Here is a 144,179-nt window from a genome sequence, read left to right as displayed (position 1 = left end):
ATCTATTCATCAATCCATCCATTCTTGATATTAGCTTACAATTACAGGGTTGTGGGGATTGGATGTGGTGGTTGGGAAAACAGCAGATAACACTTTGGATATTCACCAGTCCGTCACAGTTAGAACTGTTAAAGGTTGATTTTGTGTTGGGTGAAAATTTTCTGTGTTGATCTGGCTGTATGTTTTAGATCACGGGTGTCAAACTCCAGTCCTGGAGGGCCACTTGCCCTGCAACTTTTAGATGCGACTCTCCTGCACCACACCTGAATAGAATAGAATAATTAGGTCATTAGCAAGACTCTGGAGAACTTATCTACACAAAAAGGAGGGAATTAAGCCATTTCATTCCAGTGTTTTGTACCTGTGGCACATCTAAAAACTGCAGGACAGCGGCCCTTGAGGACTGGAGTTTGACACCTCTGTTTTAGATCATTATCCCAGTAAAGAATAATGCATTTTAATTTTTTGCAAATAAATTAGAAAACTTCTTAGTAAAGTTTTAATTTCAACTTTTATTTCAGTGACAAATTGGCCCCTCAATTTAAATACAACACAGCCAGTATGTAATTAATTTCTTGCTCACAAATGTTTTCTTCTTCATTCCTTCAAACATCTGGTTAACTTATTTAAAGTCTGTGTGCTGTATCATTCTATCAGTATTCTGAACAAGCTGTTTTATATACACTTCCTTACTACTTGGACAATATTTATTTCAACCAGAGATAGCAGTGAGACTAATGCAATGTCTGTACTAATGCTTTCTTTTTGTGGCTTAGAGTAAGTGCAGGTTTTGCTGTGATAAAACCAAGGTTGAATGGTCTGGGAGAAAAGAATCTCTTTCTCTTCCTTCTCTCCGCTTGTCTGAGCATGTTTTCTGGATGGATGAATTACTGTGACAATGACTGAAAACCACGACGATACAGGAAATCTCCAATATTTTTAATGTATCCTGGCATAAATCCAACTGAGACTGCGATGCACTGAGACTATTGAAACTTTCATGGTACAGGAGCCCTTTCTCTACAACACTGAAGAAGACATTAGAAACCAGTGTACATTGAGAAACCCCTAAAAAAAGACAGTGATGTGTTACTTAAAAGGAAGAAACAAATCACAAAAGAAATGTTTAGCATGAGTAAAATAGCTGTGTCTGAATAAATTAGAATGTCAATAAAAATGTTAATTATTTCAGTATGTATTTTTAAAAAATGAAATATTAATTGCATAGAGTCACATATTTCAAAGCTTTCTGGTGATTGCTTTGACTATGGCTTTACAGGTAATTAAAGTCTAAAGATTTCCCAGAAAATCTGAGTATCACATGAAACATATCCAGAACAGCAGATATTCTGAAAACTGGATTTAGGCTCCTTTTGCATCAGTGCAGCATAGTATGGAGCCTATGGCTTTGATGAAGCCCAAGTAGCTTTGATAGCAGCAGCCTTAAACTCATTTGCTTTGTAGTATCTGATGTCTCACATCCCCTCATTGAATACCTTTTCATTTCTTTATGGGATTTATGTCATCTAAGGTTTTTGCACAATGAAACGCAGTAATACCAAAGGTCATTACTAGCCAGGTGCTAGAACAGTAGGCTCAGAGGACAGGTTTGAAGTCCTGCTGGAAAACATAAAAGCAGAGCTTTAGAGACATTTGTATAACTTTAATGACAGTCATGAGAGGTATTTCAAGTACTTTCTCTACTGGTTCGTTTAAAGCAAAGAAAATGCTTTTTTGTTTTTTCCCCAAAACCATCGGATGAGAGGATCAAGCACTTCTAATTTAATTCCATATTTTCCCCTGTCTCAGCAGCGCATGCCCACGTTTCAAGGCAACATAACATATGAATAAATGATCCATGTTCATTTTAACTTTCAGTCGTCATCCCTCTTACTTATAACTTTTTAGGGCACATACAACTTTTTTCAAACCACAGCCTATACTACATCATTTTAGGGCTAGATTACATTTGCACTGTGATGATTGTGCAAAATCGTGTGATGTCAACATGCAAAGTCTGCACTGTGGGAAGCGTTTGCGAAGTGTTGCATTCCTATTCTAAAGAAAAAAAAGTAGGGATTAATACAGAGTAATTTATACATGCACACAGCACAACATAAATATATCAAACATGGGGAAAATTGTGATGCTGTGGTTTACAAGGCTTAGAAAGGTAAGTACCAATCTTGCATTTAATTATAACTAGTATGATGAAAAACATATGGTATAGGAATCAAAAACAACCATGTAAAATTCTCCAACAACATCTGCCACATGACAGAATTCTTCTTTTTCTGGCCTCTTGAATGATGAAATACGCCCCCTCAACAGACGAGACAACATGAACTGTCACTGAAATGTAGTGTTTTGAATGTAATAAAAAACAATACATAATTCATGACCATCAGTATAAATACAGTGGTTTTTACTAAGTGCACATTTCCACTCAGACATCACTCACACTCGGTAAGTGATTTTTATTTTTGCTTTATTGTAAACAAAGCAAATGTACATAATAGAAAGATGAAAAAAAAAGAGCTGCATTTTGGTTAACGCTACAAGAGGGACCAAATGCCTCTTTGGTTTGTCACACAGCTAAATGTCTACACCTCTCTCTCTCTCTTTTCCAGTTTTGTACGGTTGAAAAACTCATTTGGCATACATGCGTTATCGGTTCCTACTTCTTTGGACTTCCTTCATAAGTATTCCCTCCAAAAAGTCTAACTTTTGCTTAGCTTGGCAATTTGGTATACTGTTTTTCTCTTTTCATTTATTTTCTTATTAATCTTCTTTCAGAATGCTTATCGCTGCCTCCGCCATTCCTTCTTCCTCCCTTCCTTCCCCCTCGCCTTCGCCAGTAAAACAGCAGGTAGTCAGCTTTAAGCCTCTCTGACATTAGCTGATATTAGGCCACAGGGTCTATTGGATGCCGCCTCACTGTGTTTGTTATTGAGCAAAGAGTGACTTTCTGGGGAATGATCAAGCTCACATTTACGTGTGCATGGGCTCTCACAAACAAACATATTCCCTAACCGATGTAAACACATGAACAAATGTTTGAGCCCCACACTAAAGCCTATGCAATCTCCTAAACACCAATACCTTGCACTCAGTCTGAAGAATGAAGGAAATGACAAGGATGTAAAAACCTGCTCTACACCTGCACACTAAATACACAACTCATTTTTATACAGCTGGTTTTAGGTTCAGCTTATTTGAGCCGTCATAAAGATTGCATTGTCTGCTGCCTTTTCATTTGGGATGTGAAGGATGTGCAGAATTTCTAAAGTGTGGCCCTAACCATAGTAGACGTCATTATCACAGGACTGCACACCAACCACTTCTAAGACATCTCACATACTCAAGTCCTGTAACACATACTCCTTGTACTACCAGATGCAACATTGTTTTCCCCTTACCTAGATACGCCGCTCATGGAGGAGTTATTAGGGTCTTAGTATGTCTCCCAGTTGAACAAATATTAGTCTGCACTTCTTCTCAGTAATAGCAGGAATACATTTTCGAATAGCATTTTAAACTGTTAGCCATCCATGTATTTCAGATGCAATGACCCTCGATTTCATGATAAAACTTTATTTAAAAGTAGTCAGAGTGTCCAAAGGAGCAGCTCATGTCAACTGAAAAAGGGTTATCATATTCAGCGTGCTTGGGAAGACTTCACTCAAAATCCCCTTAGGAATATTAGAGCCTTCTTTACACTTTTGCAGAATTGTGGAAAAGTTTTTTTTTTTTTTTGCAGGTCAGTCAGTACACGATGTCCGTGTTATGTGTGTCGAAGTGGGAGTTCCCTGACAGAGCATGTGTAAAATTTCCACCCAATATTGTTGGATTTTTCAACAATTTGAAGCAAGACCAGCTGTGGTGGCCTCATGCCATGGTACCAAACACATCCCACCCACACTGCTTTGGCAGTTTTTCAGGTAAGCAATAAGAACATTCTTGGCACTGACCATCACATTCACAGTTAGTGTGTGCCTGCAACCAAAAGGATCTCACCAAGCAGCTCCAAGTTACAGTCTGAATAACCAACAATCTCCATATCAACACACACCGAGTCATTCTTCGACCTCTTGACTATGCACCATTCGCCATGTGGGGTAGGGATTCCAGCTGGGGTAGAAGTATGCACTGCATACCTCTGTGCATGTGGTTGCTGGGTGACAAAAAGGAAGCTGAAGTAATGTAGGCTACATTTCAATTGAAAAAAAAAAAGCATTTTTGAAGAAGCTAGGGGCCATGTTCAGCGTTAAGGCCTGGAGGAGGAGGAAAATCTATTTGGCAGCAGTTCAAAGGAATGATAAGATCATATTAAGATACTTGCAGCATTACTTGTAAAAACATCTAGTGTCATACACCTTGCACAAAGAATCTGTGGTCAACTCAGTCATCAGCAAAAAAAACAGAGCTTTTGCAAACATTATTCCTTTTGCATTAGGTTGAAATTATTGCACAAGGGGGCATGTTCTGCATTGTGAGACCTCTCATTGCTCATGCCGTAGATAAACTGATAAACACATTTGATTGTATTTCTTCTGGGATACTAGGGTTGATGCTCATGATGCCAGGGCAGAAACACTTGATATGTACAGAGAATTACAACAGACTCAAACACTCTTGTACAAGTCTAAGTTGAATTATTGGGTTTATTCAACTTTGACTTGATGGATGAGATTTCAGCAGCACCATGAGTACATTAGTATGATGATTGATTTTGCACTGAAACTATTCTTTTCTAAATGTTTAGCAATCCAGCTATGTGAACAATCTTTCAGGTTTTTGAGAAACTAGGGCAATCTTACTCCAATATGAAGAACTGAGAAACTAACGACTTGCAAAAAGAATATGATAATATGAAGCACAATAAACTTCAATAAAAAAAATAAGAAATAATAATAATTTAAAAGAACATTTCACAAAACTATAGGATGGAATTGCAGCATAGGCATTGTCAGCTATAGCAAATTAATACCTTCGGCTTATTCATGGTCCTCTCCTTAAACTCTACTGAACCATTTGACTCCTAAACCCCCCTTATGTAACCGCATCCTAGAGTCTGTGAATAAAGAGTTTCACTGTCAACATTTCTGTTAAAAGTTCTTCTTGTCAGCCATTTTATGACCCCTTTGGGTGTATGTTTCAGGTCACCGTCTCATTGGAAAGTTCAATGCTTCCCCTGCCAATTTCTTTCTCTTTTTTCCTTTCCTTTTTTTCCCCCTTGAGGTCTTCTTTGCAATTCTAATAAATGATTTCTCCAAGGATTTCTGGAAGCCCTTTAGTGTCCACCTTACAACTAAATGTGAACTATTCTGGCCCATTTATATATCACAGCAAATATAAAGCTTGCTGTGGTACATAGTCTCTGTCTCTTGGTTCCGAAAGGTTGATATTTATTGATAGTGGTATTATTCAGCAGCAGCCTATTATTTTGTAAAGAACTAGCTGTTTTGGCTTTCGGTTTTATATACTAAAAATGTAAAATGAGAACACATCAGACATAAAATTGTTCTGGCTGTCATCAGCTCACCTGAAGTCTATCTGCAATAACTGTAATTCATTTATACTTATTTCAAAGAAAGACAATATTTTGCTTCTTACGGTAATATTTTTACCAGATTATTCTGTCTTCTTGGGATCTTTGGTCTTTCACCTTAGCCTCTGTTTGGTTCAGTTTCTGTTTGATCTTACAATTGCAATATATTTTGTTTAGTCCAGACAAAATCATTTCCTTTTTGTCTTTTCCTGCCTGCCTTTTTCTGCTCCTGTCCCATTTCAAGCTTGATTTTGCAAAGTGATCTTTAATTCAATTCCAAAAGCAAAATTCACATATGTGTTTGTTACACACCTAATTTTAATTGTTCTAAACTGATCTTCATGACATGAAAATGGAAAAAAAATCAAATAAAATGATGAAAAATGAAAACTCTTTAGATCCTCTTTAGTTTCAGTAGGGTGAAAACACAATAAACCTAACGAGAATGTGGCTACAGCTGGAAGCAAATAACGTTTTGGGTTTACAAACAAAGAAGCAGACGCTATTTTCAAAAATTCCACAAACTTACTTCATGGATTACTCTATGACTTGATAAAAAAGTTAAAATAGCTGAATGAAAAATGTTTTTGATGCAGAACTGTCCAACTCCTGAGGACATTATTCATGCATTAATACTTGGTCAAGAGACCCTTTGCATGAATTACTGCATCACTGTGTGATCAGACTGAAGCTCTGTTGAGGTGTTAAGGAAGCCCTCAGCTCATTTGCATGGTTGGCTCTGGTTTCTCTCATTTCTCTCTACACCAACAGCCTCCTGGGCCGGTTTGCACATCCAAATCACAGTCATTAGTGCGATTCTATAGAACTTGTCTGCATGCTGAATAGAAATTTTTGCCTTTTAATTCAGATGTACAAGTCCAAAAACACAAGACAGGACAACACACTGCTCGACTCCTGATGACTACAGTGTAAGACTCCAGACAATATCCGATAGCTTATCTACAGAGTGATACTATTGTAATTAAAGCAGGTACTTTTAGCCGTGTGGGCATGTGCCAAGTTCTTAGGGAAAATGAAATCAGCATCTCAGCAAAGCTTGTCAAAAAGGTAAGCTGCTCTGGAAAGTGCTCTAAAATTTTCTGATAGCTGGCTGTGCTGATGTTGTACATAATACAACACATAGAACCAAACCCAGAAGATGACATGACTCCAAAAATCATCACAGATTTTGTAATCTCCACACTGGACCTCAAGAAGCATGGATTTTTTTCCTAAATGCTCTCCCACCTGACTTTGGTATCTTTGTTTTTATAAAGAGTGTTTTTTTTTTTACTTTGATTGTCGAACAATATCCTCTTCTTTATTATTATCTCTATTTTATTTTAGTCCAAATGAGAAAATTCTAACATTTTCTCTTTCTAAGGACTGGCTTAACATAAGGAATGTTGCAGCTGTAGCTCATGTTCTGATGTTGTGGCCATTGAAACACTGACTCTATTCGCAAACTATGACTTGTGAATCTGCCCCAAATTCATGATTTGCTTAGCAATACTTTTACAACTGTGGCTGTCCCTGTTGTTTGTGCATGTTTTTTTCTCAGACTGTACTCTGAGAAAATTTAATGCAGTTAGGTTTGGGATTCTGTGAACAGCCAGTTTCTGAAGCAATGACCATTGGTGACGTCCTGGTGAAGGGTGTCCGCACCTGTCTGCCTCACAACTGTCAGGTAAGTGGTTTTACACATACTGCAGTAGATCCGAAAATAAGATTTTTGTAGTCAAATCCATTTTTTTGTTACTCTTATTTAATTTTCTAACGTTTTAGTGAAACAACTATAAGCCATAATCATCAAAATGAATAACACTTTAGATATTTCACTTAATTTGTAATGAATATGTGCTGCAACACATGAGCTTCACTTTTATAGAACAACTTGAAAAAACTTGGTGAGATGCACCTGTAGCTGTTTGGAGTTATGGGCACAGCTATATATTCATGAGCAAGTATATCTTAAGCAAGAGAGGAAGAAAACAAACAAGAAAAAAATATTAAAATTCAGCAGAAAAACTTGGCCTTTGGAAGAAATGCATCTTAGAACAAGGCAATTATCCCTAAGATGAATAAGAGTTTGCAAAAAATGTACCTTAGAGATTTATCAGCATTTACGGGAGAATAAAAACTAAGGAGAACGTTGATGGGGAAAAATACATACTTCCTAATTTGCAACACCAAACAAAGTTAAAGTCTTTCTAAACTAGTATATGCAAGTTAATCTAACCACATTTCTTCACACTGTAACATATGACATTGTAACATTGAGGTATCATATCATACTGTACTGCACCCTTGTTGTATATGTTTTGTTGATTAATTTTATATGCAGTTTAATGCCATGTAAAATCCGTTTTCCTAAAATTGAAATATGGTAATATTAATATTAATGTACTAATATTGATTCTACTTCTAATAATAATAATAATAATAATAATAATAATAATAATAATAATAATAATAACAATAATAATAATAATAGCATGGACTGAATACAATGCCAGGGTTATATATACATTGTCTCAATATTCAGAGCAACAAATTGTAGAGGAAACTAGCAACTGTTCAAATCCTGATAAAGAAATTATACTGAAATGTTAACTCTGAGAACAATCAACTAAATTCAGAAAAATAATCATTAATTACAGAAATTAATCACAATTTTATATAAAAATGTTTGGAAAAAGTCAATCCCCCTCTTCTTGATTTCCTGTTCCCATTGTTAGTTACATTTAAGCAACAAACATCAAACCAATTCAAATATTAATGAAAAACAACTCAGGTACACACCAAATGCTGTTTTTAAATGAAGACAAACATCTTTGTTCAAAAATTCTTGTTTACTTGTGTTATCTTTGACTAATATTTAAATTTGTTTCATGTCATGAAACACTGAGTATGAAAAACATGAAAACACTTTTTTCCTACCACTGTGTATTTTATTGGGATCTCCTTAATATCACTGTTTTCTCGCAAAAATATCCTATTATCCCTGTACACATGTGGCGTCTCCTCACACAGCCTAAAAACTGTGCGAGGAGTTTTTAAGTTAGTTTAAGTTGTCTCTCTAAATTGTCCTTTGGCATGTCTGTGCACACTGTTTGTCCTTTTGTTGCCCTGCCATGGACTAGGGACCAAGGCTCCGGGCTTACCTGAAAGAATAACCAAAATGATGGATGGATAAATTATATTTAATTTGTTCAGATGAGTCTTTGTCAATCCTGAGAGAGTTTACTATTAACCCCATCCAGTTTGTTCTCTTGTGAAGTCATTATTAGTGAAAATGTTGCCGTTTGATATATGTTGACTCAACTCCCGAGATCAAGCTATCGTGTGCTCACCAATGAGATGATAATTACTGAAAATTACTAAGGAGTGTGGAAATATAACTGTGTCTGCTGAATGCCTGGGAGCCCTGTGGGTTGCCAGATTCACAAATTATTCATGTTGTGGTGTCGTTCTCATGTTAGAGGTGAACAGTGAGAAGGAGGTTTAACTGGATGCCTTTCACAAGTGATTTTGTGTTTTTGATTACTGTATTTCTTATTCAGCTATTACTTTATGCTCATTTGTGAAATCTCTTTCTTGTGTTGAAAGAAATGTGTTGAAGAAAATTGCTCCTCTGCTGCCTCCCGACACTTCCTCAGCTCTTCTCCAGAACTAAAGCTAAAACATCAGACCATAGAATTAATTTTGTCACGATGTGAAAACCCTTCAGGTCATTTTTGGTAAACATGCTACCATAAGCCTTTTACGAAGGAGTGTTTTTTGACTGGAAACTCTGCTATTAAAGCCTAATTGGTGGACTGCTGCAGAGATAGTTGTCCTGTCTTATCTGCACAGAGTAAAGCTGGATGGGCCTTAGTCCATCTCCCCGATCTCTCAGCTCATACAGCCGGCATGCTCTATAAGTCCTGGCGATTTCAAATGTTCTCAAACCAGCAGAACTTTTTCTGTATCTTTGCCCAGATCAATTCTGTCTTGGAGGTGCAGAGACAACTCCTTTGATTTCATGATTGGCGTATGTGCTCTGACATGCACCGTCAACTATCCAACCTTATTTAGACAGGGCGTGTGCCTTTCCAAATTAAGTCCAATCAACTCAATCTACTACAGGTGAAATCCATGTAGATGTTGAAATATCTCAAGGATTATCAGCAGAAACTGTTCAATTTTGAGCTTCACTGGCAAAGACTGGATACTTAAATTTGAGTTGTTTTCTTTCTTTTTTTTTTTTTTTTTTTTTTTTACAAATTTGCAAAACATTAAAAATGCTCACATTGTCATAATGGGATATTTATGTGTAGAATTATGAAGAAAGAGATTGATTGATTGGCACAACTTGCAAAAGGACTGTAACATAAGAGGAACAATTTAATCACTGTGAATACTTTCTGTATTCATGCCAAAAGTGAGGTTTTCAAGTGGGAACATGTACGGCTGTGTGGGGCTTACAAGTATATGGTATTGACCATACATTTCTCCTGAAGTGTCAGGTAAGTGAGTGGAAAACTGTGTAGTACACAGTGCTGTTTAGCCACAATATTTAGCAAGAGCAGCAGCTTACTCTGTCTCTGTCACTGGGCAAAATGGACAACAGATTGTATTTAAATATCCTGAGTTTCCTTCTAGCATTACTTTGAAATGACATTTAAGAGTTACTGTCAAAAATCACTTTAAAATCCTGTTAACTTTTAAGGCTTTGCAAGGTGAAAGCTCCTACTACTCTTTCCTATTAAAGTCTCACTCATTGATCTGGTATTTTGTATTTTTATCTTTTTATTATCTTTTTATTCTTTTATGTCCTTTGATAATCATTCTTTCTTTGTTTGATAAAACTTATTCTGCTCAGGGTATTGTGCAAATTGATCATGCTGTAAGCTCATGCGGATCACGTGAACAGGGCGTGCTTAGCTCTGGTTGACTTGGGTTGGGCTCTGATTGGTCCGCTGGTTCACGCTCTCAGCCCATGATTGGCTCATGGTCGGAGAGCGGCTATCTCTGATTGGATGGCTCGCCTGCAAGGATGGAAATGGCCATTCCCCCTTTGCACGCAGGCATCCCTTTGTTTAAGAGATAAAATACGAAAAAGCCCGCGGTTTTGAGTTAGAGTCTGCTGCGGGTCGCGTTCGAACGCCCAGCCTACGTTGATGCTGCTTTGTCTCTAGGCCGAAGGCTCTCCGGCCCCGTTTCACGAGGTAAGCACTGATAACTTGAATGAATCGAGCATCACATGTTTAGTCAGAGTGTTTTGTACTGTATTCTGTGGGGAATAAATCGAGCATATTTGTTCTAGCAGTAACAGTGTTTGATGCATGTTATTTTGCTGTAATCTGTGGGGAAATAAATCGAGCACATTTAATTCTAGCAGAAACAGCGTTTGGTTTCGTTATTGCCGCCGATCTCCTTCGACCCTGATTTAAAATTTCATAAAACACTCATCAACTCAGAATCCCAGATCAGCTAACCAGAGACTGCTCTTAGTATCTCAGACCCATTTTAATATGCATTCTTGTCTTATTCTGTTGATAATATGAATTAATTTAAAGGGATGCAAAATGTTTTTTTTTTTTTTTTTTTTTTTAATTCAGACAAGTTTTTAGGTCATTTTGATGAAATTATTTTTAGATGTATTTCATTCCATTTTATTTTTTTCATTTTGTTTTAGTTTTTTCATTGCATTTTATGTTTATTATTTTAAAGCACCTTTGTGATATTTGTCTCCAGAAGGTGAAATATACATAAGGTGTGGGTAGAAAGTTTAAGCTAGCGGCATGACAAGCAGTGTCCTTGGAATAACGTTTTTGTCAGCTAATACTGTAGTCCATCTGAACACTGAAGAATAAAGAAAGCAGCAAGTAAAAATATAAGACTTTTATCTGCTTCTATTCACTGAAGCTGTTTAATTAATGTCATGTCAGGTTATTTCGTTTAAGTTTATTTTTGTCCAAACTAACAACAATATCAATGCAATTTAAAATGTTCTTAAATTATTGCCAATTATGCAGAAACATGCAACACATCAAATTAATTCCTGTCAAACTCAACCTAGGCAGCAACGGCTGTGCAGCTAAGTAATGCAACGTGTTTTGGAGAAATGAGACTGTTGGCCCACTCATCTGAGCAGAAACCGTGTCTACCTTAATGCTGCCAGACTTTCTGTGTTTCAAGAAAAACATGTCCAAACAGTCATTTGCTGCTGTGACAAATTACAGACAGACTGGCTTATTGTAGAGCATCTTCAAATCTCTGGGTAGGTTGCCTAAGCTATATCTGTCCAAGCTACTGCTACAGCGTTTTTTTCCTGATCTAAACCTACATGTATACTACTGTATTAATATTGAAATTAATACATTAAGTCTATGTTGGGTAGCTATTATTTCATGCTTTATGCTCAGTTCCTTTCTTTACTGATTTTTTTAACATACTACTTCTTGATTTTGAACATGCAAATAAATATGGATGTCATGAGCTACAAATATGAATAGAGAAGAAAAAGTAAAAGCATTTTTAGTATGATGAATTTAAATATACACTTTTTTTTTTACAGTTGATAAATAAAATCCATTTGCTGCTGTAAAACTTCTCAAAAATATTCGCTACAGGTGATGATTATCATTTCAATAATTTACTGAACTTGCCAGGGTAGAACCTTTATATTTTGTATTTCAGCAAAAATATTACTGACTCAGGCGCAGTGAGAATATAATTAGAGCTTCAAAAGAAAATCATTGTCCCTTCACAATGACTTCTACAAAAAACAATTTCTGGGATGGAAATCCCTCGCAGTTCTGGCTAAAGTGAAAAAAAAAAAAAAAGGAAGAAATGCTTCACCGGTAACATGGAAAATAAACAACTGACTGCATAGAAAGGGACTGTTCCATTTTTATAATTTTCTACATATTAAAAACATGAAAGGTGATAATTTTCTGGAGATTTTCAATATAAAATATCATCACACTTTATCTACTTCTGCTAGATTAAGATCATCCTCAAGACTCCTTAAATTAATGTAAAACCATGTCAAAAGACAGAATTTAAAATATTTCTTTGCTCCTGTCATGTCTACCATGTTTTTGAAATACACTAGCTAAAGTGTTGAGCAGGGTGTAGCGGAGTAAAGCTTCTTCTCAAACAAGACGGAGGCTCGTATTTCCTTTACTGAACCCTTTTGTTCAGTATTTATTGAAGAGGAAAAAAAGGGCTTCAGCCGATAAAAACAGAACAACAGCAACAACAACTGCTCGTAACCAAGCAATAAAATCAACAAAGCAAGATAGTGACTAAACAGTAACAGATCCTTAAGCATTCTTCAAAATAAAAGACTTCCTCTATTCAAATAAATCATGTCTTACACTGAAATATATTTCACTTCGCCTTTGTAATTGTATACAATCATATTCAATATAATAATAATAATCATCATGTAAATTATGCTTAACATATAATTGTAATCAGTCACTTATCATGCAAATATACTGAACAACATAAGTGTAAAAAAGTCACAACATCCTCCCACCCGATGAACAACTGTTCATCTGTGTAGGATTTACCTTTCATTTAAGATACCTCTAAAGGGTACAATAACTGAATAGGCCTGCGTAACAAGCCACCAGTCGAAGTACGAACATTGCATGAACGTATGAGACCATCCCTGCCTGGGAAGACCTCTACAATTCTACCCATTTTCCATGTCTGTCTGGGTGTATTGTCCTCCCCCAAAAGAACTACATCTCCTACTTTAAGTAGTGTTGGAGTAGGACTGTTCACCCTGTGGGCTGATTTTAAGTCCATCAAATAATCTCTGCGCCAGCGTTTGCAAAAGCCTATCAAAAGTTTCTGTTGGTATTTCCACCTTCTACCTAGCTGTTCGCGATTTGCAGTGAGAACCTGATTTAGGTGAGGTGATGGAATAATCTTTGGTGGCAAGGAAGTTAAGCGTTTACCAACTAAGAAATGAGATGGGGTAAGTGGCTGGGGTTCTAATGCATCACTAGTTACATAGGACAGAGGCCTGGAGTTCAACACTGCCTCAACTTCAGTAAGAACAGTTGTGAGCTCCTCAAAGCTCAAAGATGCTTTCCCCAGTACCTTTCTTAAGCATGTTTTTACAGATCTCACAAGCCTTTCCCAGAATCCCCCCCACCAAGCTGCTCGCTCAGCGATAAACTTCCACGTGATTCCCTTGTCAGTGAAAAACTCTGTGAGTGTCGATCCTAAGATGTTTTGCCATAACTCCTTTAAATCCTTGTCAGCCCTTTTGAATGTTCTAGCATTGTCAGAGTAAATGACCCTACAAAGACCTCGTCTTGCAATGAATCTCTTTAAGGCCAATAAGAAATTCTCTGTAGTCTGATCTGAGACCAACTCTAAGTGTACTGCTCTTGTCACTGCACATGTAAACAGTGCTATGTATGATTTTACAGACCCGTCCTTAGTTTTAACATATAAGGGTCCAGCAAAATCTACACCAGTAACTTCAAAGGGAGGTGATTCTGTTACTCTGTCTCGAGGTAAGGGAGCAGTAATCTGTTGTGCTGCCTTAACCTTTAGTTTTTTGCAGATGTAACATTTTGAAACAATGTTTCTTACAAGCTGTCTGCCTCTCAAAATCCAATATTGTTCTCTAACTTGAGTTAATGTGTCTCTTACACCAGAATGCATCACTCTTTCGTGACATGACTGAACTAATAGTTCAGAATACTTGTGATTTGTCGGTAGTATCCAAGGGTGTTGTTCTCTGAAACTAAGATCTGAATTCTGCAGCCTTCCCCCAACACTTATTAGACCATTTTCATCTAAGAATGGTTTCAAATCTTTGATTTTAGAATCTACCTTCACATTTTTGTTTGACCTTAACTGCAATATTTCAGAACTGAAACAACTCTCTTGTGTTGACTTAATCCAGTACATTTCAGCTGCACCAAGTTCTTCTGTACTTATCTCTCCCTGAACCTTCAGATAAGATCTTGTGTTATTAACAAACCGCTTTACCCATGCAGTGATTCTTAACATGGTCTTAAGCTTGCTGTACCTTTCTAAGTTTAACAGAGGTTCAGTTTGCTCAGTGGCAGTGAACTGCACAACAGTCTCATACCCAGACCTCAGCTCTGCATTCACTTCATCCACTACATAGTCACTACAAATGTTCAGTTCCTTCTCATCCGTAGACAGTGAAGTGGGTCCCTTCCACCACAGCTGGCTCTTAATAAGGCTCCGAGCATGGTAACCCCGCGTAAGAAGGTCGGCAGGGTTCATTTTGCCAGCACAGTGGAACCAGAGTTCTGGATTTGTGAGCCCTTGTATTTCTGCCACTCTGTTGCTCACAAATGGTTTCCATCGACGTGATGAGCTGCGGATCCAGTGAAGCGTGATCATAGAGTCCGTCCACATGTTGAGCTGGTTTTTCTCCATGTTCAATGGCTTAAGGAGGCTGTGTCCTAATCTTGCTCCAATAAGTGCACCCATGAGCTCCAAGCGAGGTAATGTCATTTTCTTTAATGGTGCTACTCGTGACTTGGAGGCCACAAAACTGTTAATAGTCTCTTCTTGGTTGTTTTGTCCTTGAAGATATGCCACGGCACCGTAAGCCTTTTCACTTGCATCACAGTAGACATGCAACTTTACAGTGTGTGACTCTTTGTTAATCTCAGTGTGGTACCACCTGGGAATAGACACCAGGTGTAACAGTGGTAACTCCAGACACCATTGCTCCCACTTCTCTTCTAAGTCAGTAGGTAATGGTTCATCCCAACTCAGTCCCTTTTCCCACATCTCTTGGAACAGGCACTTTACTCGGACTGTAAAAGGAGTAAGAAATCCAATAGGGTCGAATATACGGGCTGATGTTCTTAGTACACTTCTTTTTGTATTTTCTCTGTCTTTCAAAATGTCCATTAACCCCTTTTGATCAAACACAAAATCATCGTGTTCCGGTCTCCAAACCAGTCCAAGTACTTTAAGCACATTTCCACTGGACTCTGTATCACCAGTGAGCTCTACTCCATTTTCTTTCCACATGGCTTTCAGATCAGGTGAGTTGGTAACCCATTTGCAGAGGTTCATGCTTGCCTGAGAGAGAATGTGCTTTGCTGCAGTTGTCATGTGAAGAGCATCCTGCACAGTAGGTGAGCTTGAAATAAAGTCATCTACATACATAGAGTCTCTGAGAGCCTGTACTGCCTTTGGCTGTTTTCTTTCAAATTGTTTGAGATGTTTTCTGATAGTGGCAGCAAGCAAGAATGGGCTGGGAGTTACTCCAAAAACAACTCTTTTCATCCTTAAGACACGCACCTCATTTTTCCAGTCCTTAGCTAAAGGTCTGTGCATCCACAAGAACCTGACAGCATCTCTGTCCTTTTCTGCTAGTGAGATTTGAAGAAAAGCCTTAGTTATATCAGCAGTAAATGCTATCTTGTGCAATCTGAACTTTATGAGCACATCTAGCAGGTTTGGGTTCAGGTTAGGTCCAGTGTACAGACAGTCGTTGAGGGATGGACTGTTTGCCTCATGTGAGGATGCATCAAATACCACTCTAAGTTTGGTTGTGGCCTTTTCTTCTCTTATTACAGCATGATGGGGCATATAATATTTCACAGTCTGTTGATTCATTTCTGGTTTTCCATCTGCAACCTCCTCACAGATACCATTTTGAAGATAGTCTTCTATTACATCGTTGTATCTGGCAAATAAATTTACATCAGTCTTCAGCTTTCTCGTTAGATTCTCAAAGCGTTTCTTCGCTACCCTGAAGTTGTCTGGAAGCTGGTCTTTGTCACATTGCCAGGGTAACTCAACTTGGTACCTTCCGTCTTCAAATGTTGTTGTTTGTTCAAAACGTTGCATAATTTCTGAGTCCTCTGGGCTTTCTGACTGTTTATTTACAATACCCAGGGACTCCACCTTCCAGAATGCATGCAACTGATTAGACAGCTGGGTGTCTTCGTTCAAACTAATGTGCATACACGTGGTGTCTGTAACACTGGAGGTAGTCACTGGTCCCTGTAAAGCCCATCCAAAGAGGGTTTCAACTGCCACTAGTGAATCTGTAACCCTTTGGACTTTTCCAGTAACAGCTTGCCAGTAGTAATCTGCTCCAATTAACATCTGCAACTCTTGTTCATTAGCACCCTCTAGTGGAAAGTCTCCAAGCTGCAGTCCTCTTTTCTTAATCTCTGCTTGAATGGGCTCAGTTGGTACCTTTATTACAGCGGTGCACACCTCGGGGGTCTCTACAGCATCTATTTCGATTTTCCGTTCAGCGTTCCACACATTTTCAAGTTGAACTCTCACTATGTTGCGTTTTTCCACTACAGGACTGGTGGAGCCAAAAACATGGAGTTTTAGTGTCTCTTGCCTCACAACTTGCAGTCCTAGGGCTCGGACAATGTCTCTGTGCACAAAACTACGCTGGCTACCTCCATCTAACAGACAGCGAGATATTCTTTTTTCTTTTGGTCCTACAGCCCATGCCTTAACCGTTTGGAGCAATACTGTGTTCTGAGTATTTGTCTCCACTTTGACTGGGCTGGTCAACGAAGACAACACAGCTTCTGCATTTCCACTATTACTTGTACTGTCGACTTCTGGTTTAGCTTCAGATTGTTCACAAACTGACAAGTGGTGTTTTCGATTGCACTGTCTGCACAAAATCTTCACTCTGCAGTATTTCGCAATATGTTTCGGGCCCAGGCAGACAAAACACCGTCCAAGCCTTTTCAGTTTCTCCCTGCGTGCACTTATTGTAAAACCAGGACAGTTCTCTGGTTTGTGGTCATTACCGTCACAAAACACACAGGTTTGTGGCACGACGCTGGCTGTGTGCAAAGCAGTCGCTGATGGAATGCTCCACTTTCTAGGTTGATCACAGGTATAGGATGGCTTACCCACATGCTTGTGTTGTGGGCTCGGGCTCTTCAATGTGTGACCTGGTCTGGTCAGCAGAAGCGCCCGTTCTCTGCTTTGCACTTCATTTTGCAGAAACTGAATCAATTCTGGGACTTTCCATTCGTTAGTTGAGTTTTGTTGCCGTGTATAAGTAAGTGCTATGTCTTCTGGAATAAGCTGTAGCAACACTGGACATAGGAGACAGCCGTAAGTATCACTTTGCACTCCAAGAGACTCCAAGCTGCGTATCTGGATCTCACATTCATCATAAAGGTGCCTCAAAGCTGCAACATCAGATGATCTTCTCACAGGTGTCAAGTTCAGCAATTTAGACATATGAGCACTTATCACAATATCCTTCCTTCCAAAACGATTCTGGAGCAACTCTATTGCAGCATCATAGTTGACATCTGTCATTGTCAGTCCTGCAATAGTCCGAGCAGCTGCTCCATTTAGGTAAGATCTCAGGTAAGTGAACTTGTCTGTCTTACTTAGTCCATCATTTCTGTGAATGGCTGATTCATACTGTGACCAGAATTCCTGCCATTGGCTTATTTCTCCATCATACTTGATTATCGTTAGTTTGGGCAGTTTAACCGTCTGTTTGGATTGTGATGAAAATGAGCCGTTGTTCACGTCACTCACATGCGCTCTTAGGGTGTCTGTAGCGGTCTCCTGCAATCCAATAACGTTGGTGGTGCGAACCTTCCAAATGAGAATCCGGTCCGTGTAATCCTGTGAATTCGTTATCTCAGTGTCCAAGTCTTCAATTGACGTTTCATCTTCTATGCTCTTGTCCAAATCCAATAAAATTTCCTCCTTAGAAGATAAAACTGCCAGGAACTCACGCAGTCTATCCATATCGGGACTCTCTTTGCCCACCTCATCTTCTAGTCGAGTTAACAGCTTCGTCGTCGCTGTTCGGATAGTCGACCGTTTCCTCTTTAACCGCTCCAGTCCTTCCGTCATGTTGGCTGCTAAACTGAGCCTTAGCTTCACTTCGTTCAAAAAAATCAAAAAATTCTTATTCCCGGGTTTCGGCACCAAAATGTAGCGGAGTAAAGCTTCTTCTCAAACAAGACGGAGGCTCGTATTTCCTTTACTGAACCCTTTTGTTCAGTATTTATTGAAGAGGAAAAAAAGGGCTTCAGCCGATAAAAACAGAACAACAGCAACAACAACTGCTCGTAACCAAGCAATAAAATCAACAAAGCAAGATAGTGACTAAACAGTAACAGATCCTTAAGCATTCTTCAAAATAAAAGACTTCCTCTATTCAAATAAATCATGTCTTACACTGAAATATATTTCACTTCGCCTTTGTAATTGTATACAATCATATTCAATATAATAATAATAATCATCATGTAAATTATGCTTAACATATAATTGTAATCAGTCACTTATCATGCAAATATACTGAACAACATAAGTGTAAAAAAGTCACAACACAGGGCTACCCAAACTTTCTCATCCTGCTTGTTCATGCCTAGATGGGATCTTAGGACGGAGTAGCAGCTCTGATCATGTAACGACAGCTAAAATGAGAAATGTTTATGATCTTATATTAGTTTCCAAGGTTTCCCCCAGAAAACTCGCTAAGCCCGGTGGTTGGGTGTGAGGACAGTCATTCATCCAGCGGCCCGCCATGTTTTTTGAGTTTAAAACTGTTTAAAGCTGACAGGAAATTTGAAAATATCACTTGATAATTATGTGTTATCACATAACACAAAATGTTATGTTAGAATCTGATTTATTACTTTGATTGGAAGGTATTAATACCTGAATGCCAACTATAAAGTCATAAAAACCGCAAACATTTTAAAAAGACTTAAATAAATAAGCAAATCTTGGCCTGGTGGTGGCATACGTAAAGCCTGGTGGCCCGCCAGGCTTATAATACATTGGGGGGGAAACCTGGTTTCCTCATTTTTTACGATTTTTGGTAGGGGCAGGAGGAGACAGTGTGTGTTTGATCAGCTGTTCACTACACAGTGATGGTTTTTGCAGTCAGTGTTTACCTGCTCACTTTGATGGGGTTAGTGTTTCGGGGTCCAAACTCTACTGTGCGAGACATTTTAGAAGTTCAAACATACCTGAGCAGAAGTCAAATGCAATTTGTTTGAGGGCCTATCTAGTGCTTGCTTCAAACTGTTTTGTGGTATTTGATGGTTAGGAAATGAGACGTAGGCACAGCCTGTCAGCATGTGCCCAAAATGGATTTCTTTCTTTAGTGACTAACTCAAACTAAAAGTTGCATGTCAGCTAGTTCTTCATGCCTTAAATTTACATTCTCTCACAGTTCTTGACATAATGAATGTCTGTGCACGTATAATAGAGAGGTGAGGTGATTTATTTGACAGCAACAGAAATGTTCACCTCTAGACTGATGGACAACCTGCCACTCTGCTCCCACACTTTTCACACATACGTCTCTCCAACTCTTGGTTGGCCCATCACTTCTGTTTCTGAGGGAATTAAGATGTTTGTACTCGGCATACAGAGATGAAATGAACATGGGAATCTTGAAAAACATAGAGCATGTGTTTTTATACAGGGGTTTTACATGGCATTTTTGGTTTTCTGGTATTTCACACATGCAGTGACGTCACAAAATCTCAGTTAAGATGCAACTTTATCATAAAAAAAAAAAAAAAAAAAAAAAAAAAAACGTTAAATGCTTGCACAACTTTGCATACCTCGCTAGATATTTGGTGGCACATCCAGTTCATGAGACAAAACTAGACATGATTTTGGAAATGGATCATGAAAATGAGACAAGATTTTGACAAAATCTTTGCAAAAAGTAATGTAGTCCTTTTTTGTTTTCACAAATAAAGGGGGTTGAGGGGGTATGCAAGTAAACAAATATGTTCTAAAGAAACTATTAGTGCAAAAATAATTCAGCCCAGATTTGACAAGGCAAGAGATTACTTTGTGTCTGAGCAAAAATAAATTATTAATAGAACGACTTAGAATTTGATTCATTACTTTGATTTAATGTGTTTTTGAAGTGGAAAACCCACAGTCTCTTTGAACAGTTGCTTATTGCATAGTTTGATCATATTTGCTGTGTGCTTAAAAGGTTGGATCCAAAGTAAAGCATTGAGTTTAATGTGTAGGTACAGGTAAACAAATTAATAATAGCGGTGAAACCTATGCATTGGCTCGGCTGTACCTCTCTTTTCTTTCTCTCCCTTTAAATGCATTCAAACCATCAAAGCTCAAGTTTTCTTTGTCTGGCTTCTAAAGCTAGCTATACCCATTGTTCTATAGTTATATTGTTTTGTCTTTTAGGCCAGATTTCCCATGTGGCAATAGTACGTCGCCTCCCCTCCTTTACACTAATGATTAACTCGCTGGCTAGTTAGCTCACCTTCACACATGCACGCATGCATACGGCTGTACTACTGGGTTCTTGGTGCCTCCTGCTAACAAGGAAAAAACCTTCCATCACTACATGTTCTGGTTGTGACACACATATCTTTTCTGATCTGTGATATTGCTGCAATCTCATTGTATGTATAATGTTTTATTGTTAGTTAATTAGTTTCTTAGTTGTCCTTCGTTGATCTCTGTTTTGCTATCATAATTCATGATTAGATTTTTATTCATTTTTTTTCCTTTTGGCTTAGTAGTTTAGTTGGATGTCATCAGAGCTTATTTGCTTAATATTTTGAGCAATATTTTGACTGTAAAGGTAAACTAGTTTAATATATTTTGGAGAAAAGTTGTTTAGGCCTATCATGTGTGCAGTGTTTGCTGTCCAGAAGCATTAATACATTTGATCCTTCTAACACAAAAGAAGGATATTAAAATGTGTTAATGTTTAATTTCTGAAAAAAAAAGTTATTTTTCATTTTGTTTTTGTCTTTGTTGTCAAGCCTCAATAATAATAGTCTAGTAAGCAGCACATTACATTGCAACATAAGCAAGAGGCTGTGTAGAAACTTACAAAGAATGTAACATTTCTAATAGAAGAAAAAATGTTCTTTCATTTTGATTGCAAATGTTTGCAATGGCAGAGAGACAATGAGAAACAGAGAGGTTTGAGGGAAGCTGATTTTATTTTCTTCTGAAACAGCTCAGTGTGATCTGTGTGGTCCATGATACGAAACAACAGCTACAGTAGGAACAGATTATTATAAGCCATAAACAACCCGCAGTCCGTGAACGTCACTGGTTAATAAATCAAGCGTCCTCCTTCGCAGTAAAATATACATAAGCCACACCACGCGTCAGAGCTGTGGTCTACAGCATACATAGTGGCTTAGTTTAAATCTGATTCAGTTAAATAAAGATTGTCTGAGGGACTCAAGTCTCAGACATTGACTACATATTATCAATGCGACATGTTTGATTTTATGTAGCCCAACTCTGACTCTCAAACTAAAAGGAGGATCTGCGGTAGCAGCTAACGGTGTTCCGATAGTGTTTTCAAACCATTTGTACTTACTCCATCACACTTTTAGCAATTATTTCTTCTACTGAGTACCCAACATGTTGCCAAGTAAACAACTTAAGACGGGGGGGCTTCATCAATGCTTTTGTAAATAAGTGTTGTTGATTATCCAGACAATAAGAGTTGATGACTCCATGAAGACAAGAGGAATACTCCAGAGCTACTTACTTTACTTTAAAATAGTCTCAAAAATAAATGAAACTGTGTTTTCAGCTCAAAAACCCACAACTTCATGTCGAGAACCCATAAAAAAAAATGGCCTACATGTTTCAGATTACACACCGACAACTGGACAGTGCTTTTAAAAACTTCACATTCAGTAGAAATATCATGTGTCAACGCATCCCAATTAGTTATTAAATATTAGTAATTAGTAACGTTCACCTCACAGTGTTAACAGCGTGCCCGGCGAGAGTAATTTGAAATAAAATGCATGTTTAACAGGTGTAAATCAGGTGCTTTATTTCTTATTAGAAAAGTACCCGAGATGATGAGACAAATAATGTAATTCATATCAATCATTTCCTTTTTTCTTCCTTTGAGCTGCTGATGCAGGGGAATGAAGTGTTGGGTAAGTGAGAGGGAATCGGTATGCTGCTGAGGCAAGAGGGAAAAAAAATAGGGGGTGGGGAGTTGAGAAGTAAGAGTCACATCTGCATTTCAAAGATGTTGTGAAGAAAAGTGCAGAAAATAGGAGTAAAACTAGCAAAGTGCTGCTATAAATACACAAAGTGTGAAGTGGAATCTAATGGGAGCAAGTGTTTGTGAAGACAAAGCTTTGCTTCTTCTGACAAATGACACAGTGGATTTGAAAATGTGGAATAAGGACTTAAGTGAGATGACATGCCGTAATACACATGTTTAATTAGCAGCACTGGGAGTCAAGTATTAGACTCCCGTGTGCTTGGCTTGTGTGGTTAGATTTACAATGATGAATGGAAAATTCGATTTTTTTCTTTAATGCCTTAAATAACTGGAATTCCTTTGTTTGAAAAAGTTTTTGTGTTCTTGCCTTCAAATTGTCTGCTGATTGTGAATAAACAATTATTTTTACCTCAGAATAGAGTCAAATTCTTTGAAATCACCGATTGAAAAGAATCAAATTTGGTGCAGCAGATCAGTCTATATTATGTTTTTTTTGCACTTAGTTTCAAACAGACTTTACACCAAGACATGGGTGTTATTTATTGAAGCACCCACAATCAGCCTGAAAGTGTGTTTTGCCCGTCATCTGCATGCAATCAGCCAACTGCAAGGGAATATGCAAGTACAGCAGTGTGTGCATCTCACAATTAGTATGGAAATTTTTCAGAGTTTCCGTGAGCAGGTGCAAACTGCAAAGGTGTAATAAAGTGAAGAGTGTCGAGATGGGAAAGAGAACATGTGGTTCTCTGCAAATTACAGAAGTCTCTCGGAGGACAAAATGTACCCAACATTCTTGGAAAGATAAATAAGCCCAGCAAATGACCAATTTATAAAGCCAGGGAAAGGGTGGCTGGAGTGCTGTGGATGAGTAGTCATTTGATGCTTGGTAGGACGAAACGGCATTTTGATTCATTATTCATCAAATTTATTTAAAGATATCCAACAAGTATATTTACCAGCCATTACTTTGATTGTAAGGAAACGTCATACTTTTTTTGACTATATTACCAGAACTATAAACTTTTCTGTCTTTTTTTTATTTTTTTTTATCATAGGCAAGTCATATATTTATTACACATGTGGTGATATATTCTGAACAATTATTTTTTTTTTTCTATTATGGATGACACCTAAAGCTAATCCAAAAACCAGTTTCTGAGTAGCTTAAAAGTTTAAGTACAATCAATAAAAATGTATTTTTAATCCAGAAATGTAACAGACTACAACATTTGGAGACTTCTGATTTTACTGAGAAACAATTCTCAGATTTTTACTGGCTGAAAATAATTATAAGAGATTAGATGTAAAAAGGTGAAAATAGTAATGTTATAGCTTGACATATTACTTGATCTTAAAAAAATTCAAAATAATGAGCATTAAATTGCTTGTTCAAAAACAGAGAAAATAAATAAAATGCATTAAGCATGTGCCATGTGGCCATACAAAGATTGAGGGCACATGTAATTAACGGCATAATAGTTGATCTTCATTTAAATGAAGATCAACTGTAAAAACATCAAAAAAGCTCTAAATAGTTGTATATAACGCTGCAACACTTCTTTTCCCCCTCATAGACAGATTTAAGTGATTTTAAAACAGGCATTTGTAAAAGTCCAGTTCAATCTTGGCTTCAGTGCAAATGTCTCTCCTTCTCAGAGTTTTATTTGACCTGGTGTACAGACCTACAGTCTAGAGGTATAGAAACCACTGTGCCCCCCACTACTTAAGGGCAAATGGATCAAGACTGTCTCTCCTGTGGTTAAAATCTCTAAACCGTGCCATGCTTTTATCTGTCAAACTGTGCCCTGTCAGTGTATCAGAGGCAGTTCCCAACTGGTTAAGCCTTGTGAAACATTAGAAAACATTTGGTCTTTTTCCCATGTTAGGCTGTAGACATGTCAATCATGTCAAAGTAATTCTCTGAAGATGGATGTTGAGGCCCATTTAGCTTACAGCTCTAAAGGTGATCAAAATAAAAACAATTCCCACTCCAGCTCTTCATCCCTGTCGTATTTCTTGACACATGGCCCTTGGGCACACACAGATACAAAGCCAAGTCAGTTCAATAAAACAATGCAAGCCTTTATCTGTGTTTTCTGTGCTCTGCTAAATGTTTGAAATCTTTTTTAATGCATTAATAAGCTCATTTGGGTTTGCATTAAATTCTTATTCAAAAAGCAGTTCGTTTTGTTGCAAAGTCCAATGTTTCACTTTAAGTAATAAATATGAAGTCAAAATTAGGATATATTAAGCAGAAAATTACAAAGCAAATTAGCTAACTTTGTATAAGGGATTCATACAACAAAATGCCAATGGAAAATAATAATAAAACTATAAATATATATATATATATATATATATATATATATATATATATATATATATATATATATATATATGAAGTGAAAGGGATGTTTTGAGGTCAGATCTAATTTTTATTAGAAAACTGTCCATGACTCCACAAACCAGTTGGATTACTTAAACTTGACGACTGGTTCACATGTAGTACTTGATTACAATTTTATGAAAAGTATGTTCAGTACATGGTTAAAGGTTGCTAGTTTGTATAAAGTGCTTTTAATCTATCTAATAAGTGTCATGGGAACCCATATTCTAATTTCTTATGATTCAGTGCAATCTGCCGAGACAAAATAGAACAAGGCTCATGTTTCTATAATGACTGTATAAATCCATAGGATCATCTGCTAGTCCTCTCTAGCTAAACCAAGAATAAAGACAGGCGTACAGCAACACTGAAAATGATATGTTGCTATGCTTTCCAGGTCTCTTGGTTCTTTAACAATTATTAGCTGATTAGATTGACTGAAGCCAATCTAATCAGCTGATGAGGTAACTTCTTACATCATACATCTGGTTAGCTTGCAAACTCCATCACTCTTCTCCATTTTTTTGCATCTCCAGCAAGTTCAGAGTGATATATCGTTCTACTCTATGTAAGAAACTATTACAATAGTAGTGTAACAAAAGCTCACTTCAAAAAAATGAAAAACTAACTCTTTAAAATTCTTCTATCATAATTGCAAGCAGTGACAAACAAATTTGAGAGCTTACATGAATGAAATCAGTAAAGATGTTTTGTGATGTTCACATTCTGCAGGACAAAAGTAGAAAGCAGCCAGCTTTAAAATGTCAAGTGAAGATACTGTAAGCCGCTCCACTAAGATATACAATATGAAACTGGATGTTCAGGGCTAATATGTCTGGCTACGCTTAGCCTATTTACTGGAAGATGCAGAAAGCGCGAGCGGCTGGTAGAAGGAAATAACTTAACACTAATAGTACCAGCGTCCTTTCATTCTGCATGAAGTGTGGACAGAAAAACATTTTTCGAAAAGCCTTTCAGTGTACTTGTAAAATCCATAATACAGCCACTGAAGACCAGAGTGTTTCTTTGAGGATGAAAAATCTCCAGCTGAACTCCTGGTGTCCTCTGCTTGGGTCTGAGCTGATGCACCAGTAGCACACAGGCTTTTAGTTTTCTTAGTAATTTAATGTCAAAATGGTAGTAGTTGGAAATTTTACCAAAATAACTATAAAAACCAGCAATCATTTTAGCCCTACCTCGTCATTATCCTCTAAGCTTTTCATGAAGTCTTGATGGTATTCCTTCATGTTGTTTTTAAGTGATTCTATGCAGATTTTAGCTTTTTAGAACAATTTATCTGAGAACACTGCTGGTCCGATTCAAACAATCCATTTCTTGAAACAATATCCTGTCAGAGTTGAATGTGTGTCTTTGATTATCAAGCTTGACTGCTTCACATTTTTAGACACCTGGATGATTCTTTTTTTCTCCAACACCCCGATAATCCTCTGATTCCATCATCCATCTAATATCTAGCACTGGGGGTACTTTTCTCAAACAAAGAATTGACATTTCAATATGTTATGGTAAGGGGTTCTTTTCTCTTTGGATTTTATTTCATCACTCAAATACAAACTAAAGTACTGCAGCGCACTTCCCCAAAAATATCTCACCTTCATTCTTTCTCCCAGTGTACCACTCTGTGATTTAAACATTTGGACTACATTTGTACTACTTGGTACAATACGAAGCCCAGGCAATGAGCTAAATCTAATAGTCCAGATTGCTCCACTTTGATCTCAAGCCCTTGTGTTTTGTTTTGTTCTTTGCCCTAAAATTCGACAGTAACATGGACGATACATTTTTAACTGGGATACTTCCAATGATTAGCATGCATTTTTACATAAAGGTGGATTTCAGTGAATGAGAAAATCACAGAAAAGATGATTTATTTTAAAATTTGAATCTTGTAGTACATTAAATACAACCTTTCATGATGGAACTCAATCTTTCATTCCTCTTCATTTCGATGAATATGGTTCATCTAATGAAATCTTCATATTCAGTTTCTCAATAGGATGCAATTATGATGTAATACCAGTACAAAATTAACACAAATTGCAGCCAACTGAATCATATTTCCATTTAATGTACAGCACAGGTCACAACTAGGTTTGCATTATTTACTGCATCCAGTGCGGTTTGAAGGCAACCAGAATATGGCTCTGCGGAGATGTTTTAGGAAGCCTATATTTCTTTACAGGAGCCTTTAGCTCATTTGCATTGTTAGTTCATGTGTCTCTCATTTTATCATACTCTTCTGTTGATTTTCTGGGCGTTTAGGTCTGGCAAGATTGTCATCCAATCATGCATGGCCATACTATTGACATTAAACAAGGCAGTACTTTTTGCAACTGCCAATCCCAGCAGGTGAACGAAATCAGGATCTTCACTAAGTTTGTCAGGTTTAAGTAGCTTATATTTTCCTGGTAAATGGCTGTACTAACTTCAGACTTGATAAGCACATAGCAATTAGGCACAAAACCAAAAAATCTGTCTCCTCTATATTCCTCCAGACTCGGGGGACTTTAATTCAAAATTAAATGCAAAACTTACTTCTTTTTTTAAGAGGATTTTGGACCATTGAGTAAAAATCCAGTGCTGCTTCTCCTTAGGACATGAAAGACGTTTTTTATGCTCTCCCTGGATCAGGAGTGGCTTAACACAAGACGTGACCACTGTATGCCATCTCCTGCATGCATCCACATTTGGTCACTCTTGTGGCACTGGCTCCAGCTGCAGTCCATGCCTTGTGAATTTCCTACAGAACTCTTTAAAAAATGTATTTGAACAGGCAATTTAATTAGTTAATTTGAGTTGGCTATTAGCTTCTATACAGGCTGTATTGTGGGTATAAATTTTGTAATTGTAGATACATTTTAAATCACCTTTTATGGTGTGTCTATCTTAAAAGCAATTTCTGTTCTTTTTGAATTACTTTTGGAAGTTTATATCAAGTGCAATCTATTTCCCCCAAAGTATTGACTCATCAAAAACATATTGTCAGCTCTCTAATAAAAGGAATTGTTTAATTTCACATTCACTGTTAGAGACTGTTCAGTGTCTCATTACAGTACGCTGTATCTCACACTGTGACTCACAGGACCTACAGCAGGTAGATAATGGTACCAGCCATTACAATTATTACTTTTTTTATTAGCCAAGCTGAGACACTGTGACCCACAAGGCAGAACTGATGAAAAGCACAACATGATAACACATGGAAAAAAAAATATATATATATATATATATATGCTGATATAAAAACTGGGTAATGGAGAAATGAAACAGGCAGAATGGAATGAGTAAAAGATATGCAACTAATGTGAGATATGATTTGAGCGCATTTTCTGTTGTATTGCATTCATGCATAGATAGACCCTCATCATCTTTCTGTATTATGCTTTTCATTACAGACAGCATGCGACTTATCACAGTGAGCCAGATCTTCAGGAGGCTGCCGGTTGAAGGAGAACTGCCAAAGGATAAGTCTCAATCCTTACTCAGCCATCACTCTCTCTCATACACTTCTCACTCTCCATGCCCCAAAATACAAAGACGATGCACACACATCTGTGCAAGCAGAAAGGCAGTAAAACGAGCAACCCAGACAGCTGGCTTTTAGAGCTTCTTCCAGGAGGTCAGTATTAAGAGAAAACTTCTCTTTAGATATATTTTTAAGAATCTGAAAATTTGCTACTATGTCAGCATTAGGTATTTTTGAAATTACATTTTGTGACTTCTCAGTATAGTCTGAAAAGCGTATCAAGAAAGCAACATCTTGTGTTAGTGTCGTGTGTATTTGGACATAAATTACCGGAAGGTCATTTGGAATATCTGCCCCAAGTTGACTTGCTGCGTTTTGTTGTTGTATCCATGCAGCATCTCACCAAACAGAGTGTCATTGAAGTGGACATCTTGCCTCAGGCATTTTTGTCCCTCACAGTTCTCTGACTGCAGGAGGCAGGAGCGCCCGTCTCCTGCCAACTTGTACTCCTGCACGCACCTGCGGACGAGGAACAAGCTGTCAGCGTAATGCAAGGTATGTGAACGTACACACACACACACACACACACACACACACAAAGGTGAAAGGTCTTGTTCAAAGAAAAAAGAAGAACATATAAAAGTTTCAGGTGATATAAATAAAGGACAGTCAGGGACTTGCTCAAACTGGCTGTATCTATATCTATATATCTGCATATGTCTATATGTAAAGAACTGTTTTGCACCCAAACTGCAATGTCCTGGCTCATGTATGCAGTGCTGTAAAAAATACTAAATTGTACCAAGTAGTTTTGTGAAGTTTTCTGGTGCAATTACCTTAGTACACTCAAAATAAGATAAAACTAACTTACTATCAGTTTTTCAGCAAGCGGGTTTTATGATGTAAAGCACATTAAACTGCTTTGTTACTGAAATATTTTCTGAAAATAAACTTAAGTCAAAAATTCCTTAATATTGATCAAAAAGTACTAGGTACACTGGCAAATTGTTTCACTTATAACAAGACATTCCTCCCATGTGGAGTTAATGCATAGTTTATCAATTGCATATGTATTAAAAAAATTTAACATAAAAACAGAAAAATTTAAATTTGATTTGAAGGTGAAAGGACGTCACACTAACAAAGGACTAAGTTACATTTTATATGTCACAGTGGACAGTGGACAGTGTTTGCAGATGGTTTTAATTTCTAAATGGGTATTAGACTGATGAACATTTTTAATTAAAACTTTGCCATTAAAAACCTTATTAACAAGGAAAGCAAAGTTCCCTGCCAGCAGACGCCATTCAGACAGAGCCATGGAAAAAAGTGACATGTTTCCTTGTTGCTTTGATAAGCTTTTGGAAGTAAAACAACAGCAAGAAAGTGCTAATCAAATGTGCTTGATTAGCTGATTATTAGCAGATGAGGCCACCTATGAAAAAGCTAAAGATTTGGCAGCTTGCTGGTTTATTACATTGCATGCAAAGGGAAATATATCACCACAATTCTGCTACGGTAATGCATTTGAAATTTATGTTCAGAACAGATCATAATGCACTGCCAAAAAATACACTATAAAAACATATAAAGTAAAAGAGCATATGATAGAGACATTTTTCTAATGTAGCAGTGTGTTAGTGTTAGATCTTATCAATACTACAGGGGAGATGCTGCACGCACCTTAAAGTTTGCTTTGTAATCCATTATTGAGGACACATGTGTTAATACAACACCAAACTGGAAAAAAAATGTTAGCAGTGAATTTAGATGAGCTATTTTTGCTGCTCTCCAGTCTGAGGAATGTTACAATGACATTTCTAACCAAACTGAAGTCTCTCAATCTAAAGTGAGACATTTCTTTTTTCTTTTTTTTTTTTGCACAAGTGGTAAACCGGTTAGACAGCTGCAGGGACTATACTCCCTTGGAATACCCAATAATCTTCCAAGAAAATTCCCCAAAGGTCAGAGACTGAAATACTCACAGACTTTAAAATACAAATATAAAAAGGCAAGCATGACTTTTTTTTAGGAAGACTTTTCTAAAAAAATAAAAAAAATAAATAAAAAAATGTTCTCTTTAAAAATACTGTGTCAGTACAACCTTGGTTTTTAAAGTTGCACCATGATGAACCACAGCACTTCTGCAATGACATTCATCTGACAGATGAGACCAAAGTAGAAATGTCTGACCATAATGTACACAGCCATGTGACCCCAGTCATTAAGCAGTGCAGTGGCGACGATTTGGGGTAGATTTTCAGCCTGCACACTTAGCAGTCAACTGAGTCAACCATGACCTATATACCAATAGATTCTAGGGTTACAGATGAGGCTGGTGTATGACAGCTTAAGCTTGGTTCAGTCTCAGTCAATCATAAAAGTGCTACTGTGGTCCACTGAAAGTTCAAACCTCAGCCTGATTGAAACACTGTGGCAAAACCTTAACCTGCACACCTCAGTGTACGGGAGCAATGTCGTAAAATTTCTTCACAATGATGTCAGAGACTTACAAAGTCAAATGAAGGTAAGTATGGTTTCAGAGATATTGAATTCTGGAGTGTACTAAATAATTCCCACGGCTGTGTTTACGGCATGGGAACAGTTTTTACACATTTTATTTCTTGTAGTCATTCTCACCCGCAAAACATAAGAACATTGTTGGAAGTGGGGTCATCTTCCAGGGGTACAAGCTGCTGAAGGCACAGCTGTTCACAACCTCCGTTGAAGCCATCCGTGCAGTCAACGCCTCTGGAGTAGTCATAGCAACCTGAGCCATCCTTCATTGGTCTCAACCCCTCAGGACACTGCGAGAAAATGGATTAGGAGAAGGAGGAGGGGAGGCAGGAGACACATGGAGGGACAGAGAAGGGAAAAGGATAGATTAGGGACAGGGAAGAGAACAGAGAGGCAAACGAGCTCAGATTGTGCATTTTAATCAGGACGACAGGGAAATGACAAGATGATGATTGATGAGATATCAAACACAAAACAGAAGCCCTTGGACCTTGGATTTAAAAGGAAGAATTCTCAAACACAATGAAGGCTACTCATACGGTGTTGTAATATAGAGGTTTTCATGTGATCACATAGCAAAACGGAGCAAACTGGTGGCTCTTATCATAAACACAGCTCAGCTCAATACTTGCTCGGATAGACACTCCATTGGAACTGAGATCTGTGTGTTGTTGTTTTTTCTGTGCCAGGAGCAAAACGCCAAGTGTTATGTTGTTCCGATAAAGCTGCACACTGACAGGAGGAAAAGCAGCGCAGGAAGCTTTAATGTTTATCAGATGAGGGACGGGTGTGTAGTCTGTCCCTAAACCAAGGAGCAAAGAGGGGGAAATTCTTGATTCTGGAAAACTGGGAAACAGAGAGAAACTGAAAAGTCATATCCTCTGCCTCAACTTTAACAAATAATCACTGTATATTGTCTTGATGTGTCTTTATAAGGGAAAGTTTTACAAGAGTTAAATATTTTTAAACATTGAAATTAAACTGTGTCCATTGAAACTTGAGAGCATTAACAAAATAAGCGATAACTCACTCACATTGCCCAGCAGTGAGCTTCCACTTTCAAATCACATTATGCTGAGTTTAAATACGGAGAATGCAATATAAAAAAATACAAAAAAAAAAAAAAAAAAACTTAATAAAACAATAGATCCAATACTCTAACTTTAGATTGGCTAATTTACAGAACAGCCACTCATTTATGAAGTGGATTTCAATAAATTATGACTCCTCCAGCTTAAAGAACACTAATTTTGCCTGAATACAAGAAGAGAAAATGCATACTTAACTAACAGGGACTCCATTAAAAATGCAATTTTACTCATAATTAATAACTTTAGACTTAATAGACTACTTATAATGATTTGAATTGCCTCATCCATCTCGGAAGTAAACAAAAGATTAGTGCACGCATGAAATGGGTTGGTTCAGCTTATGTGCTAGCAAAACACTTGGGGGAGGCACTAAAGATAAGCATTAAAATGAAAAACCTACACAAAGTGATGTCATTGACAGTTGGAAAATACAGGAATAAGACTAAATGTAAAAAAAATATCAAATTCTTGCAATGTCGCTATGTTCGTAGATCATTTTTGAACTGTTAAACTATAACACTACGGTGACTTGCTTAGATTATTTCTTAAAGTAATTTGACATTAAGGGTATTTGAAATAAAAAAAATAAACAAAAAATTTACATAAAAACTAAAAGGCTGCTTCTGTTTTTAATGTAAATTTTACCCACAGCAAGGTTGAAATTTCACAAGTTAGTAATGTGTCAGACTGTGCATGCGTTGTGTCCCACTGGGTGTGATATGAGACATAAAGCAACAACAAACTCAATTGCAGGTGATACAAAGCTACAGATGCGTATACCATAAAGAGGAGGCAGTATATATATATACACTATTGAAGTGAGTTTCTTTGAATATTTGACAGTGTTGCCTGCTAAAGCTGAATTTCATCAAACTGCTCCCAGTAACATGCAGAAGAGGTTTAAGTTCCTGTCAATCAGGACTTTCTTCAAAGCTGCAGGTGTTGCTGCTCTGTCGTCTTTGCCAATATTAATATAACACATCTGCGGATTTCAAATGAATGATGTTAGGGACACAGTTTGAAGAGCGTTGTTCACCACATTTACTGATGGCCACTGACTCATCTGTAACACCTCAAGTTCTTGCTTCTCCTGCGTGGGCTCTAGCTGTGGGCATGTAATGACTACAGTTAATGTTCTGTGTTGGTTTTGATGTGTTTCTGCGAAACAAAAAGGAAAATGATGCAACCATTTATAAAACTGCTAATGGTAAAACTATTCCATTTCATTATTCTCTGTTTTAATCTTGCCTTGGAAGCTGAACAAATGGTGCGTAGAGTGTGGGGCTTCCACTTTATTATTACTGATTGCTTTATGGCTTTGGGTTCAAATGTTTAGGTCTTTACCAAAGCACCTCGCAGTGTCTTGCAAACATGCTAATACCATTTGAACTACTTTAAATCTTAAAGTATATATGCAAAACAATAAGTGTACAGTGGTGGCGTAAAGCTAACACTTCACAGTATTAATATGAAGACAGTTGTGGCAGCAGCATGAATCACAGAGAGTAAATTATGAGAAGAGGGATGGAGCTACGTACATACAATGCAATTGTTTAAATATGTCTAGAGGATCGAGACTGAGGTGGAGGTCCAATACTCAGCAAGAACTAGTACAAAATGGTTTAGACATAGAGCAAAGCTTATTCGTGGATTAGAAAGGCCTTGTCAAATCCCAGGCCTGATTCCAAATTAACATCTGTTGCAAGTCTTGAACATTGATGCTTTAAGGTACTAGTCTTTATTGAGTTATGTTTCAAAAAAGAATGGGCAAATATTTTCCCAAAACTCAGCTGGAATTACAAAATTGTGGCTTTGCAAAGCATTCACTCCAGGGCACTGAATACTTAAATAGCCCACACTTTTCAGTTTCTTCTTTCTGAAATGCTTTTAAAAACCATATTTATTTTTCCTATAACTTCCGAATTAGATGTTATCTTGTCAATGTCAAATTTATTTAGATAACACGTTGTAAACTGCTTGAACTACACAAAGTGCTTCATAAGGATGCAACCAAGATCACATTAAATATATAACAGTGGTATAGTCAAACACAAAAAATAGTCAAGAACAACATTCTTGTGTATTTTAAATGAAACACAAGGAAGATTGTGGTTGTAGCATATCAAAATATGAAAAAGTCCAAGAGGTGGGTGTGAAGGCTTTTGCAGGGCAATAGGTTTTGGGGATTTTAAAACTAACCAAAGATAACTGAAAAGTCTGAGTTAATCTTATGAGCCTCCAAACATCTAGGTAAAGAAATATATAAGGCTCAGAGAAGCGTTATGTGTTTTGGATCGTGAAATCTGCTTGACTGACATAAGGCAGCTCAAACCCAGCGGCAGAACTGTTGGGTGGAACTGGCTCATCAGGTAGGAGTTGTTGTCGCTCAGGATTACAACTTTATACGAACACTACGCCCTTCTGGACATGGGAGACTGTGAGGTATTGCTTATTTCTCAAAACTGTTTGCCTAGATTATCCAGACAACAAATGTAAAGTATACTGTTGCTGCTAGCTGTGTGCTGCCGGATGTGAAATCATCTACCCTAAATCATGCAAGAATGCACATAAGGAATGACAAACTGCAAATAGACAATATCTGCATATCAGAAAATGTGTGAGAAAAAGGGGGTTCTAGTGAAAATATGTGAAATATTCCCTTAAATTAGAGACAAATCAGTCACATTTTTTGAAGTTGTGGAATCCAGTTATCATTGCATACAATGAATTTCAAACTACTTCTTCAGGCTCAACAGGTACAACACTACAGACCATTACTATAGAAATTAAGTGAAAAAAAGTAGAAGCATTAATTTAATCTACTTTAAAGTGAAGTAACATATTCATTTTAAAAAAGCATTAAACTTTTAAGTTCAAAGACAGGTAGTTAATCATATAAGTGCTAAGTTCAAAACTAACTCAAGGGAATTGTCGTATTCACATTTTTCTTTTTTTTTCTTTATATGACATTTTATTCCATCCTTCACAGTTTGACACAATTTCACAATATCAAAGAGCTACTTAGAATATACCGATACATAGTAGTCCACAAAAAGGAAACACTATTCACATTTTAAATTCCAGCTACTCGGTGGAAAGATGAAAACCCCCAGACACAAGAAATGCAGGAGCTCTAAGATCTCCGCTCTGATAAGAACAAGTTCAACGCAAAGACAAACACTTAATTTAAACCCAAATGACCAAATCCTTCATTCTTGAACAAAACAAAAAAATTAGGAAAGCTAATATTTCTTCTATTTCAAGTCAGTTTTAGCATGAAAATGTCTTTTAGTCATACTTTTTGCCACTCTCTATAGCAGCGGACAAGAGCTCTCTTCTTGTACACTTCATTAATCAGTACCTGCTTGAGATATTTGTGTGAGCTAATTTATTCACTTCTGGGACTGTATCAAACCCAGTATGAGACTTCTTGCACTTTCCAGGACCTGAGCGAAAAGTTGATTAACCCCCAACCCCTGATGAGAACTGGCAGTTACCAGCACAGAGAAAAATGATCAGGAATAAACAACCCTTCTAGAGAGATGGTGAATGTAGCATGATTTGAGGTTACAGTTGGTAAGAAGTAGGGCTAATTGGCAGATTTTCTCCCGCCTCCCCCAAACTTTGCAATCTGGTACAGTAAGGTACTTTTCCCTTGCAAAGCTGGGAAGCTTACAAATTGAGGCATATTCAGATATATGTGGCTCAAAACAATGTGTGAGGTTGAGTTCTTGAGTTGTTAGACAACCAAATATACAGTCCCAAACATAGAAAAAGCAAGATTTTCTCTTTAGAAAATATGACCGATTTATTTCTGAAGTTTAGCAGGGCTTTATGACATACTATCTAAGCCTGGGTACAGAAAGTCAGTATTCAGTAGCTGTTGCCTTCTTTCCTTGTACTCTGTTATCAGCATCAAAGTATGGAACCACTGAATGCCCAACTAGAAACAGGTGTTGTCTGTATTAATGTGTTTCTATGTTACATTTCTCAGTGTACATGTTTTTCTAGAATCAATATGCACAAAACAGTAATATAGATACTGTGATATGAAGCCTAGGCGTAAATTCAACCTGGGAGACTCTCTTCAGCCTTCCGGCATCATCGATTACCAAGCCTCACCCAACCAGGACCAGATCATCGCTCTGCTCCAGCCAATCACCTTGCAAGAGCTCCTTCAAAAGGCCAATCAACCTCGGATTCACAAGCTGCAGCCGTGCTTCAACCCACCTCCTCCCCGTCTCCACCCTCATCAAAAATCAGAATACAGTGGGAGGTAAGGGTGTCACAATGAGTCAGTGCCAAATTTCCTAATACTTTATGTTTTGACTTAGCTGCATGACCTGCCCTACATAACATATCTACATAAATGGCAAAACAACATTGCTGAGCGGTGGTATACCTGGAGTTAGTTGACAATACAGAAAAGCAAAATTAATTCAAAGCACAAACAACGTCTGCAAAACTGTTCATTAATTCAGTCCTCATAAATAATCAGTTTCATAGTCTGGTTTTGTGTGTGTTTTTAGAAGTATCCGTAATTCAGTTTACAATACGCACCATCAAATCAACTTTTATGTTTAAACTAATGGGATTATTATTTTTGATAAAAGTCATCTCCTGCCAGCTCTTGCCTAACTGACAGGTCATGTTACTGTTGGCTGGCAAGCTGTACATACTATGTTTTTCATAAATTGGTTAATAATAAACAGCACGATTTCAAAATCACTCCTCATTACTGGGCATTAACAGAGCTTTGCTGCTAATAACCAAAGATTTGTATTATTCTAATTAGATTCCTGATCAAAAGGATACCAGCTAATCACATTAAGAGCTTCAGACATGAAATACTTGGTTTTTACAGAAACCATAAATTAATTAAGATCAAAACAAGAGTTATTCTGTTTTCTTGGAGACAGTTTTAGATCAAACTAAACAAAACCATATTAAGTTGTGAACCGTCTTAAGAATAAATGCAGCTCATTCTTTGTGTAGTCTAAACATGTTTGGTATCAGGCAGGGAAAAACCCTCCAGTCTAAGACCCATTAACTATATTTCAAAAATGTAATGTTACCCTTCTCAGGAGAGGAAGATTGGAGTCATTCATCACAATGAGGTGGAGCTGTAGGAATAGTTGTCAGTAATCCAGAATTGCCTTGCTCTACTCTGAGGCTGAATCCCTGAGGTTAGCATCACTTTAACACATGTGGTTGTTCTGCCAACTCTGCTTCTGAGATGGAACATGACAATAAAAACTCAAAAATATTTGATTTGGTTGTCAAAATGGATACAATTCTGTCATTTCAACAATTTCAACAATCATGACTTAATTGAACACATATCAAATTAATCTGGCAATTCAAACCACGTATGCATTGACCATAAAACAGTGTTTACTGCAAATATTACCAAGAATACTGAGATTTTGTAGCCAGGTAAACAGATCTAAAAAGAACTAATGCATCAGAAAAAGTAAATAGCTTGTACATGCTCAAGTATCTAGATATCACTCTGTAGTTTTATTGTTGATACAGATAAACAATCATAATTTCCATATATTTTACCAATAGCTTTTGAACAATCTATTGAAAACCTTATAAGGTTACACTAACCTTATCAAAATCATATGCTGAACATTAAAACATATTTGTCATTGCACTTTGCAGAGAATGGAAAGATGCATGCAACAAACAATAAAGGCTTGAAGATAAGAGAAAAAAAAAATTCTTTGGAAAGATGCTGAGTCTTTCACAAAACAATGAAAGTTCTGGAAACGGCACAGCTCTAAATCACACTGACAGACGAGGTGCGGGGGAAGAGGTGGGGGATAAAATACTTATATTTGACAGCCTAATCGAATTTAGAGGTGGCTGTGATGCATGGCCTAAAGCTCGGGAACCGCTCAGATGTGTTAAATTAGGTAAAACAGTTTTATTGCTTCAGAAGCAAAACCCTTCCTCTGTAAGTATATCTGCACTGGCCATCCTAGATAGGAGGTTAACATGGACTGGAAACAATCAGAGATTTAACAACTCAGAAAATACAGAGAAATGTAATAGTGCATATCTCTGTATGTTGAACAAATATGAGGTACTGACTCACTCTGCACAGTTGGGTACTAGTTAAGCATAGGCTGGTATTTTAACCACTTATTTATATGTGTGTGTGTATATATATATATATATATATATATATATATATATATATATATATATATATATTTTTTTTTTTTTTTTTAAGCTACTTGGATGTGTATACATATATAGCATTAGGGGTCAGGAGTACTGAAAGAAGTATGTACTAAAACTTAAAATAGTGGAAAGTATGCAACTGACTGAATTAGTTTGAAAATAGGTCAGACTGCATCAGATAGAGCTGCCCCAGCTATTCAGCATCCAGATGCAACTGAATCTTTCACCAGTGCAGGCAGAGCGAGTGCAAAGAATAGCATGACATTAAGCAATGTTGTTGGGTCACTGCTACAGCATTTGATTCACACTTGAATTGATTCTGCTGCAGTGGCACATTTGTGCAGAACACACTATGTCTAATGCTGCATAATTATTTTAATGTACCGGTCTTACCAGGGGATGAGGTTGTTTGCTGTAGTGTTAAATGCATAATGCATTGCAGGGATGTTATTTACTTAAAGGTGCTTATTTTTCTGAGCAAAACAGACATGAAATAATGGCACAGGGATTCAAAACAGGGGTGTTAAGTGTTTGCCTTCTGTTTTTTATTTATCTTCAACTCAGTCAGACGTAGGAAATAGATGTTTAAAAGCATCTTGAAAAATTAAGAGGTTTGTGTGAGAAAAAAAGTCAACTAAACACATTTTCATGTAGCCTTTAAAAAAAACAAAACAGAAAGAGATTCCACCTTTAGCCTTCACTGAAGTTTTTGGTCTCATGTTTTTCATTGATGGTGTTTCTATGTTTTTATTATAGTAAAATCAATGCTTTGGCTTAAACTTGAAAGTTTAAAGCACTCTAATTCTACCACAAAATTTAATTAGGGAATCTCAAATAAGCCAGCAAATATTGCGTTGCTTACAAGCCAAAATGGATATGGATACATTTCTAGTTTTCAAATACTGTATAATTTGTAGGATGAAAAAAAAAAAAAAAGATTTACAGTGTTTACTCAACAGTCTTCACTAAGTGACAGGACAATTTGTGCCCCCCTCATCTTCACATATCCATTAGCTAAAAGTCCCACTATGTGCTCTCAGTTTGTCAGGATAAACCCACTTTGCACTTTGGTAACTGGCACATTTAAAATATGCTGTCTCCACATCTCACCCTCCTTTATTTAGTGGTGACTATAAAACAGATGGTTATGGGAGTGAATAATAGCTTTGTGGTGCAGCTCCACTGCATTGTGCTACTCTTAACTCAGCTTGGTTGTCATAGGCGTTTAGACGTGACGATAATATACTCTGTTATTTGGACAATCCATCTAATACTCACTTTTGTTTGTAACTGAGCCAAACTAAAACAATTTAAATAAATGTCTCCTGCTGTACTTTTATTACCGCTGAATTGTTGAAGCCCACAATATGGCTTATAACCCCTCTTAATACCATTTTTCATTACTTCCACTCGACACAAATCTTTTCTCCCTTATTTGGCTACAGCAGTGCAGTGTGCAACTTTGCATTGCTTTAAAAAGAAACTATTAAAGCTAAACTCAATAAACATCTGAATCCCCCAACCCCCCTTGCATTTCCTTCAAACTATAAACAACTGAAATTCAGTAGTAATGATGTAAAGTGAGGAGTGCTCTGCAGCAGAGCAGTGAGAGTCATGATGCTCAGTTGTCAGGAACACAGAACCATAGGGACACACGCGGGAAGGGCTGTGGAGGGATTAGGGGATACGGGGTTGCATAAAGCGCTCACTGTGTGGGAACGATATTTTACCTCCCTGCTGACTCTTTATGCAAGGCAGACAATGCAAAGCAGAAATCTCCCCACATCATTCCATTCTTTATTTCTGGAGCATAAACTCAAGCACTCCAGGATAGCACACACACACACACACACACACACACGCACACGCACACGCACACGCGCACACACACACACACACAAATAAAGAAGATGAAAAACAATATTCTGTTCTGACTCGTCATGAACATATTGAGTTTGAAGGTTCAAAGTTATTGCCTGGTTTGGTGCTCCAACTAAAAAAATAAATAAATAAAAGACATCTTTGTCAGCTTTACAACCAAACAGTCTCCAAAAACATCTCCCAAATGAGACATAGACTTTTGAAATATGTGCTACCGATGCTCTACCATCTGTTAAGCCTCTGTAATCTTCCTTTGGAAAACTTTTATTGGTAAATGCATCAATGCCTTACACAGAAATAAAATTATGCATTTAGAAAAACTCTATCACTGTCAAACCAAAGTCCTTAAAACTGCAAAAGGTTTCATGAGTTGACGTCGAAAGTTTAGCGGGTAACTGCTAACCTCGAGTGTACAAGGTCAACTAGAATTTACTCAGACTTCTGCTGTCCAAAAAATCAACACCCAAGAACCGATATTCACTCCTAGAGGACATGCTGTACATGCTGGTGCAAGGAGACTTGGTACAGAAATGATTTACAGAAAAGAAAAAATATTCATTCCAGATTCATGGAAAACAAAGATTTTTATAAAAAAAAAAAAAAAAAAAAGTATCTTACAAAAAGATAACCATAAAGCAACATGGCAGTATCTGTCCAAAAGGAATATTTCAGTCAGAATGTCTCCCACTGGCATGGTGGTAGTAACTTCACGACGGGCGTCTGTGTTGCTACCTACTAGTGCACTGCAAAAAGTAGTTATAATATTGAAGAGAGAAGACTACCCCCTAATTCATAACTTCATAAGTCACAGCAGTTGTCATAAACGTGGTCAAAGGACAAAGGCTTGCTCTTTTGACGGCATTTTTTAAGCCCTAATGCGGATATCCATGTGTTTCACAGTTAACTAAGGAACACTTCCAACAGGAAACTGGATAGGAAAGAAAAAAAGTCAATAAAAGAAATATGAGCACAATCTGCTGAAATAAAACCATAGTGCTCATGCTGTTTAGATGGCTTTGTCTTCTTTTGGTAACAAATAACAGGAAACATCTGCGAGATTACATTTCAAGAAAACCTATCAAAGCTTGTTGTCTTTCTTGCAGGGGCTCTAATCTTCTGGGTCAACATTTCTCTCTGGCTCCCCAACTATGACAACCTGCAGCAATTAAAATGGGAATTTACATACATTTGTCGTAATATTCAATGTAGTACACAGACTGAAACACTATCATTCTTTTCCCCTTGCCCCCATGAAATAAAAAAAAGTGACTGTAAAAATAATCCAATCTGCTTCGTCAGGTTCATTGAGAAGTTGTAAATTGTAAACAGATGATACAATAAAGCGTAAAGAGGTCACAACTTTCCATAATTTTTTATAGAAGGCATCAAGTTTTATGCTTTTTTTATGCATCTTGCAGAGAACATATTTTTCTTCAATAAGTGTACCCATAAAAGTACTTTTTTTTTTCTTTTCTGCAGATATAATTAATATCAATAAATTATATTTTGTACTGCTTTGGGTAAAATTTAAATAAAAATGGAGACTTCTGAACTGAAACATTACATTTTTCATAGTTCATTGGTAGATTTTACTCCCTCCTGCCCTGAATTTCATCCCCGATTCTAATCACTAATATTATCCCCAACAACAAATAGAAGTTTGAGTTTTGGACATTTTTTGCTTTCTCCGCCAGAAGGACCCCCGTTTTGTGAGTTGGACATTTTTCTGCCTTTATAGCATTTTGTCTCATCCATTTTTGCATGCTACAACTTTTTTTGGTTTTTGCAGGTGTGCAGCTCAATAAAGCCCAGGGGGTTAAAGGTTTGAGTGGAACCAGCTCATTGTCGGGGAAAAAAATGGAAAGAAAACAAAATCTGCCTACCTGTTTTATTGGCTGGTTAAACAATAAAACAGTTGTTCTGCCCAAAAGGCATGTAGGCCTCCTGGGAGAATGCCAGATGGCCAGTCCAACCCTGTAAGGTGTAGAAAATGTTAAAAAGCCTGTGAAAATTTCAGAAGAAAGTCACAGCTCTACCATATAAAACATATAGGGTATGGGGAAAAAGAAGACACAAGCTCAAAAACATTAGCTTTTTCAAAATCACCATATGCAGCCCGCTGAGCTCAGATGGCGCAAGAATAAACCGACAGTCTCTCTGTCTCAGCACAAGTGGAAAAGGAAAGGAGGCAAAATAGAATAAACAATGTCTGCTAAACTCGGGCGCTGGGTTTGACTTGAATTTAATTTATTGTAAAAACATATCAGCTGTCCTAAGAGCAGCAGTGTGCCCAGAGGGACTGACTTTGATAACATATTTTAAGTTCTTTGTGTGGATTTTAAATGCTCTGTGTTCACCCAAGCCTGACAAGGGTGTTTGAAAGACTGCTGCTCCCCCCACATGTAAAAGAAATAACAGCAAAAATATGGGGCTATATTTTTCTGTTATTGTTTTTCCCCTCTTTGTGTCTGTTCCACTTTGTGGTAATCCCTCATTACTCGGAGGCATTGTGAGTCCTTTTCATTTGCACAATTATCAGATTTTTGCAGAAAAGTAAATTATCTTTTTTTTTTTGACACATTTTCTGTCCTTTCCACTATTTACATTATTTTGTACTTAAAAGTACAATTGACACTTGTCCAACTCAAAAATGACAACAGAAATGATAGACATAAATCATGTCCATCAGTTGGTAATAAGATTGGTCAGACAATAAGCATCTTCAAATCCAGATGCGACGACTGCATAGCAACCTGTAAAGGTTTTCAGAAATATGAGGAAAAATGGTAAAGTGCTTTAATACTGCTTGATGCTGGCAGTGTGCATTTAAATTTAGGACTCATTTTGACTTTTGGTGAATACTGTTTATAAGTCATTGGACGCATGACTAATGGAGTAGCATATTGTAACAGAAGCCGTTTTAATAGCTAAAACCATCTGCCAAATGAAGTAGGGATCTTCATTTAACACGTTCCTTTGACAGCATACTGTGAAGTCATTTGGTAGCTTATAAAACCATTAAAAATATTATGTAATAACTTCTATTCTTCTACAGCAATTAGTGAAAAACTTCTATTCTAGCCACAAAGACAATTTTTACAAACTATTAAATGCTCTCCGTTTTTATGTTTCCAAGTCTTTTCTATGTCCAGATCAGATAGGAATTATTATGAACAATCCATATATTTTTTTACTCACTTTATCAAGGGTTTTGTAAGGAAACAGAAAACAATTAAAACCTTCAAAAATGACTCTCGAGGCCTCTTTGGAAGAGAAAACAACTTCCTTTTCACCACCATAATTTGGTTTATGGGGAAGGTTCACTCCACCGCAGCAGAGACATTTTCTATACTACATCTTACAACCTCAGCTGCAGCCTTTGCCTTCAAGAAAAAATAAATAAATAAAATAAATAAATCTAACATCTGCAAAACAACCAAGATAACAATTGATTCCAACAACAACAACAACCTGCCAGGTGTACAAGTTCACTCCATCCCTTTTTTACAAGCAGTAAAATATGCAAGTCCTATGCACAAGCAGTCCACAGTGTAAAAACAGATACCTGAAAAAAATGTAGTGAAGCAACAACTCTGTATCCATACTTGAGATAACATCTCATATTATCATATTACATTATTACTTTTTCTGGGAGTTCATTGCATGTGTTTTGTTTTGTTATTATGATTATCAAAATAATCAGTTCTGTCTTGAGCTTTGGGGTTATTAAAAAGGTCAAGGCTGTAGCCCCACAAGATTAAGATAAACAATGGCAGTGTCTCGCTCATTACCAATTTAAATGCACGTAAATGTAAGAAGTCAGCAGTGATTAATTGAAACAAAGCCAGCCGATGCTCACGAAACAGAGGCGTGAACAAAAAAACAGACAAACAAATTGCTAGAAAAAGTCAGAGATAAAGAAAAACAAGAAGGGGAGCCAACAAAATCTGGGCAGACCTTATAATAGGGAACAGAGTAATTTATACAGTTGATTCTCGAAAATGATGACTATGATTATCACACATTAAATTGTACGGTTATTGATTGATCTTCACAGTGAGACAGGAGGGATGTACGCTCTTTGGAAATTAAAATACTCAAAAGTATTAAAAGCACAGGAGCTGTGAGTCACTCTAGAATGTGGCTCTCATGAGGAAATCTGCCTGTTATTAATCATTCTTGGTCATCGCCTGCCAAGGCCGAGTAACCTGTGGGTCTGCAAAGCCACAGACGTTATCTCCACAACAGCTTTGAGAGTGTAGTAACAAGAAGTTGCATCAATTTTTTTTTTTCTGATGAAGACCATTAGTAAATCAGAAACAAAAAAAAGGGATCTCCATGTATTTGTCTTTAGTCGTCACAAAAAACCAAAACACTCATTGATTTACAGCCGCTTCAAAGCTTTTAATGACTCAGAGAGCCGTCCTCCAGTAATTAAGATGGCTCATCAATTTAATTACTTTACAATGCAGGCCTGCCCTGTGCTATGCAAAGCCTGAGGTTTTTTTAGTCACCCTTCACTTGAAAATATGCCAGGTTTGAAACTCGTATGCACTGTGTGATGTCGTTTGCAATGCTACATTTAAGGTCAAACTGAGTTTTATCAAGCTTTGTGCTCAAAAATACGGATAGCTGGATCACAAAGCTAAAAAACAAATTCTTAAAATCCAATGACCCAAATCAGAAGAAGGTAGGATTGAAGAAATCCTTTCTCAAAAAATCTCAATCATGTTTCTTAACAATCTTTAATTACCGTTTTAGTCTAATTCGATCATTAGCATAAAGTTCTACTCATACCCAAACTAACCTTTTAAAAACAGTTGCAATCAGCAAGTTTGTGTGTTATACAAAACATAAAATAATTTTAAACAATAATGAGGTCAGAAGCAAACATTTAAATTTAAAGCATTGTGTAACATTTGAAATTTATATTTACCTTGCTTCATGTGAAAAATACTGTACCTGTCATAGATTTTAGTTTTTAATTTACTTTTTGCTGACCTCTCAATATTCATATTCTTAACCCCAAATTCAAATTTGATTCAATTCAAAAATATTTTCCTAATCCCAGAGGAAAATGAATTGTTGTTGTTCGTACAGATGCTTATGGCTGCGGCCAGGAATTGTTTCCTCTAGCTATCTGCATTATAACACCTCTGTAGAAGCATATGATCTCAGATCGTTGTTGTACATTTATGAATAGGAAGTTCAACGTTTTGCACAATTTTCTTGGCTTTCTGAAGAATTCTTAATTATCTCCAGATGCTCCATAACTGTTTAAATAACATTAATAGTTTCTGGTTCAGATGGTGCTACTCCAACAGAAAATGGCAGAAAACATTGGACTCTTAACAACGGGCTAATGGAAGATATGGAGTATCTTCTTGCAAACCTTGAAATTGCAGACATGTGGAGTCTTTTTACTAAATATATGATTTCTGTAAGAATTGTCCTTCACAATGGATTTCATTATGGGATATTAGTGTAAAATTGCAGAAAACATCTAGTCCACAGCTTCGAGATTTTGAAGTGCAGAAAAGTTTTCAACCCATTTATCCTTTCTTTTTATACAATACAACATTTTATGCTTATTCTTTGTTATTTCATTTTCATTTTTTTTCTATGTTCTGAAAAACACTTTGGTTAGATTTATGTATGAATAGGAAGAACTTTGCTATGCCTTTTCCATCCGACTCGCAATATTGCGCTAGTATCACAAAACATTCCAGTAAAATACAGTGAAAGCTGCAGTTGAACTGCGACAAAATGCATAAATACCAAAGGGGAATGCATCATTTTAAAAGCACTGCTTGTACTATAAAAAGTTTTAATGCGTACATTCACTCCCATTATGTTGTTTCCAAACAAATCCTTCTGGCATTACAATTCTACTATACCACCGAGAAATAAAGCTCCTCTCATGATTTAAGAGTGTGGCTTTGTTCTTAAATGTTGTTCCTAAATTTTGCCCTTTGGCCACAAGCCCTGGGCAGTTAGCAGCACTAAAAGGCACACCGATATGTGAGTAAGTCAGTCTTTGCTATCTCCTCACACGGATCAGGCAGTCTTCGGAAATCTAGAAGATAACCAAATTAAGATGAACCGGCTGAGGTGGATCTGAAATTTAACAATGATGCCCACTGGGCATCTCCATTCAAGGGTCTAATTGGCATGCCAGGTCTCGCTAAAGGGATTATAACTGAGCTGGCCAGAGAGTGGCTGGGGATGGAAGAAGTAGCGAAAGACAAGGAGACCTTGAAATTTCTGTTTTCTCGGTGTGACCTAAACTGTAAAATTTGAGTGTGTAGCACGGAGAGCGGTTGCATTGTTTTAATATTTCAGGTGAATCATCTTTCCGCCAAGACGCCGGCTTTAACCTTGAAGAACTCATGAGAATATTGCTGGCATTTTACACAGCTACTGCAAAACACAGGAGCTGGAATGCACTCAACCAAAAGGGGTGGGGTGCTCTATGACTGTCCTGAACAGGTATCACCAGCCAATCAGCTCCGTTTCTGTGTAAATCTGAAAGGAAACACTCTTTGTTTGAAATCAGCTTACCATGCAACCAGAGGAGTCCATCTGTCGATCAGATACACACTTGAAATTTTTTTTGCAGCCACCGTTGTCTTTGGAGCAGTCACGAACGGGTCCAAAGGATGCCAACAAGTCCTGCACCGACTCAAAGTACGTAGACGTCAAGGCCTCTTCCCTGGAATTGAAGAAAAAAAAAAAAAAAAAAAAAAGGTTCAACTAAGAAAATACTGAACATTTTACATATGTTTTCACAAAACAATTATGGACACACAAGTGCATGTAATGTCTGATTAAAACGAATGCATAAGCAGCTGAGCATAATCCCTTACCACCTGGAAAGCCGTCTCTCAAAATCTTTTGTTCTATTCTACTGCAATTAGGAAAATATTCAAGCTCAGCTGTATTGTGACAAGGAGACAGTATTCTTTTAGTCATTTTAATTGATACACACACACTTTATAATAATATGTGCATACAAAATAAAGGGAATCAACATTCGGAAGATCACATATGAAAAGTGACCACTGTGAACCTCAGCTGTATTTTTTTGCTGCTGTTTATGAAATAAATTTATTCTGAGATGATTTTACAAATGAATCCACCTTGGGACGTGCTATTCTGGTGCAAGGTGCATTTTTTGGGAAGCAGCTGTGCTCTGGGATTTATCCGCTCATGTGAATCACATCCATTTATGCTGAGACGTGCCAGTACACTGGTGGTAGCTAGCTAGACATTCTTACCATGTTCCACTGATGTGAAGCCTTTGGGGAATTAGCGTTCACTATGCATTAATGGTGATGACTGCTTTGAAGTAATTTCACTGTAAAAGTTACAAATGTTCTGTTTTTTTTTTTTTTTTTTACATATACATATTTCTGCCCAATTTGTTCATTACTTGTTCCTGCATGTTATGTGTGTTTCTCCTATGTACATAAACAAAATGAAAACAAATACATGCAAAACTACACAGCTGAAATTCACATTTTGTTTATCCTACTATTTTTTTTCCCCCCAGTTCAAATCTAGACCAAAAAAGTAAATAAATAAATATTTAAATAAAATATTTAAATACATTTGTAGGAACTCTGTCCTTTATACAAGAGGTGGTCAGAAGGTGTGCAAAGTTTTGGACACATTATTTTTCCTTAATTTGTCCACATACACATTAAGGAAAATATTCAGTTTTGAAATGTCCATCAAGCTTTCTCTCAGTGACAGAGATCTGGGTAGGATGTGTTGCTTTGTAAGATAGTTTAGCATAATTCATGTTATCAGAGAGGTTCTATTGAACTGAATTTCAGATTTAGCAGCTAGTTTTTCTATATCCACACAACACCACCAGGTGCACAAACCTTATATTACAATTATCCCCCCCCCCCCCCAACACTGCTACATCAACATTAACTGCCAACACCCACATGTACTTGTAGAAAATCACGAACGAGTTTGTACATCTGCATGTCATGATGCAAATTCACACAGTGAGAGATGCAAGATAAAGGAGCAAAAGTGCAGTGTTTAATTAGTGTCAAAAGTAGGGCATGCAAAAAAGAAAAAAAAAATAAATAAATAAAATAAAAAGGAGACGTGATCACAAGAAAATTAGCAGGCAGTAAACTATCTTGGCGAGGGAGGATTTCAGCTCCGTAAGGGTACAGAGCGTTATTTGTGTGTGAAACTGCATGATCAAGAGAGCATTTCATCTCTCTACGCACAGTTCAGCAAGCACAGGGTTGTGATAAGCAGATGCTTGACCCTCTGTTGCTCAAACCTGCCAAGCAGTCCAAGAGTTGAGGACATGCTTGTGACAGTCCTGTGCTCCTATCACACGTTTGCATAAAGGGCAGACACACTCCCTTAAAAGACGGTTTTAACTCTTTGCACTTGGGAAACAGCAAGTCTGTTTTCCAAGCATAGCTTATTGCTCACTGATGACTGTTCTCTGCATTCAAGTCAAACATAAACAGGCTGTTTTTCTTGTATTCAGAAAGCGGTTTTAAAACTAATTAGCTTCCACAAAAATACCACAACTGAACTAAAGAACTACTTGCTGTTAAACCTTGCACGTTTTGAATCCTTTGTTTTTTAATTGAAATTTATGATTAAACAGGAACATTAATTTGAATGAAACAAAAAAAGGCTTTTTTTTATTTTAATAAGAGTTCAGTCGAATAAAAGGGATACATTTTGGAAAGGCATAGCACCTCAATTCTATGTTCACCTATAAGCACACTCAGCCATGTCTGTATACTGACTTTAGTGCACTGGCTGTCACGAAGAATGAAATAATAAGCCACACTGTCCCCAGCCGTGGCACCAGAGGGAGCGCTGTATGTCGTGAGGAGGGGCTCGAGACTAAAGGCAGCAAAAAGGTCTTGACTGATGGAAAAGACAGATGACTTGCTGTGTAAGGAGGAGCTTAGAGCTCCAGCTCAGTTTGTGTGCTTTTGCGTGCTTCGAATTGCTTGTTTAGCAAAGTCATTTCAAAGAATACTCTAAAAAAAAAAGTGCCACTGAACAAATTAAGTACATATTGATGTTGCTAAAAAATGTGATTAAACTGTCCTCTTAAAAAAAACATCAAGTTTAAAGTGGGATTAAAACTTCTCAAGGTTACATGCAGAGGAAGTTTACTCTATGAAAAACTACAAATCCAAGTAAAACTCTTGTGCATTAAGATTATATGAAACACCATGGATTAATCATTTGAAATAGTCGGTATTAAAATGGACCAAAACATTTGACATACATTGTGGAGCATCCCAATGGTCTTAGGAGTTGTTGTCAGGGGCATGAAGCTCCTGACGACGTATGTAACCCTGGTAAGGTCACCTAAGGCAAACAGGTCCTATGTGAAGGATCAGACAAAGTGCAGCCCAAAAGACCCCATGTTGATTGCCAACAATGGGAACAGTGTTCCCTTACCAGGGCACCATTCTGGAGCCAGGTCTGGAGGTAGTGCATGCTGGGGGAATGTCTGGTGGTGCTGGAGAGCACTTCTCATGGGGACTCCCTTTTTTCCCTTGGAGAAAGCTTGGGGAGAAGCTTGGTAATCTGGGAGGGACTCCACAAAGAGCTGCTGCTTCTCCTCATTGAGAGGAACTAGTTGATACGGCTCAGGCATCTGGTTAGGACGCCTTCCTGGTGAGATGTTCCAGACATATCCCACAGAGAGAGACCAAGAGGAAGAGCCACGACATGCTGAAGAGATTATGTTTCTTTTGTGGAGGAAGAGCCCTGGAGGACCTGCCCCAAGTGGAGAGACTGGGCCTCTCTGCTCAGTCTGCTGCCGTAAAGACCTGACCCTGGGTGAGTGGGTAACTGAGGTTTTTTTTTTTGTTTTTTTACATTATACATGTGGATTAATTAATTACAAATGTTGGTTAAATCAAACATTTAAAAGCCTTAATTTTCTTATAGTCTTATTTTCATGTTAAATTCATGACACCTTTTTATAAGTGAAGTATTTTGGTAAGAATTAAAACTGCCTCCACCACAATGCCATTTAACAAATCATTCGCTGTTACCACAACATCACATACTGAGCATGAGAAAATGTGTGCCTACTTGAGAATAAACAGCTTCAGTAACAGTTCCATTGTTTATGCAATGTTTATTGTGTAAACATTGCATAATAGTTGTGATTTAAAAGGGCTTTAAAATGTTTAAGGGTAAATTACCTAATTCAGTTTGTTGGCTATAGGAGATATTTTGGCAAAGATATATGATGTCACAGCAAGTATTGTATATATATATATATATATATATATATATATATATATATATATATATATATATATATATATATATATATATATATATATATATTATATAGCTGACTGTAAGAACGACATGCTGGCTCAGACGTCAGGCGTTGGAGCCTTTGTTTGGCAATTGAGGAACAGAGGACGAGGTGCTAGAGGTACCATCATGGGAGGACAAGCCCCTACATGGGATGTATCACCAACAAATAACTGAAGTGGCTGATATCAGGAAATCCTACCAATGGCTGGAGAAAGCTGGACTCAAGGACAGCACAGAGGCCCTCATCCTGGCCGCACAGGAACAGGCCCTAAACACCAGAGCAATAGAGGCTCAGCTCTACCACACCAGACAAGACCCAAGGTGTAGGTTGTGCAAGGAGGCCCCTGAGACAGTCCAGCACATAACAGCAGGGTGCAAGATGCTGGCAGGGAAAGCGTACATGGAACGACATAACCAAGTGGCAGGCATAGTGTACAGGAACATCTGTGCAGAATATGGACTGGAAGCCCCGAGGTCAAAGTGGGGAACACCCCCAAAGGTGGTGGAGAATGACCGAGCTAAGATCCTGTGGGACTTCCAGATCCAAACAGACTAGATGGTAATGGAGAACCAACCGGACATTGTGGTGGTGGATAAAGAACAGAGGAAAGCCGTTGTGGTGGATGTAGCAATACCAAGTGACTACAACATCAGGAAAAAGGAGCATGAGAAACTGGAGAAATACCAGGGCCTCAGAGAGGAACTGGAGAAGGCCTGGAAGGTGAAGACCACAGTGGTGCCTGTGGTCATCGGGGCCCTCGGGGCAGTGACCCCCAAACTGGAGCAGTGGCTCAAACAGATCCCAGGAACAACATCAGACATCTCAGTCCAGAAATGTGCAGTTCTAGGCACAGCCAAGATACTGCGCAGAACCCTCAAGCTCCCAGGCCTCTGGTAGAGGACCCGAGCTCAGAGGATGAAAGAGACCACCCACAGAGGGTGAGAAGTGAACTTATTTTTTTTTTTTATATTAGATTTGTCATGATACACAATACAATTTTTTTCCTTGTACAAAAAATGAAAACATCTGACATTTCAGGAATTGTTTGCTACAAAACCAATAGATGCATGATCATAGTTCGTATCGTTCCCATTTAAATGAGACAACATTGATATGGATATCCAGTGTAGAAGAATAAACTGCTGTTGTATTCACATTTCCACATCTTTAGGTGGTAGCCAACTGATCTAGAAGCTTTTGTGTAACTCAAACCTATGTAACTCAAACTATTTCTAAAAAATCTCAACTTTTTTGCTACTGAGAGCTCATATTTAGCAATGTATTATGTTATGCACGCATAAAGAAAGATTGAACATTGGCTCCATTATAATACTTACTGCTGATGTAATCACACTGCAAAAATTGCCAGGTTTGAAAGGAACACCTACGCTTCAAATGCTTTCCTACATAGATCTCGGTGGGTATAAAAAAGGGTTAGTATTTTAAAAACAAAATAGTAATTTGGCCTCACTTTTTAGCGGTGGTGAAATGAAGTAAAATACAAAAGAAATTTGGACCACAAACAAACACTTGTCTTGGCTTTAAAAACTCAATGAAAATGCTATGTAACACAGTGATAGATAGTGGAGAAACCCAGGGAGAATAGCTACACCCTTACTCCCCCCAAGACTGCAAGTGCCTACTGTTCTTAATTGCCTATTGATGTTTTGTTGTTGTTCTTGTTTTCGCACCACCTCTGGTTTACGCCCCTGCTTAGCAGAGGCACAAGTGAGTAATGCCCTGCCATCATACTGCACCACAACCAACGAAAGTGAGTTCATTCTCTTTGCATGTCCCTTCTTTTTCCTTATTTAGCAGCTCATCTTTTCTGAATTATCCAGCTGGCATTTGGTTTCATCTGCCAAGTATTTAAAGCAGTGAAAAATGAATCCTTAATTCAGAACAGTCTAGAGCACTGGGATGGAGAGGGTGACTAAAATAACACACACACGGACTCATAAAAAAAAAGAAATGCTCGAGACTTGTGTTATTTAAAACGTAAGTGAAATGCAGTGCAACTATTTAATCCATGGGGAAGTAAAACTGTTTTGTAAAGCTATCTTTAGTTTAACAGTTTCGATCTATTGTGATGTTTACAAAAGTAAATAATCCAATTTATGAATTATGTTCACTTCAGTTGACAGGTTCCATCAATGGCTCTAAAAAGAGGAAAGATGGATATGTGCATTGACTGACAATGCTGAGGGAGCTGAAGATGCTGTAGTAGTTAAGGGTAATGAGAAAACTTGGCATTATAAAAGAAAAGGGAAGTATCAAATATTCAGAAGCTCAACTGAACAGAGTTAATTCTCTGTCTGTTGTTTCCATGTTCCTTTAGTTGTACTGATAGATTTCCGTACATCATTCAGTTTGTTGATTACTTTCCTTTTCATTTAGTAGTGTGCATAATATATCTTTTTTTTTTTTTTTTTTTTGTAGAAATGTTTGGTGGAGGAGTCGAAGATATTCACAACTAGAATTTTCAATTCTGTTCATGCAATATAGACATCTCAAAGTTTAAATGTGATTTAACCTGATTGGACTTTTTTTTTTAAATATCCAAGCTTAAAGAAATGCCTAAAGAGATTTGAAAACTGAGTGGGAGGCAACCATATTTCATGCATAAAAGTATTCTCCCCACCCCTTTCCGTATCAACATCAGTGCTTTTGGCACTTTGACTCTATTGCATGACTTGGCCTTCTACTGGCTGCATCTAAACACCGACGTACCATACTTGTTATTAATCTCCCTTTCTGCCTCCTGCCTTTTCCACATGATGAATGGCCACGCGACACTGCCCAAAGTTAGAGCGCTGCTCCAGCATGATTACAGAGCCCGTTATTGGTCTGGCCCTGCACTTGATTAATGCTCTTATTCCCGCTCCCCGCAAATATGCTGACTCTCATCAAGCAATTTTGTCACTGAATGGACCACCTATGCTTTAGAATTTCAACAATCATAGAGCAAAAGGGTGGTTCTTCGCAGAAAAAAAAAAAAAAAACTGGTAAAAGTAAATCATAAATTGAAGAGTGATGCCTCAGTTATTATGACCATGTAACTGTAAGACATAATATCGAATTGAGTGAGATTGGCTTTATATTTCATTTACTTATTTATGTTTTTTGTTTGTTTCCAGAAACTCTAGAAGCGTTTCTTTGTTTGTAATGGGGCATTTGAGTTATAGTTCACTTGATCGGGGCTTGCAAACTCATTAATCACACCTGAAAGTGACAGTAATTGTTTAAAGGTTATGAATAGTTTCTCCCCAATGTTTTTTTTTTTTTTTTTTTTTTGTATGCAGCTCAAAGAACCTTAATTGTGCATTGTGAGCTACATATTCAGTTTGTGAGCATGCAGTATTTTTTTTTTTCAAATCTTAGCACCAAAACAAAAGATATCTACTAAACTAAAAACAAAGTCTTTAACCAAAAGAAATTAACTTGGCTTCTTAGACAATGACTATAAAGACAAAGAAGCAATTCTGCAAGTTAGAAAAGTGTGTGATAAGTTTTACTCTGCATTATAATAATCGCTTGAAAGGACAGAACCTCATTGTTTGGCAGAATTATTAAGAAAACAAAAGCTTGTTGTTTCCAAATAAAAACAAGGCCATTGGTTTTTGGATTGAAAAAGTGAAAAAAGATTAAAAAATAAATAAATAAATACATGAGGAATTTTTTTTTCTAAGTCATCTTTTACTGTTTAATATTACATGCATTTACTGATAATATTAAATCATTTACTAGATAGGAATTTGACGAAGAGATTTTGTTTTCTTTCCATATATATAAAAATAAACAATATAAACACAATTGGGTTTCAGTTGTGTGGAAAGTATCAATGAAGACGTTCCATCCTTCAGGTCAATGCAGCAAATCTGACACGCAAGCAGCAGGGAGAGGCTGTAAATAAATACATAAATGAATAATAATAATAATAAACAGCCACATCCCTGTCAGCAAAGCCTGTTCCCCAGCCTCCACTCAGTTTCCATGGTAACAAACCACTGTCATGTCTGGTAGGTGGTGCTAGGTTTTTTTTTTTTTTTTTTTTTTAATCTGCACCACATTTATAATTTTCAGAGCAGAAAATATCTAAATTTATTGAGTAATTGTTGTCTAAATGGAATGATGCCAAAGCAGTTATGCTGACATCCAGCAAGATTTTGAGAGATTGTGGCCATGTTCAGTGCGTCCTTATTCTGTCAGTTCAGGTAGTTTGAAGCCTCCTTAGCAGTTACTTACACAATACTTCTTCCAAAATCAGCCATCTATCTTCCATACAACTTGCTAAATTCTTAGAAAGCATTTTCAAGATTTTTCAAGGTTATTCTTAGAAAGAATTGCCATGAAAGAACCCTGCATTGTAGTGCCTGGTGCAACCCCCCCCCCAACAACAATCATTACACATTTCCTGGAGCAAGAAAGACTTCTGCACACAGACATTTTCAAACTACCACAGGACTCCCTTGTATCTAGTTTGTGAAAATTTGCAAATCTTCTGAGTCTCAGATCAATGATTCATAAAATTTCGAAATGTCCAATATTGAGTGCCACATTTGTTTAAATTCTCAACTTTGTCGAAGCAGTTTTTCAGTTTTGTTATTTTAAACACACATGCCATTTGCATAAAACCACAACCAAATGATTTTCTTTATCTTACTCTGCTTTATGTTTCCATTAATGTACATTCTAGGGACTTTTTGGAATGCATGTTCCTTTACCTTTGTCTGGCTTTAAATGTCACAGTCAACCCAAGTGAAAACAATCAGAGTATCTATAATGAGAATAAAAGGGGAAAAAAAAGCATGACATATAGGATGATGGTTTTATAATTGACTGTGCTTTTGAAACATTGTTAGGCAATTGTTTTGTGAATGAATAACTTCAGGAAGCTGTTTTATCACCTTTTATATTCCATATCAAGATGACATTTAAGTGAATTAATGTAGTTTCCGTGAAACCTGAAAAGAACAGGATTCTATTTTACCATGTATTATAAAGCACTAGCACCTCATGAATTAGCAGTGGTTAGACAAATTTGCTGTGTCATGGCCATCAGCATTAAGAACCACATTTAAGTTGGATTAATGCGAGTTGCGGACTTTAACACAAGAACGGTCAGGACTCCAGTACCCCTTTTAAATTTGTCAATGACAAACATGACATTTAAAAAGGCTACTTTGGCTAATTTTCAACAGCCTGGTAAATTCCAAGTCGAATAAGAGTTGACAAAAAAATACATAAAAAATCCTTGAGCAAAATTTCATTAAAATGTGGTACTTAGGGGTCAGTGTTCTAAATTATATCTTAATGCAAAAATATTAATCGGCAATTTATAATAGGCAAAAAACATTACTAACAGGAGCAATTCAACACTTTTCTTTGTCCCTTATTTGAAGTTGCATTAAAAGTCCAATAATAGTGCCAACTTTGCATTAGTTGGTAAGCTTAATGCAAAGTTGGCACAATTATTGGACTTTTAATGCAACTTTTAAAGCAACTTTGCATTATAAAACTATCATTATTTACAAAATGACACTTCATGACAACAGTTCTAAGTATTCATAAAGACTCCTTCATATTCATGCAGGTGTTATGTCATGTTTATGACAGTGTCAAGTCAGTTTTATGCACATCCCTTCAAATAAAGTGTTACCATACTTTTTTTTTTTTTAATTTATGCAGGGACACTTATTGGTATACTTCACAAGGTCAACACTGCTAGATATGCAGATGACACACATAAAGTATGCAGGTTTCCATACAGCATATGTGATGTGGTTTTATTATCCTCGCACTGGGCAGTATTTACCCTTTTATTGACTTACTATAAATACATTTTGTAACTGTATTTTGTTTTAAGATTGAAGACTCAGTGTATAAATATCTGAAGGATCATGAGACATGGCGTTGCAGCAGAAGACCCGTGCATCTGTTGTTTTAATATAATGCTGACGGATGCAAATATCCACCTTCGGGTTGCAGCCCTTTTGGAATATTTCTTCAGCATTTTTCAAGGTTATTTTGGTCTTATCTTTGTGTGATGCTGATCACTGGCCTCATTCTGCTTGGAGGCCTTAAGGAACAAAACAGCATCGGGATATATAGATAGAGTACAACGCTTACTTACTTCAATGTGTTTTATTAAGTTGTTGGCTGTTGCATGTCCCATGTGTGGATGGTAGTTTCTCTCTCTCCCAAAAACATAAGCGTACTTCCAGCTGCTTGGTTTTGGGAGTTCGAGCTGGACTTTCAACAAACATGAGTTCTGGCAGTAAAGTTTCTTTAGAAATGACAAAGTCTGCTTGTCCAAAACAGGTTATGTACACAGTTTTATCTTTTCTACATTTAAATTACGTGACACTGTCATAGTCCAGAAACACATTTTGGAACAAGTACTCTACTTTATTATTTGTGCTGTAAGAATGGTGCTAGTTACTGTGTGAAGAATCCAGACTGATAGCTGCTGTGTCTCTCAGAGCATTAACTGTAGTAATGCATTTGTCACTTTCTGAATGCGAATCCGCTGCCTATGCACCCAATGTTCCCACGTTTTATGGGGTTGTTTTGCATTGTAGTAATAGACCCTATTTGGATCAAGATGTTTGGCTTCAGTCAAGGCTTAATTTGTTTCTTTGAGCCTAAATGTCGCTGAATTTTAATTTCCCCATGCTAACAGGGACACAGGACAGACCATCAAATGATTTAGACCACATATGTCAGAGTCAAGGCCCGCGGGCCACATCCGGCCCGCGAGAAGTTTTTTTGCGGCCCCTGGGATGATCTTGATTTATTATTAGAACCGGCCCGCAGACCGCAGCAAGCCGGCACAACGTCTGAAAAAAAATATCTTCCTTATTTGAACTGTAAGTAGTTCTTTAAATGTTCTGTGAGATGATGTACTTACCCATGTATCCATAACAACCGGAACTTTCAATATCCACCAAGTTATTGCCGAAATATACCGTCTATTAAACGAGTGCCCCCCGGATTAATTACATTCTCTGCAGCTGCAGCTGCGAAGTTACCGTATTAACCCGATACTTGCTGGAAAGTGCAACGTCTCCCCTTTCAGAAACCGTTGGAATTTTTCCACTTAGCGCTACGTGTGGCGGAATTACGGTACTGCAAATTTAGATGTGTCGCCAGCGACACATCTAAATTTGCAGTACCGTAATTCGCCGGCGACACATCTAAATGCCTTGACTCTGACATATGTGGATTAATAGATTTTTGCACTTTATTTTATTGTATTTCAATCCAATTATATTTTAAAAATATTTCAGTTGTGTCTGTTGAAAATTAAAGATTACTGACAGAGCCATAAGAAAATATTGCTTTATTTATCTGATCATATTGGAATATATTTGTTAGGTTTTCAGTAGGTTCAATTAGGTTCACTAGACTATATGCGTCATTTAAAAAAATTTCAATGAACATTCGATCAGTCCGGCCCTCGGCTTGTAGCTAAATTTTTTATTTGGCCCTCCGTCCATTTGACTTTGACACCCCTGATTTAGACTAACCCTACCGTAATAAAAGATCTGATTGGTCGGTAGTGTGTTTGTAGTCATTAATACAATCCATACAGCAAAAATAAATAAATGAATGATGAGACATTTTATTCAGCATTTGAGGTAGCAGTACACGGACGTAAAACATTTAAGACAGATTTAAAGCAATTCAAAATTTAAAACCTGTATCTTTCAACCTTAAAAAAAGACTCGACTTTACTGGATAATTGTGTTAGTCTGAAATTATTTAAAACTTTTTAAATAATTTACCCTGAAAGTTATTTTTAGACCCTTTTTGAGTAAGCTTTAATTTATGAAATATCATTCCTTGTAAATGTGCTGTCTGCACTTTTAGTCATAGAAAAGTGAATGAAATGTTTAGATTTACCTTACTTTATAGATACAGTTACATATTTTCTTGTTCAATTTATGATTCATAACAATAAGCATGGTCCATGCATGAATTCTGTTGAGTTCCCATTCTCACACTCCTCTCAGTTTCATATGTCACAAAGGAGGATTGGCTGTAAGCCCAAAGGGCAAAAGTGAGATTGAGAGATGTCCTTTTAAAAGCTCCAGCTGCAGTGCATTTTTGCATTCACCACCAGAGCCTATCTATCGTGCCTAACTGTCGACATAAATGTGCATATAAACATTTTGGAAGAGAGCATCAGACTGAATCACCATGAACTCCCATGGGACTTATTCCCGCAAAAAATTGCTTTGGATAATGAGCTATCTGCATTATTCATGACAATCTGACAGATCTGCCTCACAGTTACAGGGACTAATCATCACTTTAATATACCACATTAAGTTAGTATTCCAAACGAATGTTTTACATTGCGGAGCTGTATGCTAAAAAATGTCTCGCATTCAGGATCCTGGATTTTATTTTATTTTTTTTGTATTTCACTTATAACATTTCAAGAGGCCACTCTCAACAATATCTCTATTTGAATAGTCAAGAACAAAAAACAATATTTTTAGACAGTATTGTTGAACTGTAATGATAAGGGCAAAAGATGATTCTACTCATGTGACTACTCATGTGTTACAAAGCAGTGAAAATAGAATATATGTCCTTGAAGGCTTGTTCCACTGACAGCAAGGGTTGTAACCCAAGCAGATCTTACAAGCTGCAAATAAAACAAAAGCATACCCTGTAAGTATTTGGTGAAACATTTTATTACTAATTGAAACTGTGACCTAGGGTAGAAAGATGCATCTGTCATGTATTCAGTTGTGTCAGACTAAATGAAACAAATGAAAAGAAAACCTCATTAGCAATTATTTATACAACTTTGCCTCGTGGGTACATACTATGCTCTTATGAGTTATTTCATAAATATGTGTAAACTGATTGGATCATTGTGTGCCCAAAATCTATTTTTTATTGTATCTGCTATGCAGCTCACTTCTTTGGTTGTGAAATTATCTCAAAGTAAATGAAAGACCAGGAATAATTATTCAAGAAGCACACAATGATCCTATTTACCATACATCAGAAGCATAAAAATTCCTTGGGAGTTCAGTGCTCCTGAAGCAAGTTTATTAAGCCTCTAAAAAGTTTACATTTATGCAGCAATATAGAAACATTGAAATATATGACAAACATTAGAAAATAGCTATCTTCTCCTAAAAAACACTCAAGAGTGTGCTCAACTGCCCTTTTGCTCTTGCCTTATTTTAACATGTACACTACACATATTGTTGGGCACAGGTATGGGGAAAACAAAAAAGGACTGAACCATACATAGAATAAGAGGCTGAAAAAAAGTTCAATCCCTGAATGCTTAAACCATTTTCAGACGTAGTTCCTAGGATGGGAGGAATCACAGATGGAATACCCAGGATATCATTGGACAACAAATGGAATAGCAGCGTTCACTCTCTTTATCCACAGTTCTGTACAGGTTGCGTTAGGGAGGATGACTTAACCTCTTTGGAAAAGTGAAAGGCTGCGTTTTTGAAGAAACCCTGGATCCAAAGAAAATTTCAGTCTTCTGTTATATATCCAGTGACTCTGTCCCATCCAAAAATAAACCTTATTTTCTTAGACTTATAAGCTTATCTGAGCTCCTGCAGAAAAGAACCTGGCAGAGTTATAGATTCCCCAGAAAGACATGTGTCTCTTGAGTATGTCTGATGTGAGACTGACCTGCTAATCCTGGGTGTGACATCATCATGCCTAGTATTTGTTCATGATCTTGTGAGTACGAAAATGTTTTAAACTTCCACCTCAGTAGTCAGTAACTGCGATGGCTAATCAATACACCATCCAGGATCAATTGACCAAAAGGTCAGTGACTTGTAATTCAGCTAAATATTTGTATTAAAATGATGTTTAATTTTCCCTTTTGCATTGCGAATTGGTGATTGAACATATACCGATTGTTGTTCTTAATGCACACACACACACACCCGCACACACACACACACACACGCACACACACATATAAATGAATGTACATGGATGTGCATATTGTACATAATCATCAAAATAGAAAATTGTGTTTGATTCAAAATCTTTATACTTTAGTGAATGGTTTTAGTTTTTGTATCTTTTGTTTCACTAATGAAGGTAAAACCTTCATCATGAACTTCATCACAGTGTAACACCTTCCCTTCAATCAGTGAAGGTCAGTTGCAGTCAGTGCTTAAGTATGGCCTTGGTCCCTTTATACTGTGTAGGGTTTTGTTTTTCTGTTGCTGAATGTGACTATTGGCAGTGATTGGTCCAAGAGACTCAATAATGTGTGTGCATAAGAATACAAGTGTGATAGCGCACCTTCCCTTTTCTCCACAGTGTGTTCAAAGAGGACAGAAATTGGATGAGAATAAAGAAACAGATGAAATGCAGCTCTTCTCAACACAAATACATTTACTCAATTCTAAACTGCGGAATAAGCTATTTCAACTTGCAGGTGTATTTTGCTTAAGGTTCAAAATATACCATTGAGCTGGCTACTTCAAGTAACTTTACTACAAACACTTGTTTAAAATGCATGCTTCCACAAACTCAACCGGTCATATGGTCAACTAAATGCATTGACACATCTAGATGTGGTGAAGACGACTTGCTGAAACATCAGAATGAGGACGAAAGGGATTTAAATTCATTTAAACATGATGTGGCTCTTGGTGCCAGAAAGGCTGGTGCACACAACTCTCTTTCAGGTATACCGAGAATTATCTGAAAAAGCAAAAATATCGATTGTCTGTGGAAAAAAAATAAAATAAAAAATATTATTATATAATAATAATAATAATAATAATAATAATAATAATAATAATAATAATAATAATAATAAAAATTTGCCCCGTCATTGTCAGATACAGCTTTAAAGAGACAATAGCTTAAATAACCTCTTGTTAAAGCAAATATATTTGGAATTGTATGATGTTAGCAAGTTAATATGCTCAAAAATCTCTGATAAGTATCTTCGACTTCTTGTTGAATCTAGGCCATGTAGTACCTTATCAATGAGCATTGAGTGAATATACAGCATATAGCTAATCCCACTCTTTTTCTCCTGCTACTCTTTTTCTGCATTATCTGAATTTATTGCGGCCATAATTTGAAATAGGTCACTCTCTCTCTACCATATGCTTAGCACCCTAATTTAACTATCCTGAACAAAGCCAGTGAAGAAGCTATTGCTGCTAGTATTATAGCTAACATAATTCATCTGATGTGCTCTCTTTGTTTGTCACTCCCACAGAAAATTCAGCTTTTGTGATTGGCTGTGTATCTTTCCAGGACAGAGCAATGAATGGCGATATTGCTGGAATCAAGTCTGTGTTTTCTGCTCTTCATTTTTACAGAAAGGACTCCAGAACTAGTGTTTCAGTTTTTCAATTCTATATTCTCTCTGTACTCTTATCCGCAGTTTGTTTCTCAACCTGAAATTGTTTCTGCTGGAAGTTTCCTTTCATTAACAAGGGAGAGGTTTCTCTCCACTGTCACCACATACTTGCTCAAGATAAGCGATATCTGCAAAGTCATTAGCTCAAAATATCTGGCTGGTCGTCTTTAAATTATCTTTGTACCCGTTGGCATTGCTTAATTAGTGGAATTTGACTGTGTTGTGTTATGGCTATCAATTTGATTGTATCATTTGACTGAATTAACAAAATTTGACTCCAACTCTGTGTACAGTATATGTGCTATTCTGTCCAGTGCAAAAAGTAAGAATGCACATTTGCATATTTTTTACTCTCAAAATGTACTTTTATTATTAAGTCTGCAAAGACACACAAAACACAAAGTTAAAAATAAAAATCACACTTTAAAAGCATTCCAAAAAAGATTTTAAAAGAGTGAGGTATGGACTCAGAAACTTCTGATATTTTTATTTATTTGTTTTGTGTAATTTAACACCTAAATTGATGACTGAGAAATGCAAGAAATACAAGACATTGCTCACAGCTGATATTGTGTTTTTTCCTACGATGTTCATTTTTTTAATGTGAGCACAATATTCAGTTTTAAATATATGCATTGGTAAAGTTAATGAAAAAAAATGCTGCTATCAGCATGGAGCTGAACTGTAGCACTGTGTCAGACTTGCATATGCGGCACTGCTGGGATGCTATATGCAAAGCAACTCTGCCCTAATGTTGGATGATATGCAAACACTAATTCTTGAGTCATGGAAACAGCACGTCATCTAACGCCAATGTTGTTGAAGCTTGGATGCTTCGTGACTGTGTGTCAACCCATCCATTTAGTGAAGAGTTTAGAGTTATGCAAGCACATTTGTCAGAGAACCTGTATAAATCTGATCCCAGACTGGTCGTTTTCTTACCTGACCTCTCCTGGATCTTCGGTAACCAACACATCTGTCTTGCAGCTGGCGATTGGGTTGATTGACAGTTCCACTGGTGGTACTACAAAGCTTTTACTGACTGGGAGCCACAACCCTTGACCCAAACTGTAGAACGATCTGTACAAACACAAAGTATGCAAATGTTACTTGAGTTCAAGTCAGATTAAAACATTTTGACAGAATGCGGGGTGTGGCAGTGGAATAGAGGGTAGAGCCGGTGACCCATGTACAAAGGCCTCAGTCCCACTGACCTTTGCCCCTGCCTCACTACCATCTTTTCTGTCATATGAAATCTAATATATAAAAAAACATTTACAGAATAAACCAGCCAATAAAAAATTTATTCAACCTATCTGATTGTATTGATGTAAAGTAGAATTGAACCTAGCTCAAAGCAAGAGTCAATAAGACATACATGAGTGATTTTGGTACACAAAATGAACTGGTTTGCACAGAATCATGACATGAACCCAAAAGAACACTTTTGAAGAAATGAATAAAATCAGAGATTGCAAGTCAGGCCTGTTTGCCACATTAAGGTCTGACCTCACAAATGTAATTACAAAAGTATGGTCACCAAATCCAATAAAGATACTCCTAGAACTTGTGTAAAAAAATTCCAAGAGAAGTTGGAGCTTTTTTAGCAGAGAATAGTGGGCCCTCAATTTGATATTTCCATGAATACACACAAGAAAACTTAGGCGATATTATTAATCTCTTTTGAACTGTCATGAATACATTTTAGAAGATTAAAATATGTTAATTTTTACTGTATAAACAGATGATTGTACAACTGAATGGGCAGAAGAATCTAAAGGCTCATTTTCTTTGTTTCTTTTAAAAGGTATTCAAATCAGTGTACCAAAAAATGTTCATACTTAAAATAATATCAAGCTTAGCTTCTGGTGTAGCTCTTACCTCACTTGATTTGTATGGTTATGATGTTTCAAGCTAAATCACTACAAATTACGTATCTATTGCAAATCTTGCACGCATAAAAGGAATACTTTTTAATTAATCTGGATAAAGTTAAATGTTATATAAAATATAACAATGTATAAATTAATCTAATGGGTATTTGAAAAAAAAAGAATGTTTTATCTTCATTTCCTCAGCAATTTTGGTTTAATTTGGGATCTAAGATTATTAAATACAAAATGAATAAAATAAAGCTCATTCCATTTACTTGTCACTTCACAAAAAAAACTGAAAATATGAATTATCTGAATGATTTGTCGCACAAAAGTGGAAACTCAATTTTGTGGCACATTTGGCCATAAGACTGTGTCTGAACCATCAGGGGAAGCTGTAAAATAGTTCAGCATTGGTGTTATGCATGCTGATGTCTATATGTCAATATGATGCAAAAAATTTTTTTATCTTTCCCAGAAATATTTGATTTGTGCACGTGACCAGATTCTGAGCCATAACTTGTAGCCATGTCAATGGCCACAAGAGATACTTGTACTTCACAAGCAGTAGAGAAAGCAGCTGATAATTTCTGTACTAAACAGTGAGGTTCACAAAAAAGGCCTAGAAAAGTCACCAAATGTTTTTAGGTGATTACTAAAGATGTGTTTATGATTTAAAATAAAAACATAATTAACAATTGTGAGCATACACATTTTATTTTTTTGTATTATTACGTTACATGCAAACCCGCCTCCCCAAAAAAACAATAAATTTGTTCTGAAGTCAATGAAGTCAGCATGCTCCCCTATGCCTCCATGTGATATCTCTGGTTTCTGTAGCTTTTACCCTCTATACGTCATCATACATGTTAGATTCAATGGTAATTCTATACCAACTGTATATGATTAATAGGTTCACTTTTCCACTAATACATGAAGCTCCACTTCTGCCACCAGGGTTATAAAAATCACTAACTTAAGGAGAGAGACAAACTTGCAAACTCTGATAACATTCAAGGTACTGAGATTGCACTGCAGATGGGTAGCATTGGAACGCCAAAGAAGGATTGTTGTACCGTGATTCCTTTGTGTAAACTCAATTTAAACTAGCGAAAGACACCTTTGTGTGTTCAACAAATGAACAGGATATTATTTCGTTTCAAACCTCCCAATGAAAAACCTTCAACTTGCTGCCAATTTCCTGATTTGACTCAACAAATTTGAATACTCTTCACTCATCATAACCTCTGCTCAACATCTGACAGTTCAGATGTCAGATGAACTTTTTTTTTTTTTTTCTTTTTGGACTTATAAGTCCAATGCTTTTGTGGAGCTGCTACCTTGAGATCACAAGATGCTTTTATTTCTCACTGTTCAGGCAGCTCTGGTTTTACTGAAAGCCTGCCAACTGTGAATCTAATCCCTGTTTTGATAAACTTCCTCTCTTCACCGACATAGAGGAATGGCTTCATCCAGCTAAGGAGCATTGCAGACTTCTCGCCTCCTACTCTAAACAGCACAGATATAAAACCAGTCCAACTTCAGACTAATGCAAGTTTCCACTATACTGCTGCAACTTAACTCACTTGCGTTGTTATCCGTACTGGTGTGTTCAAGGCCGAATGCGTTTTACACTGCAACTGAAACTGTTTGGTTAGTGCCTGAGGTTTTGTGTGTGCGACCTGATCACGGACACATTCTGTAGCCTTTTACTGGCCGTGCAGGTGTAGAAAGGAGAGAGAGTTTCTGTCCAAAACACAGATTGTGAATTTAGTGCATCAGTTCTTATAATAGACTCCACCTGAACAACCATCTCTGCAAGGTCAGTGTAAAGTGAAGCAAGGCTATGGTGACAAAGAATTCCTCCTACCTACATAAAGAAGGTCTAGGGAGCATGAAATAGGAGTTCAATTTCTCTAAATCAGTACCCATCATCTTTTAGAATGTACACCGGTTTCTGTATTTTCGGGTGGGTTGGCTGGTTAAAAAAGAGCAGCTGGGCAACGGAGAATGGGTCCCTTGCCTTTTACACATGATGAAAAATGTCAAACACAATGACCCCATCAAGACTGCAGAGTGAAACAAAAAATGGCAGTAAAAGCATTTGAAATGAGGCCTTCCACAAGTTTTCCTTGGGCTATTCTGCAAAAACACAAAAAACCCACTGGCAAGACTTTACTCCACCAATAAGGTGTCTGTCGTTGTCAGTACAGCTGTATTTATATGCATCTGCCAGCTACTTATCGGTATGCTCTGTCACACACATGCAAGTCACATGTCAAGAACATGACAACTGTGCAGTTATAGACTCACAGATGGCTAGCACAAGTCATATGATCAGGAAACGCACCGAGGCGTATAGGACTCACCTGAAGATTCTCTCTGGGGCCTGCGCTCCTGTAACTAGGTCGTAACCTTTCTCCAAGTTAGCATATGGCCAAGGACTTAATCGGAGGGAAACAAGGGGAAAAACAAACATTATTCATTTTAGTTTGCAGATTAGCTATGTCATTAAAAGTTTTTTTTTTTTTTCAAGCACAATAACTTAATATAAGCTAATGGTACCGATAGTCCTGATGCTTTAATAATTTGATTGAGTCTTGTTAAATGTATTACCAGTGAAAGAGATGCATGGCTACATGAGCTACTATTTCTAGTTGAAACATTTAGACTAGCTATGTAAATACACTATACATAAGAATTTTTCTCATGTTTTGCCTTTTTTTCATTTCGTTTGGTTGTGTTTTTATGATGCTGTTTGTTTTTTCTCTATATATTCTCTAACACTGTGGTACCCAAGCCTGGTCGTCAAGTACCAGGCTTGGGCACTTGACGGCTGCCCTGCATGTTTAGGGGTCTACAGAAGCCTGAATGTGTTAGCAGGCTTCTGTAGCATTTGGTGGCTGCAGAGGAAGACATGTGATTACTTGAATCAGGTGAGCTGGAGCAGATACACATCTACAGCAAGCAGAGCAAGGAGACTTGAGGCTCCAACAGACATCTGAAGCCTTCACAGAACAGTTGCATTGATACTGAGATTGAATTACACATAAATGGTTTTCATTTACAAAATACACAGCTTGTGAATGCTGTTGATTGCCCCTATTTTGTTCATTTAGCAGTATCAAAGTAAAGTTGAATAAGAACGCATGCCATCCTTTCCAGATTAGACTACTATTTGTAGAAAACACTTTATAACAGTTTATCTGCTCATTTCACATAAACAGTTTTACACTACTTTAATTTGATCATCTGCATAAAATCCCAATAAAGCACACAATAGCTTGTGTTTCCTGGCTAATTTTCTTATATTCTGTATATATCTAACCATTGGCGCATTTCCAAATTGTGCCAGTCTTTCTCACTCTATAATGTTCGAAGGTACTTTATAACTCATTTCAATCTGACTAGAGATGACAAGTGATACTCTAAGACTTGCTATTTTTTTTTATTATTATTACTGTAGTTTTGTCATAACTATACGTCTTAAATCAGGATCCTGCTAAAATATCTCACATTGTAAAGACGGTTTCATTTGTTGATGATCAATTATTTAAGTGCATTTCATCAAGTCTTCTGAAGGCATTAAGCACTGTATTCACAAACGTTTGAGATGGCATAATAACATTTCTATAATGATTTTCGTCTGCGATCAAAATGACCTAAATTAGGCGCCTAATGAAGACAAGATGATACTTAATATCTTGGACAAAGGTTTCCTGTTTAGGATTAACCTCCGGCGTTTCTTTTGGAAAACAGTGAATGTAAAATTGATCAGCGATTGGACTGAAGCCAGGTGATGACAAGCAAAGCTGGAATAAAATGTGATTGCTGACTGGGAAAAGCAGCTAATTGTCGAGCAAGGTCAAAGTGGTTGCTTGTCTTTCTTTCCATCTGGTTGCCTTTTAAGGACTTCCTTTCCATCTCATTCTTCAAGTACTCCCAGGCTGATATATTTAATTACGTGACACAACGTCCTTCCTACTTTCTTTGTACACTTGTTTCATTCTTGAAAATGATGTTAACACTTTACATATGCCTTAGCATGTTTTAATCCATTAACTGCACATTCTTAGATTCCCGAAGGTCCTCTGCAAGTGCATACCCAGGTTTACCCTTGGGTTTTAAATTAGTCTAATATTGCAGCATAATATTGTAACATAATGGTACACAGATGTAAAACTTGCTTTTCATTAGAAAATTCCATAAATATACCAAGAAAGGTAGTCTTGAAATATTAGATAAAGGTAGTAAAATATGCCAATAGAGCTGAGGTTATGGATTTTGCAAGTCTTCAGATGTAAGAGAAAGGAGCAAACGTGTCTTACCCTTCGTTGCGACTCCAGTCACTGCGAACACAAAGGTGTTTATGGACAGGGTCAGGGGAATAACCCTCATGACAGCTACAATCTCCTGTGGTACAAAGAAGAGGATAAAATACAGAGGCAAACATTTATTTTTTTCTTCTCCTTACTGAGGGAATTTACTGCCATTTAATTTGGCCTAGGCTCCCTTATTCATTGAAGATGTATTAACCAACTAGTGGGTGGTACATATATTGTACAGCTCATTTTCTTCACCGAGGTAAAAATGAAGTTCATTTGCTTTGGAACCGGGGTCAGTTGAAATGTTTACCTATATGCAGTGGATACGCTGTTGTGTTGTGTTGAAACAAGCCATTATATGTTTCCACAGCTGATTGGTTGTTTAACTACGACATTACATTTAAGATTTTGCCAAGATTTTTTTTTTATATTTGCCTTACTTCCACACACAGAGCCCCTGAGAGGTTCTCCTGCCCACAGCACCAAACGTGGTAATACATGGTTTGATGACCAGCATCGCTTTCCTTTGGTTTACCAGCAAACTCACATGATCTCAATACCAAGTTATGGATTTTTAAATTTTTTTTTTTAGATGAACAGACACTGGACAGAACAAAGTGGATAAGCTGAAGGCCACTGATGAGAAAAACTATGTTTTCATAACCCCACAGCAGAAAAACAGGGCAGGCATGTCTGTCTGAATAGGTGAACCAATTTTTGCAAAATGTGCCCCAACTAAGTCTAGAGAATTAGAGGTAGACAACCTACTTTTCAGTAAAACAATATTTCAGTGTTTTTTCAATAAGTTTTAACAATTATGAGAAACAACTCAGCCAGTCTTATAGGGTTCTTTTTAGTTGCATTTATTATTTCTTATCAGCTCTTAGTCATAATCATCAAAATGAACAGAAACTAGTACTTAAAATATATCAATATTATAACGGAAGAGTTTCTGGAACTGTATTGCAGAAACATTTCAAAGAAATTCTACTTTATTGAGCTGCACCTGCATATATTTAAAAAAGAGTGAAACCTGAAGCTTTATGAGAAGGATGTCTACAGAAATACCTTGTATTGCTTCAAAGTCATAAGCCTTACCTGAGCAGCATCTATACATGTTTCTATTTTTCTCAGAGATGCGCTAAGGACAGTGGATGTTATTTACTATGAATATCAACAACCAAAATTGTAGAACTGTCACACCGGCTTGTTGTGAGGCTACAGAGATGGCCAATTAAACAGATTCCAAAGCAACAATGTCGAAGCAATAATAGTATGCTTAGCTTTATATAGGGATGTTGCTCAGCTCATCTTTGATGCCAAGAGTAAATTCCAGGCAGATGGACAGACAATATAAAAGCAAGATGAATCTCTCCAGCAGCTGCCTCCTGCTCACAGACAAATACATAAAGACTGCATGTGCCTCACGCTGTAACTTGACGAATGCTATCGTGAAATCTTAAGACCCCATATGAAACACCCTTATGCTGACTATTTGTTCACAGCACCGTAAAATCAGTTTATTAATTTACTGACTGAATTCATAGGTTTCAAATGAAAGTGAAACCTATGAAGGAGAAGCAACAGACATGTTTACTTATTCCTGGGTGCTTAATGCAGTGTTTCTAAAAGAGGAGCAAGACCTCTGAAGATATTTTCCTTTCAAAACATAACAGAGATTTGGTAAAATCAAAAAGAGTTAAAAAAAACCCCCAAAAACTTCATAAACATACTTTTAAGATTAAAGAATGTCCTGTAAAAGAAATTACGTAACTATTACCAACATTCATAAAGATAGAATGATGTCTCTTTACGACTATGATTAAAGCTACTACAAAATAAGTGTCTCTTTATCAATTGAGTGATTTATTTCAAGAGAATCATGATTCACAGAGACATAAAAAACTGTGCATGTAAGATTAGCAGCAGGGTAGCTACACTAATTTCACAACATAAGCCAATATATTAAAATGAGTATTTCCTGACATTTACACATTTAAGTACAGCAAAACTTGGTCTGCAATGTGAAAAACGGACGTGCTCGCACAGTATTAAGAATAGCAAATTTCCCATATGTTTCTTTTAAGACAACATATTTTCTAAAAGTTGTAATCCTCGTAGAAAGAACACACATCACCTATGAATTCTTGAGTTTTGACTTTCAGATGATCTGCCTTGCACTTTCCAAACTGTGTCACTATGCAAACTTTTAGTGTGAAAGCTGCACACTATTACCAGCTTGTGAAATTATTTAACTCTAACCTCAAATGTAACAGAACCATCAACCACTGATTTCACCATTTTATAATTTATTAAATATAAAAGTTCATGAAAACATTAATATTATTCCAAAACCCTTAAATGCATGCAAAATATATAAACATTTAGATGTTAAGGGGGTGCTCTTTGTTTTTGTCACAACTGCAGATAGTAGTTGAGCTGAGGACACTATTAGAAGTACTTGTCTTTACACAACTAAATGCGTAAGCTGTAAAGCTGCCAAGGGACATGTTCTATACACCTTCTCCACCTTGTTTCAGATGAGGTGCGCTAGCCTGGAAGCACTTTCCTACTCTAATCCGAAACAGACCTTGCAAGTAATCAGTGAAGTGCGGCTCTTTCTTCACTCCAAAACACATTTAGGTGGGGATCAAGCAATTAACAGGAAGATTTATGCCTGGCTGATTACACAGCCTGCTGAGTTAACCTTTAACCAAAGTCAGGCGCATGTGTTTGACCTGTCAGTCTTTTTGCATGAAAACGTGCTGTTCAGGTACATAAAGATTGATTTTGTAGTTGAGATGCAAAGCAAATTTTATTGTTTACTTGGCTCAAATAAGCCCAGTGAGTGTGACAGGGGGTTAAAACAGATCCTTTGTGCAGAGTTTTGTAATAAAAACTTGACAAGTGCTTTTTTGGATACTATTACAGACCATTTGAATCAATGGTTAATTTCGTAAAAGATAAATGGTAAGAGTTTTTTGTTTGTTTGTTTTTTTAAAATTTTGTTAGCCATTATGTGTATAATTTTTTTTTATTTGTGTGCACAAAATCTATATTTAGTAAATCAACTGGACTGATAGGCATCAGAAAAACAATTACGAAACAATCTGCTCTTTAAGAATCAGAAAATCTTAATTCAAAGATTTTATTAGTGCTATTTAATTTTTGTTTCAGGACTTTATAAAATAAATATTCCTAACTGTTTCCAATTAGCTATTTTCATGCCGTTTTGATTTGTGAATAGGTAAGGTGCTTGTTTTTGAAGCTTCCACAGCATGAGTTAATTTAAGAATTTAAAAGATATGGCTACTACGTCTTCTAGTTTACATTAGAGACACATACTCACCTGTGATTCCAAATCACCATTAGATGAGCAACACTGTACAATTGTCCTTATCCAGACCATCTAACACTGTAGGGATACACATACCCAGATAGTGCAGATGGGAACAGTAAGATGATTTATGCGGACTAACAGAACATCGCCAATAAGTTCAGTCTCCCCATTTTAGCTCCTTTCTCCAGTCTCTCACATCAACCGTTCCCTCTGTTCTAAATTAAGAGGCCAAAGCAGTTAAACAGAGGCAATCAATCGAGAGCACAAAGCAACTCCGTTTCACATCATGCTGGAAATGATGTTCGTCACCGTAATAATTTCTGTATCTCTTTCTGGCTGCGTGGATGATTTTCACATTTCAAGGTTCACAGTGTTGGCAGAGAAAAGATTTATTGTTGGACGGATGCCTATTTGTGCTTGTAATAATATTTCCAGGAAGAGAAGTAATTCTTAAAGAACTTGGGTGGATTTAATAAGTGTTTTCCCCCAGGAATGTCTGCACAGCACACATGTGTTGGTACACGTGTATGCAATGTGTTCAGGTGGCCAGCTAAAGCAGTTGATAAGGTCAGTTCAGTTTTATATGTGGAATCCTTTTCAAAAGTTTAAATACCCTTTAAACCTCTTCACGTCTATGCACGTTTTTGTACAAATAAAAGTCTAAGAATCCATCCCTCTATCCATCCCTCCTGGGTTTTTACTTTGTAAAACCAATTTATGTTGCAATTACAAGTGCACGTTTGAGGGGGTCATCCATATAAGCTTTACATATCTGGAATTAGAATTTATTTATTTATTCTTTTGGCTTTGCAAATTGCTCAATCTCAATTGTGTTTTGACAGAACTTTTGTCTGATTGTCTGTGAATCATGCGTCTTGCCACAAATTCTCAACTGGATTCAAGACTGGGCAATACAGCACATTAATATGCTTTGATGTAGTATTCCCATGGCTTGTAGGTCACTGCAGAAAACCCTCCTTTTAGTGTCTTTTCAACAATGGCCATTCATCCATAAAGAGTGAAAGTTAAATAGATGTCTGGTGCCAGATTCACTCACTTAAGCTGTGGATGTCCGCAGCTCCTCCAAAGGTGCCCGGGGCTGCTTCTGTGATCACTGCTCTCTCTCCTAACGACCATGCCTTGGTACATTTGTAGTTGTGCCACCGTCCTTTTATTTCTAGATTTTGGATTTTCAATGAAACCTTTAGTATCGGGATGTTCCATTATCATCACTCTATTAGTAATGAAAAATCTCGAACCTTGAATTTAAGATTATTTTTTGCTTTATTGACTGCAAAAATTGCAACATGTATCTAAAAGTAAATTGCTTTGTCAACTACTTCCAGTGACACTTTTCTTGCATTCAGACAAGAATTATTGCATTATTAGTCACCCAATTATGGACAGCCAGGGTTTGAGCAGACAGCAGAAACAATTGCATCATCTCTGTATGCTGACCTCCACACTGGCAGGCGAATTATGGAGTGAATGTGGAGGAAAAGAGGACTGATTATCAGGTCATAGTGATACAGCGACAGGTAGTCAACAGTGCCTGTCAGCAGGCTTGACAATGAGGCATAAAAAGGCGGGCAAATGATGGAGAAGCTGGTAGAGAACCTACTGAAACACATCCCTGCTTGTGATTATAGAGGCCAGAGGATGTATGTCTGCAGGCTGGCACCTCTTTGAAAACTGGCCAACTTGACAGGCCTAAAGGCCAACCTATTTAACTTCAGAGCAGTTTGTAGAGAGTGCAGAGAACTTCTTGTTGTTTTATTTATTTGTTATATAAAACTTTTTTTTTTGCTGATTGAAACGTGAATCCCATTTCAATCAGCAGGATTTGCATGTACGCATTTTCATTATGTAAAATTCTCAACATTTGAGACAGAACTTTGCAACTACACAAACTAGGCAATGCAGGAATGATGACTATTAAAGGATCTGCGATTCCATTACATTGTATTGAATTAAATAACTGACTGTACATACAGCTCATTTCAAAACATTCATAGGCACCAAAGGGGGTGGTGAAATTCACCCTCCATTATTACACCCCTGATCCAGAGGCAGTAATAAACCTGTAAATTTCTCTGAACCGCAGGAAGTAACTCTAGATTGCAGAAAAAAATGAGACGCACAATGCGAGTATACAAATCCAGAAAGCAGCAGCAGCTGTTCAGTATGTGGATTCACACTGAACAGAGACATGTGTCATCCTTTAGTGTCAATCTAATCTGAGAAATATGCTAATCAGCGCAATCTGATGCAGAAAATAACATGCTGAGGATGGCCCACAACAACTTCGCCTGTGTTTGAAGCACTGAATGTATTTGGACAACTCGGCTCTGGGGAAATCCTCTGCAGGTGAAGGCTGCAAGTTGTACGCTACAGCTCTTCGCTTCCATAATCACAGCACTATGTGTTGAAATCTCAAAGGTCTGTGGTTTTAAAAGACTGCCTTTTATAATGTAAAAACACAAAATAAGCCATAAGGAGGTGGGTCAGTGGTTGATTGTTTATTTTGGAACTATGAGTGTTAAACGGACGGCGGAGTCCGGCGACGACAGGCACTTAAATTCCGTAACAAAAGTATGTTTTTTTTTCAAAATCTCTTTCTCTTTCTTACTGTTTATTCAATGTGACATGCTGTTCTTATTTTTTTCTTTAATTATGTAAAGCACCTTGAAATGCCTTGCTGCTGAAATGTGCTATGCAAATAAAATTTGATTGATTGATGAGGTGATTAAGTGCTAATGTGTTTTATCTCCAAAAAAAAAAAAAAAAAAAAAACATTTGTAAACCACTTCTGAATTTTCGTTCCCATGGTCTAAGCTTTAACCTTTTTGTCTTAATTCCTTACCCAGGAAAATACACCGCTTGTTTTTATAATTTGACAAAAGATTTTAAAAAAAGTTTCAGGGGCGATTTTGCAAGACAAATTACTGAGCTGCATTGTGTGGTCCTTTAACCAACAGTTTTAATTTCCTGGTGTTATCGTTACCAGGTTTAGCATGTACCTAGATCAGATCAGAAGTATTTTGATCATTCAGCAAGAAATGAACGAGACTAGCGATTTCAATTTCCTCCTTCCAGTCCAACCCACATGTACAGCAGGTGTGTTTTTGCTTCATTTTGTTGTGTTTAATGCAGCAAAAGCAATCATTTGACATTTTACTCTGTAACAAATGACACAATTCACCACAATATTAAATATTTAGAACATTTTCATTGTGTGTGTGTGAGTGTTCCGTTGAGCATTTAAAAGGACATGTCCTGTAATGGAAATCTTTTTTAAGAGCATGTTTGGCACATTGGTGAACCGTTATTCACTAAGGACAACAACAATACTTAAGAGCAATCACTGATTACATAATCTAGCTTCGGATAAGGACAGATGAAAGGAGAAATAAAAGGACAGTGACAGGAAGACAGCAGCTCTTACAAAGTAAACATTTTGAATGCAGTGAGGGCTGGATAAATGACTCAAAAATCGAGTTACAACCTTTAATGATTTCACATTGCAGCGACGTGCAGGGACTAATGAACTGCAGTTGGATGCACTCCTGTCTCTACACATCCGGAATCTCTAAACACATATGTGCCAATTCCATCTTTGGCATTGTTGTGTGTACCGACTGGGCTGGGAGTCTGGGCCTCTAATACATTATGCATCAGCCCTCAGCATGTCCTTGACTTAGGTTACATAAATTTCACATACATTACAGATGTAATCCATTCTAATGAGCTTAGATTTTATCCAGTCGGGCAGGAAAAAAAAAAAAAAAAACACTGGGGAAACAGACCACTCAAGGTAAGATAAATATCATCAAGCTGCCTGCTCAGCTTTTGCTGGGACGGTTTTAATGTCACTAGGAGCAAAGCGTTCTGTGCTGAATGTGTACATACTGGAGCTGGTGGTTGTTTACAGAGACGCGGCGAAATACATTGCGAGTTCTGCTTACGCAGTGTGTGTGCTGGAGCCTGGCTGTCGCTCCAAGGATAGACAGAGGACCTTAATAGGACTGTTACATTTACCTAAAGTAACACCAGAAAAAATAAAACAAATAAAACAACAAACAAAAAAATGCTTTCTTAAAATGTACATTTTAAGAAAATATACATTGCTGTATATTTTCTTAAAATGTACAGCAAAGTATACATAAAATATACATTGCTGCTTGTATTATTTTAGATTTATTGCAAGTCAGATATGAAATGCTACCAATGGGACATCATTCAAAATGTTTTACTTATATAAGGTAGTAGATTTTGTAGTAGTCCTACGCCGCCTTTTTCCACTCTGCTACTTTCTTCTTTTACTACCCTCCAATTTGTATTATTTGTTGTTTTTTAAACTGTTAACTTATGTCTTCTGCTTTATTATAGAAGCTATGTCTGGTCTGGCGTGCTGTTTGCCTGTCACACCTTCCTGGAGGGCGACATCAGCTGAGAAAAATGCTGTCAACAACAAAACATTTCCCTCCTCCTGGTATTAACATATAAAGTATTTCTCCATCAGTTCTTTCGTTTCGATTTTGTCTGTTCTGTTTGCTGGCAAAACAAATGTGGTCATACCAGGTTCTACTGGAGGTTTCTTCCTGTTGAAGAGGAGTTGGTAACATTTTATTTGAAGGGGGTTGAATAAGACTGACATGGCACCATCATAAACATGACATAACACCTGTCATGAACATGAATACGCCTTCATGAATATTTATGACTGTTGTCATAAAGCGTCATTCGGTAAATTATGACACTTTTAATACAAAGCTGACATTATTCAAAATGTCTTTGTTATGACAACTTGACATTAACCAAGAAATCATTATTGATATAAATTTGTTATAAAAGAATTACTGATTGCACTTTAAAAATGAGGTATCTTTATGTTATTAAAGGTAAAGTTTAAACAGTAATGATTTCTTGGTTAATTGTCAAGTTGTCATAAAGACATTTTGAATAATTTCAACTTTGTATTAAAAGTGTCATAATTTACCGAATGACGCTTTATGACAACAGTCATAAATATTCATGAAGGCTTATTCATGTTTATGACATGTTATGTCATCTTTATGACAGTGTCATGACAGTCTTATTCACCCACCTTCAAATAAAGTGTTACCGAGGAGTTTTTCTCCAACATGCTCATTCTCGTCCAGGAGTGAATGCTACAGTCAGTGACTCTTTACAATCAGCTGGGTTTCCTTAGACAGAACAATTTTTAAGCTAATGTCTACAATGAACTGAACTTGATGCACTGATTAACAACTAGGGCGTAATGTATGTAGGATTAAATTGAAATGACTTTTTGTAACATGCACCAAAATGACATTTGTTGTGAATTTGCGCCTTTATAAATCTGCTGAATTAAAGCGTACAAAGACAAGTATGACACTTGCAGATGGCTACTGAAATTAGTGGTTGAATGCTTTAGTTTATATTTATGCATCAAAATGAAAATATCAATAATAAAATGGTATAGACGTAATTCATTTTGCTCAAAATAGAGACTGTTAAAGTTTTCATACAGTTAGAAACTCATACCGGCTCACAGAAATCATTCACTACTCTGTGGAGGAGAAAGAGCCTGTGTTTATATTGAATGAGAATGTGTTGGGTTGTGTGAACCAACCTGTCTCCTGGTCACAAATCTGCTCACAGGGCTCAGTGGTCCTTTGGCCACAGTAGTCATGGACCCACTGCGTTGATGAATTGGTCTGATAGTAAAGCGTTAGCTTAGCTGGATTTAGCCAGTTGGAGACATCCAGGAAGCTGCCCATGCTCACCACAAAACTGCTTCCTGGAATATAACAAATAATAGATTCATTTAATTTCACATATGCAAAAAACATATTCTGAAAAAAAATCTGAAATAGCCAAAGAGAATTTGACTGATTGGTGTGTTTTAAAAGCTTCTTTCGCCATTCCACTGAACAATCAATTGGGGAAGAAGCTAATTCTTTTGTTTTCACTGTAATTTTATTTTCCATCCTGACTGGACTGAATTTCAATGAGAAAATTAAGACCCATAATGTGCGTATCGATGGGATTTCCTTGGTAATTGCAGCACATGGGATAAAAGGGTTTCACAAGTCAATCAGTGAATGCTATTCTCCAAGACGCTGACTTACCTTTCTTTCTTACAGCTTTCAGACCAATCGTTATACTCTGATCACTGAACAAGACTATTCCTAATTGATGCCAATGAGTTTCAGTTCCACAGGGAGTAGTGAGGGGATTGTGCTTTAGCCCTCTAGTTAAAGTCTTAGGCAGCTGTACTGAGAGTATCAATAACCAGAAAATTAAAACCACTGGCAGGTAGGGTAAATAAAACGTGGACTCCAGTTTAAAATAAACAACCTTCAACAAGGGAACCTCTGGTCTGAGTATTTTGGATTGATGAATGTCCCCTTTGATTGTGTTAATTCTCTACTGAAGACAACCCACATCCCTCTACTTTGCAATAACGCTCCTTGAAAACAGTGGCCGCTTCCAAGAGGACAATGTGCTCTGCTGCTCTGCGTAAACTGCTGAGAAACAGCTTGTAGAGCAAAGAGCCAAAGAGCTCCGACTAAGTCTGCAAATTCCCTAGATCATAATCTGATGCAACGTCCGTGGAATGAACTGGACCAGAGCAACAGATGCCTCAAACTACAACCCACAGGAATAAAACAAAAAATCAGCTGTCAGTGACCTGGTCCTGGTAACCAAATCAGACAGACTTGACGTCAGTGGTGTTTATTGCAATTTAAATGACTTTAAAATTCACAAAGTGGGGATCATCATGTAGTATTTTTATTTATTTATTTTTTAATCTTCCAACTTTGGTGTGACTGGGCCATTCCGACACACCGATGCGCTGTGATCTAAAGGTTCTACTACATCTCTAGCTTTTTGTTTGGAGTTGTTTTTGTGCTGAAAAGCAAACCTTAACTCCGGTCTGTAGTCATTCACACTGTTTTTTTTTCCGATTGCCATTTAGCTCCATCAAAGTTGTGATCAGGGTGGTTGTGCAGCATTAATTTTCCCCCACATGTAACATGTTGCTATTGAGCATTCACATCTGATTAGAACAACTTCTTCCACATGTCTGGCTTGTGGTCAGTTTTAGACCAGACTGCCAACAACTTTGAGTTTCTTCTCACCGTTGTTCCATTGAGGCCTGACCTTTAGTTGTTCTGTCAGCAGAGTCTTCCACCTGAACTCCTCCACAGTTACATGCCTCCTGTCTCCCTCTCTGCTTAACGTGCTCCTTATGTGACCTGTTAGTTTAAATGGAAGGATGACTCTGTAGACTCTCAGATGTTTCATTCTCTTTTCCTCTTTAACTGATTGTCTTGACTTTATTTTGCAAAAAGTTGAATGTAAAATTTTTCTGATTTTATCTTGGAAAAAAAAAAAAAAAAAAAAAAACTTTTAAAACTAAGCATTCATTTCTGTTTCTGTTGATCATTGATTATGACACACAAGCCATGGGTAGATATCACATGTATGTCAATTTTCAGTGACAACACTGTGAAGTGCATTGTGGTTTTCTACTTTCCAAGGAATTAGGGATATTGCTGCTGCTTTTAAAAGAATAAAGTACCCCACAGAAGCAGGAGTCAGCTATATACTCTCCAGAACAGACTCTTAAAGTAATCTGCTGGGTCAGACTGAGTACAGGCGACCAAACTGATACCCATTCCTGCAAGAAGGCAGTTTAGCTAAAATCTCCACTGAGAGAACAGATAAACTTAAAGTTCTCCACCCACACAGTGGAGCTGCAATTGTAACATCACTGCTTCTTTTCTCTTGGATGTAAAAAGAAAACACTTAAGCAGTAGGAGGATTGCTTATTTTGCAGTGCACATTTTCTATTCTTAGTCTTCCTTAGACTTTCTCAATTGAGAAAAGAAAAACTGGAGAGTTAGTCTGTGAAATAAATATTTTTAAAGTGTGAATTTATTGTGAATGCAATGCTTCAGAAGTGCATATGCTGTCTTTTTTTTTTTTTTTTTTTTTTTTTTTTGTCTTGGATGCATCACCTCCAACACCAATGTTGGAGGTGATGTTTGACTGAAGCATCAATAATTTGGAATAATTATTTTTAACAGACATTCTATGTTGGAACTCTGATGTTTATCAACAAGAGTGAGTAGCTGAGATTATGAGAAGAAAACAAAAAAAAAGATTTACAAACATATTTAGCAGCACCTGCACTAAAGACTGCAGTAACATAATGTCACACTCCAAATAAGTTTCCTAACTAGCTTTGGGAGACATTTTTCTCCCCATTCACTCTCGTCTGGCACATCTCCGGTTTTTCTGGAGAGAGTCGTTTCTCCACAATTAGTCCATTTGACAGCGAGCGCATGAGATTGACTACACTCATGTAAAAAAAACAAAACATTTTTTTTTTATATATATAAAAGTTACAACCTGCACCTTTAATACCTAGCCCATATTCTATGAAATCATCTCATGTAATGTTATACTGTTACACCTTTCTAAAGGGAAACACTAAATTTATTTTAAAACCAAAGTCTTTGACTAATCTAAATCGAATCCACTGTGTTGATTTCATGTCCACAGACGCTAACAGAGCCACCAAGTCTGGAAGATTGTGAGCAGCATTAATGCATGATGTATTTACAGGCAGGTTTATATTTTGCTTTAAAACAAAAGTTGATTTCTAGCCTAGTTTAGTATATGTCAGTCTATAGTCTTGATTCACATGCAAGGCAGACTGCCACAAAAACAATTAGAAAAAGTCTATTATATTTCAAGCACATCAGTTGAATGACTGAAAATATCTGTTATTGGTTGAGGCAGTGAATAATTTTATTTTTTTCCCCATTGCTTTTTGCACACTAGTTTATTTTTTCCAATATTTGCTGGGGTTTTTTTTCTAGTAAAGGCTTTTATTTCTCTTGAATCGTTGGAAATCTATTGTTCTTCATTGACCGTAGCCAAAAGCTTTTGAATGTTGTGATAAGGTTGTTCAGTTTGTGTTTATCACTTGCACCTTATTGTTATTTCTGATTGATTTAATCTTTCAATAGTTGGTCATAATGCTTCACAATTGAGGGTGTCAAGATTTTAATTCAAGTCCTTTAAAAAAGCAAAACAACAACAAAAAAAAATAAAACAGAGAAGTGTCAGATGTAAGTTTAAAGTAATCTTTTAAATTTACAAACAGGACTGTTCCTACTACAAGCAATGTTATTGTTTCAGAATGACCCAGCTAAAGTGCACATATGAATCCGACAGAGAATTTGTGGATGAAGCTTAGAATTCACAAGAAGACCTTTCAAACTTGAACCTAATCAGTAAACATAGCGGTAAGACCAGAAACATGCAAAAAAAAAAGAAAAAAAAAACTTAAATAAATATAAGAAGGGTCTGAGTGCTGTAAAGCTAATAAAGATGTTTCTACTGATTATTGAGAAGGGTATAAATAATATCAAGCATGCTATTAAAAAAATGTAAATAAATATATTTCTCAAATCAATGTCTTTCACATAGTTTTATCTTTTGAGAGCTGCCTAACTGGTTTGTAATCGCTGAGACACACTCATAACTAACCGCATCACTGTTTACAATTTTGCTCTCAGTGAAATGGTTCTTTCAAAGTTTTGTTTTAAAGAATCTCAACTGTATTTGATCATGTAAAATTGCTTTGACTAGTCAAACAGGAAACAAACAATTCTGACATAAATTGCAGAATCTTAAGGACCTTTTTAAGAGAAGATTTTCAATGCCCTTTTGGCAAAGGGACCACCATAGAAAGAAAAATAATAATAATAACGGAAACTGCAAATATTCAAGCTGGAGCCTTTTTACATACCGTTTGTGATTTGTGAAGCCTTTATTTTATTTGCAAATTTAAAAATAAATTCTTAAAACTCTAATTTCTGATATGTCTTTTAGAACTGAATGTAGTCTTTCACCAATTACATTTTTTTTCCACACATATCTAAAAATGCACAATGACTTGGTTTCTACATCTTTTCACTAGTCAGCTAAGCTTTAATGTGTGACTTGTACTTACCATCTGCAACAAAATGCTCTGGCACATGGAGAGTAACCTTGACAGTAAGAGGGCAGGAGTCCTGTGTAGCATAGACAATGGCGATGACACACGTGCTGATGGTAATCAGTGTCAGGGTGACCTTATTCAGGGGACTTTGTGAGTGGCCTAAAGGTACAGACAGAGAGAGAAACAGAAAGAAAAATTAAGGGAAATATGGGTTTAGTGTTTTTTTTTTTTTTAAAGATGGAAAAAATGTTTTTAATTCTGCATTTTTAGCAGGTGAAAAGAACATTACACAAATCTGCATACGATCAATTTCTTTTTCAACTGAAAAGGAAATTAATTTCATGTCTGTCTTGCAATACCAGCCATGACTCATATTATGACGTACGTATGTGGTGCATTGCCGAGGACGCCACAGCTTCTGAACAATAGTCTAGAATTATTTCCAAGTGTGATAAATTATTTTATCGCCAGTGACAGGGTTATAGATTGGTAGTTACTGTGTCACTTTGGCTCTGTCAGGCGTCGTATTTCCAAGCTGGAGGATAGGGAATGAAATTAGCCGCTTAACCTCTGCCTGCTAATATCTATCATGGGACAGAGCGTGATGGTTTAAAAACAGGTTTACTGGAATCTCACTGTGGTGGCTAGGAAATCTGAACTATTGCAACATTTATCACTTAATGATAAATGTTGAGTTTGTATTACTCTAAAAGAATAGTTCAAAATCTGAAATGTTGATAGCTTATGAAATTATGTTCAAATTAACAATGGTTAAAATTATGTTTGTAATACTGTCCATTAGAAAGAAAAAATAATAATAATTCAAACTCATTGAATTAGTGACACATCAAAGAGATCTATTAAAAAAAACACATTTTTTTAATATAAATGACCAATTAAATTTACAATGACGGAAACCTTGACAGAAGTCCAGAGGTAGTAAAGTGCAGCACAAGGTTAAAACTGTGGAGACAAATTTAAGATTACAGAAACAACAGCTGACTCCATCAGAGGAGGAAGTGCAGTTAATCCTTCGGGGTCGGGGCTCCGTCAGTGAGGTTCTGAAGGGGTCCCTCAATTACCGTAAAAGCTTACTGAGTGGAGTAAAGAATGTATGCTCACGGCGGCAAACACTTCCGACGTGGGCAAAAACCAAACACGTTTATTCTCTCAAACACTCAGTAAACCATTCAGGAATGCAAAAACTAACGTATTAAGGGTTGACGAGGAAAAAAGCTGTTTGATTTGAAATGCATTTATCATTAATGAACACTTAATTCCCACATCAAAGTATTTTCTACAATGTCTTTAATCCGTTGAATATGAAAGCTAATTAAGTAATGAATGTAATCATTTATTTTACTTTGTGTGTTAAGTCAAATTAGTGTTTGTTTTTTTTTTATTAAAAAAAGTGAAGTGATAAATAGTAATGAATATTAATACATGAATAATAAACACAACCAGGTAATAAAACCTGGATTTTTAACGCAATATTGTTATACAACACAATCTTGTTGAAGCATACCAAAGGTAAAAAAAAAAACAAAAAAAAAACAAAAAGGAAATTAATTTTGCATTACTTGGATGACATCCCAAAAGGTACGAAAATTAAGCATCACCTGGCATTATTGAACATTATAGCAGATGAGCAAATATGATTTTAGTTTAGTTAGATTGTAAAAGGATTAGAGTGCATTTGAGTTAAATCCGTTATATTTAGGCAATAGTTTTGCACCAACCATCACCATGCTATTAATCAAAAATGATTGCCTGGTTACCATTTTTGTATTAGTATTGTATTAGTGAGTGATGCAGCAGTTAACATTGTTGGGACTTAGCAGTCACGTCAAGGAAATATCTTACCCAGAGTCTATGATTAATCAGCAACTCAAAATGACCACTGAAGACTTTTAGTAATAAAATGCTCCCATTTCAGCATGAATAGGTCCTCTTTACAAACTGCTTCCTCGCATTTAAGTGTTGCCAAATTTTGCTAAACTCCACCCAAGGTTTCCACATGTGGCTCAAACCTCTTTATACAACAGTTAAAAAAAAAAAAAAACACACAAGTGGACATATTTTTAAAGTAGATGTTTAATTAAAACCTTGCAAATGAACAGAAAGAATGCCAAGAAAAATACTAATGGGCATGAACAAAATAAATCTGATCAGCTCCCTCATGTGAGATCAGAAATTTGTATTTAATCATGCATACAACCCCTGGCAAAAAGTATGGAATCACCAGTGTTGGATGAGCAGTCATTCAGACATTTCATGCTGTAAAACAAACTCGGATCAAAAACATGATACAATATTAAGGTCATTCCAAAGTGCAACTTGTTGGCTTTCAGGAACACTCAAAGAAATGAAGAGAAAACATTGTGGAAGTCAGTGAATGATACTTTTATTGACCAAACACAGGGAAATAAATATGGAATCACTCAATTCTGAGGAAAAAAGTATGGAATCACTCAAATTGGAGGTAGAAAAAAGGACACACCCAGTCTATTTCCTTTCCCTAAATGGACACCTGCCCCAGATTAGATGTGCCCATTAGTGTGCAGTTCAAAACACCTGCAGTCATGACACCTTGGAGGGCTGCTGGACGAAGTGGAGTGGCGAGAACCATGACTCCAACAAGAGAAATGTCCCTTGAAACAAAAGAGAGGATTGTGAAACTTCTTGAAGAAGGTAACCCTTCACGCATGGTTGCTAAAGATGTGGGCTGTTCACAGTCAGCTGTATCCAAGATATGGTCCAAACACAAACAGCATGGAATGGTTGTTAAAGCCAAGCGTACTGGTAGACCAAGAAAGACATTAAAGCGTCAAGACAAACAACTAAAGGTCATTTGTCTTGAAAACCAAAAAAGTACAACTAAACAGATGAAGCATAAATGGGAGGAAGCTGGAGTCAATGTATGTGACCGAACCGTAAGAAATCGCCTAAAGGAGGTGGGATTTCAATACAGGAAAGCTAAATGAAAACCAGCATTGACACCTAACCATAAAAGAACAAGATTCCGATGGGCTAAGGAGAGGCAATCATGGACTGTGGATGACTGGATGAAAGTTGTCTTCAGTGATGAGTCAAGAATCTGCATTGGACAAGGTGATGATGCTGGAACTTTTGTTTGGTGCCGTTCCAGTGAGATTTATGAAGAGGCCTGCCTGAAGAAAACAACCAAATTTCCACAGTCCTTGATGATATGGGGCTGCATGTCAGGCAAAGGCACTGGGGAGATGACTGTGGTTAATTCTTCTATCAATGCACAAGTTTACATTGACATTTTGGACAGTTTTCTCATCCCTTCAATTGAACAGATGTTTGGAGATGATGAAATAATTTTCCAAGATGACAATGCATCGTGCCATAGGGCAAAAACAGTGAAGGCATTCCTTGAAGAAAGACACATTCAGTCGATGTCATGGCCTGCAAATAGTCCAGATCTCAACCCAATAGAAAACCTGTGGTGGAGATTGAAAAAAATGTTCCACAAGAAGGCTCCAACCTGCAAAGCTGATCTGGCAACTGCTATCAAAGAGAGTAGGCACCAAATACTGTTTGTCCCTCATCAAGTCCATGCCTCAGAGACTAAAAGCTGTTATAAAAGCCAAAGATGGTGCAACTAAATACTAGTGATGTATTTTGAATGGTCTTTTGTTTATGTGTTTTTCATGATTCCATACTTTTTTCCTCAGAATTGAGTGATTCCATATTTATTTCCCTGTGTTTGGTCAATAAAAGTATCATTCACTGACTTCCACAATGTTTTCTCTTCATTTCTTTGAGTGTTCCTGAAAGCCAACAAGTTGCACTTTGGAATGACCTTAATATTGTATCATGTTTTTGATCCGAGTTTGTTTTACAGCATGAAATGTCTGAATGACTGCTCATCCAACACTGGTGATTCCATACTTTTTGCCAGGGGTTGTAGGTGATCCTACTTATTTTTCAGAGAAGTTCATAAACAACATCACCATGTTTCCATACATTTTTCAGGTTAAACAAGGGAAAATGTGCTTGTAAAGGAAATATATGCAGGGTTTGCCACAGCTAATTAGCTGCATTCACACACTTTGTCTTAACATGTTTGTCCTTGGTACGGCTGCATCAACACTATAACACAAGGACGAACATAATGCTTGTTTAAATTCTGTGCCACGGGCCCTCCTATATGCTAAACGCCTCTGTCTGCACAGCTTCCCAGTCATGGTGTTTAGATTTTTCAAAGGTGTTCAGAATGCCAATGAGAATAGACCATATTTTTATCAACTTATTATTAAGTCTTTTGGAGGATGTGTTTTTAATGGCTGACTGGCTCAATTGCAAATAAATCAAGCGCAAAAATAAATTATCTATGGATAACTTACAGAAGCTGAAATTGTAGTGAAGAAATGAAGTAGTGTAACTTTAATCACCAAAAGCAGGAAAGGCTAACCTAATTACATTCAATAAGTAATTCATAAAATGAGCCAGGTTAAGTAAATAATGTTACAGTCCCACTCCAGCCAATGTGCAACGCCACAAAATAAATAAATAAATAATAAAAATGTTATGTCTCAGTGAATACCCACAGATTTTCTCTTATGGCTACTTAGGTGAGTCTATATTATTTTAATACATAACTCTTTACTGTAAAATAGTTTGTCTTATTCTTAGATGAAGGAAAGCTGAGAAAAGTATTGGATTTAAATATCATTTGTACATGATGATCTGTGACCATGTATAGCCAAACTAGTTAAGATTTTGCTTTATTAGATTCTTTATGACTGCAGATCTCAGCTTAAACAGTGCTTTATTTAGATTTCAGGTTCAATCTCCATATTGTTTCTGAAGTGACTAGGTTAAAAAAAAACAAAAAACATATCTTCTTACCTAGTCTATATATTCCAATTTTAGAACTAACATCTATTTTGTCTTTACAAAGTTTTCATTTGTGTTATCAACAAGAAATCGCTGCCTCAGTCGCTTCAGTATTCTTGAGTACTTGTAAATGAAAATATAATTGTTATTTATTTACATGCTTGGTTTTCAACCATCTTGCTAAGTAGTACCAAAGTTTGCTCTCCATCTATTTCCACTGCATGACCATTCACTGGAGCTGCTTGTAACTGAATGCTATTTTGGACAACACTGGCATAAGAATTGCATCATTTTTTCCTTAAAGGAAAAACATAGGCAAACATACTCATGAAACTATAAGGTTTCAGGCAAACTGTAACCAAGGAGATGAAGAGTAAAAACAGTTTTTTTTTCTCTTCACTTTTTTATATGTTGATATTCAGGAGGACACACAGACACACACACACCCACACTCACACAAGGTCTTGAATGTGGATATCCTCATCCAGTACAGTCTTCAGTATTACATGTCATGGAAGTTAAAAACACGTTTACGGTCCAAGTCATTTGACTTAAGTTTCATTATCACAGAAACTCCATTTACATCAGCTCATATATCTCCTTTGAGTGTCATTGGCTGTGCTATAAAATAGCACTTTACACACCGCAGGGAGTGTGCAGAACTCCTTCCTATTTCAAGCTATGCTGACAATTCCAAAAATGTCTTGGCTCATTTCTCTTTTCTGTATGCCATATATATCATTATTCCCCTTCATATCCAGCCACTCCAACATTAGAATTCATTTGGTTTTAAGCACACTTTTACTGTTTTTCTATTCTCCATTTCTTATTTCTTTTTCCGATTTTATTGCATTCTCAGCGAGTACAGACAACCCCCTTACTGTGCACAGTGAGGAGTTTAACATATGGCATTCATCACAAGGTTTAGAGAAGAAAAAAAAAACATCTGTATTTTCTTTCCTTACCTTTACTGCGCCTTCGTCCTCTGTTCTGCTCTGTGTAAAACTTCATTTGATTGTCATCTTCAGGCTCTGAACTTGATTCATCTTGCGGACCATACACACCTCCAGTCACTGCCAAAGAAAAGTTGAGAAAAACAGGGGAAAAGAACCTTATTAATTAGACTCAACTTGTGTGGCCGTGAGAAACCATCCTAAGCTTCCTCATTCAGGTGGCATGAAGAGAAAGAACCAACGCTCCATAATTATGGTGACAAAATTGCAGATTAATTGTCGAGAGTTTTGATTTTTGACTCTTTTCAAGCCCCTCCAAGTTTGATTGGGGAGCCTTGTGTCTCTGGAGCTCAATTTTCTAATCACATTGTGTCACATCTGTGGAGGATGTTCATGTGCCTGAGAGCACATCCGCGATGAGGTGACAGCAAGACAGAAGATGTGAGAAACTTTGTTTACACCGATATGCCAGCGAAGCATCAAAACACGCAGTCTTTTTTAACCGATTCTCACATGGGGCTGCCTCAAAGTGATAATTGCCATTCTGAGGATTTGTAAGCTCTTAAAGTCTCTGAAAGATAATTCAATTCTCTGAAGCAGTTAAAAGCCATCCTAAAGCTTATTGAAATGAAATATAAATAAAGTTTAGGTATAATGTATTTATTCCTGGTGTGGAAAAAAAAAAAAAACAGACCCTAAAACAGACCCTCAAATGAGATCATTAATTCTCTATTATATATGCTCCAGTTGCCTTTAAAATTCAACAGCATCATATGCAATCACACTCAGTAAATCATGTATCCGAATGAGGCTTGTTTGTCTTATTGTTTGTACCTCTTGCAAATAACCTCCTTTAAGTGGGTATTAAAAATAGTTTTATTGCCTTTTATTACTCTAATGAAATAGCCGACTCCTAAATGTTGCTTTTACTACCTGCAAACAAAAAAAATTTATATACACTTCTCAAAAAAATAAAGGGAACACTCAAATAACACATCCTAGATCTGAATGAATGAAATATTCTCATTGAATACTTTGTTCTGTACAAAGTTGAATGTGCTGACAACAAAATCACACAAAAATCATCAATGGAAATCAAATTTATTAACCAATGGAGGCCTGGATTTGGAGACACACACACAATTAAAGTGAAATGTTCCCTTTATTTTTTTTGAGCAGTATATATATATATATATATATATATATATATATATATATATATATATATATATATATATATATATATATATATATCATAGTTAACAGAAATAAAGGTTTGGAAATATCTGTTGGCAATTATGAATTTTTCTAGAGTTGTAATTTACAAATAGACCGTATGTTATTGATAATCTCTGTCAGCCAAATTGGAAATAAATTAGCTCCACAAAGAGGAGAGATAAGACACTGACTCCACTGCGAGGGGTATAATTTATTAAATTATTGGCATGACTGGCCATTCCTCATCGAGTCAGCAGACTAGACACATGATGGATGGCAAACTACAAAGAGTCAGATGAAAAAGGAGGTGTAGCAAAATTAACAAATGAAACAAAAAATATAATGATAGTAATTATATACCTACTGACAATAATAATGGCAGAAGTAAAAAAAATAAATTAATAATTAATAAAAGTTGCAAAACACGAGGTATTCAACTAGATTGCCAAAAGTTTTGGCTCATGTTTTCTAAACACTTCCAAAGACGCATGTATAAAATAAAATCAATGACCTAGGTAAGCAGAGTGCTTCTATGGACATTTGTGAAGGAGAAAGAGTTGCCCCCAGGAGTTCAGAGAATTTCCAGCTTTGTACTGTGAGAGAATGCCACATGTGCAATATGTAAAAGTAATGTGCTACAGTCAAATGTCAGTGTTGTTAACGCAAAGCGGAGGTTACTGGAATGACAGAATTTCAGTCAGAAAATGGTAGGCCACAAAATATTACGGAGTGAGGTCAGGGGATGCATGAAGTTCAGAGAAGTCACCAACTATCTGCAGAGTGTGTGTGAGAAAGCATGCAAGTAAGTAATTTTGCAAGAATAGTGTAAATGTGCCTTCTCCATCCATAGAGTGTATACTATAGAAATGTCTCTGGATTGGCTCTGGATATTCATTTATGTGTGCATGTGTTTGTATCAGCACAAAAGGGAAAAATATGTTTTCAACTTGTGCCTAAAGTGCAGATTACAACCCCTGGCAAAAAGTATGGAATCACCAGTGTTGGATGAGCAGTCATTCAGACATTTCATGCTGTAAAACAAACTCGGATCAAAAACATGATACAATATTAAGGTCATTCCAAAGTGCAACTTGTTGGCTTTCAGGAACACTCAAAGAAATGAAGAGAAAACATTGTGGAAGTCAGTGAATGATACTTTTATTGACCAAACACAGGGAAATAAATATGGAATCACTCAATTCTGAGGAAAAAAGTATGGAATCACTCAAATTGGAGGTAGAAAAAAGGACACACCCAGTCTATTTCCTTTCCCTAAATGGACACCTGCCCCAGATTAGATGTGCCCGTTAGTGTGCAGTTCAAAACACCTGCAGTCATGACACCTTGGAGGGCTGCTGGACGAAGTGGAGTGGCGAGAACCATGACTCCAACAAGAGAAATGTCCCTTGAAACAAAAGAGAGGATTGTGAAACTTCTTGAAGAAGGTAACCCTTCACGCATGGTTGCTAAAGATGTGGGCTGTTCACAGTCAGCTGTATCCAAGATATGGTCCAAACACAAACAGCATGGAATGGTTGTTAAAGCCAAGCGTACTGGTAGACCAAGAAAGACATTAAAGCGTCAAGACAAACAACTAAAGGTCATTTGTCTTGAAAACCAAAAAAGTACAACTAAACAGATGAAGCATAAATGGGAGGAAGCTGGAGTCAATGTATGTGACCGAACCGTAACAAAATCGCCTAAAGGAGGTGGGATTTCAATACAGGAAAGCTAAATGAAAACCAGCATTGACACCTAACCATAAAAGAACAAGATTCCGATGGGCTAAGGAGAGGCAATCATGGACTGTGGATGACTGGATGAAAGTTGTCTTCAGTGATGAGTCAAGAATCTGCATTGGACAAGGTGATGATGCTGGAACTTTTGTTTGGTGCCGTTCCAGTGAGATTTATGAAGAGGCCTGCCTGAAGAAAACAACCAAATTTCCACAGTCCTTGATGATATGGGGCTGCATGTCAGGCAAAGGCACTGGGGAGATGACTGTGGTTAATTCTTCTATCAATGCACAAGTTTACATTGACATTTTGGACAGTTTTCTCATCCCTTCAATTGAACAGATGTTTGGAGATGATGAAATAATTTTCCAAGATGACAATGCATCGTGCCATAGGGCAAAAACAGTGAAGGCATTCCTTGAAGAAAGACACATTCAGTCGATGTCATGGCCTGCAAATAGTCCAGATCTCAACCCAATAGAAAACCTGTGGTGGAGATTGAAAAAAATGTTCCACAAGAAGGCTCCAACCTGCAAAGCTGATCTGGCAACTGCTATCAAAGAGAGTAGGCACCAAATACTGTTTGTCCCTCATCAAGTCCATGCCTCAGAGACTAAAAGCTGTTATAAAAGCCAAAGATGGTGCAACTAAATACTAGTGATGTATTTTGAATGGTCTTTTGTTTATGTGTTTTTCATGATTCCATACTTTTTTCCTCAGAATTGAGTGATTCCATATTTATTTCCCTGTGTTTGGTCAATAAAAGTATCATTCACTGACTTCCACAATGTTTTCTCTTCATTTCTTTGAGTGTTCCTGAAAGCCAACAAGTTGCACTTTGGAACGACCTTAATATTGTGTCATGTTTTTGATCCGAGTTTGTTTTACAGCATGAAATGTCTGAATGACTGCTCATCCAACACTGGTGATTCCATACTTTTTGCCAGGGGTTGTATAAACAACACATCATTTTTTTTTAATTGTTTAAATAGGCCAAGTAAAAGCAGAGTTAAGCCGAAATAATTAAACCGTCTTTTTTTCAGAATATCAGGAAAAATGTTGGAACTGGCTATTCTGGGAATGACATACACATTTTTAATTTGTATGTAATGTACTGGTTTTGCTTTGTATGTGAAATAATGATGCAATGAATGAATATGCAATAGGCAACTGGGCCTCAACTTTGAGCTGGAAGATGAAGACAGGAAACTCACAGGCAGTGGCGCAACTGCACATTATTCAGGTGGATGCGAAGACATAAATCCCCCCCACCCCCCCGAGGGACGATACGTGAAGTGTAAAAATCACTACATTTACCTCGTTATGTGCGAGAGGTGAAGGAGCATGAGGCGCGCTGAAAACATAATCGGAGCATCGCCCCCTCCAGACGGGATTTTGGCGCCCCCTCTGGTGCTGCGCCCCTATGCGTTGCATACGCTGCATACTCACTTTTTGCGCCTCTGCTCACAGCCAGAGTCTGAGACAGACGGTGACAATTTTGATGTTTATGTGGAGAATCGATCATTCGTTTAAGAAACTAAGAAAGAAAGGCTGTAGTATAAAGAGTAAGATCAGGTCCTGACATGCTCACAATCAGCTTCTCAAAGATCCAAGCAGAAGAATGCTTATGTTGGCATATAAACCACTAAATAGTTTAGCACCAAAATACATTGGAGACCTTTAGTTGTATCAACAACTTTGCAGACCACTCAGATCTTCTGGTTCTTGTCTACTCTGAATCACCAAGGTGAGAACCAAACATGGAGAAGCAGCATTCAGTTTCCGGCTCCACTAATCTCGATTAACCTTCTAGAAAATTGCAAAAATGCTGAAACACCTATTTTTTTTAAACAGGACAAAAACAAAAAAAAACATATTTACTTGCAGTTGCCTCTGATTATTAATAACTGCAATAGGGAGTAATTTGATGTATATCTGATTATTATTATTGATGTCATTTGACTAAATTTAATGTTTGTTGCTTACTTCATAATTGATTATTGGGTTGTTTTTTTTAATGTAAAGCATTAGAACGTCCTTGTTGCTGAAATATGCCTTACGAATAAAACTGGCTTATTTGCTAGTCGGCAAACTTGGAAAAACGATAAATAAAATAAAATAAAAAATCTGTGATGTATCAAATACTTATTTTCCTCTCTGTGTGTGTTGATAACAAATGCCAGATGAAATACTTCTCTCTTTCACTCCATTAAGTGATGTGCAATGGCTTATGAAAAATCCCCTGCATCATAAAGATTTTGGGTATGATTAAAAGTTTTATTAAGTCTGAGTAGAAAGTCTGTCCTGGAAGCCAGAGTCAGTCTCTTGGTCTGGTGCACTTCTACTGGATGAGAGTTGAGTAGGATTCAAGTGCTCCACTACGGCTGTTTGGGAAAGTGGAGCTCAGTCAATGTGGTGTAAAATTGGTTCTGAATTTATGCATCGTGTTAGAACATGCTCACAGAGTTGGTGGGAGCAGAAAACGAGGGAAGAGGAGCAAACTCGGGGCTGGCTTCACAGGGTCAGCAGACTGGATGTTCACAAAGCTGAAATAAGTGTTAAATTTTATATTTTATACAGAACAAATTTAATTTATTTAAAACTATTTCACACACACACACACACACACGCACACACAAAAAGAAAAGCACCTACAAGGATGATATTTACTTTCCCAGCAATAGCTGGATGCCCAATAATTTGCTGTATTTTATTTATTTATTTAGTTTTTTCTTGGTGGTTAGATTCCATTAAAAATATCCCTTTTAGAAATGTCTCAGCATCCTTGAGCTAGGAAGTAAAATATCTAATTTAGATTTGCTTGAACCTTTGACTGTGTGCATATTAATGCTGAATAAAATTTAAAATACCTCAAAACATCAAAGAAATGTTGGTTTTAAATATTTCAAGCCATTCAAGACCCATATGGATTTTTAGATTAAATCATCTGCTTAATAGACATTGGTTTTTGATTTAAAAATAATTGAAAAAGTAATACAGTATGCTTTTTGACTTCAAATGGACAAAACCTGATTCTTTATAAAAACAACAAACGAAAAAAGAAGTGCATTGAAATGAACACATTGATTTAATCTCATATGGACCTGATTTTTGTTTGTATTTTACAAGTTTAAAAGGCAACACGGGAAGTAAGCCAAGTCTTCACAGTTTTTATAGACAACAAAAGAAAGAAGAAAAGCTTCTTAGAGATATACTGCTGTGATCGCACCTCATCAGCGAGTGTTTGCTCTTGTCAACCAATCCACTCGGGAAGGAGTTCAGCGGTGGTGTAAAACGGGGCTTTATCATGAAAAGTAGCAATTGTACCAGCTGAAACAGGCTACACTGCATTTCATACCTTGGCACATTACCCACTGGCAGGATGTGGCACTGACATATACAAATTTACAATAACCGTCTACCAAATATGGCCATTTAAAAAAAAAAAAAAATAGCCTACATGTTTAGGAGCCAATTAGACGCTGCTTGGGCACACATACAATTAAATGTGCTCGTTTCACTCCATTGATGTCTTAATTGCGTCTTAATGTTCTTTCCTCATTATGTATTTTGTGACGTGCATCCATTTCTCCTGCAGCAAAACACCAACACAGCAGAATGCCGCAACTCCTTTACTTCAAGACTTCAAGTCTTTACAGTGTTGTAGTTAGAGAGGCATCTTGAATTTAACAGTCACCACAGCTCCACAGGTTTTGATTTGTAATGTTACAACAACGATAAGCAATTGTCTATCTTGCTGCACAACTATTTTTATTTTATTGTTTTATAGCAACCAGCTTGAACACGTTCCATGACGAAATCAACAACAAATGTTCCTGTCAAGGATGGAAAGCTTGAATGTTTAAAATTAAATTTCATGTTTTGGCATAGATCTGGTCTTATTTGTTATTATTCTATGGATTTTTCCCACACATTAAAAAAAATACACTTTAGCACATCTTCTGAATGGTGATTTTATTACAATGTCAAAAAGTGAAAAAGGTTTAAATTGGCTTACAATAATAATAATAATAATAAATCACATCAAACAGTTTTAATTTATAATTTAGTCCATAGTCTTAATGTATGTCATTAATATAATTTTTTTGGTTGATTTGTTTTGATTTCTCCCATTAGGTCAAACGAGGAAGCGTTATTGTTGAGATGTGACTTTGAAATACATCCAGAGCTGTGCCTCCGTTTAACTAAAATGTGAAGAAGCTTACAAAGCCGTAACGCAATCATACAGACTTTGACAAATTACCTTAATATGTAGTCATCTTAGCTAGTATTAACTTCTGATTTTGAAGAAAGTAACAGTTTTAATTTAAAAAAAAAAGAACAACTTTGTCTTATCCTCACATTTAGGATAAACTATTTAATCTAACTAATCTAAAACAAGAAAACAATGTGTGTTTGCGTACATTTATAATACACATGACAGAAAGATCCTGGTACCTGGGTAGTGTGCAGCTTTGATAAATAAACTTACACAGGAACCCATTTAAGCCAAGGTACAAATCACTACCCTACCCAGCCATCCTTTCACTTCCTATCTGCATTTCATCCCCTTATTACAATATTTTTCTTAACCAACTTCTTTAGTTACTTTGATTTAAAATAATATTTTTTTTCCTACAAAAAAAAGGCAAACAGCTGTGCCACTAAGGCTAAACAGGAGCATGTGTACACAAGATAATCCCATTAAAAAGACACATTCTTTCTTTAAGTTTCCCAGAGATAACATAATTTCAAAAATCTTTCAAAGTCATTTTGTCTGCCGTTATCTACTGTGCTGGTATTTGTTTTGTCGGAAGCTCCATAAAACACCTATTTTAACTAAAAACTTGAATGCCAGTGTCTTCTTGTCTCACAGTACAAATAAGTAATTTTTTTATGGTGTGGCCTTTTTTATTGGACAAACAATTTGTTTAATATTTACTTTTTTATCATATTATTTTAAGGTTTTTGTATTTGCTTTTCATTATTACAGTTTTATAAACTACCAGCGAACATGCAGTGTCTGCAGATTTGACAGGAGCTGTACATTTCAATGATCAAAGTGAGTAAACACACTTAAAGCAGTCTTTCATGTGTCTTTCTTTAATAATGAGCTGTTTGCAGCGCATTAAGCTGTTTGAACGTGGCAAATGTTTAAAGTGCAAGAAAGTGCCTGGAGCTAAACTGCAATTATCTGTCATATCAATTTAATAAGTATTATGCATAGTTTGTATTCACGTGTATGTAGTGTTTTTGTAAACTAAGCCACAGTAGCTTAATAGTAACTAATCCATTTATCATTCAGCTGCCATCTTGCCTGATCAAGCAGCAGTGCAGATGCCTCTTGAATCGGATTGTGAGTTGCCAGGTTGCAGAGACAGATGGGTTGAAATTACAACAACAACAAAAAAAGAAAAGTGTTGATTATGTGAGCAGATTTCATTTAAAAGTGGATCCTGCACAGTAGCATGTTGGGAAAAACACACAAAACTTTAGGACATGGGAGTAGCACATATTGAAAAGTTTGTAGGTCATGTAAAAAAGGAACAGAAAGGAATAAATAACAATATGACTGGGTATCTGCTGGCTTATTCTCCACATGCGGACGGGGGCCATACGGACCTTTCAAGTGAATGACCCAGTTGGTCATCATTTACATAACCATGGTTACCTGCCTGCCTAACTGGTCTATCACCATAAAAGAACTAGCTGAAAAGTAAAGCAGCAGACACAGAGTCTAGCAGAGAGACCAGCACAGAACACACACATGCACAGTTTATGAAAGAACCGAAAGTCCACAGGAGAGAAAAGGATGTTCTCCTTTGTAACATTCCCTGTAGTGAGAATAATTAGCTAGATGATGAGCTAAGGAAAAGCAAAGGGGTGAGGTGATGAGTTCAGTCTGCATTGTAAAAGCTAATAATCTTCTGCGTAGGAAGATGGTTAAACACATTGTGGTAGTACAATGACATACTGTAGTTCGTCTCTCACTCACTCGCTACTTCTAGTTCATATAATTAACCTTATCTATTTAAAGTGTTGCCTATTTATTACAGCTTTGTGACAAGCCTTTAAGTCTAAGTTCGTGCCTTATTTCTATGAGTTAACAAGTCTTTCTACTCAGTTTTAATCTGATTATTCTGATGACACGTGTATATGCATGCATGTACACATTTATGGCTGCATGTATACATGCAGACCAGAAAATTTGCACATCCAAACCTTACAATTGCAATTTTATTTATTTTTTTACAATGACTGTGTATAAAGGTTCAGCAGCTTAAAATAAATAAATCATTTCTGAACTTAGCTTTCCTCAGATTCATTTTATACATCCATGCCTAAACTGAAGACTTTAGGATGTACAAATCAAATCAACAGCGCCATTTCTGAGATGTTCAAGCTGAACTGTATGCATTTGCAATTCTTTAGCAGACATGACTCCAGTTTCAGGGTAATAGCTCTATGTGGTGATGGCTTATTGAATAAACTTTGGGGTGGTGTGATCAAAATGGGCTAAGACATGGAATTATCCCTCACATATTGCATCAGCAGAGTCCACAGATAATATTGATTCAGTTTTGGGTCAGCTGGCGCAGTGGAATAAGCATACCTCCCCTAAATAGGAAAAGGAGATGTAGAGATTCAGGGGAAGCCACAAATTACAACAAGGAAAGAATTGTGTCTCCAGGGAAAGCCATTTGAAATAATAGCAAAAACATAAACCTAATCATTTGTGTGTAACCTAAGGGTGAAGTGCAGTTTCTGCTTTGACCGTCTATGATTTATGACCATGTCATGAAGTCTCTTGTTTGCAGGTTTTATAGTTTTTATTACTGGAACTAAAATCTTTAAACGCTAAAGTAGGAGAAGCTAGCAGAGAGATAGGGCTTCTGGAGATTCACACGTTTTACTATGAGTTACAGACTGTACATTTTAATTAATTGCCGACAGTTTGTAAAAATGGCACCAAAGTGTCATGACATTACATTTAAACTGAACAGTATTAAGTGTATGTAGATTAAATGAGCATGTGTTCTGCTAGTTGGGAAGACTTGGCATATCTAGCCGATTATGTTTATATGTTGCACACAACGTTTTTTCGGCTTCATCAACACAGTTACAGTTTTGCACAAGTGTTCCTTGTGAATTGAACTTTGCCTAACTTCACAGTACAACCACCAAATGCACTGTGTTTTCTTGCTCACTCCAGATTATTTCAGTCTGATCCCTACATGATTTGTTGCCAAGATTCGTTTTAGCTGTGGCAAGTGAGGTCTGCTGTGTATATGATGTTATTGGGGTTTTTGTGACCTCTGATGAATCAGCAATGGGCTCTTGGAGTACTCTTGACAGGCTGGCAGGCCACTCCTGAAAATGCGTATCACTGTTCCACATTTTCTCTATTAGTGAATATTTGGCTCTTAATGTGGTTCATTCAGATCCCAGAGCCTAAGGAATGGCTTTGTAACCCTTTCCAGACTGCTAATGTCAGAATAAAGGAAACTCAAAATAAATGCATGTCCCACTTCTCACATATTTTTTGTGAGAAAACATCAAACATTTAATTTTGTGTTGGTCTATAGCAAATCGCTAAAAATACATTAAAGTCTGCGGTTGTAATGTGACACAATGTAAAAAAGTGCTTGGGTGTTTTTCTTCTTTTTTTTTGGTATGGCACATAACACCAAAGGAAATAGAAAAGATCACCCTGGACCAACCAGATACAAGCTTGGGTCGTAGCTTAAAATAGGTGGTATAATTTGTGTATGTCAGCTGACTTTTGCTATGCCTTCTCTTTACTGGGCAGGACACATTGGCTTAATTTACAAAGGAAACAAAACGGATGGAAATTGTAATTTCTTGTGCATAAGAGGCAGTATGAAGGAGTGCCTGAAAAGTCAAAGACTTATTTTTACTGGCAAAATTAAAATCATTTTAGAGATTTCAGTACTTGTATAACTGTTGACAGCTGCACATGTCTTGCTGGGATCAAGGTTAATGTAAAGAGCTGCCTAAATTCCTTGTAGGTTTGATGTGAACCAGTCAGATTGACATGAGTAATAGAGCTTTGAAATTGCAAACAGGCACAAAAACAGCCTTCTGGAGTCAGAATCACGTAGCATGGAGTGCCTGAGGCACTCCATGCTACATCAGCCAAAGAGATTCAGAACTGCAAATCATAAAATCAGAGACAAAAAGGTAAACTCGAGTAGTTTTTTTTTTTTTTTTTTTGCAGGTCAGTCTGTCTCCTTTTAAAAAGCAATCAAGTTTATTTGTACTGCATATTTCAGCAGCAATCATGCAATCACCAACTGTGAAACCAGTAGCAGAAATTACACTGCCAAGTGCCATCATTGAACTCACCAAGACATTAAATATGGTCCATCTCAATGTGTTAATGTTTATGTAAAATAGTAAATGACCTGCACTTGTTAAGAGCTACATCAAGTCCACAGCAACCCAAAGTGCATCACACTACAATCAGTCATTCACACATTCACACACTGATGGTGTCAAGCTACTGGATGGTAGCCACAGCCACTCTGGGGAGGCTGCCATGCGCCGGCGCCACCAGGCCCTCTGACCACCAACAGCAGACAAGGCGGGTGAAGTTTCTTGCTCAAGGACCCGGCAGCAGAGAGCGACACGACAAAGCAGGCAGAGCAGGAACCGACAATCCATCAATTGAGGGACGAACTCCTACCACCGTTGCCAACATCAACCTTTTCTCATGGGTCAAAACCACCTCTAACCAAGTGAGTTTTTAGCCTTGATCAAAGGGAACTCAGCGTTTCAGTTTTTTTTTTTTTTTTCAGGTTTCAGGAAGCTTGTTCCAGATTTGTGGTGCACAGAAGCTGAATTCTGCTTCTCCATGTTCGGTTCTGGTTCTGGGGATGCAGGATAGGTTAAACCCAGAAGACCTGAGTGGTCTGGAGGATTGATACAGGCAGACAATACTCTGGTGTGGCTTTTCTTGCCTCTGCTTCTTTCACTCATTAATCCCCTCTATCCCAGTCTACTTCTGCTCTGTTTCTTTATGTTAGAAGAAAAAAAAATCAATTCTGTTTTACCCTACAGTTGGACTTTAAGCATTCAGCAAACGAAAGCACGCACACAAACAAACGTCCACACACAATTCCATTTCATACAAAATGAAACCTTGGCATGATGAATATTATTATAGAGCGCGTTGCAGTATAAGTGCTGTTGACACATTTTACAACTAAAATTTATGAGCAGCTACCAGTTTAAAGGGAGAGAAAGGATTCGAAAAGGTGGGAGGTTTAACAAGCCACCACTTGCCTCATGTACTTCAGTGGGCTATTTGTTGGGTGCACTCATTTCAATGTCTTTTTTATTGCATCTCACTAGAATCAAGAGTCTATCTGGCTATTTGGAGCTAATAAGCAAATAGAAAAGTGTGTGAAACCCACTCAGGAATTTTAGCTAGGTGTTTGCTGAAAAGGCGTGCCAGGTTATCATTTTAGATGCAAGAAGTTTTTAACCTCCTTGACAGTGAGCTTGTGCAGAAAAAAACTAATATATGCACTGTTAGTTGTAAACTTTAAAAAAAGGAATGAAAAAAAATGCATGAATATACATTGGCTAGCCTTTAAAACTCAGCTGAATATAAAATGTACATATACAAATGTGTTGCATTAGTATAATTACAATAAATGGTTTGAGCTAACTTCTTTCTGTGTGTAAATTGTGCAGATAAATACATGATTTAGACTGTTGGGACATAAAAACTGAAAATGCCACTAATTCTGACAGGATGACTATCCTGACTTGCTGGCCTTTTAGACCGTATGTGGATCCTCTATTAAACATTGACATTAGTAAATTTGGTCATTTGTACAGTAACAAATTACCAAATGTTTTCTCTTTTAGACATTTTCATGTGCACATGAAATGTTATTGTTGCAATGAACGAATAGCATTTGGGTTAAATTTTAAACATGTCCACCCTTTGTGAGTCTTAGATTGTTACATTAATAAAATAAAAAAAAATGAACGAAAATCTTTTGATACAAGATTGTGACATCCTAATACTATAGTAGCATTAAGGCTGCGTGGCTTTGGATGGATAATAGAATTTGAAGTATCCACCACCATTAATTTTCAGTGAAGTACTTTAACCAAAGATCAAAATGTCTGCATACTCAAACCACGAACTCATTGATTTCAAAAGCTTCAGAAGCTCTTTTGATCATAGAGAACAGAATTAGATCAATAGTATGACCTGGTATACATCCGGCTGTGTTGCACGTAGTGACTCATTTAAACTGTGTGCAGTCACCCCATCCACACATGCACAACAGGTCAGTTCAATTTCATCGTAATGACCTTTGTTAAGCAAAGGAGCACTTCAGCGGCTCCTTTCAAAGCTCCTCTCAGTCAGGATAGAGAGCCATGACTAGTGCACCGTTGTAAATCTTCCCAGCCTTCTGCAAATACACCAATAAATATTGTTCCATAACTGTTCATTAGCTGTGTAAAAACTGCACAGCTCTCCAGTGAATTTCAACCACACGGCTTTTGAACACAATTTTGAGCAAGAACATTTCCTTATACACAAAGGTAATGAGTGTTTCTTTAAGGAACAGTTGTAAATCTTGTGAACAGAGTGCAAATGGACAATGTCTTTCCCTCCTTCACACTTTCCATCTTCCTCTCTCTCTCCAACTCAAATCACAAAACTACAATTGGTTTTAAATTTGTTATTACAAAGTCAATAAGTGATAAAGACCACAGAATTTCAAATCAGTTGTCAATAAGTATAACGTTTACATACGTTCAGAGTTTAATTTCATGCTTCATGAACTGCTCTGCTGAAGAAAAAAAAAAAAAAGGGAGAGAAACACACAACTGTACACAGACACACCAGCTCCAAATCATCTCTGCTGGTTCCAAAATGTAATAAAGCTGGATGCTACGCACATTTGCACATATAAAGAAGAGCTTTGGTGACCATATGCAGGGAAAGTAGAGATGGGCAGCTTGGATAAAAATAGACAACTTGTTGAAGTTATCAGATGAATGCTGGTTAAACATCAATCCCTGCCGTTGCCGCCCTTTTTGGCGTTATCTGTGCAGAGCACACCACCAGAAAAGCATTAAGATTCATCAAGACTGACGATGTTCAAACATGTTTCAACATACAATAGATCAGATTTTTTTTTCTTACAGTAATCTACAAGCATACTCCAGTGGGATGAGCATGATTCAATTCTACTCAGAAGCTCCAAAAGGCAAGACACCAAACTCCAGCATTGCTGCTGACACTTATGGGTGTGTGAATGAGAGGAAAAAAAGAACTGCATAGTAGATCAAAGTGTTTGAGCTGAAAATGTGAAAATATGTAGTCATACTATTTGTGCAACAAAAGCTACAGAAGATATGCGTGTGACACAGAGAATAACCATAGCACACAGAGAAATTAGCTTGATGGGATTATAGCACCTGCCATAATCAAATGCTCCGCTGGCAGCTCTCCAATATGCTAAGTCATAAATTAAAATCAGGACTTAGAGTTGAACTGTATGTTTTTAATTAAGTTACTCAACATAAATACAACTTCTTCCCCTGAAGTTAATTCAATGTGTATTTTATGCAAGGGATGTTGCAATCGGTTTACACGTATCAGTTAAAAAAACACATTTTTGGGTAATCATAATTATGAAGTAGCTGACTGTAATCAATACCAGATCTCCGTTTTCACTCTACACGGCTTCATGCCAGCTGCACCTAATACAGTTTCTACAAAGCATGAGTGTTGGACTGTTATCAACTAGTCTATGGTTTGAAACTACTTTCAACAGAAAATTAAAGCAGTTAACAGTAAGGGTATTTCTTGAGGGAAAGCTCAAAAGTGAAAATTTAAGTTTATGCAGCACACGTTCTTAGTCAAGTTTGGGTTAACTTCAATTGAGAGAGCTACAGCAACAGTTATTGCAAAAAGGTTAGCTGGATTCATCACTCTAAATGACTGAACAGTTGTTGTGACGGAGAACATAGAACATATCACTTTTTGAAGTGTCTTAATCAAGGATATGTCTCCCTTTCTCCCCCTTAAACACAACACTGTTTGTGCTGGATAAAAAGAAAAATAATAAAATAAAATAAAAAAAGTTTGTCATTGCTTGTGGGGAATGTTATCTTTTGCAAATGCGTTTGGCTTCACTACAGATATTTTCTGTTTGAAGATTTGCCTAATGTCACTGCTTAGCCTCACAGAACATAAAACAAACTCAATAAGTGCTGTGCTTCATACCCAGCAGCTTCTTGGATCTCGTACTACAGAACCAATACTGTAAGCAAGCAATAGAAGAGACATTAAACAGATGAAGAATCAACAGAGAGTGCTTCCACGTTGTTTCACCAGAATACACCCAGTGTCAAACCAGTGGCTGAACAAGGAGAATTCCTCTAATGCAGCATCTTCACAAAAACTATGGCTAAGAACAGCAAGATAATAGGTCGTACAGAGTCCATCAAACATCTTTAGAACTATTGACAGAGGTGGGACTAAGTCATTGTTTTGCACGGCACAAGAAAGTCTCAATTCTGTCCAATCAAGTCTTGAGTGAAGTCCTGTGTAAAGACATATCAGTTCCAAGAAAAGTACAAAGTCAAGACTTGGAAAGTTTGGAGTCAAATCAAATAGGTTCCAAATAAATGAGGAATCATGTAAATATATATATTTTTTTCATTTTCTATATTAAACACCATAATTATGAGTTTTGATTGCTCCCTGATCAAGGAGCTCTACTCTCCTGCCTTGCTACAGTTTCCACAAAAATTAGGGAAAAAAAAAAAAAAACGGTTCCAGCTTGGCAGTGCATCATATGTATGGCGTGTTGTGAAGAGACGCCTGAGGGCTGCAGACCAACAAGTGTAATCGCTGCGTTTGGTCTGCACCAAAGACTGAAGACGACTGAAAGTGAAACCGAGCTCTGCAACACAAATCCTCTTTGCTGTCTCTCATTCCCCCTTCTGCACCCGCAAGCACATAAGACACCAAAAGCTAATACTTTCATGCGTCACTTCAAAACATTAATTAAGGAGAAATCCCAGATATTAACCATAAGGTTATCGTTGTTGAAATAAGACAAAGTACTTGTTGCAAAACATCAAACACCAGCACTTCACCACGCTAGCACGCTGAAAGACATGAACAGTGGAGATTAGAATGCACAGAAGAGTATGCAAATAAGGTAGGACAAACCTACTATTCACACTGACATAAATATTACTTCAGTGCGTTTACTCACGGGTTTCTAGGATACCTTCTAGATGTGGGAATTTTAGATTGCAGTTGTAAAGACAACATAAAATTAGCAAATATGATTAGCTGAATAAATGCTTGATTTGATGTTGCTGAATCTGACAGTAACTGTAGAACCTTTAAAGTATACAATTAAAACAATATCTCTCCTTGAAAATAGTACAAACCATACCAAACGGGAAAGAAATGCCTCATTGAGCCGTTTAGTTTGTTCACCGGCTTTTCTAAGCTAACCTTTCTGCAACCCGTGCTTTATTAAATGACAGGCAATACTGCAGACGTAGAACACAAAGAAATGTACCAACTGGAAAAAATAAAAATATTCAGCTAACCATTACTGAACATAAGTTGGATGACATAAATTGCAACTTTACTGCTAAATGTAATTTTGGTCATCACAATTTCAATGAAATCCTAATAAAATTTCTATGATTATGAAGATATATATTGTTATTGTCATCAACGTTATTATTCTTATTAATAGTAGTCGCAGTAGTAGTAGTAAATTACATATTTTCCAAAAAACGGAAATGCAAGCTGGTGAACTTTGGATTTTACAACTGCATAATAATAATATTTATGCATGAGTCAACATTTCAAGAGTCCAGGTATATGATGCAGCTAAAACTAGGACAATATGCTGAACAGGGAATAAGGAATTTTGCTACAGTGCATATCTCTATAAGTAGGTGTAGAGACCCAATGAACAGATGCAGTGTTTTGCCAGAACAGCGTTGCCAGGTTGCATCTTACTGAAAACTCACTAATAGTTTTTGTGATAAATATGACAATAATTTTGACAATTAATGTGTCAAAATTATTTATCACTGAACAAATATCTTTGCAACTTTTATTAGTATGATAAAAACGTTTTGCTCTTTGTGGTGTTCTGCGTAGATTTGTGGACAATGATGGGCACAGACAGCACTCGCATTCAGTGATTGGCCATTAGCTTGGATTTATTTTTTCTTCACCCCTAGAAAGAAACTTTTTGGGAAAATTGCTGTGTGGTGCTGGATGTCGACACCCCATGCATCATATTCCATCAGTAAGTACCGTCTTCCCTCCCACACAGACGCTGAAGACAATAAGGTTTCCTCTTGTGCAGACAAGCCAGCTACTGTTGTCAATATTGGTCTGTTAACTCCAAGAGTGCATCGTCACACACCATCAGCATGTTACCAAATAAAAACTGTGCAGATTGTGGTATTGTTCAGTAAAAATTGTGAAACTGTGTGCTTGTTTATTTTTATTTTTTTTTCTGAGTAGGTCAGAACGGCAAAGATTTTAGGAACAACAAATAGTTAAAAAAATATATATACCTCAAGAAATCATGACTCTTAGATGCAAAAGTTGCTCACAAAAAAGTGAACCCATTTTTTTGAGCGACACTTTTGGTGTCATTCACGAAAGGTAAATGCTACCATGCTGTGGGAGGAGGAGCCACAGCAGGAATTCCTGTGAGCGTTCTTCCTCTTTGCCACAAGCGACGCTGGTGAGGACAAACATGTGAATGTCTTGATCTCGTTGGCTGACTAAAACACTGTATCTTTGAAGAAACCTTAAATCCAAAGTAAAAGACTTCACCAGGCAGATATTCAAAAAAAAAACAACTGAAAGAGACTGAGGCCTGTTTGCTCATTAATTCTTGATGTTGCATAACACAAAGTTATGTTAATGGGAAAATAATGTGAATCTGTGAAAGTAACTTCAATTATCCAGTCCACATACCTTTTCCAGCTTCTTGTAAAACACATCAATGATGTATTAGATTGTGCAGTACATATCTAAGTTACATCAAAGATTTTTTTCCAGCAAACCGGTGATAGCATCTACTGGGTGCTAGTACATGCTTAGACACTGATAAAAAGGTAATATGAGCATACAACTTCTCTGTTTTTTCCACTCTGTGGGTTAACGATGGTCTACACATTTTAAAAGCAGGTCTATGAACTGCATAGAGCTGCTTTGCAAGTTGCATTAATAGTTGAAATGAAAAATATCTTTGGTCCCTTTGTCCCGAAATAAAGTCGAGTTACTTCATTTCTGTGAACATTGTTTATCCTTTTGTGCAGAACTGATCTTTGGAGTCTGACCAGTTAAATTGCCTTTAACCCCAGTCCAACTAAGTGTTTATGATTTTTGTTGTTGGGTGGGTCAACTTTCAGGAACCGTTGTACGGTTTTAAATTATAAACTCACAAAGAACGTATTTCACCACTGACCTCGAAAAGCACGTCTCAGTCATGCCCTTCACAGTTTTGAGGCTGTGGGAATTAATCGCCTTGTCTCTTTTGCTCAGTAATTTGACACATGATACACTTAAGTAATGCCCAATCAAATTCCCAATGGCAATTAATAACAACACAAATTGAAATGATTTATATTATAATGTAATTGCTCTGAATCGCCGTGTGATTGGGGAAAATGTGTAAGACTTGTGCAATATGGAAAGAAAAGAAATTGTCGGTGTTATTCTTTTATTGTGCACTTAAAGTAAAAGAATGGTTATCCTGTCAAGGGCGGGTAAACTCAGCAAGGTTAATGTCTCATTATAATACAAATTTCATCTGTGGTCATACTGGCATGACCGATGACACAAGACTGTATTTTTACAGCATATGTGACTGAAAATATCGTTGCAGGTAATGAGCTGTATTCAGTGCTAATGTTCCTGATCAGATCTTAAAACTGAAATGAGATGTCAGGTTTTTTTTCATAAATTATAAAGGTTTTGTAGCCATGCATATTTAAAAGTACCATGCAGAGCAACCATTATATAGCATTTCTAACATTTATATAACATTTCAGACAGTGAATACAAAATGCAGTTTACAAATTAGGGTCTTTTTTACTATAGAAAGTCAAATAATTCCGGCCCTGTATGAAAAAGGTTATTGACCCAGTTGATTTTTGTTGTCTTTTTTTCTAGTCTATATTTGGTTGTGCTAGTGCCTTTTCCCCATTTTTTGACAGGAAAGAGGGGAAGACATGCGGCAAAGGTACCGAGGTACAAGACAAAGGCTGGACAAAAACTGCATTAATGGGAGACATTCTAGGTAAAAATCAAAGTGGTAAAAAAATAAAATAAAAACACAAATTGTAGTCTTTGGGTAAAACATGTTTGATGATTTGAAACATCTATATGTGGGGAGAAAAAAGGGAAAAGATGAGAATGTCACACAAGGAAATACCTTTTCCAACAACTTCAGTCCAAGCATCAAACATGTGGAGGTCAGCACTTCTGCAGTAAATAAAACGTGGTATCTGTCCATAGAATCAAGTTAATATTTGCACATATTGTCTACAATATTATTCAAGGACAGTTTTCTCAGTACCGAGTGGGAGTCTGAAAGTTACCTGACCTTGACATTTACTGAGATAACATAATGCATTTTAGCTTAACATTCTAGAAGCATTTTCATTTTGAATACATTTATTTTAAAAAAGAAGTACTGTAACTAGGTGGTGCATTAATAATAACTGAATTAGTGCATATCTACATTTTGGGGTTGGTACATTGATCCAACATGAAAATACCAGACTGATTAGAATAATCACTCTTCCCAATTACTTATAATTATTTAAATAATATTGTCTTAATAATATTTGAAAGTATCTTACTTTTTATATGGTGTCTACATGTTTTTTTTTCTCCAAACACAACCCAACACCTGCATGCTTTCTTAAGAGGCTGAGAACATCTACAAATAACTATGCACAGTTCTGTTTTGTGTTGAAAGTTGCAGTACGCAACTTCCATAAACAATTTTTATTATTATTATTATTATTATTATTATTATTATTTTCACATATTTGTTAAAACTGTCACTATGTTTTGACTGTATAAGACGAGAGAGAATCTGTGGGAAGAAAAAAAAACAGAGCTATTCTCCCTTCTCCCTGTGGTAAAAAAAAATAATACAGAATAAAAATCAACAAATAATTGTAGTTTAATTCTAATGCACAATTATTCTGGTTTTCAATTAGTTTTAAACGCATTAAAGTCAAACATATAAACTTACTCAAAATAGATTCTCCAATGTCTATATTTTCATGCCAAGACAAAGCCTTAATGAGTTTATATTAAGGCTTATATTGAACAACTAATTATTTTCCAAAACACAAGATTTATGCAAGGCATGAAAAATCTTTCTCCACATTGGATTATACGAGTCACTTCAATGAAACATTTTAACTACAGTGAGCAGTAATAATTGCATTTTTGGTTATGTACATTTGAATATATTATTAATTTCTTTTAAAGTCTTGTTTTAATGTAGTGACTTCAGCAGTTTTCACAAAATCAGGCTAGTAGTATTGGACTGGTGACAAGCAGACTGCCCATAATTAAGAGTTGTTTTCTTTTTTGTTTTTGTTTTTTTACCTCTGGTGCGGCTGGAGAGCCTCCGCCGGCCTGTTGATGAGCTGTGCACGGTGTGCTGGTAATGGGACATGTTGGTTGGTGTGTTGGGAACACGAAAGTTGTCCTGGAACCTCTGCATCAAATCCTCTATGGAGTCAGTGTTTGCTTCGATAGCTATAAAAAGAAGATGGTTGTCATGTCAAAACTGTAAGGTAGTTTTTTTGTTGTTGTTTTTTTTTTTCCAAACACTTTATAAAGAGTGACTCTCTCTCAAGATGATTTGAAAATCCATACAAAGATACAAACAGCGTTTTTTCCAAAAGTGCTTGTTTCTATCTCTTTCTTTTTTTTTTTTTTTTTTTTTAGGAGGGTTAAGAGATTAGACCATGAAATGCACTGAGACCCACACGGCTGTCTCATTTAGACAGTAGGGGGGAAAAAAACAGCGTTGTTTTCTTTCTTCTATTTTTTTTTCCAGCTTTTAAATGATACCATCAATTCAATATTGCCTCATCTCTACAGGGATCCTGCCAGCGCTTCCCTTGATTGTTCAGTCTCACTTCTCCTGATGAATGACTCCAAAACAACAAGCTGGAGGGAAAGAGGAGGGGCTGGGAGAGGGTTTTGGTTTGCCTTGTTCAATAAAGGATAACACAAAAGGAAATAAGGGAGATTCTACACATTTTAGTACATTTGTGGTAGCAAAAAAAGTTAAGCGTACCTTTAGCCTGTTGTCCCTTCTTTGTGTTTGACACACACATGCACATGCACATAAGCACGGATCACATTTGAAAGCAGTGTGCATCAGAAGTGGGAAATTTAACAACTAGATGAAAAACATCCTTAAACTTCCTCCAGCGAAGCCATCTCTGAACGATGGGGCCATTCATCACCCAAAACACCAGTAGCCCCAACCTATCATCATCATCTTTTGATCTGTCAGTCTCGCTCAGAGGTGTACTCTGTCCATGAATAATGGTGAAATGTTGCACCCAGTCAAGTATCATCATGCATGCCAATGAGCTTCCAGGAAGAGGAGATGAAGACACAGGTGAAAACAATACAATTACTCACACAGGTCTTGATTGGAAACAATAACAAAGCCATTGAAGTTTGAACATTATGATGCACATTTGCTCAGATTAATGTGCAGTTAAGCTCAGCTTCATTTGGTTTGTTTTTATTATGGAGTTATTTTGGTCACGGGGTAATGCAGTGCTTTTTTTTTTTTCTTGTAATTTACCCCTTCAATATGAAGAAATGGAAGTCCAAACTGCCCATGAATGTATTTTTGAACATTGTTAACATCTTCTATGCTTAATTTTACCCCTATAAATAAAAATTATTATTTTTAAAAAATTAGACATCAACTCTTATTGATTTATAAAAACATACAAAATAAAAATTGGTGAACAATGGTCTGGCAAAAATTGTATGAGAAAAAATAATTTCAACTCAGTTTCTACAAAAATGAGCAACTAATAAATAACATTTAATTTAAGGATTTTTTTTTTATAGATCGCTTTAGGTAGGGTTTCCCCCTACAAAAAAAAAATGCTATGAAAACTGTATTCGTACTCATTCAAGTTACCTTTATCTCATAATAAAATCAGTATGACGATCTGGGACATTTCATAGTAACAAAAATGGAAAAGCAGATTCAATCTGTAATGGCAATACTTCCCAAAGTGCCATATATCTGCTGAAAATAACGTGTTATGTTTGAGTATTGCTTACACAAGTCTATGTTTACTGATGTCAAGAAAGCAATAAAACTTAGTTAAAAAGTGTAAAGTAGCATTTCTATGGTGAACCTGTCATTGCCACACAGCTTTCACAGTTCATGTTGCTCATTTTTCCATTTTGGCATTTCTTTAATCTAAAGTTGACTGCTGCAGCCAATGAACAGAGGCAGAATGCAAGATGCATGTTGAGTGGCGCAGAGCAACTGACCCTCATGGTCTATTGAGCAAGCAAATTTGGTCTCCACTCTGTGAAATGCACAACAGTGCAAATTGATTTTTATTGCACTATTGACAAAAGAAGCTAAGGGTGTGTTTTTTTTTTCTTGTAACTTAGAGTTAGTATTTAGAGCATGGCTCATGGCTAATGCATTTCTTGTAAATAAATACAGCAGCATCAAGAAAAGATTTAAATTGCTAAAATGTAGACATGGGACAACTTACAGAAAAAAAATGTTGGACACAGATTTTGTTTGCCAAAGTGTTCAAAATAAAGATTTCAAGATTGATCAAAGGTTATCTAGACTGTGGATAATTTTATCTATGCTATTTAACTTTGATACAGGTTTGATACAGGTTTAGCTCATATAGCTTATTAGGAATATTTATTTAGTTGTGCCTTTTCTGCATTGGCCAGGTTTTAATTGTGTCCACAAGTTACTGTGTATAAGACCAGTGATTGACATAGACTAGCTTAATTGTACTTTAGTATCTACTTCAATTTACTGTGTTTGATAGAATTCAGATTTTTTTTTTCTAAATAATTCATCTGATATTCTATCAACCTCACATGGCCTTGTGTGCCTTTGTACTCTTATCTTTTGTATGTCTTGTATAGTCATGCAGCTGGAGGAAAAAAAAAACAAACAAACAAAAAAAAAAATTTCCAGCAGAGCCATCACACTGGAATACTGTTTCAATTTCTAGTACAAAAGAAGACAAAGAAAATCTGTCTGGAAACTACATTGTTTTTAAGGTTCACCACAGGGTTTGATGCTGAGACAGATAATGTATTGGCGCTTATGCTTCTAGCAATGCTGATTTAAACTGAAGTGCATGCCTTGAGGGAGTAGCATCTTCCTGCTTGCCCCAATAAAGAAGCTATTTAAGCCATTTACAGGAATATAAAAAAAAAAGTAAGGCCATGATGAGTTCTAATAAAACCTTGGGATTAGCCAAGTTGTGCAAAAGTGACATCTAAGAAGTTAATATACTGTCCAGACATAATCAAATTGCTGTAAACAAAACTTAAAGAAAACAATTTTAGCCAAATAAGACAAAACAATTAAGCGGTGAGAGAAAAAAAAGCAGACAGATTTAACACAAAGCTTTTTAGTGCAATGAGTCACTTAAGAATGAATTATAAAAGTACATTTTGCTCGAAGGCTGTTGAATAAAATTAAAAGCAAAGGAAAACAATTATGCCTTTAACGGTCTATGCGATGGAAAGTAAACTTGCTTCCACTCAATACACATTTCATTACTCTCAATAAATAAAAAAATGTCAATGTTAGTCATGAAAATAACATAGAAAACTGGTGAATTGTGGTAGCATGTTTTCCTGGAACACCATTTACCTGTACCACAAGAAAAACAAAGATATTGTTTCTTTTGGTATTTTTCCCCTCAAGATTCTTCTCATTTTGAGTTCAATGTCAGTTGAAGCTCTGGTCCCTTTATTTTCTTCTTTTCCTCTCCCTTATCTATCTTTTGTCTGTTATCAGTGGTTTGCGCATGTAAACACCGTCTCATGAGCGAGGTATGTCAACAGCATCCAGCCTCAGTCAACTTATTCCAGGTGTTCTCACAATGCCCACTGTGGGAAGATAACGCCATTCTGATTTCTGCATTTGTTCAGCTGGGCTATTTTGCTTCTTTACTTGCTTTGCAGATTTGCGTCTTGCATTTTTTTATTTTGGTTTATTAGTACAATTGTTTATAAAAGCACTGAAATTCATGTTGGGATTTTTCTCAGATTTCATTATGAGAAATGTCTATGACTCCTTCAAAGCAAATCAAATGTCTAACCCTTAAAAGGAAAAAAAAAAAGGTCTGGTCACAATGGTTGAGTGTAACTTTCTCAAAAAGACATCTTTATTCTGAGGTAAATATGTAAATGTACCAAAACAATAAAAATAAATATTTTTGCTGGAACATCCACTCCAGACAAACTGCAATCTATCTGCTTCTCCTTCTGTCTTCCATCTGCAACTCTGATTTTGCAGCATCCCCCCCTTGGGATCTAATTGGTGAAAAATGCAGTCACGTAGATCTGGAGGAGTCAAATACACTGCCATTTGTTTCTGGACAGACATTCGGTGTTCTTATTAAGGCTGCTCTAAGGTGACAGGAAAGGCTTTACAACTCAGGTGAAACACATAAAAGTTTAACATTAACAAGTCATTCACTGGCAACTGCTGTCTCCTAGGAATAGATTATTATATATTTGCAGAGGCACCATGCACCAAATGAACACTCACTTTAGCATCACTTTCTGTTAAAAGTGAAAACAAAAAAAGTCAAACTTTTTTTTTTGTTGTGCTCAATGTGATTGCATAAAACATTTTATCCTGTTTGCACCATGTCATTTTGTTCAAGTTAAAATAAAAATAAAATAGCATCTTGTAGTGTTGTATTAAGATTTGACAATTAAACTAGTATCCTTTCAATTGTAAAATCCCAATAAATAGTGATGATAAGTTTCTTACAATGGTTTGATTCTTTGCTCTGGATGGTCTTACATTTTAGGTCAATAAGTAATTCAACATATATTTTCAGAGTAAGTGTAAGTAAGCATAATTGGTTTTGTTTACATAGCATTTGTCTGTTCGGTTTCAAGCCTCTGACTAAAATCAGTGCTCAACTAATGAAGCCATGTCATCTTGTATGCTTAAAGCACAACATTGACATAATTATGAATTTTCATCACTGTCGCTTAACCTCACTTAAACTTTAATATCTTACATTTTAACATCTTTTTCACAAAATCCAATTTACTTCTTAAAAATCGTTAGTTCAGCTTGATAAATATCTATGTGGTCGTTTTTATACTTCTACAGCAAACAGCCATGTTGCTATGAAATGTTAATAACTCAAAGTCCGTTAATGAACCTTTACCAGTAGAAGAAGGACAACGTTGTGTTCTGAAGTTCACTGTATTTGCACTGCGAAGGCAAGATTGCCAGATGGTGGTAATAAATGAAAAAAAGATGGAGGTTACAGAAAACTCCTTATTCGGTTTTACTGTTATGAAACATTTTATTGAGCTCATGTTTACTGTACAAAATCACCATGACAACCAGTCATTTCCATGCTCTCCGATAACTCTTTAAAACAACATTATTCACTAACTCAAATGATTCCCACCGGCTGGCTATGTTTTACCCTGATTTCACGAGATAAAGATTGTTCTCGAGGCTCTAGGCCTCCAGCTGGATGTCGTCGTTTTTGACACTTAGGTGCTACTACAGTTTATGATGCAGACTTGAGTCCTGATCTCTGGTAGCCTCTGGCTGCACTTTTGCCCAGTGATCAGTGCTGTTGTCTCATAGCAAGAAAACTCTGGATTCAAATCAAAGCTTTCTCCAAGCACATTCTCCAGGTGCATGCACAGCATTCCTGTACGTACTTCAACATCTACCAACAGTCCAACAAAGTAAATATTCAGGTAACTGATTCCAACTTCCCCTCAGCTGATGTTGTATGTGGTTGTCTGCCTTGTGTGTATCTTTGACAGATTGGTGGCCATTCTTTGCCTTTACCCCATTGGCTTTTCATGATTCGACCCCCCCACAACCCTGAACAGGATTGAGCTTCTGCAGCATAGGTGGATGGATTGGCTGTGTGAATGGCTTACTTCAGGGTGTAAGCCCCTTCTCATCTAGTGATAGCTGGAGCAGACTCCAGTCCACAGTGGCCCTGACAGAATACCGTAGCTTAAAAAATGCACTTATTTTTCTCATTCATAGCACGAACAACCCACTCAATTGCGTAAGCAGCGGTTTCTAAAAGACATTTCTACATAATATGATAAAATTTGATACGTCTGTACATTTGCTGGAAATGATACTCAGAACCAGGAAGGGCAGAAGACGTTCCATCAGCAAAAAAATAGACCTACAGTGAAGGACTAGCTTGATGCCAGATGAACAAAACAAGGCCAGATTCCTCTAAACCGCTGATGCAGCCTTTGGGAATTTTCGTCTGCCAGAAACGGAAACCTTTGACCATGATTACCCATCCACACGTAGCGTTTGACCCTTATTTCTCTTAGGCTCAAGAGGATATCTCCTATCTGCCCAAAAGTCAGTGAAACACAAGGTAACATTTTCAGACGCTTCATCTATGCCCCATGCCCCGAGGCAGGTGGTGATTCAGCTTGCATGGCAGCTTGAAAGATGAATTGTAGTGCTATGAATGTGCACACAAGAATGATAGTGTAGAAACAGGCTCGGGAATCCATTTCTCTATACAGATTACTTTAAGCTACACACAGGCTGCAATTTCAAAAACAGAGTATTGATTTAAAAGTATGTGATTTTTTTTGGCATTCACTAAAACAGGAGTTAAAAGCTCTGGGGTTACATTTTATGAGAGCATTTTTCAATAATCCTATTAATATATTTCAATCCCCACAAGACGGATGGGCTGAAAATTTTGTCTGCATCTCTAAATGAACCTTTCAAGATGGATTTAAAAAAAAAAAAAACATTCAGAGTCAGAATGATAGTTGGAATGATTTTACCATTCCTTGCGAACTACCAGCTTTTTGGTTTTGATCAAGATTCAAGACTACTGACAAGCATTTGAAGCTATTCATAACCCTAAATAAAATTAACAATTTTTTTCCCATCCAATGCCAGTTGATGCATATTTTTTTTTAAAATAGGAGATATTAGGCTTTTTCTACTGCTCAGGCATTCTGCTTGCATGACAGCAAACATTTGTGCTTAAAAATAAAGATGCAGGCTAAAAGGAAAGGATGTGAGTATTTCTGTAGATTTGTGGAGTCTAGACCTCCTGCTGTTTTAATTTACTACTCCCCTGTGAGAAGGAAAAAAATGATAGCATAAGAAATTAAATTCCTATTTTTAAAACATTTCATTATTTACTCACTTTTTTCACATCCACCTCAGCTGTCTGACTTTAACCACACACGTACTCATGCTCTTAAATCATTTCCATTTTTCACTTTGTTTTATCTTCCTATCCAATGTGGCTTAGGGTGCAAGCAAGTAAAGAATAGATCAAAGTTTTTTCTTTTTTTTTTTCTTTTTTTACTCCAGCTGAGATTTGTCTCTCTGATTTATTAAATTTGTCATTGTTTGAATTGGAGCAGTCCATTGTGAATGTCTGTAAAAAAAAAAAAGCTACAAGACTCTACTTCTGATGGTGTGATAGATACCTACATGAGGTCAGACAGAAACAAAGAAAGTGTCAGAAAGAAAAATGATCTTGTGCAAGAGGATACATGAGAGAGCTGAAACATCAGAAGATTAAGTCTGAGACATGTGTACGAGGTAGGAAGAGCACTGATAAAAGAGAGTTTAATGAATGAACAGATACCTGATAAAATAGAGACATTTCAAAGCCAAGAGAAAAACCTTTGTACCATTTTAAAACAGCAACACAAACTAAAATTATAAAAATATATGCAGCACATTGCAAAAGTATTTAGACACCTTAAACCACGTTAAACCACGCACAAACTATTTTACGACTTTGAAATAAAACATTTCAGATTTGCAGCTTGCATTGCAGCCTTGGCTGCGTGTTGGAGATTCCTGTGGTGAATCGTCTTCCCGTTCGTTTTAGCTGTGAATCGTCTTCCCGTTCGTTTTAGCTCATTCAAAGTGTTTTGAAGCTTCTAACAGTTTTTACTTCAGGGTTTGCCCATTTACCTCCATCCATCTTCGAGGCACTTCTGACCAACTTGCCTGTTCTTGCTAAAGAAAGCATCATGTGGCCACCACCAATTTTAATAGTGTGGATGGTGTGTTTAGGGTTCGGTGTTATTTTTCTTCTTCACTTAGCATTTTGCATCTATATCGAAAATGTAAATTTTGGTCTCATCTAACCAGAGTGTTTCTTTCCACGTTACAGTCGCCAACATGGCCTGTGGAAAACTGCTCAAGGGACCTCTAATGGCTTTCTTTCAACAATGATTTTCTTTTTGGCACTCTTCAATAATCACAAGTAGTTGTCTCATTGTCAGATCCTCCCACCTGAACGTGAATGTGTCTAGCTCCTTCCGAGTTACAATGGACCTGCTTTTCCTTGCATAGCCTGTCAGTTGATGCGGATGATCATATTCTAATTAGCTTGCATTTATGCCTTACTTTTCCCATTTGTCGACGACTGTTTTCTCATTAGGTGACATGTGAGGGTCAATTGGCTACATTGGATTTTTTATTTATTTATTTATTTTTTACAGAGTAAAACAGAGTGTATTCATGGCAGGGGGACAGAGTATAAGACAAAAATATTTGAAAGCCATGTGTCATTTTCCTTCCATGTCACAATTATGGAATACTTTGTGTTGCTCGATCACATAAAACAACAATAAAATGATGGAACAGTGTTTTTGAATGTGACAGGATATGAGTTCAAGGCACAAGAGTTCTTTTGCCAATATAGAGTGGTCTGTTTTCTTTTCTTTCTTTTTGCCAAAACAGTAAAACAAAATCAGAATGACAACTAAGTTCTCTAAAAGCCTTGAAAACAACAGGAGCAGACAGTACTTCACCCTATCTGCCTCCCTTTCTGTTTGGTCTGCAAATTCTGAACATCTACCCTCTCATGTCTTGTCAATCTTACCCACCGGAAAACATGCAATGTCACATCTTCAGTGAGATACTTTTCTTGTCTGGCCTCTACTTGCATATTTTAGGATTTTTGCTCTTTTCAAGGCAGCACAAATAAAGATCTATCTATAGCTCAGCTCTTGCCATGGGCCAGAATAAAAAATGGATGTGTCTCCCAATGCTGCGGCAGCAGAACATAGCAGGCCACACTCTGACCTCCAACTGCACCAGACGCACTGAAACTCCAGCATGAAAATAGGAAATAAGCCCTTGCTATAAACATTAAAAATCAAATCTGGTGAGGAAAATTGTTTGAGAGTAATTTTTACTTTTTTATCTACTTGCATATCAAACTTGGTTCAGTGTGGGAACCTTACACAACTGAGAAGGTGCAAAGATAGCTGGAACTATATATAGCTAATGTGTGATGTTATGTTTCTCACAATATCGTACCTTAGATGCATTGCCACTGCAATGCATCTAAATGCTATGTATATATATATATATATATATATATATATATATATATATATATATATATATATATAATCATTGTGAGCATGCATGCAATTTATTTTCAGTGATTTCCTGAAAATACATTTTCCAAAGTGAAACAATTATGAAACTTAAATGAATTTAAGGAGAAATGCTTGATGCACAAATTTAAATGTGTGCATCAATGTTGGGTGATGATTATATATATGGGCATCTAAACATGAATCCAACATAGTAAGCTACCGAAAAAAAAAAAAAAAAAAAGATTTTACTCTCTTTCACAGTTGAAAGAATAATTTTTAGTTACCTAAATATATGACAATTACACAGAAACAGACTGGTCACACTTAATTGAAATTACACATATATGTGATTTTTTTAATATATGTGATATGATGCAGTGCCCTATTTATTTTTGTCACTTGGCTTACATACAAACCACATGTATATGTTGTCAATCATGGTGAGGTTTCAGTGTCTATCCTAATTAGCACTGATCAACACGGCCATTGTACTGAGAAAAACTGGTGTTTCCAAGAAGCCTGCAGAACAAGTCACTCTTCGACACCAATTTAAATTGTGACCTCAGGCTTTTTCCAGTTTCCGCATCTTTCTGACCATTAATGTGTTTCCGTGTATTCTTCTCAAAATGGTTGAGACAGTCATGCCATGCATGGTGTGGTTGCTAATGTTTATAATTTTACCTTCCACATAAAAATAAATACAATAAAGAAAAAAAAAAATCATATGATCCTTCTGAGTGTCAGTAGTAATAAGGTATGACTAACATTACTACACTCATACTGAAGACGTCCAGAATGGCTTCTGCAGGAGTCTAGAGAGAGAGTGCTACATGCTTGTCAAAATGACTCCAGACATGGGGAGGTGGACAAAAACCCACCAACAATTTGGGTCCTTAGTCAAATTGTGTCTTTTGTGTCCATTTCCCCCCCCGACCCCCACTTTTTTTAAGAAATAAAAATTAAACATACAAACAAACTAAGAACTCAGGGGAAATTAGTGAAATCTGTTATTTTTACACTTTTATTATGTTTATTGTATTTCAAACGACCTCAGTCATATTCCCATACCTCCACTGCCGACTTCATCATTACATTTTACTCAATGCTTTTCTCTCTTTTTTTATTGCACTAGTGGTTTTAATTGATCCGGAGCTCAAAATGTAGAAGGTTAGAGAGGACGAGGGAAGCACATGCAGTAAATGGCCTGGGGTTGGGAATCGAACATGAGACGGCTGTATCAAGGACTGTAGCCTCCATAGGGTGCATTTGCTCTACATAAGGAAACATAAGGACACTGATAATCATGAGCAGAAAGGAAAGGGCTGCAGAATAAAAACACAATTGCACCACCATTTTTGCCTTAAATAACGAGGCTTTATTTTTATTTTTCTATTTAGTACTCTACATAATTAGGCTAGATAGCTCTGAAACACATAGTTACATTTTGTTGTTTCTCTGGTGAAACCAGGAGATCAATGTTTACACTGTGTTTACACTTCAGTACGTGACTAAATGCAATTATCATTTACTATTTGACAGTACAGTGGCAACGCTGAATGAGACTGGGTTGGTGAAGTATGTTTTATTTTAAGAGTAATATCTGCTTATGTTTGACGTTATTGATGATTTTTTTTTTTTCCAAAAATGACTGATTGTTATTGTTATTATAATAAGCATCCCATAACACGATAATAAAATACTTTTGTGGCACATGCACATCAGGACAGTCTACTGCTGACAATGCTCTGCTGCATAGGACTCTAGCCAAGTGTAAAATTAATGTTAACGTGGTTTTCCTTTGTTTTGATACGAGTCATTAACAAAATGACTGGCAACATATTTTAATGTGATTCAAGTTAATCATGAGCAGACAAAACATACAGAAAAAGGTATTATTATAAAACAATGCTTCGTGAACTTCTTTGTCATAAAATGTGATCATTTTCTCTATCAATGTCATTATGAAGCATGAAAAACCCTGAGACAAAGCCCATGTTTGTTAGATCAACAACATCGTATGCACAGACAAATGGATTAGCAGGCTGTAAGCATACAAATAGGCTCTGATTTAAAAATCTGTCCACACAAAATATGACAACGAGGTCTGCTGAAGGAGTGGCTGACAAAATCACAAATATTAGACCAATGGCATGCATCTGAGCTGGGTTTTTGTGAGAGCATTTGAAAAGGTATGGCTTGGCAACCTGAAAACCCTACCTGAAATTCTTCCAGGAAATCCAAAAGTTTTACAGTTGGAAACGTAAAACAAGGGAAATAGTATGCTTCAAGGTTAGAGTGACCTGTTATTGTTATGGCATCATAAAACATCATAAAACTTTGATAAGACTAAGCCTTGGCTTTAAATTTTTAGCAACAGTTCGAATCAAAGGAAAACTCAGGTCTGGTCTGTGTTCACAAAGAGGGCTTATTAGTTTGTTTTTATACACAGCAAAACACACGGCTGCAGAAGGAGAAACGGCTGCACAAAGGCGTCAAGATGTAAGGGATAAAAACTTTATATTCAGACAAAATAAAAAGCCACAGCAATAGTACGATGTTCAAAACAGAAACAAAAAAACAAACCGGGTTGCAAAAGAAACAGAGGAGCACCAAAGAAGAACTGAAGAGAAGATGACAATGTGGCAAAGGTGGAGCTAGATCCCAAGAAGTGCAGGGATTGTTTTTCTGTTGTGCGAAGAAATGTTATGTCTAGTAGCAAGACAAAAGTACAAGAAGGAACAATAGGGGAGGAGTGGCACTCTAATATTGATTGGTAACATTCTTGAACAGCTGCAATGAGCTATTTATAGATTTGATATAATATATGATTAAGATGGACATTTAGGCACAGACAAAGAGATTTGTGTTGCATATGTCTGGTGATTACTTGGCATAAAAAATGAATGGCTAAATTGAAACTGAACAGTGCAAGTGCTGTGTGCTAAAGAGGCTCATAACGGAAAATCCAGGGCCTAGAGTCATTGAGTAGAAATTTTCCAGGCACATACTAAAGGGATGACTTTGATTTTTTTTTTTTAAGTAGCATTTAGAAATCCTGTCACAGAACATAGATGATATAGATGATATATGTATCAAGTCAGAAGGACTTTCTCGGTAAAGACCAACAGCATTTTCATGAGAACCAAACAAAAATTTGCTCTCTTTCTACTTTCATTTTAATTAAAATGGCTGTTTCTCATCTGGGTGCAAGGCTGACAGCATGTCTTTTTTTTTTACTACCAGTGTACTCAAAGTAGTTGTGAGTCAATAAAAAGCGATTTTATTCATTGCGCAGGAAAAGAACAAACAAGGCCTGGACAAGTCATGAGCCTTATATCACTAGTCATTCAACAAAATTCACATTTTGTGTTCAGATGAAAATATATGGTAAAATATTCGCCTGGCTTTTCAAAATTAGAGAACAAAAAAAAAAGTCATTTGTGAGATTAAGTTTGCCTTTAGATTGTATGTAATGAAATTTTAAGCAGTTGTGAATGAATTTGTTCAATTAAAAATAAAATTGTGTATGAGAGTAATTTCAAGTCATTTTTATACAATAAAGTTATTTTTTAATGAATAGAAAACAAAAAAATAACCTGACTTATGTACCAAGTTAGCAAATTTAGAAATATGGTCCAGAAATCTCACCTGATAGCACACATTTCTCTGAATAGCTGTAGCTGTCAATGCTTGTGTAACATCACTGTGTTTCTGCAGCATGCCTTTAGCTGCATAGTGTGCATGATTTGACCTTCTGGCAACATTTGCCCTTTTGAAATGGCTTTCTGCTGTGCAGGATATCCTGAGAAGGTTAGGTATGCCTGATGGGCTATGGTGGAGTAGTATGATAGATAACAGCGCCATGAATGCCCGTCACAGAACAAGATTTTTTTGTATGGGTGATTTACATGGCCCTATTGCGTCCCTAGAGCTTTTTGAATCTTGCAGAATAATGAAACTGACAGTTCTCATTCGTTTGCTACTCTGTGTAAAAAGAGCTTATGCAATGCACAAGTCTGTGAGCAACAGTCATATAATCCCTTGAGGAAATACCATACAGAGTTCAGTTGTGTCTGGTACCTCATGGCATGGGCAGAAAATAGAATGACGGTTATTGGAAAACTACATACCAACTGCTGAAAAAGAATGGAAAATAAATGTCACACTCTTGATATAAGTACATAAATATAAACCACTTTAGGGTACAAAGATAGAAATAATTAATTCAAATAATCATTTGTGTGCCTTCTGCTGGAAAATACTAGATTGTTTCTAATTTAAATGCAACATAATTAATGATTAGTAAGATGATAATACATCTAAACCACTTTGTGTGGTAAAAGACCTGAAGAACTTCCTCATCAAATGCTAATTCTAACAATCAAAAATTGTAGTTCTGTATTTTTACATAAATACAATATTTTATACTGTTGTTATGAAAGGCTCATGCGTTAAATATTGAAATAAGGTGAGCAGTTATTAAATATGAATACTATTAATATTAATACATTCAGCTCAGAACCCAAAATGATACATAGTGCTTCAACAATATATTGAAGAAATCTAAACCTCATTGTTTTCACAAAAAGAATAACAGCTTCACAAATGATAAATTGTGTTTAAGAAGGAGCTGTGAAAGATGATGGATTATTCATAGTTTGAGCTTTATGTACTCAATTTATTTTCTGTGTATTCAATTTATAATTATTTCATCATTATATTGTGATAATGATGATTACGAAATTATGAGTTTTTGATGTCCATAAATGAAGGTTTCACACATCACAAACTGTGTTTTTCTTAATCTTTTTTTTTTAAATCAGATGCAAACTTCAGCAATATTTTTAATGTTTGTTTCAAAAATTAAAGTAAAGTTGTAGCGAAGAGTAAAGTGTGTTTCAAAAAACATCTTCATGAGCAGTCAATCTTTTGACATGCAAAATACTGAATGTTTTAGATTTTGAACTACAAAAAGAAAAATATTAATCAGAGGCTAACTTCAGCACTGGTGTATGCAAATATTTATTTACAGTCCCTACAAATGTTTTTTGGACTACTATCAAGAATGGGAGTCTAGCTAATTGTGTTTTTAGTCTATTTCTGTGCCACAGTGCTGCTGCACAAACTAAAAGTGCTGGAAGCAACTTCAGTACAAATTTATCCAAACACAGCCATGCTAACTACAATTTCTTTATAAGGAAAGACTTTCAGATGACAAATACCGTTATGTTTTACTGTCACAGTACCTTGTTGCTTGAGTTGTTGATAATGAGACCATTTACATTTAGTCTGTTGCCTAACTCATTTGTTCCCTCTCACATTTCGGTGTTATCAACTTGATAAGATCACCCCTTCAGGAAAGACATTCTGTTCACATTATCTTCATTCATTATTATGAATTATTAATTATTTCTCATCACATATGTAAAAGGCCAGGGTTACTTGACGAGTATAGCTTACCCGTTAAAAGATCCAAGCTTGAGGTCCTAAGGTAATGTCAAATTAAAATCTGATTATTTTGCTGCTAAAATAAATCAATATTAAAGTAGAAACAGATTTAAAATTATATCAAACAACAACAGGAATAAGGCTTTTAAAATATGCAATTTTCTTCAAGTTTATAAGATTTTAAAAACAGTATGTTTATTATTTCTGCCCGTCATTGGATATCCGTTGATGTTCATATTTATATCTGTACACTGAGTTCTTGAAACCAAAAGTCAAATTCCTTGTTTGTGAACACAATCTTGGTCAATAAAGTGGATTCCAAGTCTGATATCTTATGTCAGTTTTTTTTTCTCTCTGCTCTCCTCTTAGCCTTAGACAGCATTACATAAACATAATGTCCAAAATGCAAAAAAGTTCACCACTATTTCTGCCATTGTCCTTGTAAACATTATGCTCTTAAACTTAAAGAATCACAGTAATTGTTTTCCCTTTAACTCCTCCTTTCTTTTTCTACCTCTGTTTGTAAAGTGCTGTATTTACAACAAATTCTGAAATTCAGATGTAAGGTTGACATATTTGTTCTATTTTCAGATAAACTTTCTTTAAGTGCACAGAGTAATACTTAGCATGTTGAATAGTTATGTGTATACTAAGAGATCACAGAGGCATTTCAATCAGGTTTATACATAATTCATTGTAGGATGAATAACGAGGGCATCCTCTAACTCAGTCAGCGGCTTTCTATTATTAAAATCTAAGCACAAAGGTTTAAAAGGACCATGTCAACAAATTTGCTTAAATACTTGGAGAGGTTTCATGAAAAAAAGAAGATAATCACAGACAGATTTTTAAAGAAATTTGCTTTTTTTTTGTTTTTACAATATGTCCCATTTTTATTTATCATTTGCTTTAAATGGATAACCTCCAAACATAGTTAATGTTCAGGAAGGGTGAGCAGGTCAAGCACTCGTACCACAGAGTCTACCTGACTGGTTACTCTCACTTGACCTTCACAGAATATATTAAGCTGCATGACTTGACTTGAAAGTCAAGGACTCTGGGGCTCAGGAGGAATCAGTCTGTCTTCATAATACTGGGAGCTTTCAGCCTCTGCCATAAAGAAAATAAAGACTACAGGATACAAGAACCTTACTCATTTTATAGAGAAAAGGTAAAATATCGCATGAGATCAAGGATAATATAAGCCCAGTACAACCCGTGATACGACGGACTTGGATGGGTTGCAAAAGTGCATAATCTAGGCTAGTGGTTTGGAAGATTTAACACTCAGAGAGACCACAGATTTATAAATGTTTAAAGCAACACAACCACCTTCTCTGAGCTAGAGATCTTACTTGTTTAATATATTTTTTCTCAGATATGGTTAACAGAAGGACACAGGATGAAGGAGATGCATCTAAATGTTTCAATTAAAGTCATTCTGTCAAGCCCAAAATCACATATGACTCTGGCAGATTCAAATTTTAAGTTATGCTCATTGAGCCATGAAGTTTGTTTTTGATAGGAAAAGAGACAGGCATCTCTCAATAAATAAGCAAATGATGGAAAAGGACAATCACTAAAAATAATAGTCTATTTAGATTTCATCCAAAATGGCATGTGTAGAATTACGCATAGCCAACTTTGCAAGTTCCCACTGATATTTTGACCTTCAAGGTTGAAAGCCCTCCCTTACCATGGCCTTAATAATTTGCTCAGACTCAAGTCATGACGCTGTCTGGGATACTCCAAAATATTACTTCCAGTCAGAAGAAATATGTTGGCATACCTGCCAGGGGTATGAATAATTTTGGTCTTAAATGTAACGCATATTTTTATAACTGGTTTACATTTTAAGAAAAAACATTTCTGAAGAACCAACTTACCTGTTTTTTCAAAGTTGTGCTTGATATTGTCATCCTTGCACATGATGTCTGCGTGCCCTCCAATGCTAACATTAACTCCATATTCATCGAGAATCTTCCCGTCGTTGAACTTGTGGAGCTGGTTGGGTGTGGAGTTAAGCGAGTGTCCAACTCCATCCTCTTCATCGCAATCGTAATCATCAAGAATGGGAGTCTCGCGAATGGGCATTCCGATGACAGAGCTGCCATGCTGGTGAGTGCCCCGGGAGCCCCGGTAACTGTCGCGGCCCTGCGGACCCAGCAGGACGGAGGGGATGTAGTGGATCTCGTGGGTGGCTTCTGTGCTGGCGCTTTTTTGCGGAATCCGGCGACGCTTGCACCATCGATGACGGGTATACAGGACCAGGGTGAAGAGGAGAATTAGGAGGAGAAGGGCAATGAGTCCCCCCTGAAAAACAATAGGGGAAAACACAAAATGTGAAGGAAAAAAAATAAAAATCTAAACACTGAAGGGGAGAAAGCTTCAGGAAAAAATATGTTCTAGTTACAAGATACTTTTTCTGCACATGCAAACCAGAGTTATTCTGCAAAATATATAATAGCTTTGGTACTTTAAATCAGGTATTTCTTAATGTTTACTCATGTACTTTTTCATTGGAGTACATAATCTCATGAGCCTAAGAAAAGTATTCCCATCCATCAAATGTTACATTCACACACTTCTAAGTTTTTTATTGTGATGTTAGATGACAGGCCAACACAAATCAGGAGCATAATCTAGAAAGGGAAAGAGAGAAGATTTTAAAAACTGCAAAAAATAAAATCTAAAAAAAAAAAATAATTGTTTGTATTCAGCCTCATCTAAGCTAGTGCCCTGAATAAAAAAAAAAATCCAGAGAAACCAATTACCTTCAGATTCATCTAACAGTCTATACCAGTGTGTACAATTATCTCTGTATAAAAAAAAAAGTCAGTGAAGGGCTCGGAGGCAAAAGAACATTAGGAATAAACAGCATCATGAATACCAAGGACCACACCAGAACCGTCAGGAATAAAGTTGATATATTTGTTATTTATTCCTTCAACAAATGTTATCACCTAGAGGCAAAATGATATGCATGTAGTACATAAAGGCCCAACAAAACCACATTGAACCTTATTGCTGTAACTTAACATGTAAAAAGGTCCAATGAATCTAAACACTAACCCTAAACATTGACTGCACATACAACCCCTTAAAATGCAAGGATTTAAGCAATGAAGGGGTTGTCCTAGTCCTTGGAGTATTTCTACTCCCAATAGAGAATAGCGAGGCAGAAATGAATGTCTTTGTAACAGTGCTATATCCAGGAGGTTTTTTTTTTTTTTTTTGTCACACACTGTTGCTCAGCAATTGCTTGTCTGCTTTGCCCTTTCTTTCTTCTCTAAGCCCAGACTTTAGCCCTGTAGATTCACCAGGGAGCATCACATTTCTCCATGGTTCATTCAATATGTGGCCATCACAGAAACATCAAACACCCCACCATACATGCAGTGGTTAGAAAATAAATCTATATTCAAAGACCGAGTGGTGGAAGGGGAGAGAGGGCAAGACTTATTCTTTGATTTTTCACAATGGCATCCAACGGGTGTGACGTGATATTGGATTCTGCAAGACAAGGCAACCTAGAGATTTATTTTTAATGTCAGGCTGAAAAAGCGAACGTCAGCACGTTTGCAGCCATACATTTAACATTGGAGCTGTGTTTATAAAATGATACGTGCACATGCATGCGAGAAAAAGGCCGGACACAGGAAACACATATGCATGCGTGCATCAGCTCTTGGCTACTCTACATCAAAGCAGAATAATAAATACAAACTGCAAGGGTTCATTCATCACAACATTTAAAATTCCATCACCATGAGGAAAAACAAACCCCTTTCAAATTATAGCTCGTGCGCTCCTAGGTGTTCATAAATCAAATATGCTGAGAGGTGAGGCAGTACAGAGAGGACTTGTGCTACGGACAAACTTGTCCATTAATCTCCAGCAGGACAGCAGCTCTTCTGGTATGCAGTCACCAAAACTCTCCTTGCACTCTGTATGTCTTCATTAGTTTTCTTTAAAACAACAAACGCATAAAAGCACAGAGGCCTATAGTATCTTTTGGTAAAACAGTGATGTAATAGATCATCACTGTATGCCTCCAAATTACATTAATAGATAAAAATGTATGATTTTGTTTTATATTGGTGTTTTTTTGTACTCAGTAATGCATAATGTGCCTGATCTCAATGGAAACTATGTGATGTAACCCTGAATTTAGGATATAATGGTACATGGTGGAGTTAGACGACATATTTAATCTGCATCTGTCAGATCCAGATCGACAAGTCAACCATTAACTTATTGTGTTTCAGAAAATATTACACTGCCAACAGATAATTTGTCACTGAAATTATGGCGATAAACAATAATGTATTTTTGAGACCAAAAGTCCATAATAATGCTAGTAGATTCTCTCAAAGATCAATAAACTTATTCCTAAATAGCATTTAACTCTGGGACTGGAAGACATTTTAAATGTCCAAAATAAATAAACAAACCAAAGGCAAAATAAAATGGATTGTGAAGTCTCTGTAAACAAACTTGCCCTTCAAAATATATTGGTCATTAGGCGCAGAGAGGAAAACAGCCGATACTGTCGGTTAGGACGTCTGAAAAAAGTAAAAGTGTAAACTTACTACTGGGTATCAAATGTTTGCAGTGCTTTTTGAAATGCTGGTTTAAAGGGCAACATCAATTGAGCAAACTCTCATGGAGTGTATTAACACAGTTTGCTCTGGCCTTTTCGTATTTTGTATGTTGATTAGACACCCCAGTGATTGTGGACTGTCAGCAAGACAAAGACAGGCCATTGGTGATAGTTTTTTGTTTGTTTGTTTGTTTGTTTTTTTCCCCCAAGCTGAGACATCTTCAACAGATGATTATGTTCTACCAGCAGCCTGGTAGGTAACTAATGTCAGAGTTCACTCTCCCTTATGGGCTCAACACACAGGAGGCGACGTCACCTCCTCTCCATTCATTTCCTATGGACTCATGAAATCCGTCCATGTTTAATTTTGAGCTCGTACACATAGGCGTGCACATACTGGCTGACCATGAGACAGGAAAGTTGAGAAATGTTCGTGTATTGTCACTGTCATTGCTGGGGCGTTACATCCCATGTGTTAGGATCACGCCCAGAGGGACAAAAATGATCCTTTTTGTTGTCGTTTTGTAGAAAGAGAAGCAACAAAAACAAACAAGCATGCAACTGGGAATTATATACTTCATTTTAATATATTGAGCTCATTTGAATTTATCAAGTGACCAACTAATGTATTGCCTATTGCAACAGCCCGACTGCTAATTGTAGGTATTTTTCAATTTTCGACATGGAGCATTAAAGCCTTCAACAGCCTCAATGTTTTTCAGACTTAACTCGACATCTAATATCAATTTTAACAATACAGAAAGATTCAAGGAATATGAATTATATACGTAAATTTGAAATATAAAAAAATGCAGTTCATCTTGAGAAGTGAAGTCGGTCACTCCCACATTTCTTCTCACGTCTAATGGCCAAAGTTAATCGCTTTAGGTGCATTTTATGAGAACATCAATACTGAGTATTTTAAGGAAACTTTAATCTTTCCACATTTAATTTGGTTGGCTTCTCGTTCTAAAAGTGAGAATGAGTTCCGGAAAGAACAAAATGCCTTTATTTGACATTCATGAGTTTTGGGGGTTTAACGGTCCGTTTTGGCCTTATTTAGAATAAATAAACATCAACATCATTACTTTTGTGGCATGTAATTTTGTGACAAGTGGTAAAGCCCCAGAAACATCCTTCCTGCTAAAGGCTGCTCGGTAATCCAGCAGTGAAAAAACATATTTCAAACCACTCTATAAATCATTTACAACTTTAGTAAATGGACTTTCTTTGCTTCGGTATCACTGGAAACCAAGTTAATAAATAAAAGTCTTTTTTTTTTTTTAAACAGTTATTACTCTGATCGTAAACAGCTTTTTCATGTACTTCAGGAAAAAAAAAAAAACAGCAAGTTTTAGAAAGGTCTATATTTAGCAGTGACAATTTAGTCAAGATTGTTGTTCTTTACAAGTGATCTGATGACAGGTGCGTTAAGTGCAGACAAAAGGAAAAATATATTGTGGTGGAGAAAGTGTATCATCATCTAAATAGGTTTTTGAAAAAGGTGGAAAGATAAAACCCAAGCAGCAGGTGGTGAATCTGAGCTTCTTTACATTAATCTTCAACTGCTTCAAGTTTGGCAACTCAACAGAGTGTAACAGTTTGCACTTCTGAAGAATTTTTAAATTAAATCACTTTTGTTCTCAAGGCAATGGATAAATTTGCTCACATTAATCCACACAAAATATGCCTGATTTTACAAGCAATAGTCTCAAGTTTTGTTTCTTTGTGTCTATAACCATGCAAATTATGGATCAGAGATGCAAAACCACATATTATATATATATATATATATATATATATATATATATATATATATATATATATATATATTCCCATTTTTAATTATCTTGGTAAGTTTTTGCTTTTATAGGGTCCCAGTTTGTTTCTCTTACTTCTGTATATTTCTTGTCTTACTTTGTACTTCCTCTTGGGCTACTTTTATCTGTCTCCCTCGTCGCCATTCCCCTTCCTGTTTGATCACATGTTTACACCATCTTCAACAAAAAAGCCAGGTAAATTCATGTTGGCAGATGTAACCAAGAAGGATTTTTTTCTGTTCATCTTCAAACCTGAGAAATCTCTGCAGCTTTAGTCCTAAGTGACTTTATGGGGAAAAGAATGCCTGAAAGCTCCATATATTTCTCCTTTGCTCCATTTGCTCCAGCTCCTGCAGAGCTTGATATTTTTCCTTATAGTGATTCAATTTCGTATTCAAATTACACTATATGGTCTTCTGGTTACCTTTTATTTTCTCTCTGCACCTTCACACTTTAGCTTTCCATTAACTGTGCTGTCGTCTCTTACTTTTCACTTTTCATTCCCCTACCTTTGGTTTCTAGTACACCCTTTTCACTACACTTCTTATTAGCTCCTGTTTCCTTCTTAAGTTCAGATGGTTCTTCCAAAGACAAAGCTTAATAGAAATTAAAATTTTAACTCTGAAATAGCAAGCAAAATCTACATTTCTGGGAAAAAATAAAAATAAAAAAAAGTTTGCTAACTTTAAGAAACAGTGGCTCTTAAAACGTACTAACTCCTGTTAATATGCCTGGATTTTGTCATAAAAAAAATTTTAAAATTATATTACATTTTTTTTTACAGTTGATTTCATTTTGCTATGAAATAAAAATCATAACAAAATCTAGACTTATTTCATGTGACTGAGGTCAAACTGTTGTGTTCACAGCCAAACAGACTTTAAAAAGAAACTGGAAGAAGTTAAAAGGAAATAAACAATATTAAAAAAAAATCTAAGAAAGAAGTGGCAACAATGTATCCATTAGTTAATATGAACGAACCCCTTATTATTACAATAATTATTTTAAAAAACAAAGAAAATGTTGCATCCAAAACTCAGAATAACCAGAAAAACTAAAATGAAGTCTAATTTATGTTCAGGAGTCCAAATAAATGTTTTTTTCTTCTGTCCGTTCAACAGCAGAAATTTAAAGATGCAATTCTTTGGCCAAACTGAAGGGCGGCGCTGTTCGTTTAAAGGATGTAGTTCCTCAGTCAAACACATAAACACATACCCAACAGAGGTATGTGTGATACCTCTGTTGGGGTATCACACATTTGATTCTGTTCAGTCAGATGTAATACTGTTTTTATTTTTTAACAACCTGGAATTTAGAAAAGAAAGTTGAAAATGGGCATAAGAACAAACAAAAATCTAATCACATTGACTGCTTTTATGATCCCACTTGAAAAAAAAAAAAAAAAAGCTAACTTCAAACAGGATAACTCCAATGGGTCAAGACTTCCAAAGCAAAAACTCATTATACGCGATCAATAAGCTTGAGTGGAGTTAATCTAAAATAAAGGTATTCAATCAATAATCTATTGTATATGGCCCCTCGCGTGAGTTAATGAAAGTAGGAGCATCGCATTGAATGAAGTGCTGCAGAAATTTTATGAGGTTTTCAACAAGCCATACAATGAAGGCAAAAATGTGTTTCATTTTAGTGGTGAGTTGTAGAATTGACTGCATGCATATTTCTCTCTTATCCATGTAGCAGAGATAAGAAATTATTTGCATAAGTCATTTCCTGTGTAATTTCCTGCTCAACTTTTCCTTAAAGGGTATATTAACTTTCATAACTTTTAATATGCACACTATAAAAAGTCAGGTTTACAAATAATTGTGTATGGTGTTCTTTATGATCATTAAATTTGAAATATTTATAGTCCCACATCTATATATCTATATGAATAACAAACATTACAATTTACTGAAAATTAACCAGAGATTAAATAATATATTGTTTTAAAATGTGGGTGAACAAAATTAAAAAAAAAAATGGTGCCTCTAGAAAAGACCTCTGATAAGCATGTCAGGCGTCTTCAAGCTTGTAATCAGTGTGTCATTATTTAAAAGGTTACACATATTCACTGTGCTGTTCATGGTATACACTCGACTGAACATGGAGTACAGGAAGTGAAGAAGAGATTCTGGAACAACCTCCAAAAACATAAAGGTGAAACGCAAGAGCCAAAGTAAACTTCATGAAGGAGATCCAAGGAAAACATCACTGTTGAAAGCAAATCATAAAAGCAAGACTGGAATTTGCCACAGTGCATATTGACAAGCCACAAAACCTCCAGGAGAATGACCTTTGGACTTATGAGACAAATAGAAGGGGTCCCAGGATTGAATGTTGGGGTATCACACATGTGATTTCTGTTCAGTCAGATGAAAATTTACCTATTGACGAAAATAAGTTCCTCTTCTTTAGATATAACTCCAACCAGTCAAGTACTGTATCAGGGAATCGACCCTGGGATTAGTTTAATATCTGAATCAGCTCACATGCAATGTTCTTAAGTTTTCTATAGGATATCAAGACAACAGGAGGACGTTAACTGATAAATAGTTTTTTTTTTTGTTTTTTTTTCAAAGTTTTTAGGTTGAGTTGGTGGAATAGTGTTATTTTCTTTTGTTGTAAATGGACATAGCATTTGGTACTGAATTGGATATTTATATGCAAATGAACCTCAGTTTTTTTTTTTTGTTTGTTTTGTTTTTAATTTGACAAATTCAGTGCAAGTGCTGGTAGAGTGGAGTTCAGATGCTAGAGTTACAGGAGGGTTTGTCAATCTGTCAACCATGGCAAATAAGACACGTTTTTGTTAATGTTTTTGTTAATGATTTTATAAAAATATTTTTTCACTTGCATGTTTCAGTTGATTCAGTATTCACAGTCTCTTGTAGACCCAACTTCTCCGCCATTTTTGTTCAGCCCTTCGACAATGGCTTTTTTGACTTTGTACGAGTGGAGCACTTGTCTGCACAAACATCTTCCTATGAGACATGACCTTCACTTCAATTGAAGCAATGGAATCAATGATGACTGAAATTTTAGAACGAAAGTTATCTACCAAAGATAAAGGGTAAGTGGAAGAGTAAATTTGATTAATCTTTTCAGCTGTGCTGTGCTGAAAAAAATGTCAAAGTCCTCAGTGGAAAGCAGAAACATTTTACTCTGATTTAGTTTTTAGGTTAGAAAATAAAGTAAAAAGATACAAAGTCCATAAATTTGAAGTCATCTAGTTATAAGGGTAGAACGCACAAAAGCAACTACACATGCTGGGTATATTATATAACTTTCAAAAACTATCAAAGGCAACAAATGGGTGAGAGACCAAGAAAAGATGCTCCTCCTTCGCAGGCTGACAACATTATGTGTTTGAATGATACAGGAAAAGTCCAAACCTTAATTCGACCAAATCCTAGGGGCAAAACTGACTGAGCTTCAGCTTTTTTGTGAAGAAAAAAAATTGGCACACATTACAGTCTATGTATTTGTCTACATTTCTAATAAATCTACTGAATCTGGAATTACTACTAACTTACTGATAACAGATGTTGAGGTATAAAATCTTTTTTTTCGAAAGTATTTAAAGATCAACTTTATTGATCTTCTCTTCACACTTCAGTTAGTAGCCCCTGTAGATATCCAGCAAAAGGGGAAACATTCATCTACATTCACATTATAGCTTGGACTCTATATTCAGGGTATTGGTTATTTAAACAAATAAATAATACAATTCTATGTCATCAAATGCATGACAATACTTTGAGTTTTGGACACTATGCACAGTAACATTTTCCCTTCTGCCTCAAAGAACAAAGCGATATTTGCAGTATGCTTTAGAAATGCACAAATGTTGAACTGAAAACAGTTGAAACATCAAACGGAAAAGAAGGAACAACTGACATATTTGTATTACTTCAAATAAGGCATATCTTGCAGCACTGGATTTCCCTGCATGCAACCACAACCAGACTCAGAGTAGACTCTTCGCTTGGGAGGCTTTTAATGGGCTGTTTCTCTGTTCATGCCACTGTGTATCAAACTTTCAAAGCAGAAAAAAAAAAAACATTTGCTCTCCCAAACTAACTTTTTCTGTCACTACATTTTATGTCAACCACATACACTTTACCTTCACTGCTCTACTATCAGTTCTTTACTTGTTTCTCTGCCCTTCTAGCTCTCCCAGCAGGAAGTTAAAGTGGCATGTGGCTTAGCATTTGCTGTTCATTTGTTCTGTGTAACTACAAGCTGCAGAGCAAATAACAGAGTTAGCCTCTGGTAAATATTTCCATTTTCGTAGTTTACCCCCAAGGAAACATGCATGTCCATTATTGGATTGCATAGAGAATTTAGATGGTGACAGATACCAACATCCTACAACAATGGCATATTAGCCTTAATTAGCGTTTTAGTTGTAAAACGGACAATTACCTTTATCATGTCCAAATGTTTATTTATTAACTCTGTAAACAATAGTATCTAACATTAAACCAAACTACCAAGCTTTCCTCTTTACGACTGCATAAACGGATAATATATTTGTAGTATATATATATTTTTATCCAAATTCTATTATACCTATTCTAAAATATAAAAAAAGTACATCTTCTTACTGTATTCATTAGTTGTTGTTTTAAGAATATAAGTATCAATCCATCCAACAAGTTGGTTTTCGGTATTTTTCACATGTGATGGACACAGAGATGGAAAAGAAAGGAAAACAGAGAGGAAATGGGGAAAAGGCTTACAGGGAAATAAGAAGATAGGAGTAAAGCAGAAAAGCGTCAAGAGTCAATACCCCTTGGGCAGTTTGCTTCAACAACTGCCTAAAGACAAACAACAAAACAAAGAAACCAGAGGAAATAACAATAAATGCAGATATAACAATTATAACATCACTGGAAAGTGCACAGTTAATACGTGATGTATTCAGTAGCATCTACAGCCTAAAATAAAGTGTCAATGAAAAACACTTGAATCTAAACCCCTGTGGGTGTGTGTGGTTTTGAGATGGATTGCATTTATTAGACTATTCCATAAGAATTTTATAAGGGTTTCATGAGGAAGCCCTAGTCGCCAACACTGCAGTCACGAGCCCACAGGCTCCACCGGCAGATCTAACCATGGACACAGAGACCCAAGTCCCGAAGGCACACCAACTCCAGCAGAGGCCCGACAGAGCCTGGGGGCCAAGTAGGGCTGTTGTAAACGAATATTTTAGTAATCGAGTAATCTATCGATTATTCTTACGATTAATCGAGTAATCGGATAAAAAAAAAAATTATAAAATGAAATATTGGTAAATCTGGCATAATACCGGTGTTACTATCAGATATCAATATCAGTCCAATTTTTCATATTTGAGCATCCCTAACAGTTGCTTTTTTGTAGTTTAGAAAACTAACCTGTAACAATAATAGCTCACTTTCTAAGTTAACCAGAAGAAAAGTTATAGAAAAATCTGAAATTATATTGAATTTAATAATAAAGAGGCAGGCTCACAAATATGCTTATAAAAATGTATACAATCCAGCTTTTAGTTTATGTATTCATCTTCAGTGAGTTTAATAGATTAATTAAACTCACCTTGCCACCTAACCTGTCACGCTTTGGGTTTGAAAATACGGGAAATGCCGCCTGGAGTGGGAGGAGAGGGCGAATGAACGAACGTAAGATGGGGTGGAGGGGAGGAAATAGACCAGCGGACTGACGAACCGTTAGACCGGGGGACGAACACGGGGGAAGCAATACGGGATATTTACGACACCTTCACTGGTCACACTCAGAAACTCATCTACCAGCCATGTACGATGCGCTCCGCCACCCGTTTCTTCAGACCGGGATATGAAATTTATTGTGCGGTTCGTCGGTAAAGCTACATTTACACGGTAAGCATCAGCTACTCAGCCGCCCGCCCTGTTCAGGCTATCCGCTCACCTCAGCGCTCTTCCCGCCGTTCGCTTTCAACCAGCAGCCCCGGAGGAGAAATGCTGCCGTACTCCAGGCATTCCCCCAGTCATTTTAAGGATGCTTATTGGTTCCCCAAAAACGATAAAAAGTCGGGCATTATCATCAATCAATAAAATCCCCACGGGCCAATCTTGAAGATTGGACTTTATGCCGCTGAGACTTAGCTTTTGTCAACAACTCAGAGGCGGAAGTGAGAGCTCCGCGTAACGCAAATGAAGTCCCGGCCAGAACACGGTGCGCTAACTAATAAAACATAAATTAACGAAGCTTCGAGGCAGGTAAATTTTCCTCGAGGAATTTTAGTAATCGAGGTACTCGAATCATTCGAGGAATCGTTTCAGCCCTAGGGCCAAGGCACACTTTATGCTCCCAGGTCCAGGTATCGCCTCCCCAGAGGTGCAACCCGTCCCTGAACCCAGGAGATGGTTCCCTTAATTGCTTTGTGGAGAAAAGCACTCCGCCTGCATTAGCAGAGAAGCAGATCAACTTGGACCAGGACCAGGCACAAGGCCCAGATACCGGCCCCGCCCCCATCCAAAGTAAATGAGCGTGATGCATTTATGCCGGTGGCAGTAGAGCCACGGGGGGCGGAGAAGCTACATTTTTTTTCACAGATTGTCTGTCTCATGTTGTACTGTCACGAGTCACGACATGGTTAGAGTTGTTACCAAATGTGAAATAACATATTGTTTATAAAAATTACATACTGCAGTTTTAAAGGGTAATACAAAATGCATAGCACTTTTTAATATCTTTGCTCTCTGAAATCTGACAAAAAGTTTAATGTAGTGTGGAGACATAACTTCAATCAGCAACGTTTTATCTCTTTTACCAAGAAAGGTTAGACTGTATACACTGTGTTTTGAAATATTTGTTACATAATGATGAGTTAGACGGCTGACTTTTTTTTTTACTTAAAAATGACACTTTTCCCTAGCTAATTTGTCCTTTAATGTTCAATTTATGCTGCCAGTATTCCTCCACCTTTGTCAAAATGCAACATTTTTCACTTAAGCACCTAAGTTCCCCTAGCAGTTACCCAAGAGCCAGTAAATAACTTAACTAAAAATGACTAAACGCCCCAACCTAATCATAAACTCTAATTATAATATGATTGAAAGCTGAATAAAATCCTACATCATAGCTAAAAATGAAATGTTGACCTTTCCATTTTGTCCCTCTAGCCGGGGAAACTAATACATTTCCAATTTTCACTCCTATCTCGTGCCTTTTTCATTGTCTCATGTCTCCTCCCTTCATTACTCTCCATCTCTGTCCTTCCCTTTTACATGCCACAGTTCTCATCACACAGAATCAAACGATTTAAAGGCTGATAGTGCTAGTTCGAGGTCTGGCTTTCTGAATTATAACAGTTAGGGTTGATTTGCCAGTGCAGTTCTCCCGCCTACCTGATAATTCTCTCCCAGGGCTTCTCTTGCTATAGCCGATGCCCTATACACCCACGACTTTCCTTTCTTAGACAGAAAAACAACAAGGCTTGTTCTAGGCTCTCGACACTCAGGGCCTGTAGTGAAGGATGGACTCCGCATTGATATCATAGATTATGAAGATTACTTTTCAGCTCTGTAGGGAAAGATGTTTATAAATATGTAGCAGTTGCAGAGCAAAGCCATTTTTTTTAAAAAAGGCATCATTCCAAAAGATTCCTTTTATAAAAAATGTTTAAGTTTCTTACTTTTTAAGAAAGTACTTTGTGATTAATGGCAATGGAGAGAAAATGTAAAGACTAAGCAGAAAAATTAAACAATATGAATGTCCTGCTTTCAAACTCCTCCGCACATCACCCCACTTAAGCAGTAAATTGTAATATGATGTGCAAAGCTATGGTCAACATTTACAATTTTGCAAAATTACACGTACATAATGAATACACTTGTACAAAAATACCACATGTAAAAGATTCCCAGTAGGCTTTGAGTCTAAGAGCCCATGAGCGAGTTTAGCCATATGTAAATTTTCTTTACATTTCCATATGAAAACAGAGTCACATTATCACAGTCTGTTTTTATTTTTCCACAAAAACACTGTATTCCTTCAGGTGAAATAAGCATTAGTGATTTGTTCTTTAAATCTTGGCCTATGGCTGTGGAAGTTTTGCATATTACAAAGTAATTAAATAGCAGACCACAGCAATCTCTCGTGAATTATCTTACCATTCAAGATAATTATGAACAAGCACAAATTAAAAACAAAAAAAGAAAGAGTAGACAGCATAGCAACTGAATATTAAAAAATACTAAAATGATAGCATTGATGAAATCTAAGAATTTTTAAAACTGTAGAATTCTAAAAAAAAAAAAAAGTTGTAAATAACTAGGTAAAAAAAAAGAAGGTGGTATCATACCACTTTTAAGATAAAGTCTGTTGTATTTCTTAGTACAATGACACTGACATGATGGCCAAACATAATAGCAAGATGAAAATGCAGCATGGCTTCCTTATTACCGTGCTAATTTAGCGTTGCTCAGAAAAGGAGAGATTACATTGCCCTCACATGCAAACCCCAACACATCTACCCAAACCATATTATGGCTCTTTCATCAGACAAATAATAGGGTTCACATTCTAGCCACATATGTCAACTGTAAGCACATATGCCCTGCCCCCCACCCCTCCCAATTTTTGACATTTCCAGGGACGAAATGTGATTAGAAAGGTAATGTCAATATTTGCAGTTGCGTCACGAGAGCTCAATCCAGGACTGCCAAGGCTGATAATAACAAGGTAGTGCAAGGGTCTGGACAATGAGGCCCTTGGGGTGACTTTGATTGAGAAACATGCTTTGGCTGAGGAGAAAAGGGGCCAGAAAATGGATTTTTGCTTTTGTTAAGGTGCAAGTATAGACGAGCAGACAATAGTGCATACTTGCAAAGGGCAGTGAGTGGGGAAATAATGGGGAACACATTCTTGATTTGCTTCCCCGTTTTACTTGCGGACTATATTTTCAAAACATTTTTTTTTTTAAGTTTACAAAGATTGCCTTGTTCTTCTGGTGTTCCTGTAAGGCACAATTGTGTGGTATTTAACAGAACAGGGAGAGAAAAAAAAATCTAAATCTGTGAAATGAATGACTTTGCTCTCTGGTGCATATTCTTGTGTGGAAAGCTTTTGGGTGCAATGGAGTTAGGTCCCATTATAGGTGTTTTTATGTGCTGGTCTCTACATGAGCCTGTGTATTTCTACCATAGGCAGCAGAACTTGGCTCTTGTTATAGCCCTTTTCATTTATCTTGAAGTGAGGCCTGCAGCTGTCGGCCGAGTGCTACCGCAACAGCTTTGGGAGAGTGGACCTGTCAGTGAAAAGCAGCAGCTAAAGAGGAGTGTAGCCTTTGTCCATTCAAACTAGCGTCCAACAAAAAGTCCCTTTTGTCCTCCGTCCTGCACTTTACCACATCAAAGCCTTCTTCTTCTTCTGGTCTACATATCACAGCACACCAACTCCAGTTCAAAGGCAAGTTACCTTAAACAAACATATTTAAGGTAATTAATGTCAAACAGTTTACATTAAAAATCTAAGTGATAAAGCATGTTCCCGTCTTGAATCTTTTCATAAGATTCTACTGGATGACAAGGTCTGAATACCTCTGCCAAGTCACACTTCCAACGGCACAGATGTTCCCAATTTAGTTCTTAAATCATTGATGGCGGCTTCCAGATCCCATCTGCTATCATTAGCGTTAAGAGGAGGGCAAAACAAGCAGCTCAAATGCTCATTAATTTAACATTTGTTTAAAATTTTGGTTACACTTTTTTTTTTGAAGGGGGGTGAATAAGACTGACATCACACTTTCATAAACACCTGTTATGAACATGAATAAGCCTTCATGAATATTTATGACTGTTGTCATAAAGCGTCATTCGGTAATTTATGACACTTTTAATACAAAGTTGACATTATTCAAAATGTCTTTATGACAACTTGACATTAACCAAGAAATCATTACTGATATGAATTTGTTATAAAAGTATTACTGATTGCACTTTAAAAAATAGGTCACTTTATGTTAAAGGTAAAGTTTGTTTTTATTCATTTTTGTTTGCTGCATTTTATTTGCTTTTTGTTTGAGTCTTTTTGTTTGCGTTTCTTTTTTGTTTGCTACATTTCAGTTTGCTGTATTTTATTTGCTTTTTGTTTGAGTCTTTTTGTTTGCGTTTCTTTTTTTGTTTGCATGTTTTCTCTGTTGCTGTGCATTTGCACCTGTCGGCCACCGTACTAAATGCTTAAATTTAATATTTATTCATAAAATAAACAGGAGGAATACACCATGCCCACCAAATGTCTGCACAAATATCTTATAAGAGCTAGATTATTATACATCATATACGATTCGGAGCATATCGTATGATATATGTCAACACTGGACCCAAACTGTTGAGCAGCTTGGCCCCGCCCTTTTCAATCCCAAAGATATAGTCAAATTTCATGTGCGTTTCTATATCCGCAGGCCTCCAAAAAGCCTCTTCATTTCAGAAAGGAATAATAAGAAGCATTATAGCTACAATAGGCCTTCACAGTGCTTTTGCTGTACTGGCCTGAAAAAGGGAAAACAAATTTACAGTGGGAAAATAAGCATTTATTCTCCTGCTGATTTCTAAATGTACTCTCTTAAACCCAATAACACAGCCTCTGCATCTTATGCCATCTTAATTTTATTATGAAGAAACAAAAATTTCCCGAAAATTCAGAAAGCGAGAATAATTTTCTGTTGATTAGCAATTAGACCATATTATCCATTTTATAGTTGTGTAGAAACTCTCATACCATGAAATCAGGTTATTTGTACTCAAGGCTTTCATACTTTAAGAATCTCATAACAGCTCATGAATAAGCCAATGGCTGCAAAAATACAGGATGTTTTAGCACAATGTCATGTTGCTTCGATTAAAAATAAATTCATTGTTTGTTTTTTTCTTTTAGTTTGGTTTCAATAAATGTGGAGGACACAATGTAACATGCACATTAACTTAAACAAGGGAAAAAATTAACCGCAGTGGCTCAAAGGTCTATCTCTAGCAACAGACAGTGCTCTAGGGCTTGGCGCAATTCTACCCTCTTCAGGTCAGCTATGTGTGATTATCATTCAGCAGAATCAGAAAATTCTGATTACTGCTGGAAGGCAAACAAATCCGAGAGAGAGAGTGACATGAAAGTGATATTACAGTGACTTTTTCCCAATGAGATGTACGCATTTACAAAAAAAAAAAAAAAAAAGACAGAAAAGAAATGGATAAACTAAACGGAGCAACATAATGTGTAATGAAGAGCTGAGCAACAAAAAAAAAATGTACAGGCTACAAATATTTACAGACTGAGATAGTAATATGTTATTTTGTTGTCCTTTTCTCTTCATTTTGAGATTATGTATGGTCCAGTTTTAACACAACAACATTTTTGGCAATTGCTCTTTCCATATTTGTGATGATCCTATCAAGCCACCCTGTGTATGATAAACTCTTGTGCTTGTTCCCAGCCTCTGGCTCAAGAAGGGTAGAAATTTCCCTGGAGGTTGAAAGAATCATTTTTCTAAAGTCACTGAAATGTAAACTTGATTTTTTTCTTTTTCAGTAAATTTCTATAAATTGAATTAATAAAACATATAAACACACTCAGTTAGGAATATCTTTATTAATATGGTCATAGCTTCTACAAAACATTCCTATAATGACATAGAAGGACTTGAGAGCACGTAAATGGAAAAAAAAGGTTATCCTATTATATTCTCCCTTCAGCACTTGTTATGCTCCTTAAACCTTGGGGTCTCAGTCAGTTACAGTTACCCGGGCAACAGAACACATAGAGAGAAAAGGTGATTGAATGTGAAAAAGGGAAAGAAGTGAGACACAAAGATGGAGGGAATGCTCTACTTGAGTTTAGTCTTTCACAAGGCAAACTTTATGGTACTTTTACATTCATCATAACTGGAAATGAGGACAGAACTAGGTTTTATTCGTAGCTCTTGCCCACTTGAATAAGTCCTATTCGGATTTATCTTTTAAAGTTTGGACTTGACGCATGTCTGGAAAAAAAAATGACATTCAACTTGTGTATATAACTTTAGGGATTTGGAAATTAACTAAGTAAACGCAACTCAGGGCTTCAAGTCATGTTTTGAAGCAGTGTTTATACAAGATGTAGAGGTGTTTTTTTTTGCTTATTTTGATCTGCTTATATAAAATATGAAAGTTATATTTGTTACTGGAGTTTGTAGCTCCTGCAGGCTCTCCATTTGCAGCCGTTTATGCTGTGGAACAGGGTCACCGTCTTAATAATGGCGCCTAATGTTTGAGAAAACAACTCCAGCTCGCATGGCATAACACTGAGAAATGATAAAAGTGAATAAATTTCAATATTTTGCAACTGTTTTAACAAGCGCCATTTCATTTTTTCGTCACAGTAATCAAGCAGTAGATTGCACTTAATACAAGTAGATGCAAACATGCCCCACTAAGTCCAGAAGATGGGAGCATTTGTTCTCTCTTAAGCCAGAAAGACAGGACAGGCAAAAGGGAATCAATTAAGCCGTAATAGTAGAGTGACGCAACCAGTTAAAGGGTTAATTCAGAGTTTTGGAACAGGGTTTTCTGCAAAAAGATTTCTTTAAAAAGATTTTTCCAGTCAGACAATCAAGTTCCTATGTAGAGCTGGTAGCCAATTCTGACAGCTTTATAATCTGCTAGTACACTCTAGCTCCCCCCAAAAATGGATTTGGATTTAGTATCAGATTCTCTGTTGTGCAACAGTGACGAAAATGTTGTGTTCCTGCACTTTCCAGATATTATAGTTGTTTGAACATTATCAGAGCAAACTCAATCTGCTGATCCACAAAACCCAGGTGATAACGTCAAAGAACCTCACTTCAAAAAAATCAAAAGAAGCCCTTTATCAGAATTATTCAGAGGGGGGAAAAAGAGCATTGATTAAGGTATCAAATAGTTTTAAGGTGTCTGCAAAAAGTATACTGTTCTACTCTATTATAACAAGATGTGTGCTCCCCAGATCCTCCATGTCATTTTCCTCCTCCATCCCCCTGGACACTTTTGTATCACCCTCAACGTCAACGGCCAAGTAAAATAGAGATTTCTCAGTGCAGTGCTGCATTATGCAAGTAGATCCACATGTCCGGATATTCTGACAAAGTTGTTTCATTTGTGTTCTGTTTATTCCCCTGGCAAAGTATCTGTGTATCTATGTTCTAATCTAAGTCATATAGTTTGTATTGCGAATATTAAAAAAGAAACCACATAATTTTAAGGACAACTTGGATAATTTACCTGATTTAAGTGTAAAGGCAAATACATCTAGAAGGCCTTACTTGCCATGTTCCCCCACCACTCCAAATTAGCATTCATTTTCAGCATATGGTATTTTTTTTTTATGAAGTCTGTGTAAACAGCTTTTATCTTTGAGAATGTGATGCCAATTTGGCTCAGACAGACACAATTTACTCATTATAGCCATTGTAGAACTAAGTCTGCCTCCATGTCAAATTTCAGAACTAATAGACACCCAAATGGCGGTCTCCACACACTTATAATCTGCAAACACCTTCATGATATTTCCTTATAATATCATTACAAGGAAATATCTCTTCAATCCAGTGCCATAGGAAAATACATAGCATTTTAAACTTGGCCTTAGAAGTACATCAAATACAACATAAGAATGAGGGTTCCGATAAATTAACAGCTTGTTAGTGAAATTCAGTGTATATAGTGGTAAGGCTGAAACTATGTGGCAGTACATTTAAATCCATTTTGATGGTGTGCCAACACTGGAAAAAAAAAAGAAAAAACAACAAAACTGTACTTGCTAGTAGTGATGTCATAGCCAAGCTTGGACCTAAGCCATCTTGACAGGAGCAGAGTCCTTGAAGCAGAACCAGTGCACCTGGCCATGTGTTTAGTGTCCTGCTAAAATTCAGAAACAGGGTCGTTATGAAAGAGAACATGTGGAAGTCCTGCCAAGATGTTTCCGTATCAAGCTTGCTTGTACCAATCCCTTTCATATCAATACAAGCATAGGCAGAGACACAAAATCAAGCTCAACATATAAGCAACACACTGAGCTTTCAGCAAGTTGCTCCTTGCTTTCCAAGTGCATAGATACCAGCAGTACATAGCAAGCCTCACTTCTTCTGATGACCTAATTAGGAGAAATAAAGACTTTGTGCTTTTGCCTCAAGTGTATCATGTGCCTCTTACGGTAGCAAAGGGCAAGGTGAAATTATATGCAGACCACTATAAAACAAAAAAAAAAAGCTTCAGAGATCTTTTCAGTGCAATATATTAACGGGATGACTGACAGCAGAAAGCACTGATGTAGTTAAATGTTTGTGCTAGCAGTTATTTTTAGTTCCTCTTAAGAACACATGACATAACTTTACAGCTCAATTGTTCAGCAAAGATGAGTAAAGCCCAGGCTAAAATCTAATCTGTCAAAACAAACAGCAAAAACATTATGGTCCACAGTTCTACAACACAACAAGTTTGTGCACAAAAAACTTTTTTTTTTAATTAAAATGCAATGCTAGGTTTAAAATATATTGTCTTTTTTTATTATTAATTCTTAAATGGACATGCAATGGGGAACCGATTTGAAGTGTAAAGGCAAAAACCTCTACAAAAAAAGTTGCTTTGACTTCTGGAAAGTAACGAAGAGCCTACGTCTTCCTTTAGTGACCCAAGAGATAAAAGGGTGACTCCGATGAGACTGGATGTTGAAGAAAACATAGCACAATATGTTTTTACCTGTGCTAATTATAGCAGCTCCAGTAAACAATGAACACCTGCGCTAGTCAAGGATTTTCTCCCCCATAATGCAGGCACAATATGTGCACTTGAATTACTTGTATAACTCTGAAACAGAGTCCTTATGTCAAACTAAAGAGAAAAGTCCTAGTAAAACTGAAACCCAGCAGAGACGGCTTATAGACTGACTTTTAGTCATAATTGGAGGAGAAAAAAGAAATAAGAGAGAATAAATGAACCCAGGCAAGGGATTTGTACGTTTTTATTGTGGGTTATTTTCTAATATGCTCTTCTGTTCTGCTCTCTTTTCCCCAGCTGGTCCAGGCAGATGGTGAAAAACCCGCTGTGGTCCTCTCTGAGATTTTTGCTAGTCGAAAAAGCTTCTTTTTTTTTTTTAACCACACTGTTGCCAAAATTTTGCTCAAGGGGGAATTGGCAGGGTTCTTTCTTTAATACGGTGAGGTTGTGACCGAGCTATGTCGAGTAGAGATGATGTTACAATTTGGCCTCATATAAATAAAACGGATTCGAATTTGAATTGAGGGCTCATGGCAGGATTTGCATGGGTGGCTCAGAGAAGCATGAGAGCAGGAACAGTTATGTGCTCTTGTCTGAGCAGACTGCAGCTGCAAAGTACAAAAAGATTACTCTGACAGCTACATGTCTGTCAAGTCTGC

The 144,179-nt window shown here is 36.7% G+C and overlaps 2 protein-coding genes across 2 annotated transcripts; both read right to left on the bottom strand.

The window, feature by feature from the left end:
- Positions 1-28,755: 28,755 nt before the first annotated feature.
- Positions 28,756-66,808, bottom strand: LOC148155992 (astrotactin-2-like). The gene is made up of 5 exons (XM_088011343.1): positions 66,082-66,808; positions 62,781-62,918; positions 46,672-46,822; positions 31,070-31,236; positions 28,756-28,948 (listed from the first exon to the last, which is right to left on the bottom strand). The coding sequence occupies exons 1-5, from the start codon at positions 66,189-66,191 to the stop codon at positions 28,756-28,758; spliced, it is 759 nt and encodes a 252-aa protein (XP_087867469.1). The 5' UTR covers positions 66,192-66,808.
- A 1,197-nt stretch (positions 66,809-68,005) lies between these two features.
- On the bottom strand, positions 68,006-109,631 carry LOC106906995 (astrotactin-2-like). The gene is made up of 5 exons (XM_088010925.1): positions 107,855-109,631; positions 87,233-87,340; positions 81,414-81,560; positions 77,013-77,180; positions 68,006-68,125 (listed from the first exon to the last, which is right to left on the bottom strand). The coding sequence occupies exons 1-5, from the start codon at positions 107,970-107,972 to the stop codon at positions 68,037-68,039; spliced, it is 630 nt and encodes a 209-aa protein (XP_087867051.1). The 5' UTR covers positions 107,973-109,631; the 3' UTR covers positions 68,006-68,036.
- Between the last annotated feature and the right edge of the window lie 34,548 nt (positions 109,632-144,179).

This window comes from Poecilia mexicana, unplaced genomic scaffold (assembly GCF_051168715.1).
Source record: "Poecilia mexicana isolate PSO_F unplaced genomic scaffold, ASM5116871v1 scaffold_12, whole genome shotgun sequence".
Taxonomy (NCBI): Eukaryota; Metazoa; Chordata; class Actinopteri; order Cyprinodontiformes; family Poeciliidae; genus Poecilia; species Poecilia mexicana.
Note: the sequence above shows the minus strand (reverse complement) of the source record. Positions and strands in the feature narration are given on the sequence as shown.

Excerpts from the sequence above, each read along its gene's own strand:
- LOC148155992 (XM_088011343.1), bottom strand. The coding sequence starts at position 66,191 with ATGTTTGTTTTTCCCCTTGTTTCCCTCCGATTAAGTCCTTGGCCATAT. Across the intron at positions 46,823-62,780 it reads GAAGATCCAGGAGAGGTCAG|GGAAGAGGCCTTGACGTCTA; the intron begins GTAAGAAAACGA and ends CTTCAATTCCAG. Across the intron at positions 28,949-31,069 it reads AATGTTCTTATGTTTTGCGG|GTGCGTGCAGGAGTACAAGT; the intron begins GTGAGAATGACT and ends CCTCGTCCGCAG.
- LOC106906995 (XM_088010925.1), bottom strand. The coding sequence starts at position 107,972 with ATGCAGAGGTTCCAGGACAACTTTCGTGTTCCCAACACACCAACCAAC. Across the intron at positions 87,341-107,854 it reads GCTCTCCAGCCGCACCAGAG|TGACTGGAGGTGTGTATGGT; the intron begins GTAAAAAAACAA and ends TTTCTTTGGCAG. Across the intron at positions 81,561-87,232 it reads AGGACGAAGGCGCAGTAAAG|GCCACTCACAAAGTCCCCTG; the intron begins GTAAGGAAAGAA and ends CTGTACCTTTAG.